This window comes from Catharus ustulatus, chromosome 15, assembly GCF_009819885.2.
Source record: "Catharus ustulatus isolate bCatUst1 chromosome 15, bCatUst1.pri.v2, whole genome shotgun sequence".
Lineage (NCBI taxonomy): Eukaryota > Metazoa > Chordata > Aves > Passeriformes > Turdidae > Catharus > Catharus ustulatus.
The window spans coordinates 16,690,603-16,832,754 of record NC_046235.1 but is presented as its reverse complement, the minus strand read 5'-3'; the positions used below and the strand labels follow the sequence as shown (position 1 = coordinate 16,832,754).

General features: G+C 45.5%; 3 protein-coding genes across 4 annotated transcripts; all 3 read left to right on the top strand.

Moving 5' to 3' along the window:
• Positions 1–42,730: 42,730 nt before the first annotated feature.
• On the top strand, positions 42,731–81,402 carry CPEB4 (cytoplasmic polyadenylation element binding protein 4). 2 transcript variants are annotated; one of them, XM_033072814.2, is made up of 9 exons: positions 42,731–45,461; positions 54,104–54,185; positions 68,071–68,094; positions 69,941–70,114; positions 72,336–72,425; positions 72,872–72,990; positions 73,805–73,919; positions 74,095–74,276; positions 77,014–81,402. In XM_033072814.2, exons 1-9 carry the CDS (start codon positions 44,340–44,342, stop codon positions 77,239–77,241), a joined length of 2,136 nt encoding a protein of 711 aa, XP_032928705.1. In that variant the 5' UTR covers positions 42,731–44,339; the 3' UTR covers positions 77,242–81,402. The 2 variants fall into 2 exon arrangements, with proteins under 2 accessions (XP_032928705.1, XP_032928706.1); XM_033072815.2 differs by lacking the exon at positions 68,071–68,094.
• An 8,237-nt stretch (positions 81,403–89,639) lies between these two features.
• On the top strand, positions 89,640–95,329 carry C15H5orf47 (chromosome 15 C5orf47 homolog). The gene is made up of 5 exons (XM_033073414.1): positions 89,640–89,943; positions 90,494–90,582; positions 91,993–92,095; positions 94,127–94,173; positions 94,553–95,329. The coding sequence occupies exons 1-5, from the start codon at positions 89,640–89,642 to the stop codon at positions 94,577–94,579; spliced, it is 570 nt and encodes a 189-aa protein (XP_032929305.1). The 3' UTR covers positions 94,580–95,329.
• Positions 95,330–106,472: 11,143 nt separating this feature from the next.
• Positions 106,473–138,166, top strand: NSG2 (neuronal vesicle trafficking associated 2). The gene is made up of 5 exons (XM_033072962.2): positions 106,473–106,597; positions 107,709–107,859; positions 119,435–119,554; positions 133,794–133,904; positions 136,389–138,166. The coding sequence occupies exons 2-5, from the start codon at positions 107,731–107,733 to the stop codon at positions 136,578–136,580; spliced, it is 552 nt and encodes a 183-aa protein (XP_032928853.1). The 5' UTR covers positions 106,473–106,597; positions 107,709–107,730; the 3' UTR covers positions 136,581–138,166.
• Positions 138,167–142,152: the final 3,986 nt, after the last annotated feature.

Below are 142,152 nucleotides of genomic sequence, written 5' to 3'. Positions count from 1 at the left end.
CCACAGTTCCCAACGGGTAAGAGGACTCTCCTGCTGCAGTCCAAGGCAGCAGAATCCTCAAATAGTGAAAATACCACTGGATAATCCCTTTGGAAGCACAGCCTGAGGAGAGCAGCTCTGACTTGTGGTCACACCAGACCCAAGCTCGTGTTCTCTGTTAGACCCAAATCCATTTGTAATGTGATTTTTGTCATGGAAGTCTCAGAAATCTGCAAACCATCATCTTTGCCCCAGCTCCAGAGGAAACCTGTGAGGGCTGAGGTTTCACCTGTGCTGCTGTAACCCAGAGGAGCAGAGAGAGGAGAACAGGGCAGGACTGAGCAAACCACTGAGTGCAGCCCCAGAGAGAGAAAAAGAAAACTTCAGCTCTGCTGAGGGATTTACATAATGTCAGGAAAAGCGATTTAAATGCAAATAGCCTGGTAAGATTGTTGGAAATTTTGCAGTGGCTCTGGCAGCCAGGTGTAGCATAATGAGAATAAGAGCTAAACAAATATTTCCTTCCTCTGCGAGTTCATTTATTTAACAACCCAGGTTCATTTCTTTGGCAGGTGTATTTTCCCCTTCATCTTGGAGAAAACAAACCAGACAAAAACTTAGAAAAAGGCTGGCTGACCCCTCTAAACACACACAGCAAAACTCACACCCACCTGCAGCCAGAGCTCAGCTCTCCAGCTGCAGGGTAAAACAAGGATTTATTCCCTTTGCCACCAAGGTCCGTGAGGTGAGACAGCATCAGTGATTTAAAACAAATTCCCTTCTCCCTCTGTTCTGTCAAGGAATGATCATCCAGTTCCTGCCTTTCCACTATTCCAGGGTGCTCCAAGCTTTGTCCAGCCTGGCCTTGGACAATTCCAGGGAACAATTCCTTCCATAAATCAGAAATTTCTCTGGATGGTCTGAGGTGACTCTGCTGATGTTGTAGCTGCAGCTTTTTCATGGCCACAGGTTCTCTCTGTTTGGGAAGATTTTTAAAACTCCTAAGGGTAAACCTTGGCTGTGACATCCAAAGATTTTTCTGCCACTGATCAGAGCCAGTTAAAGTCTTGCTGCCTCAGTTTCCCCCTCTCTAAAGTGAAGACACAAACACTCCCTGGAACTCTTTGTTTGCTGCTGGTACAAGGGTCACCCAAGGATCTGTTCTTAAAAAAAAGAACCAGGAAAGAAATAATTGCACAATTTGTATTAATTAGTTACCATTCAGTGTCAATTCCGTGCTCATTGTTGTGCTGCAGTTACTGTGGAGGACACTTGCACTGGAATTGCACAATAATTGCACTGAAATTGCGCTGGAATTGCATTGGAATTGCACAATAATTGCAGTGAAATTGAACCGGAATTGCTCTGGAATTTGTGGTGTCAATCCCTCCACAGCAAATATTTCACTGCAGGGCCACTCTCTCCTTGTTCTTTTAGAGATGCTGCATTCAGGAATTTGCTGGGCCCCCTGTACACCCAACAGCTTCTCCTCCAGAATTAACCACAAACAATTTCCAAGAGAAAAGAACAAGCTGCAGAAAGGCTCCACCTCACTCTGCTCGTCTCCCAGTACCTGGGCACATTTAAAGCACTGCATCCATCAGGCAGAGAGGAAATAAAAACATCCTGAGAGCTGAAACCACGGAGCATCTGCTCCAAGTGCTGCCAGCAGAAACACGCTGTGCTTCCCAGAAAGGAGAGCTGCTTCTCCAGAATGGCCTTTACAGGATCACAGGCAGCCCAGATTGGCAGGGGGGAATATTTTGGGATTGAGGAAGGACTCACAGTCGGTGTGTCTGTCTCGTGTCACCAGTGCAAGGGCTGGTGGGGAGGAGTGGGAGTGAGGATGCTTGGAACACCTCCCTGTGCCCATAAGGATTCACACTGAGGGGTGGCAGACTTTGTGCAATTTCAAAAAAAACAAAAACACCATTTCCTTGAGCAGGGACTCACATCTCAACTTTCTGGATAGGCTGAATTTAGATTTGGAGGGAGGTTTGTGCTGCCAGCACTTTGTGTCCTCCCAGACCTGCCCAGGGAGCCTCACCTGCTGTGGCAGCAGCCCAAAGTGGCCACAAATTTCTAAAATTTGGCTTTTAAGAAGTCTCCAGGCTATAATTTTTTTTCCAAATACCCTGTCAGAGAAGCCCTGTGCCCAGGCTCCCCCAGGGCTGCTTTGCCCCTTTCTGCTCCTGCCTGGCTTTGAAACACCTCCAGTGCTGTCATTTCCCATGCACAGCCCTGCTCTGGCCAGGGAGGTTTTTTGGGGGCTGTTTTTAGACCTTTCACAGAATTGTCTCCCCACTGTGAACTTTTTCTTTCTCCACACTCTGCATTTTGCTTGTTGACCTTTCAGTCACCTGGCTCCAGTTGGGTCCTTGGCTCAGCCAAGCCTGTGAAGGTGTTTTGAGATAAGGAGGTGAATCTGCACCTTCCTGATGACATTATTTACCCTTTAACAGCCTTTGGAGCCATCCATCCCTTTCCTCTCCTTCCTCAGCTTTTCCCAATCCATCCTCCTGCAGCCACAAGACTGGAAAATAAAAAAAAAACAACCCAAAACCAAAAAAATCTCTCCTTGAGCTTTGCAATCTAACATGGGAGCATTAATGTAATCTAGCAATTCTCTTCCCTGGTGAGGGCAGATGGGATGGCTCAGCACAGGAAAGGTCATCCCAGCCCAGCTCAGGCTGTTTGCACACCCTGATTGCTGCTTCCTTGCAGGTTTTGGGGCTGATGTGCTCATTGGGATCTGTCCATTGTGCCTGGATTTCTCCTGCTCACACAGGAATGTTTGCCAAGGAATCCACGCTTGGTACTGCATTTTTGCATGTTCCATGTGCTTGGGGGTTTGCTTTGATCTCCAATGAAACTGTGATATGGAGAGGGGTGGTTTGTCCTTTGTTGGTTCTCTCAGGGTTATAAAAGGTTAATTAATGATCTAATATCAAACCTTGCAGAAAGAAGATCTTATTTTTTCCATTTTTAAGCACTGTCATGGTTTTTCTCCCTGAGTGCTCCGTTGGATTTTGCAGTACTTTTTTTTTTTTGAGTTTTTTTGTGTGTGGCTGGATCTGTTCCCTCAGTGACAGAGAAGGGGGGTGGGGATCCTTCCTCTTCTTGGTAATCTTTATGACTTTCATACACTTAAATCTACACAAATAGCCAAAAGTCTCCAGACCACAGACTGGAGAACCATCCTGTGTTTAAGAAAATTAAGAAGGACACAAGTGAAAAATTAGTCAGGAGCAAATCATTGAAGAGATAAATTATCTCTAGAAGAAAAGTCTTCCTCCCATTTCTATGGGTACAGTGTTGCTGGCTGAGAATAATTAAAAATATCTTTACAAAGCAACAGCCACTCTTTGGTAATAAAGTACATTCTGCTACTCCTAACCCAGATTTTGCTGTCAAACACACTCTGAGGCTTTGCTTGGTTTCATTTTTCCTCTCTAATTCATTGCTGCTTCCTTCAGACAGGTTAATCAATACTCTGAAGGGCTATTTTTAGATTCAATGACAGGCTGGCTACATCCTCAAGGCAGAAGGAAAAGTTTCCAGGTCCCTCTCAGCCCTTGGTGGGTTTTCAGAACATTTTTGTAGCAGAGGGAAAATGACATTTTCCAACAGCACAATATTTTTAAGCATAGCTTGCTCCTAACAGGCCCAGGCTTTCAGATGTCTCACTAATAATAAACATGATTGAAGCTGCCATTAAAGTGCAGGGAGCAGTTTTAAACCTTTTTTCTGCTAATTTTCAGTGCTCCCTGGGCTGGAGCTGCAGTTCTGAGCATCTCTGAGAGCCCTGACCCCATCCCAGGCTCCAAACACTGCAGGGTCTGGGTGCAGCTGGGCTGGGGGTCCCTGTGCTCAGCAGCTCTTGGATGCCCACCCAGCCCTGCCTGCAGCCCCAGCTGCTCATCCTGCTCCCTCTGGGGGTCTCCCATGGATCCAGCTCTGCCCTGTGCATCTCCAAACCCTCCCACCTGTGTTTTATCCACAGGACACAGGTCCAAAGGCACTGCCTGTGCTCTGCCTCCTCAGCCTCTGCAGTTCCTTGTGTCTTTAACCTCTACCTGTTTGCTTAGCTGGGCTTTGAACAGATCACTGCATGCTTGTGCTAATTACAGTTTAATAATTAGTGCCTATCAAAACACTGCCTTTCAACTGCCATTCATTCTGCTCTTTGCCTGCCAAGTAACCTCACCTTCCCCTCGCTGCAGACACTGTTCAAGGGTGACAGCATTTCTTAATTTCACATCCAGTTCCTTCTCTATCCTGCACTTTACCCCCTCAGCATTCTCAGTTTTACTTCCCAAGCTAGAAGAGACGAATCCCTGGCAGAAAACAGGCTGGGAACAAAGGGAGCCCCCAGATTTCTTGCACAGCTCCAGAGCTGATCCTCCAGCAGAACAAAAGCAAAAGGGGTGGCAGTCAGCCTTGTCAGTGCCATTTCAGGCTGGGGAGGTTCATCCAGGTTTAAAGTGTTTTTGTAGGAATTACACAGAGCCAAACATGCAAGGGGTTAAAGGGAGCTAGCTCTCCATTCCCAGGATTTTGGATGCACTGAGATGGAAGAAAGTGGCTGAGGAATTCTACAGTCAGGGGAAAATCACTTCCTGACCTTTTAGCCCAGTGATCACAACTGGCTGGCAAAACCAAGGGGAGTTTGGGAGCTGTGCTGGTGCCCTGGTGACTTTGCAGCCTGGGTATCTGTCCATTCCCATCTTTCAGGGTGTCAATATTGAGGGTTGGATGTCCCTGCCTCTGCAGCAGAATGCAGCTGCTGTCTGTGAGTGTGCTCTGGAGTGACTGGCTGTGCACCACCAGCAGCTGGAGACAAAATGGATTTTGCTTGCAGTGGAAATCGTGGATCAGAAAGAAGCTGAAAGTTGATTTGAACAGTTTTCAGGGATTTCAGTGCTACAGCTCATTAGTGTTAATTGCAAGCTTACACCAGTGATTAATCAAACTTAGAAATGCTGCAGACCAGGATCTCCATTATGTGGGCTTGGAGCCCTTTCATCACTTCTTGCTGGGGGATATTTGATCAGTTCCTCTTCGTTTTGCTTTGTTTTAATCAGCACAGCCAGCCTAGCCCTGGCAGCAGTGCTGCAGAATCCCGTTTATACTTCCAGGGGTGGATCAATAAATGTTCTCTCCCTGCTGTCTGCCCATTCACACGTTTGCCCTCCAAAACTGGAGGTGTCAGGACCTCACCCCACAGCCCAGAGCTGTGTCAGTGATAAACACTCTGAAATAGTTACTGCACTCTCACTTTCTGTACAGTTCTGAGGTTAAAAAAAAAAAAAAGATCAGAAAGGTGTTCCAGCAGTCATTAAAAAGAGAAACCCAACCAAGCAAAAAAAAAAAAAAAAAAAAAAGAAAGAAAAACTCAACAAAGACTTGTTTAAAGGTGTTGTAGCAGTAATTTGGGTGTTGACATAAAGCCAAGGGCTGAGTGGGGACAGGTTGGCCACGCTGGGCTCTGCCCTCACTCCTCTGACCCTGTGGGGAATTGGGGTTTGATCCTGCAGCTCTGTCAGCAGCACCTGGAGCTGCAGAGCTCACCCAGGGTGGAGCCACTCCCAGCAGGCAGGGAGAGCCTGGGAACCAGCCCTGGATGGACCAGACTGGGCTGGCTCTGTGGGCAGCACTGGGAGAGCTGTGCAGGGGCTGGTGATGGAGCCACATCTTCCTACACTGCAAAAATGGGTGGTAGATCCACCCCTGGGGTGTTGTTCCCTCTTTCCTCCAATATTCAAAGAAGATTTCCCACTGAAATGGGCCCAGTTTGGGTTAAAAATGTAATGTCTCCTCAAAAGGGTCATACCTCAGAAACACACACACTTATCTGCCCCCTCTGCTCTTTTCAACCACCATTATGAACACAGGAAACTTCAAAATAAAACCCCAAAATGAAGATATGTTCAGATCTTGGTTGGAGACAGGACAAGAACTGTTCATTGCTGCTCTTATCACCAAGGGACTGCCCAGCTCCTGCTGTCCTGAGCAGAGCTGGATGCAGAGAGGGAAAACCTGACAAAATCTAGATGTGAATGATCCCAGCAGTAAATGCTGAGGTGCCAGAGTGGGAATCTCCTGCTTCCTGGAGATACTGGGCTGCATTAACAGGGCAGCACAGATAAGAGCTGCTCAGGGCAGCAGGATGTGGCTGCACCCCACAGCAGATCCTCCTCCTTCCCTGCAGCTCCAGAGGGGCTCCTGTCAGTCCCAGACACACAGGGAAGAGTCCCCAGCACACCCAGGCTGTCCTTCAGGAGGGAACAGTCTTGGGGGCAGCACACATGCACTTTCATAATCCTAATTTCTTCTGCAGTGCTTGTTCTCACATTAGCATCAACAAACAGGCTCTGACCTTGCCTGTTGATGCTTTAAATGCCCTGTTACACAGCAAGCATGGGAATGAGTTAGTCACATGGAAAGTACTTAGTCTCACATGGGCTGTTCATGTGCAGAGAGGGAAAAAAACCCAGTCTCACAAATACAATAATCTCTGCAGGAATCTCTCTGTCCCCCTCTTTCCACAATGATGAAATGCAGGCAGGATTTTTTGCTTTAAGGCAAAACCCTATCGCAGTCTCAAGTCATTTTCAAAACACAGACAAATCAATACTTTATTCTTCTTAACAGCCATGGCATTAAGTTTGTCACAAAGGCCACAAACTGCCCTAACAGACAGTTGGGAACCCACCTTTCAGCACACAGAGCTTCTGCACCTCAGCAGGGCAGGGCAAAAGTCTGAAAACCGAAATCCCAAAAGCCTCTGAAGGCAGAGGGGGCAGAAAACAGCCCAATGTTTTCTGGCTGCTCCCAGGCCAGAGGTGAGCTGCCAAAACATGTGGAATTTGTGGAAATGCAGGGAAAGAGGTGGCTCTTCTGGCTGGTTTTTTTCCAGAAACACACACTCAGCACACAGCTAAGCCAAAGGCACTGCAGTGTTTGTTCAGACTCTTTCCTCACTCATCTTCACCAAACATTTCAGTCATAATTTAACAATAAATCTACTTTAAGCACCCAAATCTGCAGGAAGCAGCAGGTTTGGGGTAGGTGGCACAGACACTGTTGTTGTGTGGATCAGTCTGTGAAGCTCAGTTGTTTCTAAAGGATTTCATTCCTTGGTGCCTCTGCCAGGTACAGAATTCACTGGTGACACCCAAAAAATTCTTTCCATGTCTCAGGGGAACGGCAGCAGGTGCAGGGACAACATAACCTTTCCTCAGCTGGAAAACCTTCCTGAACAACTGCAGGGGCTTTGCTTGGGTGGCAAGAGGATATTCTCTTTTGTTCCAGCTCCCAGAATAGCCTCTGGCCTGGCAGCTGAGGCTCAGTGTGGGACTGGCTCTGTGGGATTGGGGTTGGGATTGGGATGTTCCAGGTGGGCAGAGCCAACCCCACATCCCTGAGCCCACCTGGGGCCTGGCTGCTGCTCTGCTGCTCCCCTCTGTGTGACAGCAAAGCCACCAAGCTGAACTGGCCCTGCTCTGGCAATGACCTCCCTGTGCAGGGTCTGTCCTAGCTCATCCCAGTGCTCCATGGTTGGGAGATTCCCAATTTTGAGAGTTTTGTGATGCAGGGTCTGTTCCAGCTCATCCTGATGCTCCATGGCTGGGGGATTCCATCCTTTGGGAGTTCTGTGGTTCAGGGTCTGTCCCAGCCCATCCCATTTTGGGAGTTTTTTGGTGCAGGATCTGTCCCAGCTCATCCCATTTTGGGAGTTTTTGGTGCAGGGTCTGTCGCAGCTCATCCCAGTGCTCCATGGTTGGGAGATTCCCAATTTTGGGAGTTCTGTGGTGCAGGGTCTGTCCCATCCCAATGCTCCAAGGCTGAGAGATTCCATCCTTTGGGAGCTCTCTGGTTCAGGGTCTGTCCTATCCCATCCCAGTGCTCCATGGCTGAGAGATTCCATCCTGTGGGAGTTCTGTGGTTCAGGGTCTGTCCCAGCTCATCCCAGTGCTCCAAGGCTGGGAGATTCCCAATTTTGGGAGTTCTTTGGTGCAGGGTCTGTCCCAGCTCATCCCAGTGCTCCAGGGCTGGGAGATTCCCAATTTTGGGAGTTTTTTGGTTCAGAGTTTGTCCCAGCCCATCCCAATTTTGGGAGTTCTGTGGTTCAGGGTCTGTCCCAGCCCATCCCAGTGCTCCATGGCTGGGAGATTCCCAATTTTGGGAGTTTTTTGGTGCAGGGTCTATCCCAGCTCATCACCTTTTGGGAGTTCTGTGGTTCAGGGTCTGTCCCATCCCATCCCATCCCATCCCATCCCATCCCATCCCAGCCCAGCCCATCCCAATGCTCCATGGCTGGGGGATTCCATCCTTTGGGAGTTCTGTGGTTCAGGGTCTGTCCCAGCCCATCCCAAGTGCTCCATGGCTGGGATATTCCCAATTTTGGGAGTTCTGTGGTTCAGGGTCTGTCCCAGCCCATCCCAGTGCTCCATGGCTGGGATATTCCCAATTTTGGGAGTTCTGTGGTGCTGTTCCCCCAGCTGTGGGGCTGCAGCCCTTCTGCTGCTCTCAGATCACTTGGCTGATGCTCCCTGCCTGTGCTGGAGCTCACAGCTCACAGCTCACAGCTCCAGCAGCTCTGGGATCTGGGGATGCTCCCTCTCTCCCAGCCAAGAACCAGCCCCAGTGATCCCTGTGGGATTTCATGGAAACCTTTGGCTCTTTCTCCACTGCTGCTGTTCAGACTCCTGCACACACCTGGGTGCCTCTTCCCCTGCCCTTCCCCATCCTGCACCACCCTGGCAGCTGGGGCAGGATGGGAGCACTAAATCCACATCCTCCACCTCCCTTCCACTTGAGCTTTTCCCTGTGGGTGTCCTTGCAATGCCTTTATGTTTTAAATCCCTCAGAGGGTAATTTCCTTGGGAAATAGTGGTTAGAAACTGTCTTTACCTGCACTGCTTGGTGCTGCTTGTTCTTTCTGGAGCAGAAAGCCAGGCTGTGCAGTGGCTGCCACGATTCAGTGCTGCAGTGCATCACAGAACTGGCAGCTTCCCCTGCTTTCCCATCCTGCCTAATGCCAGCTGGCCTCTAATATTGATTTTTCTTTTTTTTTTCCCTCCTCTTCTGGTATCAGAACATGATTTGATGTGGGTTCAGGGCTTGTTCCTGCTCCATGGTGCAGATCCTGGTGGTTGGGATGTGTTCAAGGCTGGGCTCACATGGGAGGCAGCAGAGCTGGGACACCACTGCCAGAGGAGCCTGCAATGTACAGAGGTTGTAATTTATTTATTTTTTTTTTTGGAGCTGCTGGGCTAAAATGTCAGCCTTGCCCCCTCAACTGTTTATTCAGATTGTCTCTTTCCACGCCAGCCCTTGGACTGATTACATCAAGCAGCAGAATTGAGGCCTGATCACTTCTGACAGTCCTCTAAAAGTGCTTCTGACTGTAATTTCCCTCAGCAAAGGGTTATCCCCTCCACAGGCTCCTTCAGAGAGGCAGATGGGTTTGAAAAATGAAAAGGGAAAAATGAAAAGGGAAATCTAATCCATTTTTAGTAATGAGCCTCAAAAGTGATGTGCACCTCCCCTTCCTCAATGGGTATTTATATAACATAATAGAGCAAAGCTGCAAATACACCTGGGAGCCCAGGAGGGAAGCATGACAATACTTGCTCATGGCATTCACTTATTCCCAGAATATTTGCCACTCAAGCAGACAGAATCCAAAGGGTATTGTCTGCCATTAAAAAATAAATAAAATCTGTCGTTTTAGTACAATTGCTGCACAATCAGACAATGTATTTTGTGTACTGAACTTGGAGGGTACCACAAAATAAGTTCCTGAACGAGCTCATATAAATGCAAAGCCTTTCCCAGGCACTCAGAGAAGGGAATGCCAATGGAACACAAACAATATTCTATCAAATGGAAAGAAGCAAAAGGCTTTTCTTACTCTGGGAATGCCAATATACAATGAAAAAATTCTGAGTTTTCATAGAAGCTGAACTGTTTTCTGATTACACTTTGCAGCTGAGCCCCACTGCTGACCCTCTGCCAGCTGCAGGGACAGCACCACGTCCCTGCTGGCTGTTTATTGCTGAGGGCAGGGGGTGTTTGTGCAGTTCCTGAGCAGCAGGTGAAGCTTTCCCTGCTGCCAGGCTGCAGAGGTGGCACAGCCCTGCCTGCTCACGTGTGCACTGCTGCAGAGCCTCGCTTGCTCTCAGCCAGGCTTGACATTTAGCGTCGCCTTGGAGATTTTCTGCCTTCTGCAAAGTTAGCCTGAGCTTGTAAAACATTGTCTTGGAAATAGAAAAATGAATTTAGTGACTAAAACTATGAGCCAAACCAACCTTTAGTCCTGCTCCTTGCTCTCTCCCCAGCCAAGGATGCTTTCCAGATTCAGCTGATAGGCTGAGGAGTTTGCTGAGCAGCAGCAAATACATTTCAGCCTCTGAATTGTTTGCAAATTGGGTGCTTTGATGATCACTGGAGGCTGATGGGCTGCCACAATCACAATGCTGCTCACAGGAAAAGCAGCTACAAAAAAAAACCAAAAAACAAACAACTTTAAACTGGAGAATGTTGTTGGACTTTAGCAGGTGACTGGTGCAGAGGGCAGCTCTGTCTCATACTCCAGGAGTATTGGGTGCTGATGGTTATTGGAGTTTTGTTTTGTGCTACACTGGGTCTCAACAAGCACAGAGGTTGGACTTTGGCACTGAATGAAGAAGTGGCCAAAGTTAAGCCCTGTGCTGCAGAGGGTGAAGTGGAGGGTGTGGAGAATTAAGTGCCCCAGGTGGTGCCTCCAACTCCCCCAAAAAACAGACAGTGAAGTGTTTGACAATAAATGCTAGAAGCTGTTTTGGAGGGGCAAAACTTTCCTAAAGCATTTTTAATTAAAGCTTCACCCAGGCCCAAAGCAGCTTTGTCTGGCCACTGCCCATCACAGGAACCATAAGGAGGGAAAGAAGTTTTTTTGGGACCTAATCCTTTTCTCCTCAGCTCTTCCAGTCAGCCTTGCCTGGCTCCAAAGACCCCTCCTGGTGTGGATCCTGCCCTGGGCAGACCCCATGAGCAGCAGGGTCAGGTCGTGGCCAAGTTGTGCACGCTGTGGTCACCCCTCAGCCCTGCAGAGCAACGTCTGGTGACTTGTCACGTGGAAATTAAAATATAGAATATCTCTTTGTCTTTTAAATAATGTGAATTAAGGAGCTTTTGCTAATGCAGCCAGCTCTCTGTGCTTGCACCCACCAGGCAGAGCTCCCCAACTTGGAGCCTACTGTAATTTCCCAGGGAACTTTTTGTACACATCCTAACCATGTGCTTTAGTGGGAAAATAAAAACTGCTGTTAGCCTCTCTCAGGGGCTGCTGGTGTCCACAGCAAACTCCCCAGTGCTGCAGAATAAACAGAGCAGGGTAACACTGCTGTGATCTCTGGCTGCTCAGGGGGATCCCTCCTGCACAGGACCCTTCATGTGCTGCCTCCTGGCCCTGTCTGCACTCAGGGACTGTCCCTCCAGCCCCCTCAGAGAATCTTCTTCACTCATCAGGCTTTTCACTCAGAACCATTCAACCTTGCTGCTCTGATTTTGTAACAGGACAAACTCCAAGTCCTAGCAGGATAAACAAGATTGCATGGCTAATGATTTGTGAGCTCAGGCTGAATGCAATTTACTGCAGAAATTCCAGCCTATGAGACTTTGTGACCTGCTAATAAAGCACTTTTGGCAGAGGCTGTACAAATACAAAGGATTTCACAGCCTCTGATTCCGGGTTCATATCACTCTCCCAACTTGCTGAAATGCTGGTTTAACAGAGTTTAAAAACCAAGTGACAACTTGGTTGGAATGAGGCAGGGTTTCACCCCAATTTGATTTCACTTAGGAGGTGTAAGGGATGCTCATTTTTAAAGATTTTTTTTTTTTTTTAATTTTACAAATTGTCTGCTTGTAGCAGAGTCCAAAAATGCCTCACAAGTGCAATGGGATCCTGACCTTATCAGGCAGCAGGCAATAATAACCATCATTACATGGTAATGCCGGGCTAATCGATGTCAGGAACTGTGGCTGGGCTTTATCTCTGGCTCCCTGGGCAGGGGACACAGGGCACTGGTGCAGTGTGTCACATGAAGCTGATCTGCTGAGCAGCAGGCATTTCCTCACCACTGTGGCTCTGAAACTGGCTCTGTCCCTTAGGATGCGACCTTGGGCACGTCAGTGTGCTTGGAGAGAGGAGACATCCATCCCTCTTTGTGAGGAGAAGAGCCTTGAGAGTGTCTCAGTCATTATTTTAAGGGGTGGTTCCTGTCCTGACCTCCTCGTCTGGTGCCGCTCCCACAGGCGCCAGGAGTGAAAAGCAGAGCCAGAGCCAAGCGCTGAAAATCATCAGCCTGTCTTCTCTCCTTCACACTGCTGAAAACCTGAGCAGTGCCCTGGGATCCCAGCTTTGTTTATTTGCTGGGATTCAGAGGCCAGCTCCATTTTATTGATGCACAGAGCCTCTCCCCTCATTCACGGCCGCCGCTCTCTCCCAGATTTTCAGATGGCACGATGAGGAAATGTCTGGTTATCCATTTCTTTGTCAGAGTCAGAAACCTCTTCCAAACACAGCATTAGCTGACACAGGCAGACTGGGAGCTAGACAAACACTGGGCTGCTGTTGGGTTCGAGTAAATACCTGCATTTGATTCCAAAGGGCTCCATTGATTACGGGCTCCCCCCGCGGAACAATCGGCACAATGGCACGCTGAGCCACCCAACACTGCCCCACAAAAATGCTGCTGCACCCTTTCATGTTTGCTGCCGTCCTTATTATTGTTGAGATCTGGAAAATTACCCATCAATCACTCCTTAAGCTGCTCGTGGAAGTTTTGCTGAACGTGGGGTCTGGGTTTGCTGCTGAATTCGTTAATCCTTACTCCCAAAAAAGAAATAAAAGCCATGGGAAGCACATTGCACTTCCATTAGGTTGCCTCAATAGCTGTTATTTCCAGCCTGGTTTGCAAATGCACTGATACTGTCATGTGAGATAAGGCACATGATTTGGGATTATTTATTATAACTTTTCCTGCAGATGTCTTTTTTTCCCAGCACTTTGGGTAGATTTCCATGATATCCACATTGATTGGTTTTCCAGCTTTTTGTTGCAATACCTGGGAACAAAATCCTGAGAACAGAGGGCAGTTTGGATCAGGCCAGGTGTTCATCCAGCCCAGTTTCTTCTCCTCAGCAGTGCTTCAAAAGTGGATGTAACATGCAGAGAAAAGCACATGAGTAGGCTCAACAGGCAGTGAGACCTCCTTGGTGTCTTCTTTGAGCCTCAAGCAAATTGTGGCCTAAGCATAAATCTCCTGCAGTTGGTTTTGGTCTATAAAACTGAAAAAACAGAGTAAAGTGGCAAGACATCTATCCTGGGAGTAATAGGCTATTAAATCTTTTATTTATCCTGCAGCATGCGTAGTTTATAACACATGGAACTCAGCAGGAAAGAAGTCAGGAACCCTCTCTAGCAAACAAAATGCCTTTGGGACAAGGTGGGTAACTCAGGGGCCAGATCTGAAGCACTGGAATGGTGACTTTTTGACAGGCAATACCAGAGGAGGCTTCACCTGCTAATGGCAAGGGACTGCAGTGCAGAACCCAGGGAGGGTTATCTGTTCATTATCTATTTATTATCTATCTGTCTGTCTGTCTCTCCATCCATCCATCCATCCATCCATCCATCCATCCATCCATCCATCTATCCATCCATCCATCCATCCATCCATCATCCATCATCCATCCATCCATCATCCATCCATCCATCATCCATCCATCCATCCATCCATCCATCCATCCATCCATCCATCCATCCATCCATCCATCATCCATCCATCCATCCATCCATCATCCATCCATCATCCATCCATCATCCATCCATCCATCCATCCATCCATCATCCATCCATCATCCATCCATCCATCATCCATCCATCCATCATCCATCCATCATCCATCCATCCATCCATCATCCATCCATCCATCATCCATCCATCATCCATCCATCATCCATCATCCATCCATCATCCATCCATCCATCCATCATCCATCCATCCATCATCCATCATCCATCCATCCATCCATCGTCCATCCATCATCCATCCATCCATCCATCCATCCATCCATCCATCCATCCATCATCCATCCATCCATCCATCCATCCATCATCCATCCATCATCCATCCATCCATCATCCATCCATCCATCATCCATCCATCATCCATCCATCCATCATCCATCCATCATCCATCCATCCATCCATCCATCATCCATCCATCATCCATCCATCCATCCATCATCCATCCATCCATCCATCATCCATCATCCATCCATCCATCCATCATCCATCCATCCATCCATCCATCCATCCATCCATCCATCATCCATCCATCCATCCATCACCCATCCATCCATCATCCATCCTCTCCATCCATCCATCCATCATCCATCCATCCATCCATCATCCATCCATCCATCATCCATCCATCCATCCATCATCCATCCATCCATCCATCCATCATCCATCCATCCATCCATCCATCCATCCATCCATCCATCCATCCATCATCCATCCATCCATCATCCATCATCCATCCATCCATCATCCATCCATCCATCATCCATCCATCCATCCATCCATCCATCATCCATCCATCATCCATCCATCCATCCATCCATCCATCCATCCATCCATCATCCATCTCCTGTCTCAGAGCCAGGGAAGGGTTGTTTGGCCACTCAAGGACAGTCTTGCTCAGGAGTGGATCAAGGAAAGCCCTCAGAGATGTTGGAATCTGGCCTGAAGAAGCTGAAAGCGATAAGGGAAGGAGGAGAAGGGGCAGGAGAGGCTGCAGACATTCTCCCAGGAAGTTTTGTGCACAGGGCTCTTCCACCTCTTCCACAACCTCCACTCTTCCACAACTCAGTGAGTGGAGAAGGGTTGAACTGGAGATGGAGCAAACCCTGCAGCTGTTGGAGTTGGGGTCAAAGGGAGACATTTTCTGCAGAGTCCTGGGATGTGATTTTCTCACTCCAATCCCAAAGAAGCTGCTTATTTCCTTGTCTGGATGTGGCCAAACCTCATGGCAACCACCCCTGTGAGATTTGACACATGATGTGGGGGTTACAGGAGTAACTGGTGAGATTTCCATCATTTTTTTGGAAGGATCTCTCAGATCAACTCTTATGGTAATAACAGCAATGAAGATGAACTTGAATTTGAGGCTAGATTTGGTTCCAGATCTTTCAGTCACTCTAAAATTAACTCCCCCTTTCAGCTCACACATACGTACAGGGAGGAAAGCGGGGGAACAGAAAGCCCTCAAGAAATGTTTGTTAATCAGGGAACGAAGCACCTGTGATCTCCCATGTATTATTTCTATTTTCAAAGGCGAATGCAAAGTCCACTGGGTGGAATTTAAACCGCTGTCACTGAGCTAACTGCAGGAACACGGCGTTACTATGGAAAATTCCTGATTAAAGTCTGCAAAGAATTTCCTATGCAGAGGCTGTTTATTAATAGGTACCTCAGCCTCGCATCTGACATTGACAATTCTGCCCTTTAAACGCATCATTTTGCAAGCAGCGTGATAAAATGCTGCACTATTTTTTGTTATTTCTTCTTTTTTTTTTTTTTAATAGGAAGAGGGAGCCTGTCCCAGCCCTCCCCCTCAGGCCTCTGACTGCTACAGTTTGCTTTGCTAAGCACAGGAACAAAAAACTGCAACCATGAAATTATTTTAACAAGACCATGAAAAAGAGGGAAAAAAAAAAAAAAAAAGAAAAAAGGATGGCGACAACAACAACAATTTGCCCAAGTGATGCTTGGAAAAAAAATAAATTCCTCTCTCTAAACTAATTAAACTGTACTATGTGTCCTTGTGCAGTTCCTGGCGTTTTTCTGGTTCACTCAGTTTCAATAGATGCACAAGGACCGGAGCCAGAGCTCCTGAGTGACTAGTTCAGAACAAAAGCAGCTCTCCTGAGTATTCCTGAGCAGCCAGCAAATTGAGGGAAAGTTATTTTGGGTTAATCAATGTACTTCAGTTGCAATCACATTTAGCTTCTAAGAGAGGAGCCTGCAAACAAGGAATTACTGTTCTGGGCTCAGCTTTGGATGGCACTGGAAAGTGTTACTGGCTAGACTCTGCTCTTCTCAATGCCCCCTTCTTTTTTTTTCTTTTTTTTTTTTCTTTTTTTTTTTCTTTTTCCTTCCTCCTTTTTTTCTTTTGCGTCCTGAATTTGGTTTGGCAGTTTTACGTGTCCTCTCCATTTGCATTTCCACCCCCTGTTTGTTTGTTAATTTATTTATTTATTTATTTATTTATTTATCTATCTATCTATTTATTCATTCATTTATTTATTTAATTAATTCTATTTATTTATTTATTTATTGTTATTTATTTATTTTATTTATTTATTTATTTATTGCTGGCACCATGAGCCTGGGAAATCACTGGCAGTTGCTTAAAAAGTCCCTGCAGGGGAGAATTCTTGCCATGTTCTAGCCAGGCCTGCTGTGTGGAGCTGGAGCAGTTGTGCTGAGCTTCCCAGCAGTGAATCCCTGATTCCTGCAGGTGGAAGGAGCTGGGAATCCCTCAGGGCTGGGGAGGCAGTGGGAAGGAGCCTCCAGCATCCCCAGGGACAGGCAGGGTTGGATGAGGCTCCCAGGTGAGTCTGACAGCCCCTGCTGAGGTGTGGAATTATGGAATGGCTTCAGACTGACACAGAGCAGGTTTGGATGGGGTGTCAGGAAGGAATTCTTCCCTCTGAGGGTGGCAGGTCCTGGCACAGGTGCCCAGAGAAGTGTCCAAGGCCAGGCTGGATGGGATTGGATCACCCTGGGACAGTGGAAGTGTCCCTGCCCATGGCAGGGGTGGGATGGGATGATCTCAAAGGTCCCTTCCAACCCAAACCATGAAAATTATTTCTTTGAACAATCACTTCTCCTCTGGATTATGCTGAATATTGGAAAATGAATTTTCCTTCCCCCACAGCCTTTTGCTGATGTGACCACTGGGTGTGAGGTGCAAAGAGCTCGCAGGGCTGGCCTGGGTCAGGGTCCCTGGTGTGACTCTGGGGTGTCCTCATGAGCCTCCTGCAGCTTTTTGGGGCAGCAGAGCTGCTGCAGAGCCTGGCCCAGCCCAGCTGAGGCTTTGTGGCCCCATGAGCAGAAGCTCTGTAGGTATTTACAGCCCTGAAAGCCATCCTCTGTTAAATGGACTCCTCGATTATTGCTCCTGCTGCATTGTTTCCTTCACCCAGCCACTCCTTGTCACTCAGGGATGTGCTGCTGCACACAAAAATGCCAGCTGTCCGGGCACTCAGGCTGTGCTGGAAGAACCAGTTCAATAGATCTGTATCTGCCAGCTCCTGCTCTCTGTGCAATCCCCAAATCCAGCTCCTCCATCCTTTAGGAATCCAGATTTCCTACCCCCGTGAGGGTCCTGCCTGTTCACACCCCAGCACTGATGTTTCATTCACCTGTTCAGAACTTGGCTGGTTACAAGGTTGAGATGCCCAGAGCTGGCTGAATTCATGCAGGATTTTGGGGTTTCTAAACCACAGGGCTGCATGTTACCTAATCTCCTGCAATTAAATGATATGGAAAGATAAAAATCCAGGCAGCTTCCCAGAGAAGTCTGGATGTTTCACATCTCATCTGTCCTCCCAGTGAGATCCATAACATCAGTTTACATCACCTCTGAGTTTTCACTTCACAAGGTTGCTCTCCAGGTCAACAGAGTCCTTTTTGAATGGAAAAACATGTTTTGTTTGCTTTGCACAAGAGCCCCAGAGCACCATTATTGTGCAACAGGGCTCAGAAGGTGGCTGTGCCTCCCCAAACTGGGCTGCACAGCAATGGTCCAGCTCTCTCTGAATGGAAGGGCTGGTGTAAAGTGTGATTTCAGCCCCAGACACCAAGGAATATCGGAGCTAAATTCCAGCTTTATGCGCCAGGATGACTGAAGTTGGCAGAGTCCCCCTGGGCAGGGCAGGGTCCCCCTTGTCCTGGTCCTACAGAACTGGACCTGTCCCCCAGGCAGGTGAAGGGACACTCAGTGCACAGGGAGCACCAGTTAAAGCTCCTCACTGGGGTGCTGGGGCTCTCACAGAGGGAAGAGAACACGAGCACATCCAGAGCCACAAACGCTGCTTTTGTTGTCGCTCGTACTCCAAGGAAGGGGAGAAACTTCTGTGGGTGAGACCTTCTGTTTCAGAGACTTACAGTCCATCTGCTCTGGAATTACATGTGAACATTTTCTAGTTCAGCTCCTTCTGTTAATTTTTGTTTAGAGGGGCTGTTTGAAAATGTCTTTATCTGGGTTTTTTTGTGCCATGCTTGTAGGATTGTTGGGTGGAAGCCACGTCTTGGAATCCCATAACTTTCTCAGGCGTGTTTTGCACTGCTCACCGTGCTCTGCTGCCATTATTTTCTTGGCTTTGAAATAAGTATTTTTATCCTTCTCCCCATCCTTTTTCTTTAGCATCAAAAAGCAGCTTTCCTCCAGCCCCCTTGATTAAATGTGCAGTTGGACATCCTGATTTCTGGGGCTTCATCTGAACCTGAGTGCTGAGCAGCAGGCTGAGACAAAACTCTGCTTTGTCTTTGGCACTCACATTTTCTGAGACTGTTTTGTTGAGACCACATCAAAATGCAAAACAGAGATCTGGACCTGTAAGCGTGAAAACTTGCTTACTTAATTGCAGGTGGTTTTGAAGGGCTGTTTATAAACACTTGAAAGCTGAGTGTTACAAGAGTCACCGTGCCAAGGAACAGTTAAAACTCTGAAAAGTCTCAGTGATTGAGAGAAACTAAAGGGTTTGGCATGGAGACCAAGCTTTAGTACCTCTAGGCAATTGTGTGACCAAATCAGCTTGGCCTGGAGTTCAGCCTCTTGGTTTTGGGGTTTTATACTGAAATTCTTGGTCTGCCAGGGCAGTGTCAAGGCTTAAACACTCCAAACCTTTCACAGGGTGTTAACCACACCTTCAAGGCAGCAGGAAATGTGCACAACCAGCCCAAATACTCTACACACAGAGCTGAAAGCAGGAAAAGTTGAGTTGGGAGAGGAGAGGATTTGACTTCTGAGCTCTTGTGCTCCTGCACTGCCCCTAAAAGACAGCACAGAGCTGAGCAAAGAGGAGCCAGGTCAGGAGGGTTCTGCTCCAAGGGCTCCCTGAGTGCCCAAATCACCTCTTGGAGCTGCAGCCTTTCCATCCAAGCTCTGCTGGCCTGAGCCTCGATGCAAACAGCAAGCAGAGCTTCTGTGCTGCCTCTGACCCTACAACTTCTCACTTGTGGGTCAGATCCCTCTCTCCCTTCCCCTCACTGCCTGGGAGGCTCACTCCAACAGCATCCATTCGACTCCAGTGAGCAGCTCTAATTAAATTAAGCTGCCTCTATGACCAGCAGGTCAAATTTCTCAGCTACAATTGACATTTCCATTCTTATTGTGTCTTCCTTATTGGATTAAGGCTTGATCAAGGAAGATCATTTACTGGGGCAGCATCCAGAGGGACACAAGCAGGTCCTGGAGCCTGGTCCCTGCTCGTGTGGTGTGAGGCATCTCAGGCTGGGGGGTCAGACAGGGCTGTTTTCCACAGCCCTTTGCTGGCCAGTGGTCAACTACAATTTTTCTTGACTGAAAGCTGTTAGAATTCAGGTAGATATATTTATAGGCTTGTTTGTGCTGGCTATGTCATGGATGTTTGTGATTTTAGCTCCTCTGCTCTCTCCAAGAATGTCCCATTCTGCTGGCAGTGCTCACAAAGGCCAAGGGGAGACCATGTCTTGACAATAAATTCTCTGTCAGAAACCCTTGCAAGGTCAGACCTGAAATGTCTGTTATGCACGTTGCATTATGTTTATTTTTGTGTGTGACACATATATATTCTGAATGTTGAAACACCAACACTTAGCTCTGTGGCCTCCAGCTTCTCCTGCAAAAATGAAAACCTTCTGGTTAAAAAATGAAAAAATATCATGAGCTTTAGCTTCCCTCTTTCTCTTTTTTTTTTCTCTTTAATAGGGATGTTTGGGCTGAGTTTAAAAAAGAAGTTATTTAACCTTCTGATTTATGAGGCTTAAGGGTCATATTTTTAAACTTTTCTTTGCAGTCATGGTTTTTAGGAAAAAAAAATGAAAGCTAAGACTTTTAGTTAATGACAAGAGTCCAGCAGTTTAGACTTCATGAAAAATACCAAATTCCACGAGGCTTGCAGGAAAATTGCTGGGGGTGTGAACCCCAGCCATCCCCTGGGGAGGGCTCTGAGGAAACAAGGGCTGGGCTTCTATGAAGTGAGGATCTTTTAGGGGAAAAGAGAAAGGGTTTGGTGATGCAGTGGTGCACCCCAAACCTTGAGGCTGAATTATTGATGCAGCCCATCCTAGGGACAGCACAGGCTCCCAGCTGCATCTCAGGCTGGCAAATCCCCTGGCAAACCTTCAAGGCCAGGTTGGATGGGGTTTGGAACAATCTGGGACAGTGGGAGGTGTCCCTGCCCATGGCAGGGGTGGCACTGGATGAGCTTTAAGGTCCAACCCAAACTTGTGATCCTAATTCATTGCACCACCTCCCCTCCTCCTCCTGCAGCTGTGACACCAAGGGAGGAATTGAAATCTCTCAGCCCCACTCTGCTCAGGTGTTCAGCTCTTGGTTTCCATCCCCACTCTGCTCAGGTGTTCAGCTCTTGGTTTCCATCCCCACTCTGCTCAGGTGTTCATCTCTTGGTTTCCAGCCTCCCCCATCCCCATCCCCACTCTGCTCAGGTGTTCAGTTCTTGATTTCCAGTCCCACTCTGCTCAGGTGTTCAGCTCTTGGTTTCCACCATCCCCATCCCCATCCCCACTCTGCTCAGGTGTTCAGTTCTTGGTTTCCAGCCTCCCCCATCCCCACTCTGCTCAGGTGTTCAGCTCTTGGTTTCCAGCCTCTCCCATCCCCAGCCTCTCCATCCCCATCCCCACTCTGCTCAGGTGTTCATCTCTTGGTTTCCAGCCTCTCCATCCCCATCCCCACTCTGCTCAGGTGTTCATCTCTTGGTTTCCATCCCCACTCTGCTCAGGTGTTCATCTCTTGGTTTCCATCCCCACTCTGCTCAGGTGTTCATCTCTAGGGTTTCCAGCCTCTCCATCCCCATCCCCACTCTGCTCAGGTGTTCAGCTCTTGGTTTTCAGCCTCCTCCAGTCCCACTCTGCTCAGGTGCTCAGCTCTTGGTTTCCATCCGCACTCTGCTCAGGTGTTCATCTCTTGGTTTCCATCCCCACTCTGCTCAGGTGTTCATCTCTTGGTTTCCAGCCTGCTCCATCCTCAGCTCCAATCCTGGATGGCACCCCAGCCAACGCTTCTGCTCCCTCCCCAAAGCTCCCAGGCCATTCTCAGAGCTCAGGATCAGCTCTCCCAGGTGCCCCAGGAAGCTGCAGGGAGCAGCTGAAGCCCTGCACACCCAAAGGCTGCCCAGGCTGGCCAGAGCTCCAGGCTGAGGATGCTGCTGTGACAAAGGAGCTCTGTGCAGGCAGCTCCTCATTTCTATGGAAACGCTGCTCCTCCTCCTCCTCCTGTTCCTCCCTGTGCTGGGCTCTTCATCCCCATCCACTCTGATTGCACCATCCCAGTCCTGCACCAGCTGGGCCAGGATTTAGATGTGCCCCCTTCTCCTAAATTCCCACAACAAAGAGGAAATAGGAGCACCCAGGGTATGGGATTTCTCTGGATTATTCATTAATAAAGGTTTTCTGGCCAGGAGTAAGGGAAGCAGAGCATGGCTTCTCCATGGGACTTTGCAGGAGGAAAGAAGGTGATGGCTCTGCTACAAATGGACTGGTTTAGCCAGCTTTTGATTGTTTTGGATACACTCAGGGATGCTGCAATGACTCAGACAAAATTGCTGCTTTGTCTGAGAGACACGTTTACTTCTCAGGGTAATGAGTTGATCTCCTCTCTGATTAGATTTCTCTGCAGTGCTCCTTACCAGTGGGTGTTGGCAGCCATGGGAGTGGTGGAAGTTTTAACTCAAAGTAGAGAGCAGAGAGGAACCTGCTCTGCAAAGGGAGATTATAAAAAATAAATTAAAAAAAAAAAGCATTAATTGCAGCATAAGCTGATCATACATAACAGCCACCTCTCCCCACCTTGGCTCAGCTTCCCCAGCTCGAAGCAGCCTGATCTCTGTGAGCCCTGGAGATCAGCAGGAAGCAGAGGTGATTTGATTTACAGCCCTACCAACACTTCCTTCAGCTGGCAGAGTATGGCCTGGCTTCCAGACTTCCCTGTGAAGGTGGGCTGGGGGCTGAGCAGGGAAGGGGCTCAGGAATGGCTCAGACTGAAGCACATCCAACCCTGTGGAGCTCATCCCCAGCTCCAGCTGCTGGGGAATGTCACTGCTGCATGCTCATCTTCAATATTATGATTCATTACAGAGCACGGGAGAACTTTGTTTCAGGCAAACATGACATAAGAGTGCAGCTGGCTGAATAATAGCAGTGACATTTTCTACAGCAATTAATTAGAACTGAAATTCCAGTCGGATCTGCCCCTCTTCAAAGGCCTTCTCCAGGCATTCCCACACAGCCACGGGTGGAAACACTGAGCTCACGTAGGCAAGGGCTTGCAGAGGAACAAACTTTGTGTGGGGAGCTTTGCACAGAGGGAAAACTCCCCAGCAGTTTGATTTCTCACATTACAGAGCAGGAATGAATTCCAGCCCATACCTGGATGGCAAATAATGACAATTAGAGGGTGAAAAGTAAATAGCTTGTGAAATGATTTTGAATAATAGACAAAAGCAGAGGTTGTTTAAAAAGGAGGGAGGAAAGGGATTCTCCTGCCCAGGTCTGTCCCAGCCATGTGTGACAGGCCACGGGGTGCTTGGTGCTTCCAAGGCTTCCCTCTCCCTCTCCACATTCTTCCTCAAAGTCCTCCCAGCCCAGCAGTGCACTGAGCACCTCAGCAGTGGTTTGGCAGCTGCCATGTAGATAGCAAGGCTTCTTTCCATGTGATCTTTGCAGGGAGTGGATAAGATGCTTTGTCTCCAGCCCAGTTGTTCCCTCTTGCAAGAAAATGAAATTTGGAAGGACAAGATTTTCCAAAACACCATTTTGGCTTAATTTTGAAATGTCCAGACCATTTCATTTGACATTTCAAACACATTTTTTTCTCTATTTTTTTTTGTTTTGTTTTTTAATCCTTGTTTTGATTCAGGCTGACTCTTCATTTAAAAATGTTCTGGAGTTTGGTTATTACAAAGTCCAGCAGGAAACATTTTTTTGCCCAGTGCCAAGCTGCCTCTTTATAACTTCTAAAATATCAAATAAAATTACTCATTGGTGTTTACAGAATTGTCAGCCATCTGAAAACTCCCAAGCTCCTCTCCCTGATTTGTTTGGTTGGGAAGTGCTGATGCCCCACAGTTCAATGGAACCTCCTTCATTCCCAAGGCACATTGGGCTCTGTTTATTACAATAATAATATTCAGTGATTTGATCCAGGACATGTCCAGCATTGTGGCTCTTCACTTTTCAAGCCACACCATTAAAGGTTGGAGGAATTCTCACTTTCCTGCAGCTTTTCCTCAGCTGCTGTCCCAGAGCTGAGTCCTGGCTGGGAGAGGCTGAGTGCCAGCCTGTCAGATGGAAAAGGTTTCCAATAATTCTCCAGAGGGGTTTTCTGGGAGCTGGCACTATTGGTACTCTCATTTCAGTCTCTATCTGGTACATGACAATCCCAAATCCTATTGCTGGCTTCTCTGCACCAGCAGAAATTGCCTCTTCAGCATTTCAGAATACACCTAGTGAGTTCTAGCTTTGGAAAAGAAAACAAGTTTTATCAGGGTTTGTTTTTTTTTATTTTTAATTTTTATTTATCAGAGATGATCCCTCCCTCTCACAAAATGCATCCAAGTCAGGATGTTCCCCAAGCTCACCCTGCTGGGGCTGCCTGTGTGAGCCCAGCATGGAGAGCTGTGCCTTCAGCTGGGGGAATGTTCCTCATGGTAGGAAAAATGTTTTCCTGCCTCTCCCCCTCTCTCTGCACGTTCTCCCTGAGCACTGACAAACCCAACACCAGCGAGCTGTGGGTGAGCACAGGGGATGTGTTTGTTCTCCTGCAGGGGAACAAATCACAGATTAATCAGGCTTCTGCTCCTTTCATTGCCCAAGGAAACCTGCAAACCTTAAATAGCATTTGTGGTCTTGTTCTTTACATTCTGGAGGGGATTTTTACAAATTGCTGAGCGCTTTGCTTTGGTGGGCAGGTTGGTTCATGTTGCAGCATTACTGGCTAGTGCTGTTGGGGCACAGGATCAATAGCATTTTCCACTGGGAATGTGCTCCCCTCCTTCTTCTCCAGTCCCCTCCAGCCTTTTTGACTTTGTGCATTCTGGCTTCAAGGCAAGCAGTTCTCTTTGCTTTGGGAAGCAGCATCTTCTCCCACATAAAAAATCAGTTGAGCTTGGGATTTTCAGTGCAGCCTAAAACGTGTAGGTGCCCAAACCCCCAAATTAGGTTAATCTAAATCCCAAAGCAGCTCTGAAACATCTCTGTTGATGTTCCTTTTATCACTATCAAAAGCAGAATAAGTTGAGGATGACTTTGGTGCCTGATTTAATGCCCAGAATATGTCAGTTCTTTGTTTTTTATGAATTTCAGTGGATAGATGGATGCCTCAGCAGCAAGTGGGCTCACCACTGAGCAGGGCTCAGACCTACTCTGGTGTTTGGGCAGCAGTGTGAGAATTTGGGGGCACTGAAGTTGATGTGAAAAAGAAACAAAGCTGGTGGAGAGCAGAGCCAGTGACCTGCATCTCTTTGGCAGATGGCACAAAAGGGGCACAGACCCGAGTGGGTCAGACCTTGCCAGGCTGGGGCACAGCAGGGCACGATGCAGAGGTGCAAAGCAGCAGCAGAGCTTTCAGGCAAGGACTAAAGCATGAAAGCCACGTGGGCAGGGCCAGAGGCAGGTGGGGATGAGCTCTGCTTTCCCTGGCAGGAGTGTTTTGACAGCTGTGGAGCTGGGAGCTGGCAGAGCAGGTGGAGCTCAGGGCTGGGCAGGAGCTCGGGGCAGGGGTACTGAGCCAGCCCCTGCCACCAGCAGATCTGTGTTTCACTGCCCAAATCCTCCTCTGCAACCCCCTCTCCTCAGCCTGCATCCCCCAGCTGCTTTTCCATCAGCATTGCATGCAAAATGCAGGGAGGGGAGGGCGTCAGCAGTGGGAGGCTGTGGAGCAACAGCAGGAGCGCTCGGGGTGGCTTTGAATTTTGAACAGGTAATTCCAGTGGCACAAAGGAGGGGTTTGCTACAGGCAAGCCACGAGGCACTTTGTGTTTGGGTTACTCCTGGCAGTGTGGGAATAGAGGAAAGGCTGAATTTGAACATATGGCAGGAGAAATGACGCAGAATCAACGTCATGGTGAGTCAAAGACTGAGCCAAGGAGGTTGAGAAGGGACATCAGTGCCTTCTGCAAGATAAAAACACCAGGAGAGAAGGTTTAGGGGAAGGATTGAGCACATCCTTGGATTCTTGGCCTCTGAGGACAGTTGTCCTGTGCTGTGACTGTTACCTGAAGTGAGCCCTGGCCTGTCTTAGGGTAGGAGTTACCTGTATTGAGGTGGGTGAAACAAATAAAAGACAGAGACAAACCCAGAACCTCCCCACTGAGCATCTCCTAATGCAGTCACTCACAAAACACTGAGTGAAGAGCTCAGAAAGTTATTCCCAGAGGCAGAACTCCTCAGGGGACTGTCACAACACACTCACAAATTCACTACAGGTAATAACAGGTGAGGAATGCACAGAATAAAGCTTCTTCTAAAGGCAGCTGAGAAAAGCTGAGTTGTTTCAATGTGGATCTGCAGCTTTTTCACTCAAATCAGCAAAGCCAACAACAGGGGCTGAATCAGGACCATCCTGTTTGGAAAGCTGGGCCCTGGGAATGGGAACAGGAACAGGTACTAAGCAAAGTGGAAATCATTACACTCCAGGCTTGCATGTGCATGGTTTAAAAGAAGGCATTCAGGTCAGTCTCCACCCAGGAGGGATCCAAGCACACTCTGTACTGGGAAGGGAAAAGTCTGAGCCAGCTATGTAATCATTCTCCACCTTATCATTGCCCCAACATGACTAATGAGCCAGGGACAGACTGCAGGGAATGAGGAACATGGAAGCAGCAGCAAAAACAAAGTAGGTGTTTGCAACACCTCTTGTTCTGAACAAGTGCACTGAAATCATTGCCATGCAGCAATCCTTCCTGCAAAGCAGGAGAAATGACCCTAAATCAGCTGTTTGGGGGATTTTTTAACTTGTCCCCCAAAATTAGCAGTTTTTCTTTTCCCATTGTGGGGGTGTGAGGTGAGAATGGATGAGTTGTTACTCTACACCTCAACTTTTATCTGATCCTCTTTTCTCCAGCCTTCACTTCAAACCCTTGCAGCAGACCCCAGAAGTGGAAATGAGCTCAGTCTGACAACAGGAGCTGCTGGCTCTGTGCATCAGGTGCTGAGCACTGCTGTGGCCCTGCTGCTCAGGGCTTTGAAGGCAGCTCTGAGCAGGCAGGGCTGGCAGCCCCTGCAGGGCAGGGCTGTGCTGTGCCTGCCACTGCTGCTCATCTTTCTTTTCAAGTGCTGGATCCCACAGGTCAGGGGGGGAGATCCTCATCTCCAGTTATTTATAAAGTGTCTTTTGACAGAGCTGTGAGTGAGGGAGGACTTGGCTGTACTGTCAGTGACCAGAGGTGTACAAAAAGCCCTGGCTTTCAGGAGCACTAAATTAACTGCGAAATAAATAAATAAAATGAAGAGCTCGCTCTCGTTATTGTGCTGCAGGCATCATTTATTAGATGCTGCTGTGCTGTGGAGTCCTTATCTCTCCCTCCAGATAGTGTAAATCAGAACTCCTGTTGCTGCCACCCCGAGAGCGTTCTCATCTGTCAGAGATTTAGCTGCCCTTTTCTCCTGTGTTTTCCTGGAGAGTGATTTTTTATTTTCACTTTAACCCTCGGCGCTCTCATCATTCATGGCTCACACTCTCAGCAAATAAAGGGCTGGGGAGGGATGCTCCAAGGTCTTTTGTTGCTGTTGATGAACGTTTCTCTCTGTCCTCAGTGAGAGCATCTCTGTCACAGGCAGATGCTTCAGCCTCACTAAAAATGTGCTGCTTTATGCAGGGTAACCCACAGGTTTCTCCCTCTCTTCCCAACCCAGCTGCAGCCATCGAGTTCCCCCCTCCCTGCACTGTGCCTTTCAATATCATTCCTTTAATGGGCTTAATGATTTTTCCACTCCTGAAACATGAATCAAATATACAAATGACTCTCGAAGGCACTGGGAAAAAGCTGTGGTTTCATTGAACTCTCAGTGAGAATCAGCAGCACCTCAGCCAGAGGCAGGAGGAGCAGATCCCGTGTCAGGGCTGATCCATCTCACCCAGGCAGCACATTTGGTGATTCATCACTGTTTACCACGTTTAAACACATTTTCCATTCATCCTGATGATTTACTGTGGCAATGGAGCTAAAAAATCTGCTTTAAATGAGTGGCTCTCAGACTAGCTGGACTCTAGGAGAGGTGTCAACTCTTCACAGGGCTGAGGGATTTTGTGCAAAATTATAGAGCAGGGAGGGGCTTTATGTGATAACTCTGCTTTTGGTGATATTATTGAAATACTTGTGGGTGTGCTCACTTTTATGGCCTTTCTCATGTCACTCTTGCCAGTGTGTGTCTTGAATTTATTAAAACTTGTCTTTCTCCAATCTTGCCTCCTTTTGCCATCATGCTCATAACATTCATAACTTAGCTGTAAATAAGAAAACAATTGGGTTTAAGGAAAAAAGGCAGTGCCTTCTCTCTCATGAGACTGTATAGAAAATATTTGGGTAAAAACCCTCAGATTTGGACTGCAGCAAAGAAGTTTGTGCCTTCCTTTCAGCAAAGGTCCTGAGGAAAAACCAATTTGCTGGAGGTATTTTCACCCATTTTAATGTCTGTGAAACAGAGATGTCCTCAGGTTCTACTGGCCAACCAGAAGGATAAGAAGGCACTTTCTGAGGAACTCAAATTAGATATTAGGGTAATGTGTTGACAAACTGAGTGGTGATTGATACATTCAAAAGTGTAAATTGCTGATGTGTTTTTGGTGAGCAGGGACTATGGAAGATTAGGTTGTGCCTGGCTCTCTTGGGAGTGTTCTGAGAGCTAAACCAGGTTTGTTTGTATACTCTGTAAATTTATTTACATACACCTGTGGCTTTAATGATGACAGAAATATATATTGTGTGTGTGTGCTCCATACATTCTGGACTGAGATACTCAGCTCCAATGTTAATGCAAATAAATAGTGCCAAACCCCCTGTTTTTCATGCTTGAATCTTTCAGAGACAGATTCAAGTAGTTGATTTGTGCCCAGAAAAATACTGCTCTCAGGAAATGGAGGGTCACCAAATCCAATTCCTTTCCATGGTGATTTCGATCCAGCTGTATTTAACTCCCAAAATTGCTTAAAAATCCAAAACAAAGCAACCCATGATGGGAGCAGAACTTTAGAAAGCAGCTCTGAAGCCTCCCAGCAAGAACTGCTGCATGCTCTGCAGGTTTGTGCTCCAGTTTCCAGCACAGGTAACACAATCCAGCACCAATCCCAACACCCAGTGCTGCAATTCCCAGCCCGGTTGCTGGGGCTCGGCAGGGTTTGACTGTTGCAACACATTTTGCACAAAGAGCAAGAGTTTGGCTCCAAGATCTACAGAGCCTTGGATGAATTTCAGCCCACAGCCTACAGGAGTAGGGCAAGCCTCAGGAAAGCTGCCAGGATGAAGTCAAGGTTGCACAAGAAGTGGGTTTTTGCTGGCCCAGCAGGTCAAAGGTAACACCTCTACTGTCCTGAAGAACCATTTCCCAGGATCCCAAACCCTCAGTTTGGTATTTGGGGTGCCAGCACATGACCTGGGGACACTTGAATTACTTTGCTGCAGATTTATTGGGTGAACTGTGTCCAAGTCAATTGGGTCAAGGTAGTAAAAGATGTTTAGAGGCTTGAGTGCAGTTGATACCAAGACAGATTAAATTCCCAGTTCCTGTTTAGGTGCTCACCTAATCTCCCTCCACTGCAGCTTGTCAGATGTGTCCTGCTGCATTTCCTTGCTCGTTTTTCATAGGGTGCCAGGGATAAAAGCCTGAGAGGCACCTGCTGCAGGGGTAAACAGCCATTTAGAAGATGTGTGTACAAAAATAGGTCTGACAGGTCGAAATTGATACAGCAGGAGATGATAAAACCACAGGTCAAATTGGGCTGGCCTGGAACAGATGGGGATGTGGCTGCTTTTCCTTCCTAGTGTTGTACTGTAGAATATGTCTGGGTGGTTTTTCTTGCTGTTTTTTTTTTCTTTCTTTCTTTTAAGCTGATGCTTTAAATGCTGTGATTAAAAGATAATTGTCAGAATGAAGATTAATTACATGCAGTACACTTGGCCCAGGAATGGTGAGAACTTGGAAAACATCTCAGAGACTTGCCTTTGGAATAGAGAGTGTTCAAAAAGCACCAGGACACCAACCCCAAGGATGATGCAAGTGCCCTTCAAGAAAGGACCTGCCTCCAAAATATAAAATTGTGTTGACACTGAAGCTTAGCAAAGGGGGTTGCAAACCTATCAGCATGGTCTGGGATTAACTGGCAGTCAGGGTGTCCTGCTGCCACCTCGTTAAATTTACTGATAATTGTTGATTTCCCTGTGTTTTGGAATTAGCTGTATTCTGAAAAGGTGGATAAAAGTGAGGAATGAATCAGATGCAAGAAGTCAGCAGAGTCAGCTGTTGGTAACATAACCTGGAAACACAATCCAGCTCAGAAATGGCCCCAAGGATATAGATAGCAGCTTTCATCTCCCTCAGATATAGGCCAGAGCAGCAAAGTTCAGATCTAGTTTTGGATCGCTGAACTAGTTCAGTAACATCCAGCAGGAACCTGACCCCAGCAGATTCCACGGCTGTCCTGGGAGGTTTTTGGATCTGCCTCCCTTGCACCTCCATCAGACCATGTTTCACCCATAGCAAGAGTAAAACTGAGCCCAGATCTCCCATCCACAGAACAGGAAAACCACAGAGAACATCTCCTGCCTTTTCAGGAGGTGGAGTTTAGTCTGCAGCAATGGGAAACTCAGTTCTGCTGCTGAGACATTTCATTATTGCATTTCTGTTTATTGCTAGAGGCTTTGGGGACATCAGTATGTTGTGGGTTATGTACAAACACAGGGAAGGAGTGGTCTGGAGAAAGCAGAGGGGAGAGAAGGGTTACAATGAGCTAAAAGGTCCTCCAAGGTAGAGAAGCCACCATGGGATGTAGGATGATTTGTGAAATTCCAAACTAGGACTTCCTCATGGTTGTTTTGTTGTTGTTGTTTGTTTTGGGGTTTTTTTGTCCTCTCCCTTTGTGGCACATTTGTTTTTTCAGAATTTCAATTGTAAGCTTCTCATTTCCCCCCTCACCCTGCCTTTCTCTTATTTACATCCCAGAGATTCTGTGCTTCTCTGAGGGCTGACGTGCCCTGGCTTAAACTGGAGCTGCCCTGAGGATGATTTTATATTTAGTAGCTCCTTATGAGCTGCTCTCATTTGAAGCATCCCAGACTGCCTGGTACAATATTTACTGCAGAAATCTCTCTTGCCTCTCCTGATTGCAGTCTAATGATAAGGCTGAGCTTGAGAAGGGGCCAGGGCCTTACCCAAAGTGTGCCAGGGTAGCAGAGCCTTGCAGGGCACAGCTCCTTCCCCTTTATGCCTTCAGAGTAACCCACAGGATCCATGGTAAGGGATGAAATTCTGTCCCACAAAAACTGCTGCCAGGAGAGCACAGCTCTCAGCTTCTATCACTCAGATTGTACATGCAGGAGAGGCCTGACCAGGTGTAACCTCTGATATTTTCCTCTCATATGCTGATATTTTTCTGCATTTATTACAGGTTGGCCTTTTTTAGAGTGGTGTGTTGATTTAAAGGGCTTAAGAGAAAGATGTGCTCTGCAGCAGTGGTACAAACACAAAATCACCTGGCTTCTCCCATCCTTGGGGTGCCAGTTTTTAACAGGGAGCTTTCAGGAATCTGTGTCTCAGTTTTACACAAAGCTCCTGGCTGAAGTATCCAGGTGCTCTGATCTGACTCTTGCCAAATCCTGGTGATAGTGATGGCATGAAGCTCCTACCCTGCAGCTTTCCTCTTTCCAGTGGAAAAATCAGCTCTGCAGTCTCACAGGACTGTGCAAGACCCTCAGCTCTCCCTCCAGAGATGCCCCTGGGCTCCAGGCTGCTCAGACTGGCCAGTCCTTTCTAAAACAGTCCCAGTTTTGAGCCTGTGGTGTTTTTAAGCCTGCGAGCGTGTTGGGGGAGGCGATGCATCACATGCAGCACTGCCTGGGCTCTGACATCTGGAGAGAAGGAGCAGCACAGCATTGCCTCTGTGGAGAGCTGCCCTTCCTGGAGCACTGAGGTGCTAACACAGCCTGGCCTCTCCTGCTTGTGCTCCTGGAAAAGCTGCTCCATTATCAATAAAGTTTGCACCGACAGCACCAAAAGCCAACGAGGCTCTTGCTGGCCTTTAGCAATTTCTTACTCAGCAGATCTTTCCCTTCCAGCTCAGCAGAGCACTGCAGGCACATCAGCTGAAATACAATCTCCATGCTGGAAAGACAGGCTGGCAGCCTAGGGAAGGACACAGGGCTGGCACCCCGGGCACTGAGCTGTGCACAGAGCGAGCTGCCATCGTGCTCTTGGCACTGCCAGCTCCTCTTTCCTGCTGAGAACGTTTGGTCCTTGTTCATTGTTCACAGCTGCTCTTGGCTTCCTCCTCCCCCACTCACCACATCTGCTGGAAAGGAGGATTTCCCAATAAAGGTGAAGAGAAGGGACTGGTACTCATGTTCCAGATCGAAATCAATTTAACCAGCACTGCTCCAGCCAGGAAATGTGCTGCTGTTTTCTGCTGACAGACAGTGCAGGGAGGAGCATTAACCCCCACTGCCCATTGCAGGAGGTTTAATATTCCAAAAGACCTTTTCTCATTAAAGAGAAAGCTTTAAGCCTAAAAGTCTCTTTCACATCTCAGACTGTCTTGGGTTTGTCCCTGTGAATGTGCACCAAGTGAGAAGCAGAGTGAAGTTTTGGAGGACCCTCGAGTCTGAGCCAGAGTTGAATTGTCACCTGAAATAAATGTATATGAGGAGTTTCTTTTTTAGCTTGTATTGTTCATAGGCATTTCTGAGTGTCCTGGTGGCTGCCATTCACCCAATTAATGGGATCACTGGCTGCCTGTGACATAATGATTGAGGCTCGTTAGAAAATGGGAGAGACTCTTGTATCAGCACATCTGAATGTCAGGCAGGGCTTCCCAGCCCTTTCAGAAAGGTGAGACATGAAACTTCCCAGAAATTCCAGGTGGTGCTGCAAAATCCAAACAGCACACCAGGGTCACACCTAGGGAAAGATCTCCCTGGCTGTGGGTTTTCTCTTCAGCATTCCCATTTTGTCTGAGGTCTCTGCAGCCTCAGGAGCTGCAGGCACTCAAAGCACCTGCATGGTTCTCAAACCCCCTGAGGTGACAGCCAGGGGTCCCTGGGTGTTTTAGGAAGCTGTTTGGGGTGCACAGGTGAGGTTCCAGTTCCGCAGTTGCTGCTCTGTTGGAGGTGGATGCAAACACTGGGTTGCCAGCGCTGCTGCGTCACTGATACAAACAATTTTCATCAGGGCACGAGCCCGGATGAAACCACCATGGCAACCAATTTTAAATAGAAACAATAGCCCAGCTCCTTCACTGAAATAAAGGCACAGGACACAGGGATCTGCTTCCATGTTCCTACAGCAGACAACGCCATTTTTTGAGCATTGATATTTTCTGGGTTTTTATTGCATCTTTCAGAGCATCTCAACGAGCTGTTTGTAAATTCTGTGCAATAAAAACGGATGGAATGAAGCCATCTCTGTGGGGCCAGCAGCAGCCACAGAGCAGCATGGTGGCTAAAGCAAGTTCTTGCCAACTCCTTTATCTTCCCAGTTCCAGGATCTCCAAGTCCCATGCAGAGAAGTCAGTCCAGTTTTTCCCTTGAAGATCTGCAAAAAATAAACAACAAATCATTAATACTGAGAAGATGAAATGCTGAATCATGCCCTTCACTCTTTAGAACCTGTGTTCCACTGAGTCTAATTATTTCACACTTGCTTCCTAAATCTTTGAGCAGTCTCTCCCAAGAATATTCACGATGAAGGCTGGAAAAGGAAAAGTTCTGATGAGCAGTCTAACTTGGGGACAATGGTTCTGGTCAAACTCCTTGGAAATTAATGTTGGCTTATCTCATAAGAATGGGGTTTGATTTGGCCCAAACAACCTCAAGCAAACTTGGAAATCACAGTGAGGGCAGTAGAGTCAACGTGCAGCTGAATGAGTGAAGAGAAACTGCCAGGAAATGTCGAACATATTTTTAAGCATTTAAACCAGTGTCTTTTGAGTATCTGAAATGAGGTGAAAATACATGAAAATCCAACCAGATCCCTCTCTTTCCCTTATTGCAGCCAAAACACCCGAACAGAGTCAGTGGGTGTAGAAATAGGAAACTACATTTTGCGTTTTAAAAAATCAAAATAAAAAGGCCTGACCTACAGAACATTCTGGAAGGGCACATATCGAGTGCTCTTAATCTAAGAAGGAACTTCAGCGCTCTGGCATTGTTCTCCCCTGTGCCATTCTTATCTGACACCTGGTATCAGTTGCCAGAAACGCTGTGGGTTTATTCTGTACTTTGTATTCTAATACAAATGGAGCTGAATAGTTGTCATAGTCCTCTGGGCAGGGCTCCTTGTTGCTGCAGAGTTTAATATTGAGGTTGGCAGCACGAGGGTGGCTGATGTAATCCATTCCATTACCGATATTTACGGCACACCACGTTACAATACAAAGGTTTGGAGACTGGGAAGATGTGACAAGCCAAAAAAGCCAAGCCATTCAAACCTGAGGCTGGCTCTGCAGGGGTCCATTCCCCTCACTGAAATGTCTTTTAATGCCTCCAGGAGCGTTTGTGATGCAAAATTCAGGCATAAAGAACCGATGGCAAAGTCCCTGTTGCACACCCCACATCTGACCTTAGCATGAGGCAGTGACTCAGGATCACCAGCAAGTGCTGTCCAAAGTCACTCCTGGGTTTCACCATTCTTTGGCCAAACATCACAAGCCTTGGTGTATTGTAACACAGGGGGAAGGGGCAGCACAGAGGAGGGTTTGTTCCTCTTTCCAGCAAATTCCTTCTATTCCTGCAGCAGCCCAGGAGCTGATACAGTGATCTGTGAGTTATTATGAGTCAGAAATTCAAGTGCTGCTTATTTGTGCTGTCAAAGTCCAGGATATTTCCTTCTATTTCTTATTTACCTTCTCATCAAACCTGCAGCTTCTCCCCGAGGGGCAGAGCAGGGGCAGCTCCGATTTCTGCTCCCTGTGACAGGGACAGGACACAGGGAAGGGCTGGAGCTGGGTCAGGGTGGATTTTGGGAAAGGTTCTTCCCCCAGAGGGTGCTGGGCACTGCCCAGGCTCCCCAGGGAATGCCAGAGCTCCAGGAGCTCCCAGGGATGCCCAGGCTGGGATTTTGGGGCTGTGCAGGGCCAGGAGCTGCACTGGGTGATCCTTGTGAATCCCTTCCAGCTCAGGATATTCTGTGCTACCACAAAACCTCCTCAAGCAGCTCTCTCAGGTTTCAGGCTGGGAGCTGAGTGACTCTCCACGTGTTTAAGAGCCCATTTCTGTCCTAGAGCTCTCCTGGAGGATCTGCAGCACCTCTGTTGCACAATCAGCAATTTTGTTGGTCTTAATGGAGCTGCTTCTTGTGGAAGACACTGGGAAGGCTTCACGAGGAACTGAGTAATTTCTATTCCAGGCCACGGAGGAGAGAACACAGCCCACCCTGCCTGGTGCTTGTGATCTGCTGTGAAAATAACTCTGCTGCTGTGGTGGGAATGCAGTGTGGTGTTTCCCACACACATGGGCCCAACCCAAGGGCTTTTTTCCCCAAATTTCTTGAAGTCCAAAAGAGGTTGGAACCAAAGTGCTTCCCTGAACAGTCTAATTTTGTGTTTTAGTTGCCATGGAAGTGGTAAAATTGACTTTATCAAACAAATGCTCTTTGCCATAGCATTCAATCATTTTCTTGCCTTTTGTAATGGCTTCCTTGTGCTGTTGGTAAAAATAATGTTGCTTTTCCAGTATGTCATGTAAAGTGATTTCAGCTGTGTTTTTTCCACTCCTGACCTCTGCAATGCTTGCATTTCAGACAGTTTTATACATTTATTGATTACATGAGGTACTGTTCTAATTTCTACGAAGCAAGAACATAGCCCTTAAATCATCCAGACTCTGAAATGTTTTAATTTCCTCAAGTAAATAGAGCATATTTTGCCAGGAATCTAAAATGTATGATACATGGATTTGCTTCCACTCGCACACAGGTCTTGTATAACTCCCTTCACTTCAGTGAAATTACTCCTGATTAGCATTGAGAAACAGGTCCAGAATATGGGGAGGGGAGTGGGTTAATGCCATTTTTTCTGACACTGAGTGCTCTAAAAGCACTCTGAGACTGTAAACCATTACCATTTCTCAGTAAGTGCCCTCTGAGAGGACTGGAGAGGATTGAGGAGTTTTTAACCAGTAAGCCACCTCAGTTCCTTCACAAAAGAGCAGAGATTTGGCCTTTTCCACCTCGTGGCTGTCTGGTGGTTATGTGGAGTTGGAAAACTGGTGCTATCACTGAGACCTCAACTGCTGACATTGGGTTAATTCCCTTCCTGGCAACCTGAAAGCACAGGTCTGGTCATCTTCCCAGGCTTTCCAAGTTTTCCTGTCAACCAGGAAGGGAAGAGTTTTCCAGAAGTGCTCTACAGAGGTGGATTATTTGCCTCCTGTCGTGTCTCAGCGCCTCAACACCAAGGCTGTTCTTCACCAACAACGCCGTCAAACTCCCACACCTCGATGACTGCTCCAAGTTCTGAGCACTCCCAAAATAGGGCTGGATTTTCACAGTGATAATTGAGAGCCATAACTTTCCATCAGAGAGGCTCTGTAGGTGGGAGCAGCAGCACAGACAGCAGTATCAACACAGTGGAGGCTTTTTATCAGGATGTTATCTAATTTTATGGCAGTATTTATCCCCTAATCCTATCAAGGTACAGCCTTTCTTCAAGGGATGCCTCCTGTGCGTTTTTTGTCTCCTGACCCATCTTTGCCCTGTGTGAGAAAAATCCTATGGAGAGATTTAAAAAAAAAAAGATTTTATGATGGTCATAAGCCTTGGTTCAGGAAAATGTTCATATTCAGGAAGGGGTTTAAGCTTTATGAACATTGTTGAATAGTGCTGGCTTCAGTGAACTGATGACTAGAAAAAAATGTTCATGCAGGGTTTTGTTTTCCTTCAAAAGAACTTCCACTACTCAGGAAACCCACTCATTAGCTCACTTCTAATGCAAATATCAGAATATTTAAATGCAAGTTAATAGCAGAGCGATATTCTCAGCCACTGGAAAAAATAATTGTTCTTCTTTTGGGGCTACGTGGCCAGAAAAGCTGAATCAAAGAGCATTTATGGGTCACATCCTTATCTGGTGCTCTGCCACCTCCCTCAAACAGTGCCAGAGCAGCACTGTAGCAGTTGCTGTTGAGATCAGAATCTGCATATAGATATTGTGTCTCTCAAGTTCTAAAAGTACTGTTACATTTGAAGTCAAAGAGAAAAGAGAGAACAAATAACACAATTTACTGCTGCAGATTATTTTTATGCCTGTGTGCTCCACTTAAGAGAATACTCTGTAAATGACTTATTATCAAGAAAAGTTATTTGTTTGCACTAATCAAGCCTTAAACTTGGAGGCATAATACGGAACTAATTATTTTTAACTAACTAATCAACATGTTTCATTCATAAGTTGGGATTTATCAATATAGCACATGAAAGGAGAGAACATATTATTATTTCAATTTAGATAATATGCAAAAAGCAGTGTGTTTGTAATGACCTGCTTTCACTGAATATAATCAAGCTCCAAAGCTCTATTACAGGCTGGAAATAGCAGCAGCTTACTTTAATGAGATTTCTGGCTCTGGGCCCCAGCTGTTCTACGCAAGGCTCTCCCTTTGCTCTATGACCTACCAATATGTGCTGTCACCAGTAATGAGACAGGACCTATTTCCTAACATGGGGAAAAATTGGAAAGCATGAGTTCATTCTATTCTGAGGGAACACACCCTGTTCCCCCTGCAAGGAGGGGAACACTGAATGTGCAGCATCCCCCTCTTCCCTCAGAAATGTGACACAAAACCCATCAGGTACGGAACTCTGAGGGAAAACTGGAATTCTCACCTGAACTGGCTCCCTCAGCACACCAATATTCATTAAACTCATCCAGAATATCTGTCCCCTTCAAGGGCCCCAGCAAAGGACTTCCCATTACCTGCAAGGCACTGGAAGGGGAACAGAGGCAGTCATGGGCTCTGAATCTCCTGGATTTTGTGGAATTACGCTCATCTCAGGGCCGCGCTGGGAATGTGCCAGGAGCCAAAGTGCTGCACTTAATTTGCCTAAAATGGAGCAGATTACCACTGCTCTCCTGTTTAATAATGGAGATGCAGCCTGGAGACTACAGATTCCAGCAAGCAATGCTCCAAAAGGAGCCAGGAGATCCTGGGCTGGAGGTACTGGGGCTCCCAGGTGGAAAACAAGGCCAGCCTCAATTTGGTCTCTCAGAATTGGACTCCTGATATTGTTCTTTTTGGTTTTATTATTATTATTATATTCCAGACTAGGCAGAAATTCTGCTCTAGAAAATGTTTGATTAGCTACCAACCATTTGAGGGGGAAGGGAGGGTTGTGCTATTTTTATTCTTAAGCTGTCACTTGGGTTCATTAACACTTTGCACGTGAATCTGGGGTTTTTAGGACAAGAAGCCTGTGGTTTTTTCCCCTGAATAACATTGTTAAGTATTTCAGGAATCTAAAATCCACAAACTATTTCTGTGCCCTGAATATAAACCTCTTTGGAAAAAGCCAACGAACACTTTAGTCAGAAAATTGGAAGGCGTGCGCTTAATGCACTTTGAAATTAAATGATTTGATGCTTTTCAATTTGTCTTTTTGCCCTTCCCAAATACCCAAAGGCACTAGCCCACTTTGTAAATGAGCAGGCTATGAAATCTTACTTTGAGAAATGAAGGTGTCACCGAGTTGCAGTAAAAATTACACCCAGCACCAGCGTACTTTGCAGGCCCTGACTAATCGGCCCCTGACACAGCCTCACATTCCTCCTTTATTAAGAGGAATTAAATAAGCAGTTATTTATTTGAGAAGTAGGGAAAAAAACTTCCAAACCCCAAGAGATTGAGAGGCTTAGTCTCCATGGGATAAACAGCTTCTTTCCCATGGAGTTCAGCAGATGGCCATCGCTTTCCAGGTGCCTCTGGTGGTGTCCTGGACACGCTGGCCTGGCTCGTCCCCTGGCTGCTTCTTTGCTTCTATAATTTCACAAATAAGATTACAAAGAGAGTTTTCAAATTTCAAACTCTGTGCCTGTGTGGATTTTTTGTTTTGGCCAGCTCAAGGAAGCGTTACCTTTAAATGAAAGAAGAAAAACGCATTTGCAAAGGTCACATCGACAGATTTTGAAGTGCAGTGGTAAGAACACCACAGCCTGTGCAACACTACCTATTTCCTCTTCTCAATTATTTATGTATTTATTGTATTTTACATGAGCCATGGAAGCTAGAGGCATTTTTGCAGTGTCAGGTCATTCTAAAGTATATGCCATACAAAGAATAGGGCTAGAAAATAGTTGTATGTAATACTGTTCATTAATATTACATAATTACCGCACACAAAATAGTTCTCTGGGCAGTGATAAGGATTTTTTTCATAAAGACTAAAGACTCCAAGGCAGTGTGTTCCATTAAAGGGTTGCTTAACATAAGAGGGTATATCAATATATAGTACCTTCCCCCAGCTGCAGCAAAATGACGAAGCCAGCTTAGTCAAATGAAGCCATTAGCATGTATAATGTGCTTTACACAAGAGTTTAAAGGTTTATAAAATCATACTTTGATATTGCAATGGCCAAGCTGAGATAGGATCTAGCAAACAGCAGTTGCAGCTGCATCAGCACAAAAATGAACTGTTGGGTTTTCTCTGCAGTCTAGAGAACATTTTCTGCAGTCTTTGGAAATTGCTCTGGAATTAAAAAGTTTCTGTATGTGTAGGCTAATATTAGCTACTGACAGCTTGCCTGGGGTTTTTAGCTCAGCCTTCCTGGAGCAATTGTTTAGGATAAAATGTTGATGCAGCTTTTCAGGTCTGTTGGCTGCTTTTATTACCATTGAATGTGAGCAAGTCCTGTGTCTTCTATGATACACCAGACCTAAAGGAATGTGGATGAACATCTGAGTGACTAACAACCCCATAAATGATCCCTTTGAATTTTAATACATCCCACTGCACCCTTCCTAAAATCCCTGTGCTGTAAGTAGAGGGTTAATCTTGACTTTAAATTTGATTCACCAAACTGTGTTAATATGCTGTTGGGAGTACAAGACACAGCAGCAATGTTTGGTATAAAAGTGGAGATTTGAACATCCTAATAGATCTTTTGACATTCAAGAAAACATCAGTTACAGCTGATAATTTTGCCTTTAGAAAAGAGATTCTTCTCCTCTTTCTGCTCCTTTTCTTCTAACGCAGAAGATGACTGAAATGAGACTTGAATTCTCTGTTTCCCCACCAACAGTGGGAAATAGCTGCAGCAATCTGATGTTTCTGCAGCGTGAGCAGTGTCAGTGTTTGACGTTCGCGTGTTGAGTCACCGAGGGCTCACCTTTCCCTCCGGATGACACCGTGACAGCTGCAACCAGCAGATGCCTGAGAGCTGGCAGTGCTTTGATTTAAAAAGGAGAGGGTTGCTGGCAAGGCATTTTCACAAGGAGTTCCTTCTCAGCTCTGCAAGTCCTTTCACTTCTTCGCTCAATGGGACCTTGATTTGATAACACTGGGAGCGTATCACAAATGGCACATCTGCTCTGCCAGGATGAGCTGTGTACTGAGCTGCAGGGCTGCTTCCTGGGGATCCCACTTGCTTTCAGGTTCAGTTTATCTGTCAGCTCATCCTGCTAAATTATCGTTAGAAATTCTACCTCTTGTGAGGCAAGTTTTGAGCACACCTGACAAAAGGGAAGATGTTTCCCTTTGCTGTGTCTCACTGGGTGTGGGGTGCTGAAAGGACAAGCAAACCCCAGAGCTCAGGGTTGTTCTGACTGAGCAAAAACAAGCACAGGATTCCTCCACACCAGCTCAGCCACGCTCAGTTTTTCCTGTGACCTGAGTCACGGTCAAGCACTTATAATGTGACACTCACAGCGAGACTGGCAGAATAAAAGCAGACTAAGAAATCTAATCCTCAGAGGAGAGCAATATGTTCCCACTTGTGGTTTAGTCTGGCACTGAAGAGGTTGTTAAGGGGTTTGTGATCCTGGAGATTGATGCTGGGGGGAGCCTGGGTAGAGCACAGAGCCTTTGGCAGTTGTCAGCTAAAGCTGCCTAATGATGGCAGCTGGAGTGGCCAGAGGAATCCTCCCCTCCAAGGAACCCAGAAGAGTTAAAGTGCTTCCAGAAATGAATCCATTAGATGGTGATGGTGATTAGCAAAAGGTACTGTGATGACTTAAAGCACTTCAAGTGTCATTTAGACTGAAACCTCTTTCAGGTGAGAAGTGTTGGATACAGCAGGACTGAGCTGCAGGGACCAATTTGGTGGCAGCAAATCTGGGCATGGATCTCACCACTGTGTGTGAGCAAATGCTACTGAGAGAACTCTCTCCTTTCCTACCCTTTTCAAAAGTCCTGAATATTTACTGTTGGGCTGGAGGTTTTCTAATCATTTGAATCTTATTTTTCAAATTTTGTCCAAATTTTAGGTCGTGGCATAAGCTATACCACAATCAGTGTGATAAAGGAGTTAATTTGACTCTACAGGGATTTGAGCTTTTGGCTTGAGTGATGTAAAAAACTGGATCAACCTGCTCTAGTGGAAGGTGTCCCTGTCATGGTAGGGGTTGGAAGTGGATGATCTTTAAGGTCTCTTCCAACACAAACCATTCTGTGATTGTGTGACACTGTCGTCCTTTGTATTTTTTGGGACTCTTTACATCATCCAGCCACCAAAGTGAGAATTTCCTCACAGGTGGTTAAACCCACTTATTTATAGACAATCCTGACTTTCTTCAAGTAATTTATTCTTCTTGGTAACTAATGCCTGCAGTCCCTGCATGTTGGTCAGGCATTTTTTCTCAAAGAGGTTGAACAAATAGCCACAGATCCTGCTGGGCAGCTGAACCAGCCCAGCACCGGCCGTTGAGGAACCTCCCATGGTTTCAGCAAACAACATTTGTCAGGCAAAGTGATTAAAGTCAGATTTTAGAAATTCTGCTCGTATCACTCCAGTCCATCTGCATCTACCCCAATGCATTGCAAGGGTGTGCCTGAAATTAAATTAAGGCCATCTAGTCAGTCTTTCCCAAACTACTCATGGAACAGCAATCTGCTGCTGGAGTCTGGACAGAAGTGCCTGAACTGGATGATGATGATGATAATAACATTATGACTAGAAAAATACAGAGGAAAATAATGCTCAGTATTAGATGGGCTCACATAAGTTGCAAGCAGTAAACAAAAGGGGAAATTATAACCCAGTAATTACATCTTCACAATGATGTTTTCACCGTATGTAAATGAGGCCGTTTTCACACAGAGAAACAAGGTGTCTGTGATTGCGAAGAAAGGAGTTTATTTAATAAAATTGTTGGGAAATACTTGGTTTGGTAAAATATCATACAAATTACAATCATGTGTCTGGGAAGGAGCCTTGGAGCAAGTAGAAGACAGCCCTCTACTAGAGAAAACTTTTGAGGAATGTCTCAGCATTTTAAACTTGATTTTTCTAATGGTGTACCTACATACAGTTATTTTAATGCCATTATATTTTGATATTAATTTCTGAAAAATATTTCCATTTACATGTTGGAATCTGTCAGTGTACAAAAACAGTGTCCATCCCCAAAACGAAGCAGCGCATAAACCAGATGTGTAGCAGTCAGGCTTTTTGATGCTCCTTAGGTTGCATGTGTGGAAGAAATTCTCGGCTCTGAGGGTGGCGAGGGCCTGGCACGGGGTGCCCAGAGAAGCTGTGGCTGCCCCATCCCTGCAGGTGTCCAAGATCAGGCTGGATGGGGCTTGGCGTAACCTGGGACAGCGGAAAGCATCCCTGCCACGGCAAGGGGTGCGATGAGAAGCAGTTTAATGAGTGTGCGGAGCGCGGCCGCGGTGTGTGACACCGGCACCGCCACTGACAGGTGACGCCCTGCCCTGCACAAACATGGCGGGCGCCGCGCTCCTCACTCCAAGATGGCGGCGCCGCCGGCATCCGCCTGACCTCCCGCCCACACCTAAGATGGCGGCGGCGCCGCGGGCGGTGCGCACGGCCCCGGGGTGGCCGCCCCGGCCGGGGAGTCCCTGCCCGCACCAAAGATGGCGGCGCGGCGCCGGGCGGAGCCGGAGCCGGTGCCGGGGGCGGGCCGGGGGCGCGGCCGCCGCCGCCCCGGAAGCGCCGCGCGGCCCCCGCCAGCTGGTTGTCATTTGGTGCGGCCGCTCGGTCCGGGCGGCACGGGCTGGGCAGCGGCCGCGCGGGGACCAGCGAGGCACCGGCTGCGGCGGCCGCCGGGGGGGTGGGGGGCGGGGAAGGCGGCAGAAAAAACACACGGAAAAAGACGCAAAACGAGGCGGCGGCAGCGGGGGGCTGCTCGCCGGGGACACGTCGCCGGCTTACCGAAAGCTGTCGATCGCCTCGTCCTTCCTGCTCCCCGCAGCATCGAGCCCGCGGAGACCCCCCCGGTGCGGCCGGTACATGAGGGGCACGGCCCGGCCGCAGCCCAGCCGAGCCGCCGCAGGGCAGGGAGCGCCCCGAGCCGCCGCCGGACCCCCGAGCGCTGCGCCCCGACACAGAGCCTGCCCCGACCCCGCCGGGCGACCCGGGAGAGCCGCTTAAACACCTTCCATGGGGGAGAGAGGAGCCCGGCCGGCCGCGCCTTCCCCTCCCTGCCGGAGGCTGCTGCGCTGCTGAGGTAAAACCCCTCCTGCCTTGCCCGGCTCGAGTGAGGGCGGGGGACGCGCGGGGCACCCACAGCCCGGCCCCGCTGGATGCCGAGCGCCTGAGGAGGGAGCGCGTTCCGGGGGCTCGCTGGGCTGAGGGAGCCGCGATTCCCGGGGAAGGAGGCGAGCCCCGCACCACAAAACACCCTCCCGGCAGCAGAGAGCGAGGAAAAAAAAACCTCCTTCCCCTTCCTCCTGCACAACTCGCTGTCCCCTCCCTTCCCTTTCCCGAGCGGTGAACGCTGATTTCTGAGATGAAAACCTTCCTCCTCGGACAGCCAGGACTCATATGAAGGACACGCAAATATTGGATCATAAATAAGAAGCGAGTCTGGCGAGCTCAGAAACCCAGCCCAGAAGGAGCAGCATCAAGAATCCACCCTTCTCCTGCACAACTCACTCCCCACCCAAGACACAAGAGAATACTGATTTCCTGAGATAAGATCTTACCCCTTTAAACAACCACACACGCGCACACACGGTGTATATTATTGCTAAATATAATAGGTTAAACCCAGCAGCACGGGATAAAGCCTCTTCTGCAACTCACTCCCCCATTTCACCCTTCTGAATGCTGAGATCCTGAGGTAAATTTTTCCCTTGTCCACAGCAAAGACTCTTTTTGAACAGGACACAAATATATATTAGATTATAGAGATGTATTAAATTATTCCAGATTTAAATCTATTTTTTGCTGCCAAGGGGTTGAGGGACCAGACGTCATTGTATTTTTTTTTTCTTCCCTCTTAACTCATTTATGGGCGAGTCAAGGCTGCTGAGGAGGAAAAAAACAGGATAGTTAGAATCTTTTTATCCTTATTTCCCAGAAGCTTATTCTCTCATTGCTGTGCATTTCCTTTAGAAAAAAAGGAAACCTCTTATTTTGTGAACCAAAGATTTATTTTTCCCTTCCTCCTGGCCAAAGGAAGGAAACGGACACAAATTGACACATTGAAATAGTTGAAGAGATCTATCTTTTGCAAAAAAAAAAAACATAAAATAAAAGCAAACATCTTTATCCAAATTGAAATAAATAGTGTGGAGGGAGACACTGGAACATCTAGTGAAAACCAGGATACTTGCTAATCTTGCCTCACAAGAGGACAAGCTAAACACTAAACATCAACTTGTTCTTACAGGGAGGATTCAAACCCTAAATATAATAAATGGGGGATTACGGGTTTGGAGTGTTAGTGCAAAACAACACTGGAAATAAGTCAGCTTTTCCAGTCAGATTTCATCCACATCTGCAGCCTCCACACCATCATCAAAATGCAACCCCCAGCCCTGCTGCTTTTATAAATAATAACACAGCTGCCAATGGCAGTAGTGCTGGGTCAGCTTGGCTCTTTCCTGCTCCAGCTGCCCATAATATTCAGGATGAGATTCTGGGGTCAGAAAAATCTAAAACTCAGCAACAGGAAAAGCAAGAGTCCCTAGAAAAACAGCAGCTTTCCCCTGGTCAAAGTCAGGAAGCAGGCATGCTCTCTGAACCCGAGAAAGCTAAAACTGAAGAAAACCAGGGTGATAATTCTTCAGAGAACGGCAGTGGAAAGGAGAAAATAAGAATAGAATCGCCGGTTTTAACAGGATTTGATTACCAAGAGGCTTCGGGGCTCGGTACTTCGACACAGCCCTTGACATCCACCGCATCTTCTCTGACTGGTTTTAGTAACTGGTCTGCAGCTATTGCTCCTTCTTCTTCTACAATAATCAATGAAGATGCAAGTTTTTTCCACCAGGGAGGGGTCCCTACTGCCTCAGCTAATAATGGTGCTCTGCTGTTTCAGAATTTCCCCCATCACGTCAGCCCTGGCTTTGGTGGTAGCTTTTCCCCCCAGATCGGACCCCTCTCTCAGCACCACCCTCATCACCCTCATTTCCAGCATCATCACAATCAGCATCAGCAACAGAGGAGGTCTCCTGCAAGTCCTCACCCGCCTCCATTCACCCACAGAAATGCTGCTTTTAATCAGTTGCCTCATTTGGCCAATAATCTTAACAAGCCACCTTCTCCGTGGAGCAGCTACCAAAGCCCATCGCCCACCCCGTCCTCCTGGAGTCCCGGTGGCGGCGGCTACGGCGGCTGGGGAGGCTCCCAGGGCCGCGACCACCGCCGGGGACTGAACGGAGGCATCACCCCCTTGAACTCCATCTCGCCCTTAAAGAAGAATTTTGCAAGTAATCATATCCAGCTGCAGAAGTATGCACGACCCAGCTCGGCCTTCGCTCCCAAATCCTGGATGGACGACAGTTTGAACAGAGCTGACAACATTTTTCCTTTTCAGGTGAGCGCACTCTGTTGTATCTGTAAGGAAAGGAAAAAAAAAAGCCTCCCCAAAGACTGTTAAAATGTTCTGGTTGTGGGATTTCTGTGCTTGCAACTGAAAAAAAACATATGGCTAACTCAAAATGTCATAGTGGGAAAGATCCTCCAAGCTGTGATTCATGGGGTTTGGTTTTTTTTTTTAACAGCGATGGTCATAAATATCTATTGCCCACCAGCCATCTGTATTGGCCACTTTGCTTCAGCTTAATACTGACACACAGCCAGAAATAGCCAATGAAGAAATTCACTGACAAGTATTTCAACAAAGAGGAAAAAGGGGGGAAAAAAGTGCCTGGTGGAGTATGAGAGATCTGAGGCCTTTTAAAGTATTCAACAATGCACCACATCTGAGGAAAAGTATGGAGTGGTTGTGTTTGGTTTTACAGTATCACATGGGCTTGCAGTGCAACATAATTTTTGTAGCATTTTGTGGGGGGAACTTTGCTTTTTACAAATAATGGTAATCATTGCAGTTTGCTCTCCTCAGGAATGGCAGCAACTTTTGGTTACAGGCCATTAAATCAGCACTAAAAATAGATGTGGATGAGATCAGTTGGTGGTCTCCTGTATTTTGCTGTGGCCTTCTCCTGGCAGGAGGCAGGTTGTCTGGCAGCTCAGCCTCTCCTTCTGGCCTGACTTGTTATGAATTTGAAAAGCACTGTATAATGTTGAACCTAATTTGCAGTAGGAATTAAACCAGAAGTCCCCTTCTTTTCATCTGACCACCAGTGAAACCCAGCTTTTATGTGTGTGTGCGCCTTTTGTAAACTCCTTTAGGGTGAATTAAAAGGCCCAAGAGTTCTTTTACATTTCCAGGGTTGTTTTTCAAGCTCTTCAAATGAGGGCAAAAGTAAAATTCTCAACGTGATTGCAGTATTTCTTGCCATGCTGCAAGAACCGGGGTGACCTACTTAAACACAATTTCAAAGGTACAAACTGTGCAATGTGCAATGATGTAAAGAAACAGAAATCCGTTGAACAGTGACTTTGTGGATTTGGGGGTAGTTGGGTTCTTTGCAAACTGCAGGTTTTTGGTGGTGTGCAGGCCCTGCTGACAGCACAGCAGCTGCTGGCAATAACTTTTCCTTTAGAGCTCTTTTTTCCTACTGCAGTGCTACCGACTGGTTCAGTATCAGGTAAAGCCCTTCCAAATTTAGACTGCAGAGCAATAATTGATTTTAATGTCAGGATTTGTAATGAATATAATGAAGCCTTGTCCAGCATACCCAATTTATCCAGTGAAACCATTAGAAAAAGGGACCCAGCTGGAGCTGGTCTTTTTTCAGCCTCACTGCAGCGAGCCTTGGCTCACGGTTTGATTCACTCTGTACCCTGACACGTAGCTGATGTTGAGAGTGACAGAATGAGATCAAGTGTGTCCTTGCTGCTGTGTGTAAGCCCCAAATATATACACAGGCAGAGCAATGGGCTTGGATTGGCATCAAGGAAATTTCAGGAAACTGGCAAAGTCAACCTTGACTTCTGGATGGTGTTCCAGACACGGAGCAGCAGACGCAGGTAGTTTGATCATGGGAAAGAAATCATTTTGGTGTAGCATGTTGGTGTCTGTTTACATAAACACCCTGATGAAGCTGTACATGTCAAGACCAAGTCTGACACTCCTTCATGCCAAGAAGAGGGAAGTGTGGAGGGAAGTGCTTTCCAGTCTGTTCCTATCACTTGTGTGAGGAGAAGGGCAGGGCAGCAGAGCAGGACTTCAGCACTGCAGCCCTACAAAGATGCTGATTAATTTTGAAGCCATCTTGGACAACCGCTTATTACAACTTTTTTTTTTTTTTTCTTTTTGTATAAAAATCTTTAGCTCCTTTGGTCACTTTAGCTGAGTGTTGAAAGCACAGTGAATTTTTGAATCACTGGAACCAAGTGATGTAAAATTTGACCTTTGATGTCTTCTTGTTTTTTTCTTGACTGTTCTGATTCTATTCCTGACTCGAAGCAGGATTTTGCTTATTACATATTTGTGTTCATGCAGCTCTCTCTATCTCTTTCTGTCTCTCTCTCTGCCCCTGAAGTATCCTTGCTGATGCAATCATGTACTGGACAAGGCTATTTTGTTACTGGAATCTTCTTAGATTCCTGTTTAGGAAATAATTGAAAGCTGTCTTTGCTGCAGCAACATAATGGAGTAATTTGATACAACAATCCCTTTCATTTAATATTTATGTTTTGCTGCTTAAATCATTAACAAGTGGTGCTGCAATCTAGTGAAAATGAGTTTCTTTAGAAGGCAAAATGTAAACCAGCGATTGCAAATATTTGGGGATCACTTTCTTTTTTCTTTTCCTCAAAGGTCGTGTCTGTTCCAGGGCTGGGTGACACACAGGATTCTTGGTGACACACAGGATTCTGTGTTTTGATGGAAATCTTGGTGTGACCAGGAGTAAGAGCCCTTTTCCTCTTTGGAGAGGATGGTGTTGCATAATTTCCTTATGAGCCACTGATGTGAACTCCTGCTCCCTTCAAACATGGGATGCAATGGGTGCTCCAAATGGTGCAGATGAAAGGAAAATACTGTGGTGATCAGTTTGATAACCTTGCAATTTGATGATGCCATGCCCTGGCTCTGAGAGCTGCCTGCAAAGCCTGTGCTCTCTGCTCTAAGTGTTTTCCATTTGGAATCCTGTCTCCTGCAATTCCCAAACCACAATGTCTGTAGGAACCTCTTGCAGGCTGCAAGGTCAGAGAAGATTTAACCAGATCTGTTAATGAAATTAAGTTTTGATGTTGTGCTTTAGCCACTGGGCAGGCTCCCCCTTCAAAGATCTTTGGAAAAGAGAAAAGCCATTGTTCTTTGTGTGTTCGTTTGAAAAGGAAATGGTGTCCAAATGAAAAAAATGGTTCCTGAATTAAAATTTAAAAGCAAAATACGGAGTCTTTTGGCTCTCATGACCTTCCCTGAGAATTAATATATGAAAATGCTTTGACTGTGACTGTGGCACCTTACCAAGTTAGTGATTTTTAAGAAGAATTCCTTGTCCTTCTCTCCCAGCAGCACTGACAAACTTGGTGCTCAGTAATTGCATTTCACGGCAGCGCTGCCTTCAAGATTGTTTTGGCTTTCCTTTGGCTGTGTACTTGCACTTCCTCATGAGTGGAACATCCTGCCTGTTATGCAATGCATAAATCTTGCTTTGATAGGCATTTCCAGCTTTCCAGATCTCATCTTCAGTGCATGATGCTGGTTTTTTTTAATGGCTCTCCTAAGGCACCAGCCAGTGAAGCAATAGTGCTCAGCTTTCTGTAAAAATACTTTTAAAAAATTTGTGTTTCTTCCCGGAATCAGGCTCGAAAATAACTGCCCATTTCAAAGAATTTTGTACATGAGAGCAGCTCATTGTATCCACTTGTTCAGAATGTTTTTTCCTTTCTTCCCCAGTGGCTGGTTTCCAGGTATATAACCCCTTCCAAATCCAGCCAGGGCCTGTGCCAGGGAGACTTGCTCTTCCCCCAGGCAGATATGGAATGTTTGAGAAAACACATTCGTGATTACAAAACGTGTTTGAATTCCGACCTCGACGTCAGCATTTGTTTGCCCATAGAAATGGCCTGATTTAATAAGTGCATTAAACAAATTCACAGGCAGCTGGGATTTAAAAAAATAGCTTCTCCAGTGCCTTTGCCAAATTTGCCTCTTGAAGGGATCTTGCAGATAAATTTCTTTACCATTCCTCTTTGTTTTAATGTTTGGGTTTGAGAAACCTTGTCATAACTGGCTGCACAAAAAGAGCTTATTTGTTCTGCAGAATTTAAAGTTTTATTCTAGCAACAGCAATTATTCCTGATAATTTCAAGGTATCATTTGAAAACAGAGCAAATCCTTGAAGCTGGGTTTTTAAACCTGTTCCCCCATTTTGCTGTAAGTCCATCAGCTGTGCAGTAATTAGTGTTTTGTGTGCTGTTCCCCACAGCTACTGATGTGTGGGATTAGCAGCACTCTAATGTGGTATGACATGCACAAGTTAAGTGCTGGGGAAGTTAACACTGTTCTTGTTTTATAAACTTACTACTGACGTTAATTCTTGGGCTCTGGCCCTCCTGGGTGTTTTTGACCTCAGGGTTTCTGTTTAAAGAGAGCTTTTGTTAAGAAGCTATTTGAATTATGTTTGTCTTTTTCCTAAGATTAAAAGGAGTACTCTTATTAAACATTTTGCTTTGAAAGTTGCATGCTTAACAGCCCAGCAAAGAATGAGAACAGAAGATATTGTGGAAAATCATTTCTGGAAGATACATGATAAACTTAATGTGCAGCTAAAATAGAATCACACGTGTTACAAACATTTCCAGTAAAGGTTTATAATTTCTAACACTTAAAAAGTTCAAGTTGGACTAAACTTTGTGGTTTGTGCCACTTCACTTTTCCAGCTCTTTCATATTGTTCCCTGGTGAAGCTCTAAAAGATGATCTGAGCAGAATTCAGCAACATCCTTTCAGGAAAAACCTGTTTATTCAAAGCCTTTAATTCAGTGAACTGCACTGGGAACTGTAATACAGCATTTGCAGGGTGCTGGGAAGGAGAGAAGCTTCACCAGGAGCATAATCCAGTCCAAGTTTGTGTTGCAATAGAAAGAGAAGTGTGGAACTTGTATTTATGATGGTAAATACGGTGATCCTGGCTCTCCTGTGCCTGAGACACGTGGATTTGGAATTGTTGGAAAAGGGAACAGGGTTTCAGAAAGTTTCAGGTTTCTCCTGCTGTAATGAAGGTCCAAATGTAGCTGTGAGGTTTTTGATATGCACAAATATTCTGGTTTGATAAAGATTTAAATGTTTAAAATGAGCCCCAATTTACAACTACACCTGCTCCATAAATGTTGATCAATAAATTGCTTAATGCAGTGACATCTCTTGCATTATTATTGATGCCTTGCACTTCAGATCAGTTTTATTTTAAGAGATCAGGCCCAGCCTTAGCTACCAGCAGTGTTCATACCTTGATTTTTTGGTGCAGTTTGGGATTTACCACTGGGAGGCCCATCCAGGTTCTGGTAGCTTAATTATTCAGGTGATGGTAATGCTGTGGGTGCAGGTTAAATAGAATGAATCTATAGTGAATTAATAGTTAAATTAAATATGTATTTTTCTGATGTGCAGGAGAATTCATGTATGGGATTTTAAAATTCAAAGTGCAGGAAAAATTCACATGGAATTTCTTTTGCATGGGATGATGACTCTGTATATCAGACATGTGACTTTCTTTTTGGGATGGAAGTCTTTGGACTTTGGAAAATAAAGTTAGAATAGGGGTTAGAATTTAATTATTTTGTAGGCAGAGATGGCCAGGGTAGAGTCCAGAAGTGGTTTGTTGGTTATTGCAGGACATTTACAGACCCTAGAACTCATTTTTCACCAGATCTGCAGGCTGTCACCTCGTGCACATTGTGCAAACAACACTGCTAATTCCAAATTATGTTTAATGAATGTCTTCTGAAATGTTGGCTGACATTTTAAACATGGCCATGCATTAAGGCTGCAGGTTGATTTCTTTCTTTTGGGTTGTTTTGTGGCTTTAGTTTGTTCAATTTGGTTTGGGTTTTCTTTTTTTTGAATTTTTTATTGTGTTTACCTGATGTCTTTCTGCTTCAGTTGTTTCCCAAGGATAAAAGTGTGTAGCCTTTGAGCCCTCTGATAAAGCAACATTTTAGATGGCCTAAACAAACTTGTGTAAAGCCAAATTCTTTTGGAACCCAGGTAAATAATACCAGGCTGTGGTTGCCACATTTTGTTACTGAATTGAACACTCTGCTTTAGTCCAGGGCTGTCATTACCCCTGTATATTTGCTTTATAAATAAATAAGTGTACAACAGCAATCCAGCTCCAAAGCACTGTAACTTTGTGAATTACTTCATTAAAAGCATCACCATCATGTTATTAATTCTCTCCACATGAAATCTTTTAAAGAAAACATTTTTTGTCCTTAGTTCAGTGTGGTTTATGTGCATTATAAGTAATATGTATCTGAGAAAAGCTCACATTTAGTTACTGGTTTGTGATCAATATCTTGATTATTAGTGCTATTTTTGATGTTCTGGGATGAAATGCAGAGTTATGCATTTCTTCAGGGGTTTAGCCCCTTCCACTGACCTTCAGCAGCCTTTATTTTTTCTTTAGGTGCATAATAAATGGATATATTTCAGATGTGGTTCTGGTAAAATGTCTTGGAAGAGAAGACTGATGAAATCTCTGCTGCTTTCTCAAAGGAGTTTCATTCTAAAAAGGACTTTAATGTGTATAAAAAATCTCAAAAACTACCAATGGTGACTTTCTCTAGCAGTGTGCAACCTGTCAGGGCAAATGATCACTAAACTAATGGAATTTTTAAAAAATAATATTCAATATTCACTGTGCAAATCTGTGACCCAGCTGAGCTTGACATCTTGGCTGGTATTTATTTAGCACAGGATGATGCAGAGAATCTTCTTTATACATCCCAAATTTTAGCCATTCCTTCCTTTTTCTGGCATTGCTGCTAGCTGCAGGTGGGAATTTTAATTTTTTGCATTTTGTTCATTTTGTCTCACTGTGCAGGGTTGTATTTAAAGGGTTTGCAGTGTGATTTGTAGTTTATGGACCTCACCCTGAAAAAGGGACAGGAAAATAATTCCTCAGCTTCCACTGGAGAATGTGCTTCCCTCTGAGCCAACCAGTTCAATTCCAGTTTAAATTCTCTGTTGTAAATATTAAAAATTAGCAATGCTTTGTTACTGCAGCTCAAGCCAACATAACACAGATATTTCAGAGAGAATAAAGTTGCTTCAGGCTCAGGTGCTCAGCACAATAAATTGGGAATTACTTGGCCTGGGTCACTTCCTTTGTGTCTCTCAGGCAACTGAAATGTGAAGTGCCACAATTCCACAAAGATTTGGAATTACTGAGGTTCTGCACTCTGAAATTAGAGTTTTGTAGCTGTTCATGGGGTGGGCTTGAGGTTAACACAAGAATTCAGGAAGGAGAAGCTGCTGAGGGAGCTCAGGTTTTCAGGAAATGCTCCCACCTGTGTTTTAGGCTATTTTTGTCATTTTGAGAGGACTGCTGGAAATGCAGAGGTTACCTTTTCATATCCATTCCTGACTTACTCAACTGTTGGATCCAAAACCTGAGGGCTTGTACTCATTCCTGCTAAGGGCTGCTAATATAACTAAAGTTTGAAATAGGTAAAAAGTAGCAATCTTTAAACCAAACCAATAAATCAAATCTGCTAGGAAATGCAGAAAACTGTAGGAAATATGTGAAAAGAAAAGCACAAAATTTAAGAATTTAAATGCTCCTGATGTTTTCTCTAAGGTGCCTCAATTATCTCATCATAGAAATGACCAAGGAAACCAATCCTGTGGGGAGACAGGGCAGTGCTGTGCTTTTTATAGCAAATTTGATATTTGCTAGACTTAATAAAGGAGCTGGTTCCAAACTCTGGCCTTTTTAATGCTATTTGAGACACAGCACATCCGGGTTGGAATACGTGGCCTGTTCTGTCTCAGTAATAAACTGTTCTGAAGAGAGGAAAAATACCAGGAAATTCGATTGAAAAATGGTAGCTTGGAGTGATCAGAATGTAATTTCCAACTTGGAAATGGATCAGGAGCTGGTGAGTTCCTGCTCTTGGAATAGTTTGAGGTATTTGGAGTGCAGAATGAGGGATCAGTGAAATCAGGAGCAGCCCTTGCACACATCACTGCTGCTTCAGCACTGAAATAAAGCACTTCAGAGCTCACCACTGCCTTTCAAAATATTCCAGGCTGGATCTGTGTGCTTTGGAGAAATTTCAGCTTCACAGCCAGTGTTAGGGACAAAAAACACACTCAGTGCTGGAATAACAAGCACTCCACAATCTCCTTGTGGAGAAGGAGTCAAGAGCAAAAATGTCCTAAATTGCTCAGGTTTCTCTTTTCTTGTTTGAACTCAGTTCAGAGGGGATTCCTGAGAACAGGAATGAAATAAAATCTTTAGGGCTGATGGTGCAGAGCTTCTTGGACAGAAAAAAAAATGAAAATCAGGGTGGATTAATGTAATTGTGTAAAATTCTATCCAAGTCCAAATATATAAATACAAAGAAAACATGGAAATGTGAATAGTATTTGGAATTAAAATGATTTTCGCCTCACTTTGGAACTTTTTATGATACTGTAAAGATTTCAGAGATTACAAGAAATGTCAGTTATTCTGAATTTGCCAATAGAATTAAAACAGTGCCAGGGTATTTTACTTTGTGTTTTACTTTTATAACATCAGATTTGTAGGATGTGGAATTTATTGTTTGGTTGAAAAAGTCTGACCTGTGCATGTGTTAAATGATGGCTTTGGTTAATAGGAAGGAGAAATAGTTGGTATTAAACTTCATTTTTTAGGATTTGATTTAGTTGGTATTAAACTTCATTTGTTATAATTTGATTATTATAGGTCAGATTCATATTTAATAATATTATCATTTTTAATATTCCTCTATCAGAGGAAATTTTAAGTATTCCTCAGTCCTTTGGTATATGGCTTTTGCTTAATTCTGCTGTGGTTATGAAGAAGAAAATTGAGATTTTTGTGTTTGAGGTGCAGTGTTTAACTCTGGCTCTGTTTGTGTTTGCTTGCAGGATCGCACGAGGACTTTTGACATGCACTCACTGGAGAACTCCCTAATTGACATAATGAGGGCTGAAAATGATTCACTGAAAGGTAAATTTAGACAGAGACTATTCCCTGCAGTAAATAATTGGGGAGAGGGGAGAACTGAAAATGAGAGACTCCAGTTTTGGATGGGAAAAGTGATTTACCTTGTGCACCTGCTGGCTTTTGTCAGTTGTGTGGATGGAGCTGTTGCAGCACAGGAGCACTGGGATTATTTCATCTTTTTTTTACCTTTTTGGAACCATTGGGAAAAGGGAGGTTGGAGTGGCTTGCATTTGGGATTTATCTCTTTTTTTTCTTTCCCTTTGTTTTTTTGGCAAAGGTAGTTGTGCTTTGGAAATACCTCAGCTGACAAAGTATTCAAAGTATTGTCTGTGCATAATTTTGTCTGAATAGAAACTGCTTATGGTCAACAATTCAGAACTGTAGTTTCATCCTGCAGGATGAATAATCCATTTCAGTTCAGTGGTTACTTGTATGAGTGGAGTAGACAAAGTCTCACACATGCTTCTTATCTAACCACTCACTTTTGTTACCAGTCATGAGACCACTAAAAAAAAACAAACCTGCACTTGTGGTTTCTGCAAGTAAATTCCTTTTGATATCAAGGCTTGTGGTGGTAATGAAATCTGACTTGTTTTAATAGTGATTCTTGCTCAGAAGACCAACCCTTGATAAACTGGCAAGAACTTGTGTTTGTTGCCTTCTCTGTGGTCTGGAAATGCAGCTCAAGTTTCCCATCCCCAGTGCTGTGCAGAAATTCAGTGTGGTGAGGAACACCATGAAATGCTTCCCTGCTGAAGTGACAGTGAGAGCCTGATGTGGATGAAAGTGATGCCAAATGAATTAAAACTCAAAAATACCTTTCCTCCGTATGCAATGGGGACCAGGCTTTGATTAATGACAAGTATTAACAGCTTTTATTTGGTTTATATTCTATCTGGCAATATCCTATACCCCCAGAATTTTATATAGAACCAAGAATGAGGCTCTTCCATGACAGAGCACCTGGGATTTGCCCCAGTGCCAGGCACTCCCAAACCAGGTTACAGCTCTGAAATCTGTCCAAGGTGACATGGCCATGGCACAAATAAGATCTCCCTTTAAATCTGAATTTAACAGTCAGCTTCATGTGTATGTCAGCTGCTAAGCAAGGGTACTTCTGAAAGTAGCTTGATGTTTAGTTTACATGCTTTGAAAAGGTTCTTTGCAGTTGAAATATTTCTTTTTGAGTGCTTAGCATGTTTTAAGAGTGATGGAATAAGTATGTCAGCAAAGAATACAAATAGTTCTGACACTGTTAACTCCTGCTTTAGCCTGAGTGTTAAACCCCTCTGCAGTCATCTGGGGCTTCTCTAAAATTCTGTGTGCCTTGTGTCACACTGATTGAAACCCAGGGATATCAATCAGGTCCTGGGCTGGGAATTATTGCTTCAATTCCTTGTGAATTATTCTGTTTCACAGTTAGCAGTTATATAACTGTGCAGAAAAAAAGCCTCTAAGCCCAGATGAGACATTGAAATGACTCTTTGTTGTGAAGCCTCATTTTTCAAGGATCTCCTCAGCAAGAACATGAACTTTGCTTGCAGTGAAGTGTGCAGAGCCTGGGTTTGGCTGTGCTGCTCTGGCACAGCTCTCAGTGACTTAGTTCCTGTTGGGTATTTAAGGAATGGATCTTTATTCAAGCCAGCATCCGCCGGGCCGTGGTAACGCTGCAGAGATCATCCCTGGCTAGGGTGGGGTCTGCAAGGAGAGGAAATACCTTTAGTTAAACCAAGTGATACAGCTGGAACAAAACTGTAAACTGCTGGGACAAAACATTCCACATCAAGCCTGGAGTGGGGCTGGTGATCACGAGCCCTTTGTGTTTATTTTCCATCTGCTAGCACAGATCCTGTCTGATGTTTTCTCTTTTCTTGCCCCATCTTTATTTAAACCTCGGATATAGAAATCTTTAAATAGGACAAATTATGGCTGTCAGCTCAAATCTTGTTTGCTGTTTCAAACACCTGCATTTAAATCAGCAGCTCCATAAGAAGTTTTTTGGTTTGCATTTTAAATGGGTTAATCAGTGCATGCAGTGCTTTGAACTAAAGTTGGATACTCTCAGAAAGGAAAAGCTTCTGGGTTTGAGACTTTAAAAATAGCCTGGGCAAGACAGTAATAAAACATACTGTGGAGAGCAAGCTCAGAATGGCATGGAAATAATTCAGATGATCTAATAGGTCTCACTGCTATCTTGTGGGAGGTTTAATCCTGCCTCAGCATGGGTTTGGTGTGTAACACTCACAGCACCCCCTTCACATTGCCATGGGCTGCCAGAGAAAGAGGTGCTGTATAAAATAACCCCCAAAACACCTGAGAGTGTGGGCATGGTGACAGACAGCAGCACAGTTTGGAACCTGCTGTCTCTGGGACATCATTTCCATCTTGAAATGCCATGTACAGAATTCTCTAATGAAATCAGGAGTAGGAACTCTTCCAAATGTAACAAAATCCGTTCCTAGTGTGTTCTTTGTGGCTGAGGTGATTAAGCTGTGCTAGCCTTGGATTTGTTTAGGTCAGTAATAATTCCATTCTTAGGTTGTCCTGCTGTATGAAATAAATAATATTTTCTGTGTGAGGTTAAAAGGTGAATCTTAGATTGATTCAGTACACTCAGTATTACCTTTTAATGCTTTGAGTAGGCATTTTACCAGTTTCTCCCCTTCTTTTAAGGTATATTTTTATCCCTGCTCAAATCCTCTTCCTTTGCTGAGCAGCTGCCATTTCAATATGTTATTTTTATCCAGCCCAGTGAGTGTGCTGCGTGCTGCACAGCCAATGTCAGCCTGCAGAAGCCTTTCCCTGGAGACTTAATTGCATCTTTTTTACAATGTACTCAGCCTCCCTGAGCTGAGCCTGGGATCCAGAGCCTGATTTTTGAATCTGGGTCTTCCAGATGGCAATTTGAGCATTACTGTAATAGTAGTAGATTGACTAAATATTTCCTTGTTAAGTGACACTGAAATGTCTTTAAATGCTTTATGACTGGTTTGCTACTGGAATATGCAATATTTCAGTTCAGAATATCAGGTTATTGCCTGGAAATGATGCAAGGTGGGATGGATGAAAGCAGCAGGCCAGGACATCTGCTTCCAGCACTGCAAAACACTCCTGTAAAATCTGGGTGTGAACAGCTCAGTGTCTGCAGGAATGCTGGGGCTGTGACACAGGCTGAAAAACCAAACACACTTCAGCACAAAAGGGAAGGGTTTAGGAGTGGAGTGAGGTCAGGCACTGACAGGGCTGAACAGCAACCCTAAATTTTAATTTTGAAAAGCCAGAATTCTGAAAAGCTGCACCCTTCAGGATCTCTCTGAGCAAGCAGAGAGACCAGGCTGTGTTTTTAAAGCAATTAACCTGAAAAACCATGGCAAAATTGAAGAAACTCTGTAAACCTTATAAAATGTTTTTTGATGGAAGGGATCCAAATAGTTTTGAGAACTTTCTTGAATATTGGATAAGAATCTGAACTGGTTGTTTCTTTTTGAACATATTGATATTAATGGAGTAGAATGGGACATTTGGGGTTCTCTGTGATCCAGAATATTAATGAGAACCTGCTGAAAATCACTCCCAGTTCTCTTTAGGGAAGTTTAGGGTCCTTTACATATGCACAGGACAAAATCTGACTATTTAAAGTGTAAAATAAAAGATTTTGAGGTTTTTTACAGCTGCTGTGGTAGCTGCACCTCAGACTTTGGGGTTGATCAGCTTGGCCAGAACCTAAGGGTTTTAAAATTTTAAAATTTGCACTTTTTTAATGTATCCAGCTTCTAACAAAATGAACAAACCCTTCCTTTCAGGCTGCAGACAGTTCAGGTTTGCTTTCATTTTCTTTGGAAACTGTTGATGAATTAGTGTGTGAATGTTTCATTCTCAGGATCTTCCTGCATTTTACCTCCTATGCCAGGAAAGGCTAATGGGATTTGCAGACCTGAGTGCCTATTAATTAAGAGGAAAATCAATTGTTTTACTATGTCAAAATATTGCAGAATTGGGTCTAAAAGCACTGAACAGCTGAGCTGAGATGGGGAAATTCTGTGGGAATTTTATTTGAAATCAACTGTTCCCATTCCTGTTGCAATCCACTGATTCCAGGTGGGTTAAAGTAGAAATATTACAACTTTTGCTATTCTATATTTTAAAATATTAACAAGCAAGGGCTCACTTTCTTTCCAAATGCAGCCAATATTCAAAATTTGGGGGCAATACTCAATATTTTAATTTTTTTGTTGAAGTGTTTGTTGAATTATCACTGCCTTTCCAATATTTGGGATCGATCACAGCTTTTATTTAGAAACAGCCAACAATCTTGTAAGAGAATGAGCAACAGGAAGGGACTAAAATCTTCTATTAATAAACACTGAGATCAGATTCAGATTGGATTTTAACCTGCCACAAAAGGAATGGATATAAACCATACATAATGTATGATTTTACACTCATTACCTCATAAACTTCCAGTCATTTAAATGGACATTGTGGCTTTAACAAAATTGTTCAGAAGAGATGCTGGATTTGGTGAGGATTAGAAAGGTGTAAGTGGATTGGGAAGGGAAAAAATCGTGTCTGAAACTTGTGAAAAAGGGGGAAATGGTGAAAAAAGGGAGAAAATAAAGGGAAAAAAAGGCAAAAAGGGGAATTTGCCTTGTGTAGTACCCAGGGAAGAAATATCTCCAGTGAGGAGAGACTCCAGGAGCTGGTCCTGGTCAGTCTGGGAAGGGAAGGCTGAGAGGGGATCCCATTAATCCCCCCAAATATCCCCAGGAGGTGTCAGGCCATGGGGCAGACAGGAATTACTGAGCAGTTGAACCTTTCTGATAATACCTGTCTGTTCTAGAAATGCTGCTTTGGACAAGGCACAAATCCAACAATCATCAAACAGCTCTGCTTTTCCTTCACCCCTGCAGGATTTTGAGGTGGGGAACATTGATTTGTGCTCTGTCCAAACCAGAGCCATTTAGCACTGATGTAACACCCTTGGAGAGCAGGAAATTCCTTTTTCTGCCACCTCAGAGCAGCACAAAAATCCCAGGGTTTTCTGATTTTAAGCCAATTTGGGAATGAGTGTCAGGATTCCTGGGAAATTCACTGGAGCAGACCTGTGTTTTTCTGTCCAATCATTTCTCCCTTGCCATGCTGTCCCATCTCCAGAGCCTGCATGGAAAATTAAATACTTCTCATACTTCTCAGACAAGATATTTCCTCAGAATGTACGTGCTGTAAAGGATGTGGCAGCCAGAGCTCTTTAAAACACAGCAAAACATTGAAATAGTGCTGAATATTTTCATGTCTAACTGGGTGATTTGATCTTCAGAAGTGCTACAGCCAACAAAATCGTTCTGAATGCCGTGACAGAGCCTTGCTAATCTGATTAAAACCTTCCTGAGGTTTTCTTGCTTTCTTTTTTATATTTGTGGCCTCGTGAAATTAATCCCATCCCCTTTTTTTTTTTTTTTGGGAAGTGTGTTTAATCTTCTGCTTTGTTTAATGTCACTGTCCACCGAGTGGGTTTTGTTTTGGGTTTGGTTTTTTTTGTTGTTGTAGTTTGTTTTTTTTTTTCTTTTCTGAATTCTTGCTTTGATAATCTCTGACCATTCTGGATCATCTTCAAAGCTGCTTTTAATTTGGAGCTGTATTTCATGAGGAGTGTCTGTTCCTTGTTTCAGAACTGAACTCTCCTGCCTCCCTTCCCAAACTACTCCAACTGCCTTACCTGGCTTTTTGCTTTTTGCTTTTTGCTCACTTTGTTCACTTTTTGCCTTGATGTTGAATCGTTTGAGTCTTTTGTTAGCTGAGTTCTGCCATCATGTTTGTGAGCCTTGAAATGGCATGAAAGGAGCAGAATGAAAAGCCTGAAGTGCTTTTCTCAAAATTAAAGGAGAAATGGGTGTAAAGAGAAAGGGCTGAGTTTTGAGCAAAAATAAAGAGGTGAGTGCTGAGGTGTGAGTGTAAAAGGGAAAAATTTGGTCCTAACAAAGTCATAACTTCTTTATTTGTGGGCAGTCATTGCTTATACCCAAGAGTGACTAAAATGTGAATTTTGCATCAATTATTTAAGATACTTCAAGAAAGAATCACGATGCATACAGAATTTTTGTATCGAGTACCCACTTGTTTCAATCCAGCATTAACTAAGATAACAACTACTGCTGAGGTGAATTTAAAAACACTTTTAGAGCAGATTTCTCCATTCTTGTCTAAATGCTTTGTGTGTTGGAATGCAGATTGGTCAGCTGGGAGGGCAGGTTTTTTCCACTGCAGGGTTGATGGTTGGGCTGTCAGGTGAGTGCAGCCCTGACGTGCTCCCTCCAGATAGGCACATGTCAAATGAGGTGCAGGGAGTGGGATTTCAGCTTTACTCAGAAATCCCATTAGCAGGAATCCCAGCTCAGCACTCAGATGGGGTGTGAGAAAAGGATAAATGTTGTGCATGGAATGTGGGGATGCTTTTAGAAATATCTACTTCTATAAATACTGCTGGTGCCTGGTCCTGTGCAGCACTTCTTGAATCCAGGCAGGGGAAATGGGGATTCTTTTAAAATGATGTTTTCATTTTCTCTTCCCATTTGGTTTGGGTGTGGGGAAGTGTGTAGCACAGTTTTGTTCACATTACTGGGAAAATGAGTGTTTTACCTGTGCCCTTTCACTGGAAAAATGAAAAATGGGGAAATGTTCCACTGCAGACACTTGAGAACCCTGGAGAGGGTTGGGTTGGGAGGGACCTTAAATCCCACCCAGTGCCACCCCTGCCATGGGCAGGGACACTTTCCACTGTCCCAGCCTGGCCTTGGACACTTCCAGGGATCCAGGGGCAGCCCCAGCTGCTCTGGCACCCTGTACCAGGGAACAATTCCTTCCCAAAATCCCATCCATCCCCCTCACCCTGGCATTCCATCCCTTGGAAATTGTCCCTCTCCTGTTGGCTCCTTCAGGCACAGTTAGGTCACCCCAAATCCTTCTCTTCCCCACTTTTCTCAGCCTTTCCTCATGGGTTGCTGTTGTCTTGCTTGTGTTCCTGTTCCCTTCTTGTTTGGGAGTGAATTAAGAGGATGGTTAAAAAAGGAACCAAGGCCTCGTGTTGCATTCCAGGCTGTCTTGTGATCATTCCTTCCACAGACAAAAATAAGTTGCTTTGAACCTATTATTGTATTTAAGGAACTGCAGCTTTAGATCCAGCTCTTGCAAGTCCCAGGCAGGTGATCCAGGAAAAAGCCTGGACAGAATTCCTGGTGCAGGAATTGCTGATGGGCTGGACAGAACCAAAACTCTAGGGGTGAAATGCTGCCCATCAAGAGTCCAGGAGCTCAGTGATACAAAGCCTGACAGCAAAGATTTGGGAAGGTTTTCCACCTTCTCAGAAGCTGTTCAGTAAATGCTCTACTAGGTTCAATAAATTGTTCTTGTCACTTACAAAATAAATTTTATCTAGCAATTTTTAGCATATGACATCCCTTTCCTGCCTTTCCTCCTGTCAGAAAGTCTGTGATTAACTAAGTCACCACGTTTGAAGTAATTTTGTGGCTGAGAAGCTGATTCCTGTAATGCTTTTCCTTCTCCCAGCTGCAAACTCTGCCTTTCATTTCTTATTTTTCAAGTGAATGCAGTAATACTTGAAGTGTTCAAAAGATAAATGCTGCCAATTATTCCTTATCATAAACTGGAAGATGTATTGAGGCAAAAGATGGGATGTTTTTATAACTTGGTGTCTATTCTCCAGCAGCCATACATGAATATAAAATAAAGCTCAGTGCCATGAGCAGCAGGGTGCTTGCTTTCCTGAAATACAGTATAATTCCAACTAACATCCAGTCTCCATGATTTTCTCCTCTGCTTTTGGTTTCTTATCTCACACCCTGTGGGGGATCCTGGAGAAGAGTTGTAATCAAATCCATACAATATTTAAAGCTCCCACTTCAATTGATTTGCAGTATCCCACTGGAATATAATTGGAATTAAGGAACAAATATTGATCCCTGGTAGACAAAGCTGTAGCTGTGTCTGGGATTTGTAGCAGGTTGGGTTAGGGGATTTCTCTGTGTTGTGCTGTTTGATAGCAAAGAAACTTGAAAGTTGCCTTTGAAGCTTCTGTATTTTTGAGATGAAGGAGACTGAATTGAGTTTGTCACGTTTCAGGAGCAGTTAAGTGCTTGTGGAAATGCAGGAAATGAAGGAGGTTCCTTCAGTCCAGAGGTCTGACAGAGCAGCAGCAGCAGAGCAGTGCCACTGCTGCTGCCTTTTAAAGCCCTCACACAAACTCAACTTGGGCTTTCCAGAGTTCACCTTTTCTTTTATCCCATCTCCCCTTCACTGAGGCTTGAACTGTCCCCATCCCTGGAGTGTCCAGGGAAGGGCTGGACGTGGCTCAGTGCTCTGGGCTGGGTGACAGAACTGGGATCAGTCACAGCTTGGACTCCATGGCCTGGCAGGGCTTTTCCAACCTAAATGATTTTGGGATTCAGTAATGTCTGGAAGCATGTCCAGGGCTTTTTGGCTGTGCTGCCCAATCCAGGAGTTATCTGGAGCTCCTGACAGAGCTGGATCTGAACAGAGTTGGAAGCAGGATGTTCCCTCCTGTCCCTGCCTGCCATGGCACTTGGGGAATCCCAGAAGAGCTGGGCTTGGAAGGGACCTCTGGAGATCATCCAGGCCAAGCCCTGCCAGGGCAGGGTCACCTGGAGCAGGTGACACAGGGACACATCCAGGTGGGTTTGGAAAAAGAGGGAGAAGAGTGTGGGGAGCTTCTTCCCAAGGATAATTCTTCCCTGGCTGTGACTGCCCCATCTCTCCAGTGAGGCAGATTTTCTTTAGGCACATTCAAGCCCTAAAAACTTGCAGCCATGCAAACAATAATTTTCCCTTCCATGGTTCTCAGCCTCTCCTCCAGCCCTGTTTTTTTGATGTATAAAGTTGTCAACACTCCCTGTTTGCTGTTATTATGCTGAGAATCTGCTTTCTGCCACTCACTCAGGTTCTACTTTTCTACCACATGAACCCAATTAATTCAACATAATCACAGGTAGAACAGTGTTACTTAACCAAAGGGGTTTTTGCAGGATGATTCTCCACAGGGTTTTTTGAAGGAAAGAAACCTGTTTACTTTTTGTCTGTCAGTTGTGTTGTGACAATGACCTGGAATTGAAAATTAAAGATTCTAGTCAGACCTGTACTTGAGTGCTATGGAATAACAGAAACTTCATTTTGTTCCTGTTCTTGACAGAAGGAATGGTAAATACTTGTCTGCAGGCATCTGGCTTTACTTGAAATAAAGCATAATATTTGCATCTACAATAATACTCCTGTTTTTCAGCATTTGTTTGGACATTTTGGGCATAAGGTAGAGCTGTATTTCTTATCAACATGTTTTTTTAAAAATCTCTTTTTATGTTGTGTTTCTTTAAAAGTAAATTAGGAGGAAAAAAATGCAAGTTTTGGCAACTCTGCTGCTTAATTTTGCAGAATCAGTAATTCCAAATGTGCTAATCCTTGGTTTTACTATGCAGCAAAATTTTGGCTTTTGCTGGTTTCATGCTGACTTTGACACTGCTGAAAGTGTGTCAGATATACATTCTTCAGATGTGCATACAGAGCTGCTTCATTTTTGTAAGACTGTTTTACGATTAATAAAATATTATTGGAATGGTTTTCACTCTTTGAAGTTTGGCAGCATTTGAAATCCACAAAAAAAAGGGAATCTCTCATATTCCCTTTTAGTGGCTTGGTTTGGAAAACAGTTTTTAGGACAGGGATCTCATTTGACAGTGTCAGAGATGGCTGGGACTGTAAAATGCAGAGTTCTGACATGGAATACATTCCCTGTCAGCACACATTTGTTACCATTTTGTTCAGTTTTTTTCTGTACTGACAGAATTTCTCCTGGATCAGGTGTCCTGGGCTGATGCCACTCTGCCATGTATGGGCTGTTGTTGCACATGGAATAATTCCACATCATGTGCTTGGAATAATTTGCCTGGAGTGAGATGAAGTGCCCTGAAGTGGGCAAGGTTTCTGCACACATGCAAATGTCTCATGTTAACACTCATGGAACTGGTGATCCTTTTGTGTTCTAGAAGTGAAATCAAGGAGTGCATGAAAAGAACAATTTCTTTGCCAGCCTTACAACCACAGAGTGGTTTGGGTTGGGAGAGGCTTTAAAGATAATTTAGTTTCATCCTCCTTCCACTATCCCAGGGTGCTCCAAGCACCTTCCAGGGATGGGACAGCCCCACATTCTCTGTGCCAGGGCCTCCCCACCCTCACAGAGAAGAATTTATTTCCAAAATCTGATCTAAAGCTCCTCTCTGTCACTTGGAAGCCATTCCCCCTTGTCCCATCACTCCAGTTGAGGGCAAACACAACTTTTCATGCCATTATTTGCTTTCATGCTGAAAATGTCATCTAAGAATTAAGTTGTAAGGCTCTAATAAGTAGAAATATTTTGGTGTATAATACATGTAGGTTGATACAGTTTTGTGTTTTAATTTAACAATGTGTATAGCTCTCTGCAAAATCCCTGCTTGGGTCTCTAATATGAGATAATTTACCCAAATATGCATTAAATAGGGAAGTTCTTTAGAATTTTCACTTTTCTTCCCCTGGTTTGGTTAAGATGTTTAATTTGTTCCCTGGTGAAACAGAGCTTGAGGTGACCTTGCAGAACCTCTTGTGCAATGTCCCCTTACCTGTGGCAGAATCATGTGATCCATGCCTGACATGTGAAACTGCTTGTGAAATCCAGGGTGATGATAAAATCTCACTCTGCAGTTAGAGCCAGCCCTGCCTGCCCTCAGGGACTAGGGGGGGAAGGTATTAAAATATTAGAATTCATGTTTTTAATGGCCTTGTGCACAGTGTTGTCCATCTTGATGTAATTGCAAAGTACAGTTGAGTGTAAAAAAAAAAAAGTAGGAATAAAACTCTGCTGGTCTAATGGCTAAAGCAGATTGTGCTTCAGTTATTTTTGTATCATTTAAAAGTAAAATTTAAGCAAGTTGAAATATTTTCTCTGGTAGATTCAGGGATATCCAGCTCACTTTTAGAAATAATCTTGTGGAACTTTGATACTTCTGTTTCTGGGCAAGTTAAGTCCTAAGGGAGACAAAAGACAGCCTGGCCCCAAATCACCTTCCCTGAAACTCTCTGAAATTGGTAATATTTACTTTCCAACATAAATAACTTCTCACTAAGTTAGTAATAATAGAGAAAACTTTATATATCCCTTAAAAAAATCTGTCCTCTGACACTTTTCTCCATTTATATAATATTTAACAAACAATATGGTGTAAATACAAAATACACCTGGAATCAGCAAGGACTGGGTGCTCAACCTGAGCACACTTTGTGAACAGGTTTGGGGTTTCACTGATTTAGGATTTTTCAAGGTTTTTCAGCAGAATGTGTTTGTGGGGTTGTACCAAAGATGCTGCCAAGTTTTGTGGTGCTTCCACATTTAATTGGAGGTATAGACACAAAATATATGATTTTTTTTAAAAGAAAGGAGAAATGGAAGGGACCAGGAGCCCATTAAGTGTCTCAAATGAGAAGATACAAAAATCAGAGTGGTTTCCTTATTCCTGATATTCCTTAAAATGAAAGTAAAAGGCAGCAGATTTTTGAAAAACATCATTGACTTTCTCTATGACTTTATTTCAGACAAAGAAAAAAAGGGAGGACAAAATAATTGAAGCAGCTGCTAATAGCATTTAAATTTCAGGCTGATTTTATTGGAAAAACATCTCTGCATTGGTTATTAATGAGCAGTAGAAGCAGCTGCATGAACACTTTGTGTTTTTTAGGTTTTGTAGCAAAATTCTTGCTCAGATATCTCCTGAGATAAATAAATCTTAGGCCCTTTATGCAATTATCTAAACCACTGAAGAAATGGGGAAGGGAAAAACATTTTTGAGGAATCCAAACCAAAGCTGCATTTGTGTCATTTCTCAGCAAAGGATGGGCAAATTGTGATGCACAAATTCAACTTTTTCCTGTGGTTGGTGGCACTTTGAGGCTTCATTTGTGCAGCAGCTTAGCTGGGTACTCCTGTAGCAAAACCTTGTCTTAATGTGAAATTCTGAAAGCCAGAAGGGAGGAATCAGCTGCTTTCCTGGCCTGCCAAGAGAGCATTCCTTGCCTCAATGCTGTTTGTATTTCACAGAGTTGCACATTGTGTGAAATTAATGGCGTGTGATGAACTCTGCATTCAGGGAGCAGAGAAAGTTTGTATCTGTGCTGTGCTGGGCCAGTTTATAAACTGTGGCTCCTGAGAAATGTTTTGAAATGTCAGATGTTGGTATTTTGTGGCTTAGATGTGAAGCAAACGTTGAAAACAAGAGGCAAATTAAGAAGAGGAAGAGGGGGAAAAACATCATAGTATTTGGTTCTCCAAATGTAGTATTTGGCACTGGAATAAATCCCAGCTGGTGGCTGAGCCTTTTTGGGGTAAAGGAGAAAAGTCCTCTTGTCTGAGAGCCTCAGGTGGGGAAGCTGTGGTCACACATCCCTGCTGGAATGGTGGCTGTGCTGTTGCCAGCACTGAGTGCACAGAGAGGAGGAGGCTGGGTGGTTTTGTCAGTAATTCAGAAACCACAAGCAGGATTTTGATGGCTTTATAGGCAGAGCTGGCTTTGAGAGTGCTTGATGTGCTCCAAAACGTGCAAAGGCTGCTGGGCTCAGTCAGGGACACAGCAAGATTTATCTTTTGAGGACTGCATCAGCCTCCTGCATTTCTAAATTCAAAATTACCATGAAAAAACTATAATTATAAGAGCCCTCAGCCCTTAAGATTCTCCCATAAAACCTTTGCCTCAAGAATATGCTCCAGTCTGAAGACCAGGCTTTTGTAATTTTGTGTTCTTGGTGTTAATTGTGAGTCTCTACCAGAGGAGTGAAATGATCTTATGGATGTTAAATAATCATGAAGTAAATTGGATTGATACAGTTTTTATTTGGAAAGAGGAAATGACTCCTGTATTGTTGTGGTTTACAAATATTTAAATGCTTAAACTAATTGCCGGCCTCAATTTTGAATGGGGAAGCAAAATCAAACACATGATGTGCTCAGAGTTTCTCACAGCACTTGCCAGGAAGAATCCAAGTTTTGAAAACAGTTGGCTTGCTTTCAGAAAGATATTTTAATGAGATTAAAAGAGAAAGAATGTGCAAGTTTGATTAGAAAGTTTGGCCGTGCTCTGACAATGGGTTCTTGCAAGCCAGCACAGAAAATGCTGTTGTTTTTAGGGGTAGAATTGATTTGTTCTGAAACATGAAAAGTAGGAATAACCTGAATTATTCCAGCCCAGTGTCCTGGGTTAGCATGAGAGAATCCATCCTGCTGAGTCTAGAAGGAAATTTTAGTAGCCCAGTTTTCTCCTTGATTTTTTTAGTTTTTCAGCTGGTTATTTTCCAGCCAGAATTGAACCAAAGATTTTGTGGGTTGTGCTGATTTCAAACCAGAAAGCATCACACCAATCTTTCACTCTCCTTGTGCCAGGGCTGCTCCTCCAGCTCGGTGGAGAGAGGTGTTGGAATATTCTGGAGCTTGGCAAGGCAGAGAGAGCCTGGTGCATGAGGAAAGACCCATTAGCTTATAGGCAAACCCTCAGGAATAGCTCAAATAAAGAAATAAATGTGCAAATTCGGGGCTAGAATTGCTTCCCAAAGTCTCTTTGATTATCCATACCCACTTGGTCACCTCCTGTCACCGTGGTTTATCAGTAAGTAACAGAGCTGGGCTGAGCAGGCCATGGGGGGTGGGGAGGGAACACTTATTTTAAATATGGATCTGCAAAGGCTTGAGAATCACTGAGCCAGTTTAAAGGCAATAAAACGAGCTCTTTTGGTCCTTATAACAATGATTGAAAGGCTGTTTTCTTTCTCATTTAACATGCAGCAAGGACATATGGGAGAAGGCGAGGTAACAATATTCCTCTTTAATTTTCTAATGTTGACAATGTCTCATGGGAGAAATAACATTCAGTTTTTACTAGAGGGCAAAGTCCAAACTTGAAGTTTCTAAGGGAGCAGTTTCACATACATTTACATAGTCTGCATGCCATAAATCAGCATTTGAAGTGGATTAGGGAGTACCTGAGGCTGAAATGATCACAGTGGACATCACCTGGATGGTTTGTGACCCTGGGGGCTGTGTTGTTGTATTTTTGTGTGTGTGTGTGTTATGAGTGCCAGTGCTGGAGGAGTTTATTTTGGGAATTTTGGTGGAGCATAAGTACAGTGAGTGTCTGACCTGCTGGGTTCAGTGTGTGTGTGTGGAGTTCTCCAACAGCAGCTGAGGAGCCTGGGAAGGGGGGGAGGTTTGGGAATTGCTCCCTCCCAACAATATCTGCAGGATTGGGGTCTTAAGAGATGAAACAAATCCCATGTGCACCAGTTCCTTAGGGAAAAACAAGGTTGGAGTCATTATTCCAATGTTTTTGTCATAGTAGGAATGAGGTTTGCCCAGCTACAGAAAGAGGCCTGATTATACTTGATTGTTCTTTTTATTGAAGGCGTGTAAGAGATTCTTGAATTTTCAAATAAGGCAACCTGACCGAGCCTTCCATTTTTTATTCATATAAATTCTATGGACTGTGGATTTTATCTTTTTTTTTTCCCTTTCAGCTTCTTAGCGGTTCGATTTTTTTCACAGAAAATGTCTGTATCTTGGTCAGATTTTCTGCTTTCAAGATATTTTTATTTTTTAAAATCAATTTCTTTCAAGGGGAGCAAGCAAAACCAGGATAAATCAACCTCACCAGTACATTTCTGTGCTAGATTGGGATGAACCCTGAAAAAGCAGACACAGTTTGTCACCTCATAGACAAACCTAAAACTTGTAGCATGCCTCTTAGTTACTCTCCCTAAATATATTTATTCCTAAAATGCTCCTTAAATGAATAGAAGTCTCAGTTTGTATTGTAGCTGTTGGATATTGGAACAAAAATGGGAATTCATGGCAGAGAACAGCTCCTGTGCTCTGTTTATGATATTATGCAGTGGCATTTATAACAAAGAACCTTATTTAAAAAGAAATATTATTAAGGAACTCTATGATAAAGGATTATCATAGAAAGATGCTGGACTGTGAGGGGAGTATTTCTCATTTTGCAGCATTTTCTCTTAGAGTGAGGCCATTAACAAAACTCTGTTGTAACACTGAAGTCAGGTTGTAGGAGGACAAAATTTTCAGTCTCTGCAGTATATGACAGTGGGTTTTCCTGTTTTCCTCTGCTTATTTTTGTTATTTACTACTGGGTGGTTTGTGATATGTTTTGATATCAGGTAGTTTAAATGTGTAATATATTTAACTGGTAGAATTCTAGATTTCCCATTTTCACCTTGAAATTGTGTCTGTTCCCTGCAAGAAGCTGTTCACTGGAAACTGGAATTTATGGCTATTTGTGAAAGGCCCAGAAACCAAATTGGCTGTTCCCTTTCCTTTTTATACTTTTTAAAAGAAACCTCATTGGAAACACAAACCATTATGGAAAGCAGTCAGCTCGAGCACCCGCTAGAAATGCTGACTTGTTCTGAGGAGGAACCTTTCCTCTGCAGTGAAGCATTTGAGCTGCTGGATGATACTGGAAATGAAAAGGGTGCAATGAAATCGAGAACATAACTGCTCATTCAGAGGGCAAATCACTGCCAGTTCTGCTGATGCAGCAACTGCTGCATTTCCCCCAATTATTCCAACAGTGTGCGCTTTGTTCTGTTAGTATGGTTTTTTTCCCCTGTTTTTCTTTTTTTTCCAACCCCCTCTTCAGGTCAGTCCTCGCTGTTCCCCATGGAGGATGGCTTCCTGGATGATGGGCGTGGGGATCAGAGCCTGCACAGCGGCCTGGGGTCTCCTCACTGCTTCTCCCACCAGAACGGGGAGCGCGTGGAGCGCTATTCCCGCAAGGTCTTTGTGGGGGGGCTGCCCCCGGACATCGACGAAGGTAAAACCTCCCTGGGGCCCTGCTGGCCTGCAGGCTGCTGCAACCCTCAGGGCTTGAACTTTGTGTGCTTTCTGACACTCACCCTTATGGGGACACTGCTTTAGGCTTGAGGCTTTGGAGAAAGATTCCAGATTTGAGTGATGGAGTTAAAATAATGAGATGGAATGGAACGGAATAGAAATAAGAATAAGAATAAGAATAAGAATAAGAATAAGAATAAGAATAAGAATAAGAATAAGAATAAGAATAAGAATAAGAATAAGAATAAGAATAAGATAGAATAAAAAATAAGGATAGAATAGAAATAAGAATAGGAATAGAATGGAATAGAATAGAACAGAATAGAATAGAATAGAATTAAGAATAAGAATAGAATAGAATAGCATTAGGATAGGATAGGAATAGAATAGAATTAGAATAGAGTAGAATAGAATAGAATAGAAACAGAATTAGAATAGAGTAAGAATAGAATAGAATAGAATTAGAATAGAATAGAAATAAGAATATAGAATAGGAATGGAATAGAATGGAATAGAATAGAAATAAGAATAAAGAATAAGAATAAAGAATAAGAATAGAATAGAAATAAGAATATAGAATAGGAATAGAATAGAATGGAATACAATAGAAATAAGAATAAAGAATATGAATTAAGAATAAGAATAGAATAGAAATAAGAATAAGAATAGAATTAGAATAGAAATAGAATAGAATAGAATAGATTTAACATGGTGAAAGGTTTGGAATTTGGGGTTTTTAGAATATAGTAATAGGTATGGGACAAGATGGAAGTTCTTGGATGTTGCCCCATCTTCCTTTTCTTGTTCCTCTTTCTTCCTTCTTTATAATTTTCAGATAGTAATTTTTAATTCAATAGTTAGGGCTGCACTGTGGGTCACAGGAGTTTGGTTATTGGCTCAAAAGTATAAATAATACAGGTGTTAGTTCTTTATTGGACTGTTTAGCTTTAAAAGACCTTGTAGCTAACTAAATTCAGCTCCATTTTGCTCACTGTTAGCTGGGAGCTGGAAGTGCTGCAGAACTCTTTGTACTCTAGATAAGATTTAATAAACAACCAAGTCCGAACGAGAAATTAATCTCCTTCATGTTTTTAATCCTGGCTCTGAGTAAAGGCAGAAGAAAATGAAGACAAGCCACTAATTAGGTGGTACAATAAACCCACTAAAAGTGGTGCTTACAGGTGGTCTACAGGAAACCTTTTGTGTGCCAGCTCAGGGATTCAGGCACTTTTCCAAGCTTTAATATGGAAATGGATCTTTCACGTGTCAGATAATTCAAGTGACTGTAGGCTGTGGAGTTGTTCTGCCACCATCACATTGCCACACATTAAACTGACTTCAGCAGGATAAAAAGTACAAAAGTGTAAAATTGAGCAAGCCAGTGTCACCTGTGGAGCTCATAAATCCATTGCAGTCATTTTACAGGCCCCAGAAGTCAGTAGCAGGAAAAGCTGCTTGTAGTTTTTTAAGGTCTGTGTGGGGTACCAAGGCCTAACTCTGAGTTTGGTTGCTCCTGTGAGGCTGAAGTTGTTTCCAGCAATGATTTCTGTCCTGTGGTACTTCTGAGCTGTGCATGGTGAGAGCCCAGACAGGAATGAATCTGTGCAGGGCATCCTCAGGGGTTTGTGGTGGGTCCATCACAAGACACAGGTGGCAGAACACTGCAGTTGTTATTAAAGCCAAATTAAAAAGTCCAGGTGTTGTGAAACTTCATTTCATCAGAGCTCTGTGTTCTGTGTGTATGAGCCTGCTGGGATAGTGGTTAGAAGAAATGCAACAATAAAGCTGAAAAGGTTTTTTTTCCTGTCACAGAATTGTTTTAATCCCCAGTTTTTGTGTCAGAGTTTGAAATGCACTGCTGTGACATGGCAACCTGAACTTCATGTCACCCATGAGAGCAGTTGAAGCTGAATTATTATAACTGTATAGATACAGTGGCTCTGAATTAGTGCTTTATGAGCTTTTATTTACAATTATCAGTAGAAATAAAAGTTTGAGCTTTGGCCTGTCTTGTTTTATAAGAATTGTTCTGCCTTGTCACAAAGATTCCCCATCAGCACCTGAGCACTGCTGTGAGCTGCTGGACCTGGAGGGTCACAGAATTTGTTTATAGGATGAAGTTACCTGAAATCAGTGCCTTTCAAATGCCTTAAGTTCAGTTTGTTTTAAGCTCATGCCTTTTCCCTTCTCTCCTGTTCCAGATGAGATCACTGCAAGTTTTCGGCGCTTTGGACCTTTGATTGTAGACTGGCCACACAAGGCAGAGAGCAAATCTTATTTTCCTCCTAAAGGTAAATACCTGCAAACCAATAAATGAGCATTTTAGAATAATTTTTTGTGAGAAAACACAAGATTGGTCTGACAGTGACACAATGTTGAATGGGAAAAAAAGAGTTTAAACCTTGGGATTGCTCTAAACTGGTGAAGTTTCAGTTATTATTCAGTTATTATTCACTGAAAGAATTCTTCCTTAACTTCCTGTTTTTACTTTATTCCATTTTCCCTCTTTCCCCCCATTGTTGCCCATGTAATAACAGCTTTTTAAAGGCACTAAATGCCTTCCAGAGCAGCTGGGAAGGATTTGTCCCTTAGATGAACACCGAGAGCACTTGTGAGTTGGCAGTGTGTGCTGAGAGCACCTTCAATTTTCCCTTCCTGTGTGTGATGTCAAACCTAATTCTGAGTTAAAACCTGATCCTATAGACAAACAGTGATGGTTGTGTTTTCCCTTGGCCAGGATATGCATTTTTGCTGTTCCAAGATGAAAGCTCTGTGCAGGCACTGATTGATGCATGCATTGAAGAAGATGGAAAGCTCTATCTCTGTGTTTCCAGCCCCACTATCAAAGACAAGCCGGTAGGTGCAATTGTCAGGGCCTGCACAATTCCTGGGTGATAAAGACAAATTGGGTTCCTCACATGCACTTTTCTCTGTCTTCAGGATATTCATGTTAGAATTTCTTTAAGGTGTCAAATTAAGAAGAGAAAAGACCAACTTTCTACTTTTGAACCAGACATAAGAAAATTTTTTTAGTCTACTTACAATGCCTGTTTTTATTAGAAAAAGATGCATTTCCAGACAGATATTTTATACTTGCTTATGATGAGCATAGAATTCATATTGTCTGAGTGTTGTATGTAACAGATAAATCCTAAAAATCACACCATGGCATTGAACTGTAAATTATTAATATACAAATGGTTGGGGGACTGATGCAAGTCTGTCAATAGCTGGGGAGAATTCTGCTCTAGTCCTGTGCTTCAAATTTTGGCCAGCTGTAACCAGATACAAAGCAGCACAGTAACTAAGCAGGCAATTCTGGAGCCTGCTGCCCTGAGATAAGGCTGGGACAAGAGGAGCAGTGCAGATCTCTGTGAGCAGGGGGGTTGTACAGAACAGCTCAGTCACAATCAAGTAAATGTGTCAGCAGAGGGTGAGGCTTTTCCCCCCAGAAATTTGGGTAACAAGGAAGTGATGAAATTTAGCATCCTCAAATGGTCTGTCTTAAGAGAACTTGTTACCATTTCATTTTGGGAAATGATTGCTGAACAAGTAGAGTTTAGAACAGCTGGGTAAGAAGTTCTCTGCTCTGTAGGACGCTGTTGTAATTTCTATTACTGCGACACTTTGAATTGTGAACGGTTAAAAAACCCAGGCTTTTTGTCCGTAGGTTCAGATCCGGCCTTGGAACCTTAGTGATAGTGATTTTGTTATGGATGGTTCCCAGCCTCTTGACCCAAGAAAAACCATTTTTGTTGGTGGTGTTCCTCGGCCTTTGCGAGCAGGTACACACTGCGGCCCTGCGCGTGTCGGACGCGCAGCCTGCTTTGGGGAGCGCTGGGGGCAGCCAGCCTGGCAGCGAGGCAGAGCCTGGTGACACACTGGGGGACATGAAGTGGTGCTGGGAGAGCAAAGAGCCGAGCCTAGAGCTGTGTTGTTTGGTTTTGCTTTGTGCTGCAGTGGAGCTGGCGATGATCATGGACCGGCTCTACGGCGGGGTTTGCTACGCCGGCATCGACACCGACCCCGAGCTCAAGTACCCCAAAGGAGCTGGGCGGGTGGCATTCTCCAACCAACAGAGCTACATTGCTGCTATCAGCGCCCGCTTCGTCCAGCTGCAGCACGGAGAGATTGATAAACGGGTAAGGCTGAGCCCCCCTGCTCCTCTGCAAACGCCCTCCCTGCCCCAGGGCTGTGCTGGGGGGAGCTGCAGGAGGTTAATCCTGGTTTTAGAGCCTCTCACATGCAGCACGCAGTAAAAACGGAGTGCTAGGGAGCTGCTGGTGCTGCACGTGGGAGGTGACTGTGAAAAAGGCTTGCTCGAGTTGCTGAGTGTGGTGGGAAGTGTGGCAGCTGCCTTGGCCTTTTCCAAGAATACTGAGCTCCTCAGATGCTCCCTCTGCAAGGATTTCACAGAATCACTGGGTTGGAAGAGACTTCCAAGATCATCGAGTCCAACCCATGCCCTGACATCTCAGCCATGGCACTGAGTGCCACATCCAGGGGGCAGACCCTTCCAATACTTCATTATTCTCCCCATGAAAAGCTTTTTCCTAATATCCAATCTGTATTTCCCTCTCATTTTTGTAGTGTTTGTGAGATGCAGGCAGGGAGGTGCCTGCCAAGCATGGGGCAACTCTTCCTCCTGCTGTGCATCCTTTGGGAGAACAGGCAGAGCCACCCCAATGTGTGCTGGGTGTCCAAGAGCATCCTGGTAATGCCTTGTCAACTTTTTACTGTGCAAAGGCTGTGCTTGGTTATTTCATTCCTTTATTATTGTATTCCTTATTATTTGAAATTGGAGGAATGTGCCAAATGGATCAGCACTTTGCTTTCTGGCCTCTTCATCTCTCTAAAATGTAACTGCCAGTTACAGTGATCTTCAGACCACAGTTTTGGGAAACTCAGATGCTCACGTCTCCTCTTGTAATTCATCCTTTGTCTCTGGATTTTTCCTACATGACTGTCACTGCTAATCTTAATTTTATAGTTAATACAGTGGAAAACCTCCAAAGTTGGCTGATTAGCCCATTATCATTTCACTTCTGCGCTGGCTATAAAGCAGAAGAATTGTAACAACGATTTGACTGTGGGCCTGTGAATTGGAATGTCTTTGTTCTAATCTTGGCTCTGAAATAAGTTCTGTACAGCTTTGAACAAATAATTTGGGCTGCCCTTGTGCAACTTGTGCTTGCATAAGCAGACACTTGGGTGAATAGGTCCATTGAAGCTGGTGGAACTACAAATTTAAGTAAGTACTTGTGAATTCTGTAAAAAAAAATTTTGCAATCTATTTCCCCTTCCTTCTCTCCTCCCACTCCCTATTTCCTCATTTTTTATGCAGTTTTTGTGTGGGGAATCTTCAGAGAGGATTCATTATAGGAGAGATGGGATTCATGAGGGAGGTAAAAATACAGCAACACTAGTTTTTGTGAAGGTTCTATTTATTATTAATTTTCCAATACTGTTTTTCTGTAAAAAGAAAAACAAAACTAGTTTAAAAAAAACCAGTAGCAAGAAGGGATTTCCTGTAAAATTAGGCAAGGAGGTGCTGCTAAAGGGTGTGCCCTGAGATAATGCACAGGAAGGGTTCAGTGGCTGAGGCTCCCACCCTGAGTGGGGCTGATGGGGCTGCTCTAACTGAGCCTTTCTCTGGAGCTGGGAAATCCTCTATGCCCAGCTCAGAATTCACAGTTAGAGCCCTGTCACACTCAGAATAAATGTGACAAGGACACCTGAGCTGCAGTTTGGCCTCTGAAGGTGGCTGAGCAGGGGGAGCAGAGCAGAATCAGCACATGAAGGAGGCTTCTGTGGCATCTCTGTCCTTTTGGAGAAGGCAGCACTCCCCAAAAAATGTGCCCAGCAGATCAGGGGGTGGGGAATGTGCTGTTAGGAATATTTTCCTGCTTCTGCTCTTCTACAAATGGGCTGAGTTGGCAGGGTGGGGTTTTGGGCAATGCAACTGGAGCGCTGAAAGAGGAGAAAAACAGGTCATGAAAAAGGCTGCTGTGCTGTGTCTGAGCACTTTGTGTGTCCTGTAAGCAAAAATGACATCAAGCTACTGCAGTGCCATCTGGACTGTGATAAAATTGGGTGGGTTTCAAAACCCAGGAACTTGTGAGTGCCCTTATTTGCCTGAGGTGTGTCCGAGGCCTGCGAGGTGCAGAGAGGAGCAGCCCCAGAGCAGATGCAGAGATAACAGCAGAGATACCAGCCCCAGCCTGGGTGTTTGAAAATGTTGGTGAAAACATTGAATTAACTGAGTTCCAGAGAAGGTTCACAAACCCTTCTAGAGCAGGAATTTGTACCTATATTTATTTCTGCTGTTCTGAATTCCTGCCCATCACCTGGCCCTTAATGCCAGCAGCGTAGGAGGGCATCAGTCCTGTGTTAAGCCTCTCGTTTGATCCCAGCAAGATCAGCTGGATTTCCTTTTGCTGAGAGGACTAAGCCATGGAAAAAATACAGAAATGAAGTGCTTATTTAGAGGATAAATGACTTGTCTTAACGTTGGAAATTCAGACACTGAAATTGTGCATATTTGATATGTGTGAACAGTTTCCATTCCTGCCTGAAAGGGTCAGCTCTTAACTGGGCGTCAAAAATAACTCCCACAATTATCCAAGGTTTTGGTGTCAGTCTATGGATTACTTGAAAAAATAAATCTGACAGCAGGTGTGAGACTGATGGTCAGCACTGATTTCTGGGGTTTTTCCAAAGGATCAAGGAGGGGGTAGAAATGTTGAAGTGAATTTTGGGGGGGGAAATCTCCCATGCAGCATCCCCTGCTGCATAACTGCTGCAACCCAGGTGTGGAGTGAAGAATTGCAGTGCAGAACCAATGACACAATGGCCAACTGTGTTGTTTTGTGGCTGCAGGTGGAAGTTAAGCCATATGTCCTGGACGATCAGCTGTGCGACGAGTGTCAGGGCGCGCGCTGCGGCGGCAAGTTCGCGCCCTTCTTCTGCGCTAACGTGACGTGTCTGCAGTATTACTGTGAATATTGCTGGGCTGCTATCCACTCCCGTGCCGGCAGGGAATTCCACAAGCCCCTGGTGAAGGAGGGAGGGGACCGCCCGAGACATATTTCATTCCGCTGGAACTAAAGGATCGCTCATTTGCAGGCCTCCAATTAAGTGCACTCTTCTGTTCTCCCGACTGCCCTCCCCGCCCCGCCCCTCACTCACAGCATGTCCTTTTGTAGTCGTCTGTAATTTAACAATAGTCTAACAAAAGAATGACCTATAATGGGTATTTTATAGAATCTTGGCATTGAAAACTGTATTGGGAACTCCTTTTCGTATCGATAACATGTTGCAAGCGAGTTGCATTCTCTTGTCTTTACTACCGAGAGAACACTTAATTTCCTGCAACGTTTTCTTAGAGGAGAGAAAAATATTAAGAGAAGAGAATTGAAACAATAGAGTATTTTGGTTTTTTAATTAAATTATTGTTAATAAAGAACATAATAATACTTTTATTAAATAACCGTGTAACAATAACACTATCAATCTGTTCTGACACTTTTCCCCCAGGGAAGCCTTTTTTTGCCTTTTCTTTTTTTGTTTTTTTTTGTTTGTTTGGACTTTGGATTTTTCCAGCAACAGATGAAGTTAGCATTTACCTACCAACAGGAAAGAGCATGTTTAAAGCAACAGAAATGCATGAGCAAAGTTGAAGCAGCACTATAATAATGATTTTTTTTGTTTGTTTGTTTGTTTTAAAACTCTTTTAAGGGTTTTGAGGCTGAAATTTTAGCTCGGTGTATATCTGACCGTGCCTCTGGCTACCACCCACATCCAAATTACTAACAAGATAGGCAGAGCTTACTATATTTTCATCAAAATGATTACATTTTAAGAATTCCTGAATGTAAAAGTTGAGTAAAGTTACTACTGAGGGGGGAGTGCACTTTTTTTTTTCTTTAAGAGAACTCAATTGTCTGGTTACAGCCCTAGATATCCTACCAAAGCTAGAGTAATGACAACTAGTGAACTGGCATTTCCTCTCCTGAAGGATAAATATATAGATTTTATTTTTGATGGCTATAAATAACTCTATATCCTAATATACTAACATTCATCAGGGGCCAGCCTTTGCTCTCCATTTTGACGTGAAAAAGTAGAAAACCTAAAGATACCTCAAGGATATCACTGATTTTTACTGGAGTCTTGATATTCCATTGTGGCACACCAACTCCAATTGGCTGCTTATTGATTTCCCATCTTGGCTGTAAAGTCAGATTTCGATCCCCTTAAATTTAGCTGTAACAAAGGCATGAACCCGAGGAGTTTCCAAATCCTGCTTTGCACCCTTGGCCCGATTTTGTGTGTGGGATGGTGCAAGTGTGCAGATGCCTTTCTTACTCTTCCTGTAGAAAGAATCCCAGCTCACATCCCAGCTCTTCAGAACTAAATGTGGGGAGATAAAGGTGGAAGTGCCAACACCGCTAATTACCGCCGGCTTTATCGGAACTCAGTCCTGCCTTGAGGAGCAGCAGCCCGGGACACTGAACTGAGAACGCTCACAAGTGGGTGCAGAGGGTTTAGTTTGAATGAAGGAGTAGTTCTGAACATTTATTTTTAGTATACTTTTGAACTAAATGCCCTGGCCAACTTTCTCCACCAAGGATGTAGCAGTGTGCAAACAAAGCGATTCTGTGGCAATCTCTGCCCGGCCCCAGGGGCCTGGGACCACCTGAGAGTCTCCCAAACCAAAGATTTGCCCTGGCACTGCTTGGAAAAACATCTGCTCCCTTCAAAGCCCCCCTCATCCCTTTCCCCCAGCCCCCATTATCTTTATGAGAAGCAGTTTTTCTGTTCAATACAGGCTTTAATGAACTGATACCTTACCAAGTTCCAAAGGTCAAAATGGAGACATTTGCTGTCTATTAGTCAAGTATAGCAAGGGAGCTGCTTTTACTGAAATCCCTGAAAATATTGACAACAGTAATGCAAATGCAGAGTGCTCTTGTGTAGATTGTCAGGGACTTTTTTTTCTCTGAAGTACATAATTCTAGTTGGAATGTTCCTTTCATTTTTTTAATGCTTGTAGGTGGCTTGGGGTGTGCTATTCGTGCCGATCCTACCCAGCAAACAGGTGAGGTGGGTTTCCATTACAAGAAAAATAACACTGTTTGAGAAACTAGCTTTGAATAATAATTTTTTCCCTTTGTACATGACCTGCTGAATTTCGGTACAGTGTTTTTGTAGCTAACTTATTTTGTCATGCACATAATGTATATTTGTTATGCACTACTTTTGTATATCTTGTTTTTCCAACAGTGAGCATTTTTAGGCACACTTTTCACTGACGGGATATCTCTTTATGCAATACCTCAATTTTTCATATTGCAAAGAGTAGCTTTTTGTACTTTTATTACTGAGAGATCTTCATATACTTCATTTTTTAATATAAATAATTTTAATAAATTTTATTTTCTTATATTCTGCTTTTTATACATTTCAGTGCTCTGCATACATTTTGAATTATGGATGTTGTGCACTGGCAATGCTATTTTAGAATCTGCAGAGAAAAGAAAGCATGTTGCTTAAACATCTTAGCCCAGCACCAGGTATTTGGTGTACATATAATTTAAGAAATAGTATATGTAAAGTTGAGAATTAAAGAAGAAAAAAGCATGAAAGTGACAAATGACACTTGTCTTTAGACCCATGAAATTTAAATGCATAAATATAGTGTAGAAATTTAAAAATCAAGAACCATCAAAATTGTCTACCGCTTCTTACTGAGTTTTTAAAAAATGATTCACAAATGCAGACGTTTTTGGTGAATGTTTAGCCATTTTTATTATTACTAAAGAATCGATGTTAGGTGTTTGATGCAGAACCGTGTCTGCTCTTTTAAATTATATTTAAAGAATAAAAGAGAGCCTGCTAGGTGGCAGGCATGTAATGTTAGTATGCATGACTAATGTAAGAAATCGTTATTCTACTAATACTCACTTGTGATTGTGTGACAAGCGTGTTTACAGATCCTTTGGTTACACTTCGATTTCCAGGGCATAAACAATTCTCTCCATTACTCTGTGCTTCACCAGTGCTGGCCCAGCCTCCTGGGCACGGGGCTGGCTGGGGTTACCGTGTAGCCCCAGCTCATTAAGGTGTAATTAGTACTGGGGGTGGGGGTGTCATTAATGAGCAGCGGCGGCGTTCCCCGGGGAGCGGCAGAGTAATTCCATGGTTATTTTTGCAATGTAAAATAAAGTGTTTCTGATTATTTTATATGTAAAGGAACCCCACTGCCCCGTGCTTTTTTGGTATAGTCTCTACTTCTCCATACACAGACCTCTGCAGAATGCAAATTTCAACCTTGCAGTGACTGAATTTAGCGTTTTATAAGGATGCTGTTGGAAAGACTTGATAATTCACCCCTTGTGTTTTTGAAGAGTTCAAACCTTCTGTTCAAAGGTGATTTAAAACTTGAATGTGATGAATTGTGGCAAGTTAACTTCAAGTTATGTGCAATACCTATTTCAGACTTCTGGAAGATCTTTGCAGTGTAATTCTTTGTTTTTAATTGCAGACATTTAAAAATGTCATTTTCTACTGTTCTAGTAAATCCTCTTTCTTGCTGGTGTTTCTAAAGAAAAGAATCAGAAATCAATCTTTCTACTAATGTAAATTTGAGATTATTTTTAAAAAAAAATGGAATAAAACGTTTTGGTCATTTGCTTTATTTTATTATCTTATTTTAAAGCTACTGTGATAGCATTGTAAGAATTGGGACAATATTGTATTCAACTGTTTTATTTTTTATATTTTTAAATTTTAAAGTATAATTAGTTTTTATAATTTTCATCAGATTTTTTTGTTATATTTTTTGGAAGTGAAACTTTTAGCAAGTGGGTGTCTAGTTTTTACTAATCCCTAATATGTTTTTCCCCCAATGTATTGCTCATATTATCAGAAGGAAAAGTTATTTAAGTATGTCAGTTAATTGTACTACTTGGCTGAATTTCCATATAGTTTTTACTGTGTATGGGGAGGTTGTAGTATTTATTATAGCATTTTAAATAAGGGTAATTCATTTTTTATTAAAGTCATTTTCACGTTTAAGTTCATATTTTTGTATGTTCTACTCTAAGTTATATAACACAAGTTACTTTTTTTAAAGAGTTCATTTGTTGAAGTGCTAGTGAAAATTAATGTTATTAAATAGTTTGCAAATGACTATTTATACCAGTATGCATATAATTTTTAAATATTTGTAATGTGAGATGTTGAATGAATAAAACTTTTAACTCAGTGTTTCTCCTTAACCTTTTTATTTTGAGTTTCCCGTAGGAGCTCGTTCCCCCTGAAGCTCGTGGGGCTTGGGGAGGGGATTTTGTTGGGCTGTGTGTGGTGAAAAGGGGAAGTTCTGCTGCCCTGTTCTGGTCTGAGGAGAGAACCATTGAGGCACAGGTAACCCCACAATGGTTTGGGCTGGAAGGGACCTTAAAAATCACCCAGTGCCACCCCCTGCCATGGACAGGGACATCTCCCACTGTCCCAAGCTGCTCCCAGCCCCATCCAACCTGACCTTGGACACTGCCAGGGATCATGGGGCAGCCACAGCCCCTCACAGGGAGGAATTTCCTCCCAATATCCCATCTAAAGCTGCTCTCTGACAGAGTGAAGCCATTCCCTGTGTCACTCCAGCCCTTTAAAGGGTCTCTCCCCATCTTTCCTTCAGCTACTGGAAGGCCACGGTTGGGTCAACCAAATCCTTCTCTTTTCCAGGCTGAGCAATCCCAGCTCCTTCAGCAGAGAGAGACCAGTCAGAGACCAGCAGAGAGAGACCCAGGGCAGAGCCAGCAGGGCAGGGACAGCCAAGGAATCATTTTTAATTCTCAGGTTGTTGTCTGACAGTGACAGAGGGAAAGCATGTGACATCTCAGAGAACTTGCTCGTGTCAGCCTTTCAATTAAAAACACCCAAACTTGAACTATCTGCAAGTGTTGCTGCCTTACAGATCTGCTCTTCAAGGGTTGTGCAGCAGGTGCTTAAGGAATCCCAGAGTTGTGCTGCTAATCTCTGAAGGAATTGTGCTGCAAATGCTCAGTGCATGGTGAGTCTCATTCCTTTGGGTGGCTGCTCCAGAAACGCAGATCCTGCAGCTCTGATGGGATTAGTTCTGCCAGTGCTGATCTCTCCCCTTGCTTTTGCCTTCACCTGGTGCACGTGGAGCAGCTCCTGCCTTTGGAAATTGGTTTTTAACAGGAATGTGAAGCTTTGCTCCCAATTCCCTTCCTTTTCTGTCTGAACAGAAAGCTGGGATGCCAGGAGTGGCTGGAGCTGCACTGCCTGCCCAGTGGGGCAGGAATTCCTGGGTGCTCAGTGCCAGCCAGGCAGCACCAGACACCCCTGAGCAGCTGCAGTGTGTGACTTGGCTGGGAAACTTTATCCCTCTGTTCCCTGCACTGGGGTCCTTAGGAAATAGCCACAGGTTTTTAAATTATCAAGTGCAAATTGTCTTCTAGACAAGACATGCTTACTTGTGTGTTCATGGTTTTTCACAAGGGTGACAGACTTGAAATTTAGTCCTGGAGTATGGAAGGTTCAAGTTTTGGGTGGTGGAATCAACAATGTCCTTCACCAACTGGGCACTCCCTGCCTGACTTAGAGTCCTGCAAACTTAGAGAGTTTCTCAGGATCCAAATTCTAATTTACACTTGAGGATTTACAGTGTATATTCATTCTAAAATTCTTCTGTCCTGAAGATTGCAGAATATTTGGTGAATGGTTAAGTTTTCCTACTAGGCAGAGTCTAAAACAATGAAATCTGTAAGGGGAAGGGTCTGGATCATTCAAAACTCCAAATAATCACTGCTGGGAGTGATGGGCTGATTCTGAATTGCTGGGAAGTTTCTTGGGCAGGTGACACAACAAATCCATTTTGGGTTTCACTTTGCACTGGAGCTGTAAATGCTACAAGCAGACTCCAGAAGATGGAGGTAAGCCCTGCTGGGTGCAATTCCAGAATTCCCACCCTGTGTGAATCCCAGCTTTTCCCTTCCAGCAGGAGCTGCCCCCATCACATCCCGGGGGTTCTCTTGCACTGAACGAGCTGCCACATTCCAGGCTGGTGGATGGAACCGATCTCCCCCTGGTTTAAAGGCTGAGCTGATCTCCAGGACGGGCCCTGAGCTGTCAGGTTGTTGTGAGACGCTTTGTGCTCACTCCTGACTCTCCAGCTGCCGCTCCCAAAACGCTCAGTGCAGCTCCAGGGAATCTGGGACGAGTCACAGCCTCGGAAAGGGGAGATGAGGAGAAACGCTGCCATCCATCCCTTCCTTGTGTGAAATCAGCTGATTCAGTTTGTCAGAGTGAAAAACAGCCTGTGGGATAAGAATATCCTCCAGCTGTCTGTGCACTCAGAGGAACTGAAGGGGGTGAATCAGTGCTCTGAATACATCCCTGAAAGCCTTCCTGCATCTCAGGCTCGGATTGATGCCATCACACATCACCTGTTCTCATGGCACAGGAACCATCATTTCCTGACTTCTTGTAGGGCTTGTCAGAGAGACAATTTGATACTAAATGCTGATTCCCCTAAGGGAAGCTGCCTCAGTCATTTTGTTTATGGAGTGTGGGATCTGTGTTCTGTTAAGGTTCCTCCACGAAATCTGCTGGTCCAAAGTTCTCAGTCCTCCTGGTATACATGAAGTATAGAGATGTACTAAATCAGTGTTTGATTGCATTTTTCCTCCTGAAATTTAATTTTGTTGGGTCATGAAAGCTGAGAGTAAATCCTCTGAGCACAGCACAGGTTAAGGAAGACTGTGAGAACACATTTTTGGGTTTGTATTTTTCTTAATGTTTAAAATGCATGTAGTTTTATTGCTCTCAGCCATGGGGTAATTTTTTATCCCAAAACTATGAGCTGTTCTGCTTTTCATGGGAGTGAAGATTGGTTTTAAATGGCAGAGTGATGGGGTAGATGCAGTGGACACACACTGTGTGCCTCACTAACCCAGACCAGATTTGAAAGGAGAGTAATGCATTTAAAAAAGAATCTCTGCCAAACTTCTCCAACCCAAGGCTTGAAATAAATGTTTGCTTGGTGTAAATCACCACCTGACATCGCTGCTGACTCACAGACCAGATCAGTTTGCTCAGGGATTGCTCAGGCCTTGCTGTGCATTAAGTTGTCAGTTTGGCCAAGTGTCACTTTGCAAGGCTTGTGGCTTTTAAGGTGATGCCCAGTGCTGGGCTTGGTTGGGAGCACAACCCAAGTGTTGCTGAGTTTAAATGAGATTCTTTAAGTTTCTGAGGCATTCTCCTGGAGGCAGCAGTGGGCCAGCTGTGCATGGACAGATGTTCTGTACACGCTGGCAAAACCAGCCCAGCTCTTCAGTCAGTGGAAAGGGAATTTGCTCAAGCATTGCCTGTTCAGGGGGTGTCTGTGGAGGAGTGTGAGGACAGAACAAAGCAGTGACTGCTTCCCTTTTCTCTGCAGAGAGAGCAATGCATGGAGACAGAGCCCTGCTCTGCTCCTCCCTGGCAGCATCCTGATGTCTCTGGGGGAGGGAGGGAGGAGGAGGAAATGCTCAGTGCCATTACAAGACCATGGTAAGGACCTCAGAGTCCATCAAACCCAAGCTGTGCCCCATCCCCACCTTGTCCCCAGCCCAGAGCACCTTCAGCCCTTCCTTGGACACCTCCAGGGATGGGCACTCCTGCAGCCAGGTGTGTTGGTGGTCACACTCTGGCCTGGGATCCTGTTGGATCTCAGAGGAGAAGTAAGAAATCATGAGCTTTCTGTGCCTGGTCTTGGGTTATCTACATTCATGCTGAATCTGGGGGTGATTTAGTGATTTTTGCATTTTACATCCTGCATGAGCCAGGATTCTTTCAGCACCTGGAGGGTTGTGGCAGGTAGGACTGAACTTCCTCAGCTGTGTGTTCTCTCAGGATCTAACTGCACATTCCCCTGAACAGGAGACTTTTAATCTTTAATATCATTGTCTCTGCAGCCTAAAACTTGGTAAAATTTCCCTGTCTCTTTAGTTCATTTTTCATTTGTAAAATGAAATCAGAGCAAGTGAAGTCCTCACCTGCCTTCTGCTTCACCAGCCTTTCCTGGAAATCAGGCTGTGTCATTCTGGTGTCCTCTCAGGGCTCATTTTGTCTCCTTGAGTTTCCCCCATAGTTTTATTTGCAATGGGCAATCTGTTGAAATGCTGTAACACAAAAGTTCTGCTAAGCCAGGGGGTTTGATCTCCTTGACATGGGTTTTGTTGTAAAGCCTATGGAATCTTCTTGGTGTTTTGGAAATCTCTCCAGGGGAGGCTCAGGCTTTTATGTAACACAGTTTATATAGCCTGCTAAATATTTTTATGCACAGCATGAAAAGATGGAGAACTGGCTTCTCCTGAGTGGTGTGGAGGAAGGGATTCCCAATGTGTGGTTTGTAAAGCAGTGCAGGTTCACTGCTGTGAAATGCAGGTGCTGTTCCATTTTCTCTCTCTGCTGCCCCATTACTACTCACACAATTAGCTGAGAGCCAGGCTAAATGATGAAATTTTACAAGTAAGAAGAAGCTGAAGGCAAATTCATTGCTTTGACTTAGTAGAAGTCGTGACTTTTGTTTTTATGATGATTCCTGGTTACACTAATAAATGGTCCCCAGTGTCTTTTGTGCAGTAACCACATACTAATGAAATCCCTCATTCCAGTGACTTATTAAATATTCTTTGAAAATGAAGGTGATAGAATAATTGTTTGTGCCACTGCTGAGGGCATAATTAACAAGGTTTGAGTGTAGCTGTTGTCAGAATGAGCACACTTTTTCCTGTTCACAGTGTCAGAGTGCTGCTTCAGATGTACTCACCCTTTGCAGTTGATCAAGATAATGTTACAGTTAATGAGCAATGGCCTTGCCTGAGTTATGTTGAATTTTAAGATAAGTTTAGGTGAGATCTATAGAAGAAATTTCTCCCTGTGAGGGTGGCAGGCCCTGGCACAGGTGCCCAGAGCAGCTGTGGATCCCTGGAAGTGTCCAAGCCAGGTTGGATGGGGTTTGGAGCAGCTGGGACAGTGGAAGTGTCCCTGCCATAGCAGTGCCAGAATGAGATGACCTTTGATGTCCCTCAAACCCAATCTGTGATTCCATGAATTCTGTGGAATTATGTGAGCGCTTTCCACTGCAAAGAATGCTCAGAGAAACCCAAATCTCCACCAGCAGCAGGAGGGTTTTCTCAGGGAATCATTGCCTGTGCATGCAGCAATGTCCCAAAGGCTCCTTCCTTCATTCTCCAGCTGCAGGCACCAAAAACTGCCTCATTTTAAAAGGGATTTTTAATCAGGATGATGACACTCCTTGGCCAAAGCAAAACTGAAAGAATGGGATTCAGGAACGGACACAAGTTGTGAGATGGAGGAGCTGCCCTTGGAGCACACAGCAAACGCAGTGAGGTGCAGGCTGAAAGCTGGAATCTGGGTTATTTTTAACCAGACACTTGCGGCTGTGGTGAAAAGCTGAGATGTTTGCTCAGAGTGATTCACACAGAGATAGTGGCCAGCTGATAGTTCACACGTGGAAAGGTGGGTGAAGAGCAGCATGCAGCTAAAATAGCTGAACTTGACAGACCTGCAGAGAGATTTTAGGTGGCATTGACTTTTCTGAGTAGCAGCAGATCCTAAAAAGGATCTGAGCTGCATTTGCATTTGAGATCAAAGTGCTGGCAATGTGCTGTTGGGAAAAGTGGACAAAATGTGCCCCACGAGGTCTGTGTGTTTGCATTAGCGGGGTGGAAGCATTTCTGTGAGTACAGGTGCTGAGAAACCACTGCCTTGGCAGCCGTGGTGGCCCGAGGAGGATGGAGGAAGGAAGCAGCTGCCAGCTGGCACAGCAGCTCCTGCCCTGGCACACAGAGCAGCGAGTGTTCCTGCACAATGCAGAGACAGCCAAGGAATGAACGCGGGGCTCTCGGGTTTGTGTGGGGATTCACTGCGGGGTTGTGGTGTGGGCATTGCAGCTAAGGAAGGGATTTCTTTACCAGGGCTTTGGGATGGATGGACTTGGAGATGTCTGTAGGCCAGTTTTTAATGAAGCTTTTGGGTTTAATATCCCAAACTGGCTGCTACCTCACTGGTACAGTTTTGCCAGAGGAGGAGGGAGTTTGGGTTTGGGGAGGAGTGGAATTGAGAACTGTGCACTCACAGAATATCCTGAGTGGAAGGGACCCACAGGGGTCATTGGTTCAGCTCCTGGCCCTGCCAACAATCCCACCCTGAGCATCCCTGGAGCGGTGTCCAAGCTCTCCTGGAGCTCTGGCAGCCTCGGGACTGTGCCCATTCCCTGGGAACCTGGGCAGTGCCAGCACCCTCTGGGGGAAGAACCTTTTCTTGATAGGGGAGGTCACAGCTGATATTTGAGGTCACAGTTGCTCTCCAGGCTCCTGACTCAGTGGTTGTGTCACACCTACAACCTCCTTTTTAGTCCCTTTGGAGCCGGCAGGAGATGCCCTTCTATAACCGGGAAACAACCAATTACCGTGGCGAGTTGTTTTCGCTGCTTGGCAGCCGCATAGGCGCCGTGCCTTCAGCGGGCGGTGTGTACCACAGCGGCGGGCCGGGCATGCCGGGCAGGCCGCGCTCGCTGCGGCTCCGAGCGGCACCGGGGCAGCGCCGGTTCCGCGGGAGCGGCCGCCACCTGGCGGGGCCCGCCCGCACTGCGCGGAACCGCTGAGGGGACAGCTCCGGGACCGCCGGCTCCGGGAGGGCTCCATCCCCAGCCACAGCACCGAGTCCGGGAGGGCTCCATCCCCAGCCACAGCACCGAGTCCGGGAGGGCTTCATCTCCGGGCTGTCCCCACACCGAGTCCAACCTGGGCTTCACCGCCAGCCCACAGCGCCGAGTCCGGCCTGGGCTTCATCCCCAGCCCACAGCACCGAATCTGACCTGGGCCCCATCCCCAGCCCACAGCGCCCAGTGCCACCTCCAGGGATGGGTATCCAGCCCTCCAGGGATGGGGATCCAGCCCTCCCTGGGCAGTTCAATCCCTGATCCCCCTTTCCATGGAGAAATTCCTGCTGTGCCCACCCTGAGCCTGCCCTGCCCAGCCTGAGGCCGTTCCCTCTCATCCTGGATGTCCCCCTGGCTGTCCCCTCCTGTCAGGGAGTTGTGCAGAGCCAGAAATTCCCCATGAACATCCTTTTCTCCTTCTGAGCCTCTTTCCAGCTCCCTCAGCTGCTCCAGACCCTCCCCAGCTCTGTTCCCTTCTCTGGACACACACAGGGACCCTCGGCCTCTTCAAAGCCTGGGGAATGACCAGGGTTTGCTTCGTGCTCTCTTTGGAGCCATTCCTAAGGGCAACACCATTCATGTTGCCAGTGCTGCTGAAACAATTAGGAAAAATATCTATTTTAATAGAAATTATTATTTCTAATTTGCGATCCTGTGCAAATTGAACTCTGAGAAATAATCTGGAGCAGTATTTTAGTGAGAAAGAAAACATCACTGGGACTTGATGTAAATTCTTCCCTGTGAGGGTGGCAGTGCCCAAGACCAGGCTGGATGGGATTGGAGAAACCTGGGACAGTGGAAGTGTCCCTGCTCATGGCAGGGAATGGAACTGGATGGTGTTTAAGGTCTCTTCCAACCCAAACTATTCCATGATTCTGTGACTTGAGCTCTTCAGTGGTTTGAGGATGCCACTTGTCACTGTCCACGTCCAGCAAACCCATGGCTGCAATGGGACACCGAGCACCTGCACGGGCCGGACTGACCCCGCCTGGCATCCCATCAGTGTCACACATCTGTTAGTGCCTGAAGGACAAAGCAGGTATTTGATCTTTCATTATTGCTCAGCACGTGGCTGGAGCGGGTGCACTGTTTGGAGAGGAAATCTTTGTATCAGTGCGGGCACAGCAGCAAAGGGATGGCAGCGGTTCCCTGCTGAGAAACAAACATGACATTAAACAACCTTTAGCCTGGAGTCCCCTTATCGCTGGTACAAACAGATCAATAACTTGCATGAAATGTATCAATACGTGCCTTTGGGCAGCAGCAATGTGTGCTAAACTCTAACGCTGGCACAGGGACAGGGGGACATCCAGCCCCTCAGTGCCGGCTCCCCTCACTGGCCCCCGATCCCCTCAGTCCCGGCTCCACTCATCCACCCCCGGCTCCTCTCACCAACCCCTCGCTGCCCCCTCAGTCCCGGCTGGTCTCACAACCCTGGGTTTCTTACACTGAGTTCTCCCCCGGTTCCCGTCACAGACCTCCAGCCCGGCTCCTCTCAGCCCCGGCTCCTCTCAGCTCCGGCTCCCCTCACCTTCCCTCAGCCCCGGCTCCCCTCACTGACCCCGGCTCCCCTCACTGACCCCGGCTCCCCTCACCGCCCCTCAGCCCCGGCTCTCCTCGCCGCCCCCTCAGCCCCGGCTCCTCTCAGTCCCGGTTCCCCTCATCCCCCGTTCCCCTCACCGACCCTCGTTTCTCCTCACTAAGCCTCCATCCCCGGCTACCCTCACAATCCCCAGCCCCAGTTCCCCTCATGCCGGCAGCCCCGCCGCAGAAGGAGCGCGGCCGCCGCGCCCGCCCGCCGGTGCCGCCGGTTCCGCCGGTTCCGCTGGTGTACGTGAACAGCTTCGGCTCGCACCGCTGCGGCACCGTGCTCCGCCTGGGCCGGGGCTGCCGGCAGAGCCCCCCGGGCCGGGCTGGGACCCCGAGGGCTGCCCCGGAGCTGCGGGCCGGGCCCAGCCCCGGGCCGGGCGGCAGCGAGCGGAGAGCGGGGAGCGGCGGTGAGCGGAGAGCGGGGAGCGGCGGCGAGCGGAGAGCCGGCAGCCGCAGCAGCAGCGGTACGGGAGAGCTCCGGCCAGCCCCGAGTGTCTGAGGGCTGGAAGCTCAAGTGTGCCTTCATTGTCTGTACCAGGAATAGCGGTACAGCAAAACTCAGGGGTTATTCTTCCCGGCACTGGTGAGGTCACACCTCGATTGCTGTGTCCAGTTCTGGGACAGAGAGGGAATTAAAAGCCCCCAGAAGCCGGTGTCTGGTGTGTGGGTGCTGTTTTGAAATCTGCTTGGTGGCGTTTGAGAGACACTCACTTGCCCCATGGTTATAATGGAGTAAAGAAGGGGACAAGCTGTGGAGTGTAAGGATTGATACCCTGTAAGGGGAGCAGAATTAAGGATCCCTCTGGAATCATAGGGTGGTTTGGATTGGGAGGGACCTTCCACCCCTTCCTAGGGATGGCTTCCACTGAACCAGACCTCATCCAACCTGTCAGGACGCTTCCAGGGATGGAGCAGCCACAGCTTCTCTGGGCACGCCGTGCCAGCAAACAACATCTTCCTTAGGAATGGAACACACTGTAAATACTAAAAAAATGCTTTCTAAACTCTTCCCAGGTGACCCTCAGGAGGCTAAAGCTGACACCTTTGACTTTCCCATCCCTTCAAGAAACGCTGATAAAGTCATTAAACGAAAGAAGAAAAAGGTATAAAGTGTGGCAGCTCAATTAACTGCCTTGGCATTTGAGAAAGCTGCTTGTTCTCTGTGTGTGAGAGCATAAGGGAGATTAAAAGATGGAATTGGTAGCCTGTTACTGAAAACCTTACTTACAGAAAAGAAAAAATGGTATTATCTTCCCTCTCTGGAGGCTTTAAAATTCTGGCTCTTATTCAATAAAGCACTTAAGTGTGTGCTTACCTTGAAAAATGAGAGTATGCTGTTGACTTAAAGCCTGTACTGAAATGCTTTGCTGGATTGGGGCCAGGGTGCAGCACACCTTGGGGGTGAAACCCAGCAGGAAAAAGCTCTGCAGCTCCTCTTCCTCTCATGTTTTAAACAAAGGAATCCCACGGGTTACAAATAAGCAAAGGCAGGAACCCGAGCTATTAACACCATCCTTGGAGCAATGCAGAATTACTTTCTGCTTCACAAATGTGTTTCTGTTCCTGTTCAGTAGTTCAACAAATGCTTGAAATTTTAACAGGGACATTTGTTAAGCAGTAACTCATTATGAGATTCTGTAATGTGTGAAGTACAAGTAATCAGCTGGACTAGAACAGAATCCTGTCATAGACACTTGATTTAAAAACAGCAAAATGCTACCAAGTGCAGAGGAACAACTAATAGCATTCTGGAATATGGCTCTCCTGGTGCATTGAATTGTTTTCAAAAACAATGAGGAATATATAGAATGTTTTAGCAATAAATGTCCTCAAGAAAGGAATTATCTTGAGATTTAAACAAGTTCCTCAGATGAGGTCCAGCAAAAGTCAGTGTGTCAAGAGCCATTTCTGTTTGTTAGGCCACCTCTGCCTGAATGCAATTCCAATTTAATCTTTTCAATGCACAGTTTGAAACGTGCCCACTATGGACAGAGCTTTATGCCTCTAAAATAAAGGGTTTTAACATCTATAAAACAAATTAATATGGATTTGATATGAAATAGGCAGGAGTGTTGCTATTCTGGAATCTGAGTTTGGGGCCTCACTTATGCTGCTGCTGAGGGACCACATGGGAAACTTTTTGCTCCTGGAATACTACACTATCTTTTTTTTTTTCCCTCTCATTTTGGATGATTTTGAAGAGAGCTTAATGGGTCTAGACTCGTTTTCATGAGCTTTGCTTATCCTGAAGGGCAATTCTCAAGTCCTGGATAAACACAAGAGTTCTAGGCAAGAAAGGAGGTGGAGATCTCATGTGAAAAACCAAGGAGGAATTTATGTTTCTGACTTTCAAATCTTCCATATATCCCACATATATATCCTTTCTTCCCTTCTTTCTCAGTCCTTAAAAAAAAAACCTCAGCTGGACTTCATAGGCACTGTGGGGAATTCAAAGTTCTGCCCTATAGATGTTTTAATGCAAACCTTTTATATGCTTCACATTTTATCTTCAGTCCAAAGTCTGGCACAAGGTCTGGAAAGTGATTTCAAAAATGCTTGAGGAAAATGAAAGGTTCAGAAGTCGACTGCTGACCTGCAGCCAGTTGGATGGAGAAGGTAGGAAATGAACTGATAATGTTTTATTTTACTAGAGAAAACAAATGATTAATACAAATGAAGATCCCAAGGTTTAAGATCCATTCAGCTGTTTTGGTTCCACAAATGGAATTCATTCCATGCTTTAGGCACTCCCAGATTTTTTGGAAAAAACCTTTTTTGTTTCATGGAGGGTCTTGTGTGTGTTAATTTGGAGGAAGGATGGTGGAAGTGCTTGCTGCAGCCTGACATTAAAGACATGCACGTAAAACATCTGCAAGTTTTTCTGAACATGTGAAATACATAATTAAACTTATTCACAGATGGGTCCAAGGCAGCAGTTGTATGAATAATAATTTATTTTTTCACACAGGAAAATAGTGGTTGATTTCATACATACAATAAATAAATTAGATGCTCCCCAAAGGTTGCTGTAACACAATTTAACAAAACCATCGAACATGTTCTCACTCTGTGCCCTGAATGCAGCTCTTTCATTACTGGAAAATGACTTGGGAATTAAAACTGGTGCTCTGCATTCAGCCAATTTCAATTAGAGGCATTGTAGCTGCTGCACAATTTAAGATAATACAGTGTATGCTTACAAATGGAATTGGAATTTCTGACCTCACAGTTGGATGAATTATTAGGAAAGAGAATATAGTAATCCATGAAGAGCTACCAGGCAAGTTGGAAAATGCCACTTTTACCCTCAGAAGTTTTTCTTCCTTGCACTGGTGCTGATGTAAGTTTTCCACATGGGGGTCCCCAAAACATGGGACCATTCCTGCCTGTGTCTTATTTTGTAGAATGTTGGATTAGATTTCCACACACATGACTAGAAAATACTCCCTGAAAAATCTTCTTCATGAGAACAAAAGAAGTGCAATTGTGGTTCAGAACAGAAATCTCTACCCCAGTGGATGTTATTGAATAGAAGAAGAAATTCCACTGAAATATGCTTCAGCCACTTCTTCCCCAATTATTGTGCAAATATTCTGCATTGTGTGCAACAACCCTTCTTCTGCTGGCTTTAAACCCAGTTCCTGATTAATTCTGGAATTATGACATGCTATTAATTATTCATTATGTGCTATTCATATTCAAGGTTCCATTGGCCTCTGTCATATTTCTGTGCTAAGAAGTTCCAATCTAATAAATCTCTTCTCCCATGGAAACTGTTCCATGTGCTTTCTCCCACAGCTGAGGTCACTGCAGAAGTGTTTGTGCAAAGTTATTTATGTGTTGGACATATATCTATGTTTAAGACACACACATTCATGGATGTGTAGGATAGTGAATTAAAAAAAAATCTTCCTGGATTTATGTTTGTTTGATTTCAAGAAAAAATGAGGAGAAATCTTTAATAGATTATTAGATTTTAAGTTATTGTAAGAAAGAAAAAAACCCAAAATCCTGCTTATCCATGATTTCCTGGATGGATTTGCCATCTTACCATAATGGCTGCTTTTCTGTTTGTTATGGATCACCTTGTGCTGTTAACCTTGGATTTATGGACAGTCCCCTTTTCAGCCTCTCACTTCTTTTAAAGGAAGAGCATTGTCTTTATTTATAATTTCCAGTGACTTGGAAAACCTCACCAACCAACCAATCCCTCCTCCCCTCTTACTCCATCCTTAATTGTAATTTTACCTCCTTTCTCAGGAGCTTTAACTGAGAATCTCCTATTAAGCCCTGTTTCAGTGAAACCTTCTTTCTACTCAGCACAACATCAAATCTAGGGGATAAGTCTCCTATTGATCTCAATTTTTCATTAATCAGGAAGTAAATGGAATAATTATAGGAGATATTTTGATAGGGATCAACAAGTCTGAATAAACTGGGTTCATTTTTATCATTTTTTTCCCCTAGATTAATAAATGTAGAAAATTAATGCTGCATTTTATTGCCTCTACAAATAGTTTTGGTTTTTTTTGAGAGAACAAAAGTCTACCCTAATGCTACCTACTTACTCCTTGGAATGTTGCAATTAAGATTAGATTCCATGTAGCTGCAAATGATGATTTTTCTCCACCTGATTTTCTCCTGCAGGCTCTGGCAGGATCCAGAGGTCCCAGAATGGGGCATACCTGGACAGGGTATGTAGACAGTACATTAAAAGCAAAAAAAAACTAAAATAAGCAAATTAATGGTATTAAAAACATGCACTGATCCTGTTTAATGTCATTATAGTAAGTGCCATTTATATTCTAAAGTACTGATGACATTGAGCTCATTTTTTTCAAGATTTCAGTGATCTGGGGAGCAGAGCAGCTCCATCCCTCAGGGAGGGCTCTGTGCTTTGCCAAGGCAAGGGAAGTGGATTTTGCTTTCTTTTTGAGCTAAATCCTTCCATGATGGTCTAAAGTACAATCTGAAGAACCTGGACAGTTTTTATTTGTCCCATTATGATACAGAGACTTTTCTTTTATATTAATGGGAATGTACCAACTCACTTTTATCACTTTTTTTCTCTAGGATGAGTCAATCTTTGGCTGGGTGTAGCGAGAAAATAAAGAAGGATTCAGCCCCAAAGGAAATACAAACAAAGTGAAAGCTTTTATTTTGATCTAGTTCTTCCTGGAGTCAGTGCAAGACTGCAAAGTGACTTCAGGGAACACAGGTTCTCTGTTGTTTGCTTGGTGTTTGTGCTTCTGCTGTTTAAGAGGTTTGTTTTCACAGTGGTTTAAACAGCTCTGTTGCAAGATATTTATCTCAAGCCATTAAGTCTGGTGTTTCACTGAGCTATTAGTTTTAGAAAGCTTTTTAATGAGCATAATATTGTGACAGTTTGCTTGCAAAGGAAAAGATACACATTTACTGTTGTCTCTGTATTTATATCTTTTATTTTTGTAGCTTGTCAGAATAATAAACACAAATTCAGTAAGGCAGAACTCCACACAAGACATAAACCCCACTTTCCTTTTTTCCTGGTTTGCATAAATTTGACTTTATGATATTAAAATATTACACAATAACCCTCTCTGTTCTTTCATCCATTTATACATGAATCTCAGGGAGTATTTGGAATATGAACCCAGGTGAATGTTTGCTCTTCATCCTGAGACACATAATGGTACCATCACAATCAGGAGCTGATGTTTATCTACCTGACTTCAATAACACAATATCATTTTCTTCTGTTCTGCAGCTTAATTCTTGAACCCTTGATTGACTGTTAAAGCCTTTTAAGCCAGCAAATTGTATGAATGGAACATGAAAACTGCATAAAAATAGTTATGTATATGGGGTTCATCTCAGGAGTAAAACATTCCCCTGTCACAATGAGACATCCTGGCTTTCAATAAAAGGATTGTTTTCTCCTGCCATAATGTCTTGGTGTTTGCAGATCTAATGACTGCAGTGTCAGTGTTGAGCTTTAATAATGCTGGTGATGGTGTCATCAGGCAGCAAAGCACTTGGAAAGGTTTCATCTCTGTTTTCTTCATGGCAAAACTGCAAGTGTGGAACTGGAATGTGCCTTTTCAGGGACAGCTGCAGCATCAAGGTTCTCTTCTGGTTTGTGCTTGGGTAATATTCAGATTTTACTTAAAATAGTTGACATTTCAGCTTGGAAAAGGAAATGAGAAGGCAAAGTATTCAATCAAGATGTGATCATTTTTCTGGCAGAGCAAAAATGTCACAGTTCCTTTGGTATTTTCAAAACACATGTTTAGAGTCACACGTGGGATTTTGGGGAGGGTTGAGGTTTTTTTTTTTAACTAACTGAGATGATCTCCCTGTCCCCACAGTTCTATCAATGAAATGTTTGTGTTGGGAATATTTAGTTTATAATCCTGGTTTGTAAATTGTAGAGTTGTTACTCTAACTTTTCTTTTCTTGTAAACTGCAGCTGCACTTGGTACTTTGTTGGCACAGACTTCAGGGGCCCTGGAAACACTTTTCTCCCAGATGCATAATTGCTACTTTAACAGGATAGATGAGGTGCATTAACCTAAATCTCTGCATGAAGTTTAGCCAACACATTAAGATTCTTTGGATAAATACAGACCTCTGACTGTGGGGCTGTTTTAAAAGAAATTATAAAAGGTAAGTATGGCTCTAAATCATCCCAATGTACCTCCTTCAGTCTAAAGGTCTGTGTGGTGATGATGAGGTAATTAATTGGTTGGGATCTACTAATCAAGAATTTCATTTGGCAGTACTTTGAAAGGCTTTTAAATTTTTCAAATCACTTTGGGCCAGAACAGCTGGTTGCAGTGGGGAAAAAATGCTGATTCAGGTTCAATTTTTGACTTTTTGGGTAATGAAGTTCAGCTTTCTGCTGTAGTGACCAGCTGTCAAAGGTACAGTTGGGAACAAGGGGCATCAGGGCAGTTAAACTGCTGAAAAAAGGGCCTGGAGAGGAACCCAGCTCAAGCTCTGCAAACCAGACCACCAATCCCATCTGCTCACACCTCTGTGCATTCTTTTTTTAATTCATGTGATCATTTAAGTAAAATGTAAAAGAAATGTAATTGCAGTGTTGCATTACAATATCTCATGTGTTCAAGTAATAATGTGCTCAACAAGGAGAAAAAGGGTTGGATAAACATGAAAAACTTCATTGAAACCTTCTTTGTTAAAAGGAGTGAGAAGTAAATAAGGGATCCTCAGGGCACTGGATCACAGAGCAGAGATTCAGAAAAGAACTGATCCTTGTCTGAAGACCTCAACCTTCACTGCAGAGCCAAGGGCAGGTGTCACTCTGTCCTGCTGTGGCTCCTGGGCAGCACTGCTGTTCCTTCACATCCTTCAACGTGCACATCACTTACCTGAGGTTTTTAATAACCAATCTCCCTTGGAGTGTGAACTGAAGCAGATGTGCAGATGCAGAGGTCACACTTTGTCTTTGCTTTGCCTTGCTCTCAGTGCATAATTTACCTTTCTGTACAGAACTCCAACTCCACTTATTCTCAAAGTTTGACATTTCTTCATCTCAGCTCTGTGAACAGTTGCCAGGAGATCTGAGGAGGCTCCTTGTGGTACAGAGGGAAGGCAGCAGCCAAAGGCATTGCTGCTGCATTTCTGTTATCTGTAAATAATGGTGTCAGACACTTATCTCAGGAGCCAAAAGCTGGTCTGGATAAGCTCTTTTCCCTATGTGTCATAAATACAAATGACTTTGGATGAAGGTAAGCAGAGCCTTTGGGGTTTGTATCATTGTTCCATGCTAGCTGGAGATTAATTGGTCAAAGTTTAGCTGGAATTAGCACATCCTGACATGTTTTGGTTGAAGTTATCCCATTTGAGGAGTTCTTGCCTGGTTCCTGGAGCAGCTCAAGGCAACTCTGCCTTGGAGTTCTCTATCCAGGGCCTGGGGGCTCAAAACTCCAGCTGGGGGCCTTGGGCTCCCACTTTCAAGGGCTGTAAAGCTGAAAGCAGGGCAGTGCTGGGAGCCTGAGCTCCACAGTGATTTCCATGTTTGGAAGCACTGAGAGCTTGGCTGAGGCCTCGCTGGAGCTGCTGCACTCCCTGCAGTGGAGCTGTGGCTCTGGGCAGCCTTCCCAGGGTGTCCTCAGCATCCTCTGCACAGGGCCAGGGAGCTTTGGGAGCTCCCACAGCCGCTGTGGGGAGCTGCTGTGTGCAGATGCTGCTGCTGCTGCTGCCAGAGGCGATGTCAGCGATCAGCTGCAGCCCTGGGAACTTGGGAATGGTGTTTTGGAAGGGGTTTGATGTTTCTGAACCTTTCTGGGAATTTCCAGTTTGTGGGCATTTTCAGAGGGGTTTGTTTCCTGCTTGATTTGGCCCAAAGCCACCAGCTGAGATAAAACCTCATTTCCTGCAGGCTGGATGGAGCTTGGCTTGCCCAGTCCTCTGCTCCTGCCCCATCTGCTCTGGAGCTGGGATAAATCAGATTCCTGTGTCCCACCAACTGAGGCTCTGCAGTCCCATGGCCTCGAGGTTATCATAACTTGGCCATTACAACATAATCAATCACCAAGGTTAATAATAATTTCACTGCTGGTTCCTTCCATGAAAAGATTTCAGCTCTGAAGCAGAACTTGAGAGCAGGATATGGAATTTCCAACATGGTTTGATTTTGGGGAAGTAGAAGGTGACCTTTGTCTTCACTGAACATTTACATCCAGTAAATGTCTTTGTCTTTAGGGCCCTCCCTGCTAGTCAATGTTCATGTTTTAACTTCAAAGCTTCTAATACAATTTTGCATGGACTCTGACTAAGGAATAGCCTTCAGCAGGCAGCTGAATTGTAGTTTTCTTTTTCTTTGGGGAAGTGACTGAAAGCAAATTTTGGGCATGTATGACATTTTGCCTGGGCAGTAGGCCCTTAAATATAAAGCAAAACAGAACTTTGATTTGTAGCTCTTGTAAATAACTCTCAGTGACATGGGCAGGTTTGTGTATTATGTTTCTTTTCATTGCATAAGCACTTATATAACTCTGCTGGTTGGAATTTGCATAAAAACCAAAAGAGCCATGGATGGGTTTAACATCTTGGGTTTTGCAGCAAACTCAAGTAGCAGGAGAAGCTATGGTTTAAGAGGAATTTTACTTTAGGAGGAAAAGAGCAAGTTTTATTGAAGTATATTAAACCACAGTGGATTTTTAATAAATATTCACAGGAAGTTTCTCGCTCATTACTGACGGCATCAGGACCTTCTGATCTGAGGCAGGAAAATTCACATTTGAAAGCTTCAGCCTAGGGAAAATTAATGTGGGTGGCTGCAGTTTCATTTTGTTGGGAGAAAAGTTATGGAGGCCCTTAAGGAAAAAAGGAATATGCCTTGACCCAGGGAGGGTGATCACCTTCTGGAAGGTGCTGAGTGCTTTGACCTCAGTGGCTGTGGCACCTCTTTTATCCTGTCTCTTGTGCTGAATATGGGGAGCAGATGAAGAGAGGATCTCTTCTTCTTTCTCTGCATGTGAACTCCACATTTGTGTCTCACCTGATGGGCTCTTCTGAGCTGTGGTTGTTGCTGGGCTGGGCTGTGAACAAATCTGATTTGTGCCATCTCCCAGAGGTCAGCACAGGATCCCTCCATGCTGGCAATGTGTGAGATTTATTGCACTCCTGTTTGAGGAGGAACACAAGCAGATTGAAAGAGCTGTGCAGGAAGGCTCAGGATGGCACTGACAAATGTTCCCTCTCTTCCAGAATCTTTGTAATCTCCTGTGTTTTGAAATGGATAATAAGCTAACATGGCTTTTAGTGTTTTCCCCAGTTCTGCTGTATGATTGTTTTGTGGTTCCTACTGTGTGTGACAGGAAGCCAGTGGTGCTGATGGAACTCTGTGGAATGGATGAACTCCTCACAGCAGTGACTCCAAGTAGTTAAACCCAGCTTAGAACAGACATGGTCACTTTTTACACCTCCTTGTACTTAAACTCCTTCAGCTGCAGAAAGGGGAAACAATTTTGAGTATGGTGCTAAGTTGTCTGTGATCTCCCAAGGAAAAGAACACTGCACTGGTTTTCACTGCTGTATTGGACTAATTTTGTCATGAACTCAGGTGAATGTTTGAGAAACAAACACGATCTTTTGGTAGAGATCTGAGGTGGATGGTGTTACTGCTAGCATTGCCCTACCATGACTATTGTGAATTCCTGAAACTTTGTCCTCATTCAGTGCCTTTAAGTTTTGTAGTTTCTCTACTTAGTAACCCCTACTTCCCACTCACATATTTTCCAGTGCTTTCATTGAAAGCCTGGTCCCAGATTTTCAGTATATGAAAACAGATAAAATATTGTCCCTTATACCAATGAGCAGGAATGCTATAGAGAAAAATGCTTGGTGTGCAGGAAATGCATTTTATGAAGTGAGACAATAAGTGTTTCATAGATCAAGGAGCAAGTGAGTAGAATAATATTCATTAACATTGAGGAGAAGTTGATTTATGTGCTCAGGCTTGGAATGGGGAGAGGCTGAACTGTGCTGTGGCTGATATTTTGTTTACAAGCTGCAGAACTGACAATACAGTGAAATGTTTATAACCAAGCCCTGTTACCCTGGGCTCAGCTTCACTTGGGCTTCACTTTGGGCTTCAGAGGAATCTCAGCTCTGGCACCTGGAGCCTCTCCTTCCCCTCCTTCTCCCCCACCCTGGGTGTCTGCAGAGCTGTTCCTCTCACACATTCTCACTCCTCTCTCCTGCCTGCAGCTGTGCAGTTTTACCCCCCATTCCTAAATCTGTTTCCCAGAGGTGTTACCCCCTTGGAGCTGCTCTGTGGGACACGGGGGAAGCTTCCAGCAGCTTCTCACAGAAGCCACCCCTGCAGCCCCCCTGCCACACAAACCCAGTGCATTAATAATTGTGGGAGACTTATGAAAGGAATAAAGAGAGGCATATATTTTTGTTGACAGAAGAAATATATTGTTTATTCCTCTGGAGTCTCATGTTGCTCATATTGCTGCTGTGTCTTATTGCCTGTCACAGAGTTGTGCTGTGTGGGCGGAAATGTCAGGCTCTGAATTGGCTCTGTAAGAAAATCTGTGTGTTACTCTGATTTCTCATACTCACTTGGGCTTGCTTTAATGTTGTCCCTGCAGAATGTTCACTTTTGGGATCTTGCTGGCAACTTCAGACATCTATTTTTGCCATGAAGCATCTTGCTAAGTAAACTTACTCCTGGTATTCTCTTTGTTTGTTTGTTTGTGAGAGAGGGATTTTGCAAAGAAGTATTTTCAAACTGAAATGGGCCACACTCACCCTAAGTAGTCACAGGGCTGGTTCAGCCTCATGGAGGACATGGAAGTTCCTGGATGTAGTTCCAAGGGAGGCTTTGGATATCTTTCTACTCATCTCCCTCCACCACACTGCCAAAATTCTCAGATGGTGCCACTGAAGAACATTGCTTAAAATGTGCTTCCACCCTGAGAAGTCAAAAGGTAAAAGCAGCATCTGCTCATTTTTCACAGGTTCTTGCTGCTGGCACTCAGAACTAGAAGCTTTTGGGGGAAAAGTGGTTCCTGGTGCCAGTGCTGGAGTGCTGGCCATGCTGAGCTGGGCCCTCTGGGGCACATGGAACATCTCCAGCAGAGCTGAGCTCTGGTTAGTGCAGGAGCTGAGCTCTGGTTAGTGCAGGAGATGAGCTCTAGTTAGTGCAGGAGATGAGCTCTGGTTAGTGCAGGAGATGAGCTCTGGTTAGTTATCAGGAGCTGAGCTCTGGTTAGTGCAGGAGATGAGCTCTGGTTAGCAGGAGATGAGCTCTGGTTAGTGCAGGAGATGAGTTATGGTTAGTGCAGGAGATGAGCTCTGGTTAGTGCAGGAGCTGAGCTCTGGTTAGTGCAGGAGATGAGCTCTGGTTAGTGCAGGAGATGAGCTCTGGTTAGTGCAGGAGATGAGCTCTGGTTAGTGCAGGAGATGAGCTCTGGTTAGTTCAGGAGCTGAGCTCTGGTTAGTGCAGGAGTTGAGCTCTGGTTAGCAGGAGCTGAGCTCTGGTTAGTGCAGGAGATGAGCTCTGGTTAGTTCAGGAGCTGAGCTCTGGTTAGTGCAGGAGCTGAGCTCTGGTTAGTGCAGGAGCTGAACTCTGGTTAGTGCAGGAGATGAGCTCTGGTTAGTGCAGGAGATGAGCTCTGGTTAGTTCAGGAGCTGAGCTCTGGTTAGTGCAGGAGATGAGCTCTGGTTAGTGCAGGAGATGAGCTCTGGTTAGTGCAGGAGATGAGCTCTGGTTAGTGCAGGAGATGAGCTCTGGTTAGTTCAGGAGCTGAGCTCTGGTTAGTGCAGGAGATGAGCTCTGGTTAGTGCAGGAGATGAGCTCTGGTTAGTGCAGGAGTTGAGCTCTGGTTAGCAGGAGCTGAGCTCTGGTTAGTGCAGGAGATGAGCTCTGGTTAGTGCAGGAGATGAGCTCTGGTTAGTTAGCAGAGCTGAGTTCTGGTTAGTTAGCAGAGCTGAGCTCTGGTTAGTTAGCAGGAGATTTGCAGCTACAGGAAAGGTGTTTTACAGTGGGAGCAATGCACAAGAAGGAAGGGGATTCCCCTCATTGCCCCTTAGGTTTGTTACCATGAAGAGTATTCAGGCATAACCAAAAAAAGTTAATATGTTAAACTCTGTGAGTTCAGCTGAGTAGAGGTGTGGAACAAGCAGGTAACCTTATTTGCAACCTTATTTTTTCATGATGCAACCCCTGTTTCCACGGAGGACTCTGGAGATTTCACATCACTGTGTTTGTGAAGTGTTGCTTAAGACCTCTCTGAAGTCAGAGCATCAGCTTAGGTGTCATTAATGCAATATTGTGGCTAAGCAGGATATTAATTGCCAGTGTTGACGTGGATGAAATGATTTGGGTTTTAGATCACAGGATGCATTTGAAAACTATGAAAGACATCACTTTGCTTTTCAACAGAGCCCTCAAATTGGTAATTACCAGATAAAGGTAGAAAAGCCCAATGCCACCTCCATGGAGTTGCAATGCAGTGTTTCCTTTGCATTGTTTAATAATATTTCCTCCTGCCTCCATTAAAAATAGCCATTTTGCTGAAAGAGGAGCTAGAGTAGCTCCAATCCATATGTTCAGTGGGAGGTGAGCACAGATCTGTTCATCTGTGTGCATGGTCAAATCACTTCAGGTCCTAATATGTAATAGACTGGAATTTAGGAAAGAGCTGCTGTAATTGTCTTGGTTGGAGCATCTGCCCGTCTGGGAGAGGATGATGGAGTTGGGATTGCTCAGGCTGGAGAAGCCTCTTCTCAGCTGTGCCCAGGGACAAGAAAAGGGACAAATGGCCCAAACTGAAACACAGGAAATCTCATTTAAACAGGAGAATATCTATTTTTCTGTAAGGGTGACTGAACACTGGAATAGGTTTCCCAGAGCATTTGTGCCTCCACCCACAAGAGTTACTCAAAACCCAACTGGAAGCAGCCCTGAGCATCCTGCCCTTGCTGTCCCTGCCTCAGGCACTGCCTGGGCTCCAGGGCTCCTCCCAGCCTCAGTGATGAACTCCAGCAGCACCAAACGCTCTGACAGGAGCCTCTGGCAGCTTTGGATCAGGGAATGGGATGAGACCAGGCTTTGGCACCACTTCTTGGATTTTCTTACATTTTGAAGGTCCTAGTGATCATCCTGGGCTGAACCAGCACAGGGACATGAGGAAAGGACTTTGCAGGGTGTATAACTTACTGTCTTTCTGCACAGATCTTATCCCAGGAGGGCATGGATGGCTGATTTCTGGTATTACTGCAATATTTAAACATGAGGTTGTAGTAATTTAATCAATAATCTTTAGTGAATGGGTTTTTATGGGTTTTCTCAGACCTACAGAGCTTAAATCCTACACTTTCCTTTATCTGTGGGATGTAACCTGCCAACTTTCTTTGTAGGCATCTCTCCCTGGTCTGGTCTGCAGCAGCCTGGAGTTATAATTGCAGTGGAAATCTTGTTCAGTCTTGAGCTGAACACACCTCTGTGGATCACATCTAAGGGGATCCCTGCTCAAGAAATGTTTCCTGAATTTCCTGAATGCGAACTCCCCAAACCTTCTGATGTGATTGATTTTTTTCCCCCCCAGATATTCTGAGAACACCAAAAAACTGCCTGCCAAAAATTTGTAACACTCCAAGCAGAAGTTGTTCAAGGTTAAGTTGCATCTGCGGCAAAACTTTATTCTTAAACCCAGAAAAAAACCCCAAAAACCTCTTGGGTGAAATTTATTGTAGAAGTTTGGTTTGATCCAGAAATGTGATAGAGAAAATTCCAACCCAAACATGAAAAACTGGTGAAACTGTTGGAAACAGGATCTTTAATGGGCTGTGGAAGGTGATGTTAGGAGCAGGCAGTTTTAGGTGCCCTTCTCTACTCCCTCTCAGCTCTTCCCTCTGTACTGTGAACAAGCTCTACCACTGCAGTCAGCACTTCCCCTCACTCTGCCAAAATACAGCTTCAAATGAGTTTTCACAAGTCAGTTCTCAAAGGCTTTATTATGGAAACAGTTCACGCCTTCAAGGAGTATATTTAGGTCTCGTGAAAAATGCCAAGTTGCGAGCTCTGGAGGCAAATTCTAAATTTATAAACAAACCAGGCTGAAGTCATCCCAAAGTACCCTGTGTCTCCAAGAGACCTCAGCTGCAGGGGATGGTGGCTGTGCTCCTGTCCTGCATCCCAGCATTTGAGAATCACAGAATCCCTAAGGCTGGAAAAGACCTCCAAGATCACTGAGTCCAACCACGAACTCAGCACTGCCAGCTCCACTGCTAAACTGTGAATGCCACATCTGCATGGCTGGTGAGCACTTCCAGAGATGGTGATTCCTTTTGAACAACACTTCCAGGGATGGTGATTCCTTTTGAACAACACTTCCAGGGATGGTGATTCCTTTTGAACAACACTTCCAGGGATGGTGATTCCTTTTGAACACCTCCAGGGATGGTGATTCCTTTTGAACACTTCCAGGGATGGTGATTCCTTCTGAACACTTCCAGGGATGGTGATTCCTTTTGAACACCTCCAGGGATGGTGATTCCTTCTGAACAACACTTCCAGGGATGGTGATTCCTTTTGAACACTTCCAGGGATGGTGATTCCTTTTGAACATTTCCAGGGATGGTGATTCCACTGCTGCCCCTGCCTGACCACTCTTTCATGAAGAAATTTTTCCTAATATCCATTCTAAACCTGCCTTGGTGCAACCTGAGGCTGTTTGCTCTTGTCCTGTTCTTGTTACCTGCGAGAAGTGACAGAGCCCCAGCTGCTCCAACTCCTGTCAGATATTCCAGTGGGCACTGGGGAGAGTGACTGAGGGAGCTGAAAACGGGATTGGGAACCTTCCCTATGGGAACAGGGTGAGAAATGAGGGATGTTCAGCCTGGAGAAGTTGTGTGGAGATCCCACAGCCCCTTCCAGTGCTTGCAAGGAAGCAGGAGAGGGACTCTGCATCAGGAACTGGAGTGAGAGGACAAGGGGGACTGGCTTCACACTGGAAGAGAGGAAATTTAGGTTTGGGTTTTGGGAAGGAATTGTTCCCTGTGAGGGTGGGCAGGCCTGGCACAGGGTGCCCAGAGCAGCTGTGGCTGCCCCTGGATCCATGGAACATCCAAGGGCAGGCCTTGGAGCAGCCTGGGACAGTGGAGGATCTCCCTGACGATGGCAGAGGGGGAACCAGGCGATCTTTAATGTCCTTCCCAACCCAAACCATGTCACCATCCCATGCGACACCGCAGTGAGCGACACAGCGCTCACCACCACCCAGGGCCGCAGTGACAACAGAGCTCCTGTCCCCACAAAGCCACCCAGGATGGCCTCAGCCTCGGTGCCGTCAGTGTCACGGTGTCCCCGAGGAGTGTCGCGGTGCCCCCGAGTTTCGCGGGTGTCCTCAAGTGTCATGGGTGTCCCCGAGTGTTGCAGTGTCCCCGAGTGTCGCGTGTGTCCCCGAGTGTCACGGTGTCCCCGAGTGTCGCGACTGTCCCGGGTGTCACGGGTGTCCCCAAGTGTCGCGGTATCCCCGAGTGTCGCGAGTGTCCCTGGGTATCGCGGGTGTCCCGGGTGTCCCGAGTGTCGCGGGTGTCGCGGTGTCCCTGGATGTCGCGGGTGTCCCCAAGTGTCGCGGGTGTTCTGGGTGTCGCGGGTGTCCCCGGGTGTCGTGGGTGTCCCCGGGTGTCGTGGGTGTCCCCGAGTGTCGGGGCTGTGCCCGAGTGTCATGGGTGTCCTCGAGTGTCGCGGTGTCCCCGAGTGTCGCGATGTCCCCGAGTGTCGCGGGGTCCCTCGGTGTCGCGGTGTCCCCGAGTGTCGCGGGTGTCCCCGGGTGTCCCGAGTGTCGCGGGTGTCGCGGTGTCCCTGGATGTCGCGGATGTCCCGAGTGTCGCGGATGTCCCGAGTGTCGCGGTGTCCCCGAGTGTCGCGGATGTCCCGAGTGTCACGGTGTCCCCGAGTGTCGCGAGTGTCCCTGGATGTCGCGGGTGTCCCGAGTGTCGCGGATGTCCCGAGTGTCGCGGTGTCCCTGGATGTCGCGGATGTCCCGAGTGTCGCGGATGTCCCGAGTGTCGCGGTGTCCCCGAGTGTCGCGGATGTCCCGAGTGTCACGGTGTCCCCGAGTGTCGCGAGTGTCCCTGGATGTCGCGGGTGTCCCGAGTGTCGCGGATGTCCCGAGTGTCGCGGTGTCCCCGAGTGTCGCGAGTGTCCCTGGATGTCGCGGGTGTCCCAAATGTCGCGGGTGTCCCGAGTGTCGCGGGTGTCCACGAGGAGTGTCGCGACTGTCCCGGGTGTCGCGGTGTCCCGGGTGTCGCGGTGTCCCCGGGTGTCGCGGTGTCCCGAGTGTCGCGGCTGTCCCAAGTGTCGCGGTGTCCCCGGGTGTCGCGGTGTCCCGGGTGTCGCGGTGTCCCGTCCCCCAGGCGCGGCCTGCAGGGGGCGCTGTGCGCTGTGCGCTGTGCTCGCCGCCAGGGGGCGCGCGGGGCCGCGGCGCTGAGGGCGGGCGGGGATGGCGGGGGGGGCAGGAGCCGCCGCCCCGCCCGCCTCAGTCACCGGCGGAGCCGCAGCGAGCGCAGCGCTGTCCCTTCAGCACCGCTCCCCCCGCGGACACCGCGGGCTCCACACCGGCCCCGCCGCCGCTTCTCGCCGCCTGCTTGGCAGTAAGTAACGGAGCGCTGCCCGCCGGACTCCCGCTGCCGGGGCGCTGGGAAAGGGGGAACCCCCGGGTGATGTACAGGGGAGAGGGATCTGAAACCTCGAGGGGGTGCAAAAATGGGAGAGGGGTAAAAAAACCTTCCTCGGGTCAGTGAGAGACGCGCCGTGTCCCCGTGTCCCACTGCCTGTCCGCGGTGGTGGCGGTGACATTCCCGGTGGTGCCGGTGACATTCCCGGTGCTGCTGGTGGCTCTCCTGCCAGCACTGGTGATGTTCCCGTGGTGCTGGTGGCGTTCCCACCAGTGCTGGTGACATTCCCGGTGCTGCTGGTGACATTCCCGGTGCTGCTGGTGGCATTCCCGGTGCTGCTGGTGACATTCCCGGTGCTGCTGGTGGCATTCCCGGTGATGCTGGTGACATTCCCGATGCTGCTGGTGACATTCCCGGTGGTGCTGGTGACATTCCCGATGCTGCTGGTGGCATTCCCAGTGGTGCTGGTGACATTCCCGGTGGTGCTGGTGGCTCTCCTGCCAGCACTGGTGATGTTCCCGTGGTGCTGGTGGCGTTCCCACCAGTGCTGGTGACATTCCCAGTCGCGTTGGTGACATTCCCACCAGTGCTGGTGACATTCCCAGTCGCGTTGGTGGCATTCCCACCAGTGCTGGTGGCTCTCCCGGCGCTTTGGGATCCGCCGTGTTTGGGCTGACAGCGGGGGGTTTGTTGAAAGGCTGTCTGTGGGGTTAAAAGGCTGTTTGTGGCGTTAAAAAGCTGGGTTTGGGGTTTAGAGAGTGTTTTGGGGGTCAGATGCTGTTTTGGGGGGTTAGAGGGTTTTAGGGGTTTAGAGGATTTTTTTGGGGTTTAGAGGATTTTTTGGGGTTTAGAGGGTTTTAGGGGTTTAGAGGATTTTTTTGGGGTTTAGAGGATTTTTTGGGGTTTAGAGGATTTTTTGGGGGTTTAGAGGATTTTTTGGCTTTGCGGGGTGTCTGTGTTGAGGAAAACGCTTTGGTGAAGTGAGGTGACATTCCCTGAAGCCCAAGGACCCAAACCGAGCCGGGCAAGGCAGGAATTGTCCCCTTCCCACTGCCCCTGTGACATTGCTGATCTCCCCCGCTTCCAGGTCTGGAAAGCCGGGTGCAAGGATGGTGAAGCTGGGGAGTAATTTGAACGACAAGAACAACAAACCACCATCCAACGAAGATGGTTTTCAGACAGTTCCTTTGATCACGCCTTTGGAAGTAAACCACCTGCAGTTCCCGGCTCCGGAAAAGGTAAAACAAAATCCGAATGTGCTCCTGCATGGTTGTGCCTTGCTTGTCACCGGGCTCTGGTGATGGGAATTGTGGCACATTTATTCAATAAATAAAAAGGGCTCATCTTTCACTGTGTGTTTATCTGTTAAAACATGGCAAATAAGCATGCAGCAGTCCCCCAGTGCCCTCCCTCCTCAAAGAAGAACCCCAAATATTCCTAAATACAACTGGAAAAAAAAAGCTTGGTGTTTTTCTGTTGCATGTGCTGGAGAAACTGAGGAGCAGTGTGCAATATGTTATTATCTGTAAGATTAATGGCCTGCTTTGAGAGGAGGTAATGTGATAACTCTGCCGAAATAAGCAGCTGTTTTAATTATCTCAGTTAAGCTCCGCTTTCTTCTCTGGCTTTGCAAAGCTAATTTGGGCACTGAGGATGCTGATTTCTCTGGGGAGAGTGGCTGAATTCCTGGGGGACAGCCCAGGGACCCGTCTGGCCCCGGGCAGGGGACATTGTTCTCCCCTGCCCTCTCAACTCTCACACCTGAATGCAGCACTAAAACGCCCGGGAATGTTCGATTGGCTGCGGGTTGTGTTGGGATTTTTTGGCTGCAGCTGTGAACTAGGAAATCTTTTGTCTACATCCCTGTGGGGATGATGCATATCAGTATAACCTGGTGAGGACATGATGAGACTGTAAAAATCCGTATTCCCCAACAGCCCTCACCAAAACAAAGCCTGTCTGCAATGTAGTTCCCAGATACCACAGAGGTGGAGCCAGCCCACCCCAAAGTACAGACAGAATGATTAGATCACCCAGGATAATGGAATAACAGCAAAATTAACACTGATGCTTATTGAACATATAGCCTGCTTTTACCGTGGTACAAAATGAATTTTCCCTAAATGCATTAGGAGAACATGGTGATGGATGTGATAAACCTGGCTAGGTAGACAAACCGTGTTTATTTTAGGATAGAGCTGAGTCAACTGCCTTGACATCCTGGGAACCAGGGCTGTGCCAGACAAAGGAACTGGTTCCATTCTCCACGTGCCTCATGGCAATCAGGAGCAGCTCAGCTGCATTCAGGAGAGTTAGACTTTTATGAATTGTGAATCACAGGCTAAGCCAGCCCTTATCTGTGACTCTGGTATATAAGATGAAGCAAAATAATTCGGGCAAAGTGATATGATTTATCGTACATATCTGAAAAGCTCAGGGGAAACTGTGGGTGTGTAAAAGTCTCTCCTTTGATACCAGCACAGAGAGCTCGTTGAGATCACCCAGTGTCACATGAGAAAGTGGAATTTAAATGACTTGTGGAGCAGGTGAGACGTGGATTACCCAACAAAGATCTTTTCAAGCTGATCAAGTGCTGACGAGTGTTCTCAGGACCGCCACAGTTCCAGTTGCCTGTTGGTGAACAAACACTGGCGTGGATCAGTGTGGTGTGATTCCGTGCTGATTTTTCTGTTCAAACATGCCCACATCAATAATTCACGTGTAGTTAGGTTACATTACCTTCATTAGCATATATTGCTGCCAATGCAGCTACCGACATCCATATTTTTCTTTGCTGGAAGTGTGGGATGTATCTCCGGGCGTGCTGAGCGTGATTTAGAACTCATTAGAGTCAGAGCTATTGATTTCTGCAGGCTGTGGTTCATCTCCTCCGTGCAGCAGGCCCGGAGTTAACGGGCTGGAAATCCCTTCACCAGGAGGAGAGGTTATTTATGAGAAAAGCAAAATAATTCACGAGCTGTTTCCTTTGCTCTCTGCAGAAGGGGTTCTGGTAGGGTGAGTTCACCCCGGGGCAGAGGGGCTGTTTAAAGAGCTGCTAATAAGGAGCTGAGCCTCAGGTAAAGAGCTTGGGCAGAGGTTAAGTGAGAGGGGCAAATCACAGCTTTGTTCTTGAGAAAGCAGAGCTGCTGCTGAAGTCAGGCAGGTTGTCCTCTGAGGAGGAGTGGACATGGATTTCAAGTCTTTCAGGGTATTTTCTTGTTTGGACTTGCCTCGTTCTCAGGAGACTGGGTGGAGAAAACACTTAAAATTGACTTTCCCCTCCTCTCCCGTCTCTTCCTATACCTGCGAGCAGTTGATTTTCAGAATGAGATGATGAGGCGAGGTGCTTCCTGTGCCTGGAAGGGATGCTGCAGGAGCGAGCAGAGCCCCCGGAGCCGCGGTGTGGGGTGAGGACAGCTCCGGGGGCTCTGCAGCCTCGGGGGGCTCTGCAGCCTCGGGGCTCTCCTGCCATCCCCTGCCAGCTCCTGCCGACAGTGCATTGTCCTGGCACTGCCCTCTGAGTGAAACCTAAAAAACATCCAGCCCTGCTAAGTATTCCCCTTTCTGAGCTTCCTTCGCTGTCACAAAGGATCTTCATTGAGATCCTTTGACCTGGATCTAACCTTGGGGTCAGGGCAATCCAAGGTGCGTCAAATCAGGGCAGGGAGGTTTGGGTGCAGCTCAGGGCTCCTTCTGGAGGAGGAGGAGCAGCGATCCAAGAGTGTACAAGGCTTGTGCCTGCAATAATGCCTTCACCTGGTGTGTGTTTGCAAGTTCTGTTCCTTTACAGGCTTTTTGTTTCAGTTGAGTCTCAGATACCTGCATGCAAGTTGAAGAACACCAAACCAGTTGTTTGTTGGATCCGTAAAAGCACTCCACAAAGAATGTGGAATCTACAAATTGTGGTTTAAAGACCATAAATTCCTGATTTTTTTTTTCATTTTGAGGACATTTTTGTAGCTGAATCACTTTGAGAGTCACTCTCAGCATTAACTCATGTAGGTGTTTCACCACAGCTTCCATCATCTCTTGCCAAGTGTTTCTGTGTTTGGCTTCTTTGTCAGAGGAAGGATATGGAGATAGAATATAAAAATGAGGCTTTTGCTGATGTGATGTAAACCCTGAAGTCCAGCTCTTTTCAGGTAGCTCCTTGAAGATATCATATGGGGATTGAGAATGGAAAACTCTTAAAGGAGTGCTCAAATTTGCTGTCTGTCCTTTTGGGGGTGCTTTCCTAACAGGCTTGTTCTGCAAAGCACTGAGAGCTTTAGCAGCTCCCTCTGACTTCCACCTTGCTGCTGTTGGGAAAATGCAGGCAGGATTTCAGGATGCTTCAATTTGGCAACTTTTCTTTTTGAAAATTGGACTGGAATGTCTTTTTCTTTCTCCCACAAAGGAGGATGTTCCCTCCTCGTGCTGCTCCTCCTGCAGCATCGGCATTCTCATCCTTCTGTCAGCACTTGTGTGGCTGCAGGGAGGCAAATGGACCCAGGGCAGGAATTGTCCCCCTAAGGTGCTGAGTCTGATGTGCATTTAAATTTCTTGACAATCTTCAAGCATCCCCCTTGTCCCCTGTTCCCTTGCTGGAGCAGAAGGCAGAGCCAGGTGCTCCTAAATGATTTTTGCATGGCCTTTGTGGTGAAATGCATCCATGTAACAGCAATAATGGCCCCATCAACAATGACAAGCCATTGACCTGGCTTTTTATATCTCTGAATTTAATTTCTTCTGATTCAAAAAGCAAAAAACCCCAACAGAAGTCTTTTATCTTTTAGGACCAAAGGGAGAAAGAGGAGCTGCTGCCTTGTTTTCCAAGGCGTAGACAAACAGCTTCAGCTGTCATTGTGTCCCTGCAATGATAATCCTGAAAGATGTGCAGCTTTTCAGGGACCATTCTGTTCACTGAAATGTTAAATGAGACCAACAACTGGGGACCCTTGGTCTCTTGGCTCTCTTCAGTGTAATCCAGCAGGAAATACCTCTGTTCTGGCAGTAAAATCCCAATTTTACATAACACAAAAGTGCATGAAAGCTCTTGTCAGGCTGTAAAAAACATCCGGCATCTCTTTTGTGGTGAAGGCTGCAGAAGGCTTATCATGTGGTCCATTGTTCTTTATTTTGAATGCATCAGGAGGCTCGAGAATTAATTTCTCTAGTGGCAAATTCCTGCCACCAGCCCAGGAAAAAAAAAAAATAGCTGTAACAGCTCTGTTGAAATGCTTTTCCCCCCTGTGCTCCTGCCCCTGGCCACATCCCTGTTGGAGTGGTGAGGCCGTGCATTTACACAGAGTTCCAGGAGATCAGGGGGTCCCTGGTGTCCACAGCCTGTCCCTGTTGGTTTAACAGAAAATAACGTTTGGTCCTGGCCAGCTGAGCAGGAATAATTAAGAGGAGCTGGATGAGTGCTCCTGTACCTCGGGGACTGCTTGCTCAGTGTCAGCCTGCCACGAGCTGTCAGGGCACTGTGGGGCTGCCTTTGGGGAGCTGTGCTCGTGCTGGGGCTGGAGGCAGCTCAGCTTTCCCGGCTGAGCATTCCTGGGAAGCTGCAGGAGCTCTGGGTGAGCTGGGAACAGGCAGCTCCTGCCCCTCTGCTGGTCAGGCTGGAGGGATGGAGCAAATGGTGAAAGCAGTGATGAGGCAGGGGAGGAAGGAGGAGGGAGGAGGAGGAGGAGGATGCAAAGGGAAAGAAAACACGGATAAAATAAAGGAAGGGAATAACAAATGAAAAGGAACAGGCTGTGTTGCCTTTCCCCATCCTTTCTTTTCTCTACTTGGGATACTCTGCCTCATGCCCACAAATAGCAGAGTCAAGGGAAAGAAAACATGGATAAAACAAAGGAGGGGAATAACAAATAAAAATGAACAGGCTGTGTTGTCTTTCCCCATCCTTTCCTTTCTCCACTTGGCATACTCTGCCCACAAATAGCAAAGTCTGAGCCTTCTTCTCCCCTCCCTGCACCTCCCCCCTTCTACACCGTGCAAATTCCTTTGTCCTCTGGATGTGTATTGGAACTGAGCACCACCCCTGCTCATTAGGCTCATTGAGCTGTAATAAATCCTTGCAGCATTGCACTCGGGCTGAGCAGCACAGCAGCGTTTGGGGAACCTCCTTGATGTTGTTTGCACGTTTTGGACAGCCCTGCTCGTGTCCTTGGCAGTTCCTGCTCCTGTTTGGATGTCCCTCTGTGCTGGCCTTCCTCTCAAACACCATCCCCTCCACCAGAGCTGTTCACAGGGTGCTCCCAGGGACCTGGAGCAGTTTCCAGCAGCCTCCCATCGTGCAGAGAATGTGCTGCTACAGCAGAGCTTCACTCTGAATACCCCGGGATTTGTGGAGCCTGGGCAGAAATCTCCCTCCTCAACTGCTCTGCCATCAATGCCTGAATGAGGGGCTTAAAGCTGCCTGGCTTTGTGAGCTCCATTACCTGTCTTAAGCCCAGCTTTGTCTGCACTGCCATTCCTGGAGTGCACCCTGCAGAAACAGCACGAGTGGACACAGGGATCGTGTTGGGCTGTGGAGGCTTGGCTGAGCCTGTTCTTTTTTGTGCCATGAAAGCCCACTGCTGAGGGTGGAGGTGATTTCAGCAAGGCTCTGAACCCCACCTAGCAGCTCCTTTCTGCTCTGGAAAGGAGAACTGGGCAGGAATCTTGGCTGCTGTAAACCGGGGCAGCTGAAGGGAAATCAGTGGAGCTCTGCTAATTCACCCTGCCCAATTTGTGCCTGATTCTTTTGTCTGCTGTGCTAAACCCTCTCCTGGATGAACCTACTGAAATCAATTTTTCTCACCCCATCTCCTGTAGGTTCCTGGTGGTTTTGGGCACCCAGGGGTTTGGAGGGCTGAATAAATTCCAAGTCACTTTTGTTCTTGGGGCTGTGCCTTGCCCTTCTCAGCTGCTTTCAGCTCCCAGTGCAGCCTTTGCATTCTGTGCTGCCTCTTACTGGTGATGCCAGGGCTGATTACATTTGCTGTCTTTGTCCTTTTGCAATGTTCCTTATGCCTGGAATATCCTCCTGGCACTCAGTCAAGAGACCATTTTTTTCCTACCACCCTCTGTGAAACTCATTTCCAGCACAACACCCATTAGATGAGCTGATAGAGGGTAAAAAAATAGCAGAGTACTGACCCTGCCTTTCTCCAGGGACTATGGATTTGATCCAAGGCATCTTTTTCTTAAATATTTCATATTTTTACTTTGCTTGCTGCTAGATATTCAGGTATTTTATGTATTCAAATAATGGCTAGGATGCCATTGCCTCCGTCCCAAATGCCAGTTTTAATATCAGCCTTTGGGAATTCTGCCTGCTGAGATGTGTCCATCCTGTAGATTTGAAAGCACAGCTGCCATTCCTGTAGGATGGGACATAGCCATAACCATTTGGGGAAGCTTTAAAGACCCAATTCTCTAAAAATCTGGGAATTTGCAGCATGGGGATTGCCAGGTAATCTGAGATTTGTCCACTTTATCCAGTTTCTGGCAGTAGCCAGGGCAACAGTGAGGAGGACATGCTGCATGGAGCTGCTCATGCCTATCAATGTTTCATCCCAAGCCTGCAAGGCCAGAGATTGTTTTAAGCCCTGAAACACGATTTTCCCATCTCTTCTCCTCCATTCTTTTAGTGCTCAGCATTTTAACTTCAGCTGCCCTTGGCAATGTGCACATCTCATTTGCTCTTTGGAGCTGGCTCTGTGTGAGGATTAGACTGGAGAATTGTGTGTGCAGCTGGTGCATCCTGGCTTGGAGCACACGAGGGGAGAACCTGCCCCAGTCCCAGCAGCTTTAGTCCCAGCAGCTTTAGTCCCAGCAGCTTTAGTCCCAGCAGCTTTAGTCCCAGCAGCTTTAGTCCCAGCAGCTTTAGTCCCAGCAGCTTTAGTCCCAGCTTTAGGCTGGGGGCACTTCTTGCTGGCCCCTGGCCCCTGCTGCACCCTGAGGTGCTGCTCACCTGCTTTTGGGTAACAAAGGCAAAGGAAACCACAGCATTGGTGCCAGTGAGAAGTTGATATTTTCCCTTCTGTTTCTGCAGGGAATGGAGGAAGCTGAGTCTCATTTTCAGTTAAAACTGAGCCTGACTAATCTGCCTGGAAACGGGTGGGGGTGTTACAACCATTCTGTGGGACTACAAAGTCCAGCTTTGAACTTGGAGGGAACCTTTCTCCTTGGTAGCAGCAACACATTTTGTTTATCACTTCTGTCAATCTGACAGCCACTCCGACTGAGAGACTCTTCATTATTAATAATGCCAGGAAGTAGTATTTTAAATTTTTATGGTTTGTGCTGTGCAGCACCTGAACCACAATATATTACATGCACCGTGGCACTGGAGTGGGAATTACAGCAGGGCTGCATGTCCTTTTCCAAATGAATAATTTAAAGTTTTCACAATGCCAGTTATGTTAAATATTATTACTCATTTCTTCGGGGAAAACCATAGAGCTCGAACGCAAATATAAAGTGGCAATAAATGATGTTACATTTAGCCAGTTGGAGACAAGGCTCAGAATTCATATCAGTTCATTTTCTGAAACACTTACTTCATCCCTTTGCTGGAAAATCCTTTTCAAGGTTCCATGCTTAATGGGATATTTTTCAATTTGTCACATTTCACATCGGCTCTGCTCCTTCCTCCTCACAGCAAATGCTTTTAATATAGCCCACTTGGTTGGAAGCTTGCTTGCCTTTCCCTTTCAGCAGCCCAAATCCCTGGATTTCCCAGCACTCTCCCACTGTTTACCTTCTCAAGGTTGTCGATGATGGATTTCCTGCTGATGTAGGCAGACTCTCATCTGTTGTTTCTCACCTCAGCACACATATAATTTTCCAAAGCATCACTGCAGAGAGGGTGCATGGTCCTGCATCCATTAAAGCTGAGGAAAGATTTCCTATTGATCCCAGTCGTGGCACTGGCATTAAGCCTGGAATAATAAGAGCATTTAGGTTTGGGACTCAGTAAATGTATTAGCAAACAGCATCATTAGAAACATCTTGTGTGCAGCAGGGTGATGGATGTGGCTTGTGGTCCTGTTGTGGTGGGGTTTCACAATTTCCTCAGGCCATTCCCTGCAGGCTGCTCTGAGCTCTTCAGAAGTGTTGGAGGGACTGGAATGAGGAACCAGAAGATCCAAGGAAGAGAACAGAATGTCAAAACCTTTCCAGACACGGAATGTTACCGCATCTGCTGACCTGGGATGGCTGAGGAGGACAGTTCTGCAGAGCTGCCATTCCCATTTTGTGTGACTGCCTCCCCAGCCCACCATCCTTTGCTAGCCCCTAAGCCCAGAAATGGAAGATTTGTATGGAGAATCTGCTGGAGCTGCCACTGTCTCTCATCAATGAAAATCTGAGAAAACAGTGCCTTGTAAGCAATGAACCAACCCTGGTGTGAACTCCTGGCTCAGCCACTAAGTGGGACTCCCATTACTGAGGTTCTTTTTTGCCTTTTTTCCCTACTGCTCCATGAGTAATATGGGATGCTGGGGTCATGCTGTGTGCAGAGCCCCTGAGCAACTGGTGAAGAATTCCCAGGATCTCCAAGCATCCAGCTGGAGCTGCTGTGGGAAGGAGCCTGAAGCCAGCTCCATAGGCCAAAGCCTTTAAATGCACACTTAACTTGAGCTATCCAGCTCATCCTGCTGATGTTAATAGGACTGCTTGCATGCTTAAGTGCTTTGCTGAATTGCTGCTTAATTAACTCAAATTCTAAACGAACCTGCTTAAGGAGGGAGCTGCAAGGACTGCAGTGTGGGCTCCCATACTTGGCTGTGACTTTTGCTGGTCCATGGAAGCCCCTTTTCCCTCCTCTCATATTCTCACCTTCACTCTGCAAACTCCATCCAGGAAGCAACTTTCAAAGGACAGCTTTATTTTGGATGTGAAATGAAGAAAGTCCCAGGTGATTGACTGCTGTCCCCTTTACTGCATGTGCAATGAACAGCTCTGTTCCTGCAGCTTTAGGGTGATGTATCTCTGGGAAATGGTGTGAAAACTTTAGGAGCAGATCACAGGAGCAAGATCATCTGCAGGGAGATTCCCTGAGCTGAATCCATCTGGAAGTTCCCCCTTGGAGCAGCTCTTTTCCAACGTGCCATGAGGAGGGAAGGAGGAGATGGCATTTCTTTCCCTTCAGCTTCCCTGGAATTGCAACCTCCCCACTTTTCCCCTCCCTTTCCATTTCAATCCAGACCAATTCCCAGGCCAGCAGAGCAGCCAAGGAGAGGGGATGTGGAACATTCTGTGGGTTGTAATAAACGGCAGCAGCTCTCCCAGGAAAGCTGTGGTGCTGGGAGATGGATGTTCCTTGTTTGAATGGGAGCTCTGGGATCTGCAGTTGCTCGGGGGCAGGCGCTGATAAACGAGCGCTGCTCATTGCCCCACTGCCGAGTCAGGAGGCTTTCATTACTGCACGTTCCACAACAATTTGGGTAGAATTTCTGCAAGACTTCACTGCCAGGAATTTTTTTTTTCCTCGCTGACAAGCTGGAAAAAGAAGGTGAAAAAGGAGTGATGGCAGGGAATGGGGGAAGGCAAATCTTTCCCACTCAAATCAAAAAGCTGGAAAGTGAAAGCAGAAAAAGCAAAAAAAGAAGAATTTAGAAAAGCTAAAAATGCAGAAAGGTTGCTTTATAAGATTATTATTCCTTCTCTAAATTTGCACTTTTAGCTCTGCAAGAGTGGGATCCATGCTCAGGCTGATTTATTTAGCCTGTGGGGGACTGAGAAGCTCTGTTCTCATGCACACCCCATGCCCTCAGCAAAATTGCATTTTTACCATTGCTGCCAAGATACTGAATTGTCACCCCAATGCAGGTTTTCAGTTTGCTGTTTGACCTTTGTCATTTCTGTGCTCTCCTCTAAAAAGGAGACTTCACTGCCTGCCCTTTCTTCTGCTGAGTAATTCCAGTGGGTGTCTGACTAAGACACTTCTGGAGAGCAGGTTTTTAACTTTTGCCATGCTAAAAGCCCTTTGCAAAGGTGTTCCTTCCCCCTTCTACTTCTGTAAAACACTGCCCAGGGTGACTCTGGCTCTGTGCACACTCATTTCACTGCTGGCACAGTCAGCAAATTGTGTTTCAAGTACCTTCTGATCTGGCTGGGGCCTGAGCTTGCTTATTTATTCCCAGATGTGATAGAATTGCTGCTGGACCTGAATCTGATGCCTGGTGAAGGAAGAGCTGTGTGTGTTCATTTTCAGACTCTGTATCCCTGCAGACAGCATGATTCAAACTTTCCTGCTTGTTGGTGCAATGGAACAGTTAAAAAATAACCATAACAAAATTGGTGTTGATGAAGAAAATCAAATTATAGCTAGAAACAAGGAAAGTTTTTAATTTGATTTTTTTCTTATATTCTTCCTTCATGGTCTTTCATCAAGACTCAGCGTTACAGTTTGTGGAAAAGCTCTCATATGAATTCTTAAAAATTGTCTGCAGCTAAGATTGATCTCAAGCAGGAAGCATGAATTTGGGAGAATTGGATATTGTCTGAAAACAGAAAGAGAGCAATTTCTAAACACTGCCTGGCAGGTGCTGCTGGCTGATGCTCTATAATTTACTGTGCTGGGTTTACAGAAGGCCAGGGAGAAGACTGCAGGCTGGCCAGCTGCACGAGGCTGGGTGCATTTGCCTCCTTTTGAGGGAGAAAATGAAGTTATTGCTTGTTTGGAGCTCAGAGCTGACCTGAGCCACTTTGTCTTGGCTGCAGAGAGAGCTTTGCTTTATTTTGCCCTCAGTGTGCTGGACAGGGTGAGCAAAATGGGGCAAAATTCAGAGGGATCAGAGCAGGGTCTGGATTCAGCCCAGACCTGCCCAAGCTTGTCCCCAGTGGTCATTTCCCCTCTTTGTGTTGTCACCACAAATCCTGAGCTCACAGAAATGTATTGGAGTGGCTTTTTGTCCCTTCTTCTCACCAAGTATTAATATTGCAAATGCTCCTGTAATAAATACCACTGAGAGGGATTCACTGGAGGATGTAAATATTCATCAGTCTTTAATGATTTGCATTTGAATCCAGAAAATTGGCTTATGACTCCTCACTGCTTTTCTCTTGCTCTGATTTCCACATGCATTAAATGCAGGAGGATTAAATACCTGGGGCTCTCTTTGCTGCAAAGCAGACTTTGCTGTCTTCATTTGGAAATAAGTCCTTGATTAGCTGGGAACTCAGCCTTGTGCATCACTTAATCTGCTCCAATCCTTCACCACGGTTTTGTTTCTAACTGAGAGCTTTAGGATCTCTCTTGTCACCCTCATCTGGAGCAGCCTCCACTCCTGGAGTTTTCCAGGCTGCAGCTCAGAATGGGGAGCCAGAAAGTGGAAGGGTCTTCTGGTGTAAACCACCTCATTTTCTATGATTAGTAGGACCTGGATTAATCAGACCCAGATCTTAGGGGAAAAGCCAAGGTGAAAATAAAAGATAAATATTGATAGTCTGGAGCTGAATGAATGAGTCACCAAATGGCCTAAATGTAAATTGGCTTCAGCAGAACTTGTTTGGACAGAGCTTTTAATTAGTGAGGCTCTTCTTTAGGATGGGCTATTCTGCCTGTTGAGCATGATATAAAAATTAAATACTCCTCAACAACAGTGGGTGTCAAACATTTTGCTGTCAGCTATTTTAAGGCTCAGTGTGATAAGCTCACTGTCCTAGTTCTGTGTATCTGCTGATTTATCTGCCTCTCTTATTCCTGAGGGGGTGATGGTTGGTGTTCATTTATGGTGCTTGTGTAGGTCCAGGGGATGGTTTCTGCAGAAGAGCTTTGATAACACCCTAAAAATCTCTGCTGTGGGCAGAAGCCTTAAAGGTGTTGTTACTTTCCAGGTAATTGTGAAAACAAGAACAGAATATCAGCCTGACCAGAAGAACAAAGGAAAACTCAGAGTGCCCAAAATTGCTGAATTCACAGTCAGTTTCACTGATGGGGTAACAGAAAGACTAAAGGTAAGAAACTCTTTTTCTGCTGCCTTTTGATGCAAATGCCATTCATTTTAAAATAACTGAATCATAGTGACAGGAAAGACATAACAAATTTAACACTCCACTCATCACCAGGGTCAGAGAGAGGTTTATCTGTATGAGTGTAAAGTTTTTTTTAGGACAGGCATGAAAATACCTCCTTAGCTACATCTCAAGGAGAAAATGCTTTTCTCTCCCAAGAAAATGATGAAAATATATTCCAGCTCAAATTGAAAATAAACCAAGTTTGAATCCTTTTTATTCTCAAACACTGGTGTTTAAAAAGAATTTTTTAAAATCCCAGTGAAGATGGATTGATACATTTTGTTTAGCTTTTTAAAATGCCTTTTGTTTCATAGCCCTTTTCATATTTGAAATACTTTGTTATAATTATTATATTACTACAGATTAAAAACTACTTCAAAATGCACAGGAAAAAAAGGTATTAGAGAAGTATCCAAGCATATCCTGTCCTGTAAGCAGCTTTGCTTCACTGGAATTGGAATTTTCTGCTGGAAAATGTTTCCTTGGGAAATTTTCAACAGGCTCTACTCAAACGTGGAAAGAAACTCATGAATTATTGAGTGCTGTTGGTTCCTGTTGACTGCAGCACATTAGAATGGCTCAGTTCCTCCTAAAATTAGACTCCAAATGTGTAGCTGCCAGTTTTTCCTCCCTTTTCTCTGGGAAGACCTGGTGCTTTTTCTAAACCACAGAGCATGGCAGTGATAGAAATGTGAGATCTGATTGCTCACTTTCAAAGTCAGAGGAAACAGCAATAATTTTGAGCAGAAAACAAGAAAGTGGCAGTGCCTGGTGGCATTCCTGCTCCTTCCAAAGCATAATTTATTCTTAAGAGTTGTGGGAATAAATGTTTATGATTCTTGGTTTTTGTTTTTTTTTTCAGTGGACATCACAGTTTGATCTAAAATTTCTTACCTGCTCTTGATATTTACTGAATTCTTCCCTGAGCTTATTGTGTGTAGTAACTATTTACCACCAGTAGTAACTCTCTATTGCACCAGAGAAAAGTGAGTTAACCACGGTTAAATCCCAGTCCTGGAAACCAGAGCAGACATTTCCAGTGCCACACACAGATCAGAACTGGACACCTGTGCCTGAGAACCAGCAGTAAATTCAGATTGTCCTGCAGGATGTGTTGTAAATGCTGTAAATGTGTGCAGTAAATGCTGCTGCCTCGATGAGTATTTCACACTGAGTCCTGCAGCCCTGAAGGGTGTGAGAGGCAGAGCAAAACCACTGAAAGATCTGGTTTTGTTATTTAAAAAAAGCACTCCAGAACATCTCCTTACACAGGAGTCAATAGATAGCTCATGGATAAATCCCATTTCATCTTCTCCTTCCACTGAGTATCTTGTTTTTCCTACTCAAATTCCCAACTTGCTGTTGCCTTTAAACCTCTCCTTTCATGCATTATTTCCTCTTCCCATCCTGTTTTTTCCAGTTTTCCCATCTCTCAGAGCTCCAGCTGGGAGCCCTGGCAGAGGTGGGAGCTGGGCCTCTTCTTATAAAGCCTGGCAGCATCACAGTTTCATTTCTGAGCAATTTCCTTTCCCTAAAATCCAGATGATTTTCATTCTCTGCTCTGCAATGTCAACTTACTCATCAGGCAGCCTCTGCTCTAATGCTGGATAAGACTCTAAGCCTCTCCCTGCCTGATTTTCATAAAGCTTCCATGTATCCCATTAAATTTGTACTGTTATTTCCTGACAAAATGAGCTGACATAATAGCTAATATTTATTACCTTTTGTACTTTTTATTGCAGCACATTTTTGTCCCAGTGCATATTTTTAGTGAAGTTATTAAAAACCCTGCCCTCTGGTTATAAGCTGCCCTATTATCTGTACTGATGAAATCATCTTACATTTCTTTATTGTAAGAGAAAATCACAGTAAATACTTAACTTTTATGATCTCAGTTTGGCTACATTTTTAAAAGCTTTAAAAAAGATGATACAACTGTGATCATCATATTCTCTTTTACTCTTTTGAGAGTGAAAAAACCCTCCAAGACCATTGAATCCAAGCTGTGACTGAGTCCCACCTTGTCCCCAGCCCAGAGCACCCAGTGCCACCTCCAGGGATGGGGATCCAGCCCTCCCTGGGCAGTTCCAATCCCTGAGCACCTTTCCATGGAGAAATTCCTGCTGTGTCCACCCTGAGCCTGCCCTGAGGCATTTCCTCCTGTCCTAGGACTGGCTGCCTGGAAAAGAGGCTGTGATTCTGTGATTTTGTGATTTTGTGATTCTGTGATTCTGTGATTCTGTGATTCTGTGTGTCTGGAAAAAAATCTGAGGCCACATGAACCTGCCAGCCAAGTCCACAGATGCCCTTTTCTCTGCCTTTTGGGTATTTTTTATTGAAGAAACTAATGAATTATTAGACAACTTTCTCACATGAACAAGCCCAAGCCAGAATTTAAGCTTATGCTTGCATATTTTTCATCCATCCAGAATAGCCCAGATCTGAGCTCTTTAATTATCATAAAGAAGAGACTGTCCCTAGGCAACGGTTCTTATTTCACACCAGCTCTTCCAGGAATCTGAGCTAGCTCCTGCCTCTTGTCACATCCCCTAATAGATGAGATGATGATTCTCTCCAGCTCAGCACACCGTGTCCTGCAAGTTTGACCAATTAGGCTGATTCTTCAGCTGCATGAGTCAGCCCATACATCCTTTCTAAAGCTGTTTAAATACTTGTGTGGAGATGGGTTACAAGAAAATGATGTTAAAATAACCTTATGGTTGAGCCATCCATACAGAAAAGAAATTTCTCATTTTACTCCTCCACAGAGAAGCAAAGAGAACATTTTTCTAAACTGACAGGCAGTGATTTATAGACCTTGCCTTCTCCAGACTGCTTCTACCTTTGGAGTGTGTTTCTCTAGGAAGTTTTTGAGCTGCAGGGATCTCATTTTTGCAGTAGCTCTGTGAGCTGAGGTTTCCCAGGCTGAGGGGGAAGGGTGGCTGCTGTTTGCTGTTCATTTGCAGTGCTTTAAAGGCAGCTCCTGGTCCTGGGCTTGGCCATGCTGTGACAGCACTGAGGTGCCTTAGGGAGGGTTTGTAAATGTGTCTGATTCCTCTGTGGGGTGACAGCTCCAGCCCTGCTCCTCCTCACCACTGAGACCCCATCTTACAGCTTGAGAACAATCTCTCATATGTGAGTAACCATTCTGCACTTATTTCTGTCAGCACTGCAAAGAGATTGGATCCCTTTTGCTTTTTAAGCAGATTCCCCATCAAATGAAGTCTTGAGCTGGGTTTCCAGTGACTCCTTTTCTCTTCCAAGCAGCCCAGATAGCACAGAAATCATCCAGCAGCATTGATTTATTTGGATAGCACCAGAAGAGGTGCTGGAGTGGCCTTGCAGGGCTGGACACTGGAGACTGCTGGCCCCTTACTGGTTTTACACAAACTGGTCTCTGCTACACCAGTCTGAGCCTTTCTCACCACTGCCACAGAGCTACTAATTATCTTCATGATTTATTGGCTATTAGCTGGGTGATAATTACCTCCCATAGTTACCTGACTTCTCAAGTCTTCTCCAGTTCTTTTCCTTTTCATGGATCAGCTTCTTTAAAAAGTTTATGTTTTCAGAGTTGGAATAATTAAACTCAGTGCTTGTCTTTAACAGAGCAAGTTGGGAGTGGGTGTATGGGGGAGAAGTTGAGATATTTAAGATGTTTTTTGCCAGCAATTGATCTACCTAGAGAAATCATCTGCAAGTATTGATGAACTTCATTCTTCTTGCTGCAATTTGGCACAATGCATTTTCAGAGTCACTGTTTGTGTCATCTGTCCCTGCTGAGTGTGCAGTGACAATTATTTCTTATCATTAGATCACCCCTCTCCTCCCTCCAGCCTGGAACTGCTCTGCCCCACACACATCCAGGCACCAGGGGATGTAATTATTGCCCACACTTTTCATTGGGCCCTTAAGATGTAGTGAAACCCATTCAAGTGCTTCTGAAGTTGAAATGCTCATACTGGAACAGTTCTTTTCTTCTGACTTAGTATAAAATATTTAGAACAAAATCACTTTGTCTTCAGCCACACCCTACAAAACAAACTGTGATGCAAGAATTGTTCATGATCAAACCCAAGCCAATATCTGAAATGCCTGGCTCCTAATTAAGAAAGATTTTTTCTGTGCCAGGGAATAATTTCCTGTAGGTAACAGCTTTGCTAAATGGAAGATGGTTGCCCCACTGGAAGGTGAGCCATCAAATCCCCAGGGAATTCACACACAGAGCCCCAAATGTGCCGTTCCTGCTCCCTCTTCCCAAACTCCCCATCCATGCCATGAATCCTGCAAACTCCTCCTGGGCTGTTCTGCTTTCAGCTCTGGGCTGTTGCTTTATGCTGCCAGCTCTTCCTCTAACCTGCAAAGAAATCCCAGCAAAACGCTGGGGCTTTTCACTGTACCCATTCCCAGGTAAATCCATGTTAAAGTCTCCTGTAATTGTTGAGTTCCCTTGGGGCAGGAGTAACTCCTGGAGTTTCTCTGCTTTGTGATCCTGTCAGTGCAGCAGGAACTGCCACATCCCATCGGGGATCGGAGCTGGGAGTGCCCGCTGCAGGATCCCATTTCCCTGGCTGACGGGGGCTCTACACCGGGATTTCTCCCTCTGCTGGGAACTGCAGAGGAGGAGCAGAACTGTGGCAGGCACAGGGCAGCAGGCACTGGCACAACAGGGCTGGAACCGTGGTTTGCTCTTGAACCTGCACTCAGAGAGGGCTTGGAGAGGTGTCAGAGGAAGGGCTTGATTTCGGTCCCAGGAGAATATTCCCTTCCTTTGGCACTTCCCAGCTGTCTCCTTTCCCTGTGGGTGCAGGGACAAATTCCTGCAGGGGTGTCAGGCAGCTCTCACAGTTCTCCAGACTGCCCTGGCTGATTGAGTGTGGAGCCAGAGCTGCTCTTTGGAGGCTGAATATTTTCCAGTGCAATGCAGAATCTCACAGGTTCTCTTTCCCCAAGAAACCACTGCCCAGCCCTGCCTGGCCTCCATGCAAACTCCCACCTGTGTGGCTTCAGGCTCTCACTCTGCTGCTCCTCACCTCTGCCTGAGCTCAGAAATGCTGCTGAGGATCTCTGGGAAGAGGACAGGTCCCATCTGTGCCAGGCTGCACGAGGCAGATTGATGGAGCCCTTTGTGATCATCAGTGACAATCAGGAGCTGGGAGGATGAGCTGAGTGGGGATTTGTGGCTCAGATCTGTCTGATCACAGCCCCAGGTGTTGCTATAAACCCTGCCTGGGTAGGAGTCTGGGGGTTTTGTAAGAACTCTCAGCTAATTCCCTGATTTTTTTGTACGGGCAAGGGCCCAAAAATGTCATGTTCATGTCTAAAACACACAAGAAAAATCTATTTTGATTTAACTAGAATGCTCTCTACTGGCTTAGGGACCACTTAACAAAGCAAAGAAGAAAAACCCAAATGTGATTTTTTTTTAATAGGAAATGGACCATTCCTTACAGTGCATTCTTGTTTTATGTTAGTTTTACACACATAGATACTCATACAAAGTCAGGAAAAACCTCTCAACTGTTTTATTTTTGCCATCTGTGAGCACTAACAGAGTAATCAGCTGAAGAGATTTGTTCAGTTTTGGTTTGGTTTTTTTCCCATTTAATTGATTTTTGGAGAGAAGAAGAAGGTGAATTGGTATACAGAACATCTCTAAAACTGGAAGTCACAGAGAATATTCCCATGCCTAAATTTTTATGGGGTACACCTGCTGAAAGTTCATTCTTCAAACCAGGATATATTGAAGGAAAAAAGACTCACAGAGCAGAAACCTCAACTGACCCTTGGCTTTGGAGCAAAATGCTTGAAAATATTTCCATAAATGACCACATGGAGATACCCCTGGTGCTAATTACAGGAGGTAATTGCAGTTCCCATTGGGCCTGGAGGATTTCTTACCCTGCAGCTCTGTCTCTAACACCACTCTGCACTCACCTCTGCCACCCACAGGAAATCTGCTGTGTTGGGCCATTTTCCTGTCAGCATTTGAGCTGAAATGAAAGGTATTTAATGCTGCTGTGGCCAGTGTAGCAAAAGAGACCAAGCAGGATGGAGGAGCAGGAAAGAATTTTCAGCTGAGTGAAACCAAAGCAAAGTTTATTGCATTTGGAATCTTGTAGCCAGACTGAATGCTAAAAAAAAACAAAAAAACAAAAACATAATCAAGGAAGTGCAAAGCTTCAGTCACACAGATTTCTCCATGCAATGTTTCACTCTCTCTGGAGCAGCCCAGGCTGTGATTGAATGTTAACAGGGCTGAGCTGCCTCCTGTTGGTGCTTGCAGATGTATCAAAGCCTGTTGGGTCGGATCCACAGCTAATGGAACTGGCCTGGTGCCTTTGGAGGCAGCATAATCACCTCGATTATTCATTTCTCTTGTTTGCTTTTAAAAGAGTAGCTCTTGTAAGTCATTTGCAGCAATAAAACTTCATCTTTCTAATTCAAAATGGAAAGGCTTTTAATTCTTAAGTTACCCAGGGGACACTTTGCTCACCAAGTCCTCACTTTGTTCCCCTATAAAGCACCCACATAATAAGTTTTTAAGGAGAAATGGGTGTACTGAACCATGAATGCAGAAATATCATTTCCTACTCATGGTGGGAGACATAAATGCTGAAATACAGGTGAATTTGTTGCTCTTCTTGAAGGAACAAACCTTCAAATGATTTTTTTTCTTCAGGCACAAGAGTGCACTGACCAGAGGTGTTTTAATTCATGCAAGCCTGACCTTTATAATTTCACACCTCAGCTTTTCCCTGGAGCCAGCCTGATCCTTGGCTGTGGCATGGTGGTGGTCTTTGGGTGGTTTTTACCTCAGAAAAAGCCAAGATTTGGGGATTTCAGATGTTTGCAGCATGGGGAGTTCAGATGTTTGCAGCTTTGGGGAGTTCAGATGTTTGCAGCATGGGGAGTTCAGATGTTTGCAGCTTTGGGGAGTTCAGATGTTTGCAGCATGGGGAGTTCAGATGTTTGCAGTTTTGGGGAGTTCAGATGTTTGCAGCTTTGGGGAGTTCAGATGTTTGCAGCTTGGGGAGTTCAGATGTTTGCAGCTTTGGGTGGCTCTCACTGAGTGGGCAGTGAGCTCTGGAGCTGGCTTTGGAGGGCTGTAGCAGAGCAGGGAACACAACCTGCAGTTCCAGGTGTGCTGCCATGAGCTAATCCCTGAACCATTCCTGCTCAGAGCTCCCAAAGCTTTCCCTGCACCAAATCCAGCATCAGGGAGGAGGGAGTGGGGACCATTTTGCATTCATGAGACTCTGCAGAGGTTGAGTCTTAGCAGGCAAAGGGCAGGCAAGGAGACAGTTTATTGATGACTTGATTTATCTTGTGTTCCTGTTAATGCATTTAAAAAGGGCCTGTGATGAACTGAGGCATCCATTGCCATGTCCCACAGCAGTGAGCAGAGGAAATGTCACAGCCAAGGCTCTGCCAGGGCAGCAGGGAAGGGCTGCAGGTCAGGAAGGCTTGGAGAGGATGTTCCTGTCTGCTGCACTCCCACTAATTGGAAAAACACCTCAAATGAGGGATCTGGAAGGAAGCCTCTTCCAGCATGGCTCAGCTCCTGAAATGGGCTGCCAGGTGTTGTCAGGATGTGGCTTTGGGAAGAAAAGCTCCTTTCTGACAGTTCTTGAGTCACCCCACTTGTTTAATTTGGGGGATCTGCTCCATTTCTTTGGAGGTGACAGACACAGAATCATTGAATGGCCTGGGCTGAAAGGGCCCTGAAAGATCACCCAGTTCTAGTGGGAAGGCTTCTGACAGTTGAAAAGAAAGAAAATATACTTATAGGAGGAGAGTGAAAACACCTTTAGAAACCTGTCTGGACTGCCAGAATGGCCATGTATTTATTTGGTGTTCCTAGAAACATCACCCCATCTCTCTGTACCTGCCTGCTCAGTGAAGGAATTTTTATGGCATTAAATGGCAGAAAAGAGAAAGCAAACCCAACAGAGCTTTTTATTTACCTAAATGGAAATTCACTGATATTCATTGGTGAAGCAGCCTTATTTAAAATGGCATTTAGGACTTCCATAAGGAACAGGGGTTTGGAAACTGAGCAATGAATTTTCCATGCAAGGGGTTTGACTTGGCACAGGGAGATGTCATGCAGCCCACAGCTGGCACCAGACACTGTTAAAAAGATCTGAGGCTATTAGTGCCTAAACAGCCACTAGAAATTATATTACATGATGGAGACTGGCTAATATAATTGAGCCAGCTAGTTATTGTGTGCATAATTTAATTATTTGACAAATTGCTTAGAAACACGGTGTGCTCCTTCCACACTCGTGCTGCTCTCACAGCTTTAGGAGAGCAGAGCAGAGGAATTGCTGGTGGCTATCCTGGAAAAGAGATGTTTCTTTTTAAGATTTGCAAACTTGGAGAGGTTCTCTGGTGTTGTCACGGTGGGCTGGGGTGTGCAGAGATGGGTAAAGCCCAGGGGGACATGGCTGGGAGGGGAAGTTGGCTCAGAGACAGCCAGAGCTGTTTCAAGTGGATTCTTCTGAGGCTGAGGCTCAGATAAATGAGCCTCTCTGTACTCTGAGTGTTTGGGCTTTGATTGCTGGGCTGTGTGGGCTGACAGGAACCTATGGAATAGTGGAGTAGAGAATCCCAGAATGGTTTGGGTTGGAAAGGACCTTAAAGCCCAAACAGTGCCACCCTGCATGGGCAGGGACACCTTCCCCTGTCCCAGACTGCTCCTGGCCTTGGACACTGCCAGGGATCCAGGGGCAGCCACAGCCTCTCTGTGCCAGGGTCTTACCACCCTCACAGGAATTTATTTTTTTTTACCTTGTCCTGTCACTCCATCCCTTGTAAATTCTCTCTCCATCTTTCCTGCAGCTCCTTCAGGCACTGAGGCCACAGCTGTGTCACCCCAAAGCTTCTCCTCTGCAGGTGAACAATCCCAGCTCTGCCAGCAGAGCTGCTCCATCCTCTGCTCATCCTGGAGCCTCCTCTGGGCTCTCTGGGCTGGGGCAGCTCTGCAGGTGAGGTCTCACCTGAGGGGACACAGGGACAATCCCAGGATGGCAGAAGTTTCTGGCCCCCAGGATGATCCCATCCTCATCTGTTCTTGTGAGATCTGGGGGCTGATTGGTTTATGGTTATGAATTGTAAGTTAAAGGACCAAAAAATCTCTGCATGAAGAAACCTCCCAGCACTGGAGTATTTCCCCATAGCCCTGGAAATGTAGAGACATGACTAAGGACATTTTCCCTTTACAAAGCATCTCCTAAACAATGCTTCTCAGGACACCATCTCGAATAAAGCTGTGCTGAAATAATAAAGAACAAATCCTGCATCTTCTTGAGCACTAAACAAATCTGAAGACCCAATTGTGTCACTTTTTTTTGCAGCTAGCCTTTCAAAATTTCAGAGGTGAAGCCTTTGCCAGAAGATCAGCAAAATCAGCAACTTATTACAAAAATATTTTTACCAGTGGGGAGTGAAATGACATTTTTGAAGAAGTGCAGTCAGATCATTTTCACTGCCAGGGTGGTCAGGTTGTCTGGGTGCTGGGCATGGCACACAGCAGTTCTCTGCCAGGCTTGAGCAGTTCCTGGGGTGTGTTTGGGGGTTATCTCATCCCCTGCTGGATCCGTCTCAGTGTCCTGTCAGCCTGTGCCTCCCTCCCTGCCAACACACCAGAATTCCCTTGCAATAGCAACCTGGATTTGGGTGGTTTGCACTTGGATTCCATCCTGGAATCCACAGAGGCTGCCAGCATAGCTGGATCCAGGAGCTCCTGATCCTTTCACTGTATCTCCCATGGTGGCAATCTTCCCTCTCATTATCAGCTGGAAGAAGTTATGGGATGAATAGGGAAAAAAAATTGTCCTCCTGAATTTTTCATTGTCAAGCAGAAATCCTTGTAATGGATTCAGGAGTGCATGGATGTATTTGGATGCCCTTAGATGATTTTGTATTTTTTTTCCCTGCAAGTTTAACTGGGTTGTCAGGGATTGATGGGTTTTCAGGTGTAATGGAATTGCCATAAACTGAAGGAAAAGCTTTGCTGCCTCTCCAAGCACAGCTCTTAAGCTCCTCTCTGAAATAACCTTGACAGAATTTCTGCCAGTTTTGTTCATAACAAATTTTGTCTTGTTCTTTGCCTTTCTTCTTCTCCTAAGAGAAAAATTAAAACCAAGACAACTTCTTCAGCTGAATTTCCTATTAAAGGTTACAAAATTTCCCAATACCCAGCAACACTGAAGGTATCTTGTAGAACCAGACATGGCAGCAGCAGTGCAATCCTTTCCTGACAAATTGGAATTTTGTGATGAGGCTGAGAAGAGTGCAGGAACAAAAACAGGCAGCAGAGGCTTCTGAGGTCCCAATTCACATTACAGCTGCACAGGGTAGGAAAATGGTGCAGAATTTTGTAGGGATTTTTTGTGATGAATGATTTTCATCTCTTCTCTGGGCATGGCTGCTTTTCCTGTGGGCAGCAAGGCTTTTCTTGGTTGGAATCTCCTTGGCTCTGCTCCTGGTTTAAGTGTACATAGGCAGGGAGAAAAGTGCCCAGAGTCAAACACTGATTTACCAGGCCCAGAAATTAAATCATGCCTGATATCTGAGAAGTGCCATCCATGCTGAAAGGGGAGATTTAGGTTGGATGTTGGCACGAAATTCTTCCCTGTGAGGGTGGCAGGCCCTGGCACAGGTTCCCAGAGCAGCTCTGGCTGCCCCTGGATCCCTGGAAGATCCAAGGCCAGGCTGGATGGGCTTGGAGCAACCTGGGAATGGAATGAGAAGATTTTTGAGGTCCCTTCCAAGCCAAGCCATTCCATGATTAAATATTATACCAATAAGGAATAAAACTGTAAAAACCTTGCAATGGAAAAAGCTGTTAAATAAATGCCCTGCTGTTTGGATGTGCCATTGTTCTCTGGTTGACTTTTAAATAAAGCTTTGTACTGGAGTGACAGAGGGAAAAGGATTTTTTGATGAAAAAGGAGATCCTGGGCAGCTGATGAAATCAAAGAGAGCAGGGAGGATGCTTCCATGGGCTGCATGAAAGCCAGGTTAGCTGGGACACCACTGCAATTAGACATCCTCTGCCTGGCACAAAACCTGCTGGCACTGATCTCCTGCTGCCTGATGGGGATGGATCCTTTATGCATCTGTGCTGTGTGGGAAAAATGCAAAAATGTTCTTTATCAGTGAGGAGAGGGGGGAACCCCCAAGTGTGCTGCTGCTGATGGGATGTTAAGGGCCTCTTCCCACATTTTTTGGGGATGGGGGAAGTGTTTTGGTGTGACAATGATGTTCTCTCTTCTCTGCTCCCTCTTAAGGGAACTTTTGGGAATGATGTGAGATTTTGAGGAGAGGGCAGGCAATTCCCCCCTTCTTTCACCCACTCAGTCACATGTGACAGATTCATGCCTGCAGCACTTCTAGGTTTTATCTACTCACTAAATTTTATTTCCCCTCTGTGAGTGTTTATATTGCTTAGAGACTGCCAAGGTTCGTGTTAATCATAAAAAAAAAAGTGGAGGTTTATTAGGTATTGCAGCTCTGTGATTCTTTGGTGTTTGAATGTTAATGAAGCTTTGTATGCTCTGCAATAGTTGGAGAGGTGGATCTTAGTTCTGGCATGGCACAATATCTGGGGGTGGATTTTTCTTCCCTTTCCTTTGGGTTTTAACATCTTCCATGACATTTCATCCAGAGCAATTTTCCACCATTTATCAGCAGGTGTAATATTGTCACAGCAATTCTGTGAGTGCAGGGTAGGCAGGAGGGTGAAAATGGGCTCAGTTACACCCTGGAGGGAGGGGAGAGCCCAGCACAGGGACCTGCTCCTGGGCCATCATCAGCTGGGTGTCACTTGGCCAGAGCAGAATTTGTTATTTTTAGGGACTCAGTGGGCAGGCAAGAGGAAAGAAACCCTCAAATTACAGTTCCAGTGGTTATTTCCATAGGCTGTGCCTGCATGTGGGGCTAACAGAGCCATGAGGAGACATTTATTCTCACTGCAGACAGCTCAGTTCTTTCTTCTTCTCAAGGCTGAGTTTCAAGCAATGTTCTTTTTCTCATTGTACATTTAATTTGGGGTAGAGGAGCCAAACTGCAGAGCTGAGTGTTTCTTATTTCTGAATTTCTAGCCAGGGCTGCCCCTCAGCAGAGGCTTTGGTAGAACAAGATGTACGTGGTGCTCTAGTGCCTCCAAATGAGCCTCAAAGGACACTTGTGTCATTGTCACCGTGGGTTTAGTAGCTCCACTGGAATTGGAGGAAGTGCCAGGCCTAGCAGCTCCCCTTTAAATGTGTTCTACAGGGGAAAATGCTCCTCCTGTCATCAGGATCCTGGTGGCTCTTTAGGGGAAGGATCCGTTCTTCCCAAGCCTCCTGTTGGAAAAAGAGCATATTTAATCCAGCAAGTCTCTCTTTTTTACTATTTAAAAGAGATTTAATTTTTTTTTTCATGTGTAATACAACTTCTTTGGGGACACAAATCGTGTCAAATTCCATTTGCATCTGCTTTAAATCCAGCTGAGCCTTTAACACCATGAAAAGGGACAGAGTCCCCCAGGCTGGGAACCCAAGGGCTGCCATAAAGCTGCTCTGAAATATTTCTGTTCATCCCTCTGGGCACTGAGAGGAGGTGGATCCCAAATGTTCTTGGTCAGACTGGTGCAGTTCATACAAGTGCAGACCCCTCTCAGCTCTCAGGACTCCCCAGCAGTGTTCTCCTACATCCAGCAGTGAGTTCTGCTCCCTCTCTTGCTGCCTTTGCCTTCATGGACTCATTTTGCAGCAGATGAGGCCCCAAGGAGAGATTAACCCAAGCAGGAACATTAAAAGGCAGGTGAGGCTTCAGTGAACTCTTTGTCCTTGGCACAGCCTCTTAGCCCCACTCTCACCTGTTTACCCTTCATTCTAAAATATTCTGTTTTAACAATGAATTTAGGAGTCTCCTGCTAGAGAGTCTCCAGCTCTCTGTTCCCTGAGTTTTGGATGTGATGGGTAAGATTTGACACCAAGGATATAAATTCACTTTCACTCTTTTGTTTTAACCAAAGGGAGAATCAGAGCAGATTTCAATGTTAAGCAATTAATAATATTTACTGATATTGCATATTATTACTGTTGTAAAAATAAGATTATATCAATTAATTCTGAGCTATAACCAGCTTGCTGTTTATTAGCTGCTGTTCCTGACAAGCCTGTCCCTTCTGCTCTAGGAATTTTCAGTGTTTTCCCACTTTGTACCATCACCTCTCCTGCAAGTTAAATCTTCTATAGATAGATAGGATGCATAGATCCTGCAAAATCCTGCTGCAACCAGCTCTAATTTAAGCACTTGGAGTCCAGAGCCATTTATGCTGCAGTTGTGGAATTATAGGACCAAGAAAGCTTTGGGAAAGGGAAGGATGGGAGCATTTACAGCTCCTTGCTCAGTCCTTGAGGAATGAAGGACCTTGAGCTCAGCAAAAATCAGTGATCAGGGCCTCAATCCACACATGGAGTAGGGACAGAAAACTGGTGTTGGGTGAACTATTGAACTGTTTGGGAGGGACCTGGAAAAGCTGGAGAGAAGGGAGCTCCAGCAGAGGAACAGACTCGTGCAGCAGGGTGAGCTGTGGCAGTGAGGAGAGGAGGAATATTTGAGTCCCAAGGAAGGAATTGTGTGTGGTACCTCCAGCAGCAGCATCTGCTCCTGGACATGCTGTGGGAATTTGTCAGTAGTCAGAATATTGTGCTTTTACAGCTTGGGGAAATAGAGAAGGATCCCCTTTCTCCTGCAGGGCACGTTTTATCCTGGTGGAATTGCCCAGGAGGCACAAGGGATGTGAGCTACAGAGATCTCATTGCTCCTCCCTGCTCACCTGCCTCTGCTCCCAGGAAAGTGGGATCACCTTATCCACACCCACCAGACTGGAATGTGGATTCTGGCTGCTGCCGGGAGCACAAAGAACACCAAACACTACAGCAAAATCTGCATTTGCAAGGGGTTAAACACAGGAATGTTGAAAGTCTGGGGGGGATGGGAATGATGTGGGAATCCAGGATATTGGATCCAGCATTCAATTACCATGCTTAGTTAAGTAGTGCACGGTGGAGTGAAGGCTGCAGTCTGTTAGAATGTCTGTTCCTATAAGTCATTTCATTAGGAGGCTGCTCATGTGCCATTTGAACATATGTACAGTAACATTATCCCTCTTTTCTAGGTCACCATCCTCATAAGCCTGGCTCTTGCATTCCTTGCCTGCATAGTGTTCCTTGTGGTGTACAAAGCCTTCACTTATGACCACAGTTGCCCAGATGGATTTGTTTATAAGGTAAGGAACTTCAGAAGGATGAATTGCCTGAGCTAATGACAGCCTCTAATTGCCTGCATGCTTGCAGCCCAGGCTGCTTTTTTTTTTTTTTCATTTTTTTTTTCCTGACCAGGCCAAACAGAACATTTGGCAGGAATGTGTTGAAATGGAAAAAGTGTTCTGGGAAATGTGGATGTGCATCTGACTCCATAAGCTACTGTTACAGTGTAATTGTTGGGATTAGCATTTGGTGAACACTACAGACAGATGTTCAGCAACAATCCCTCATATTTGTGAATGGATTTATTGCAGCTGGGATCCTGCATTTGCTTCCCACACTCCCAAGTAACTGATATTTACTGGCACACAATGTAATGCAAAGCAAACTGCTGCAGTGCTGACACTGTTCTTTGTGAAGGAAATCCAAATTTGCCCAAGTAGTTCACTTCTAGGTGAGCCTCTCTTGAGCCTCTGTCAACAACAAAACCTTGTAACAATTGCTAAAACCCAGTGATTTTATATTGAATATTAACAGAACTGTTTGCCTGGTCTGCTGAGATAAAAAAAAATATATTTTGCAAAATAATCACTGTGAAGGAACTCATAAACTCACAGGAGTCTTGACCACACTGGGGATAATATGAGAGCTGGAAAACAGAATAAGATGTTGGTGTATTAATCATTGTGAATTATTCTCTTAGGTTATATAAAAAGGGAGGATTGGGATTGTTCAGACTGGAAAAGTAAAGGCTTTGGGGTGACCTAATTGTCACCTCCAGTACCTGAAGGAGCTACCAGAAAAATGGAGAGAGACTTTTTACATGGGCCTGGAGTGCCAGGACAAGGGGAATGGCTTCAGAGTGACAGAGAGAACGTTTAGTTGGGTGTTGGGAAGGAATCCTTCCCTGGGAGGGTGGCATCTGTGGCTGCCCTGGATCCCTGGCAGTGCCCAAGGCCGGGCTGGATGGGGTTTGGAGCACCCTGGGACAGTGGAAATGTTCCTGCCATGGCAGGGGCTTGGAATGGGATGAGCTTTGAGGTCACTTCACAGAGTCATGAATTTCAGAATCAAATCCAAACCTGAAGTTGTGCAAGCCCTGCCCCATTGGGCTGTGCCTGCTGCCATCCCCAGCCAGGTGCTCACCCCACTCTCTGATAGAGAAATATACAGTATATGTGTAATGTTAAAATAGCTTTTCTGTATTAATATAAGTTCTTTTCTCCTAATAGCAAAAGTTAAACATAAGTTTTTTAAAAATAGTGTGCTTAAACTACCCACCTAGTTGAGATAACAGCCCATAAACATGTAATGGAGATCCTGCAGCTGACACCACAATTATCAACACTCACCAACTGCAAAAAGCCAAAACCACCACCCAAATTAAAAAATAATAAAAAGAAAATTAAAACCACAAGCCAAAAAACACCCATGCTCTAAAAAAGCAGACCCAAAAAGTAGCCATGCTAAATTAGTTCCCAAAAATTTTTACTATGCAAAAAAGACGATAAATATGCAAGAAGCTAATGTATTGTAAAGTGTACAGTAATTTCACCATTATAAGCCGTACCATTTGGACTAAAATTTTGGTCTGACCCCAAAGTGCGGCTTATAATCAGGTGCAGCTTATATACGGACAAAGAATGAAAAGTTGCTGTTTTAGTCTGCTAAGAAAGGCAGGAGCTTCTCTTTGAAATGGAGAATGTAAACCCCCTCCCTCCAAATTATTATCATTTTGAAATCAAGGGGCTCTCAGGCAAAGATATGGGAATAGGAATAACAGTTCTTTACCAGGGAAATTAAAATAGAAATACAGAACTACAAAGAACAAACCCCAAACCCTGACACAGTCAGAGTACAGCCTGGCACCCGTCAGGCAGGGTGTTGGCAGCAGTCCCATTCCATGGTGGCTGCATCCTCCTGCAGTGACAGATGTGGCTCAGCTGGAGCAGTGCTCCTGTACAAGGTGCAGTTTCCCTCCGGAGCTCCAGTGGTGATGTGGAGAAATCCGGTTTTCCTCTGGAGTCCAGTGGAGAAAGGGGCTCCCTTAGTGTCCCAAAACCTCTGTTTTTATCTTGGTAAGAAATGTTGGGCTCTTCCCCCTGGCTGGAGCAACTCCCAATGGGATGCAGTAATTTTATCAGTGCCACAGTGGGACTCAATGGCCATGAGCAGAAAATGACTGGCTGGAGGAAGGATGGGTTGTGAAAAGATAAAGAACAATGCCCTGCCTGGTTTATAAACATGGCCATGAACAGGAGATATCCCATGAGATAAAGAACACTGCCCCAGCTGGTTTATAAAACATGGCCATGAACAGGAGATATCCCATGAGATAAAGAACACTGCCCTGCCTGGTTTCAATGGATGCCCATTAGCAGAATATCTCCCACAGAGATCAGGATCACTGCCCCACCCTCAGCAGATGGTGACAGAACAGACACCTTTTATCACACTCTGTATTGTAATGTGCGTGTTTTTCACGCTCTGCCTCTCGTTCCCCCCAGCACAAGCGCTGCATCCCCGCCTCGCTGGACGCTTACTACTCTGCACAGGATTCCAACTCCCGGGGCCGGTTCTACACCGTCATCAGCCACTACAGCATGGCCAAGCAGACCAGCTCCAGGGCCGTGTCCCCCTGGCTGCCCTCGGGCTCGGCCAGCCACGACAACAAGGCTGCCAAGACTGAAGGTCACTAAATGCGACCAGCGGTGCTGGGAGGAGGGCGGGGGGACAACACCGCGTATGTGAGCGTGCCCTGCGGGGCAGGAGGGGATCCAGCCCAGGGCAGGATCAGCTTCATGGATATTTCTTTTCGTGCGTTGTTCTCGTTGATTTGTAACCGAGTCGAGCTCTTGTACAAAGGCATGTTTGATGTTGACTGTACCTTAACGATGTAAAAATATTTTTAAATCATTGCTTAACTATTTGTTAGAAAAATAAATTAAAAAACAAAAAAAGCAAGTTAGGTAAACAGCCAGAGAAGATAAAAGCAGCGAAGAGAATCCCACCAAGTTTTGTCAGTGCTGGAAAGCTGTGACAGAGGCTCTACATGCACTGAAAGAAGAGCTGGAATCCTTTCAAGAGGGGTAAAGAGAACCTGGTACAGAAACATTGTGGTGCTGTTTGGTTTGCCAGAGGGGAGATATTTTGCTGTCAGATTGAATCCAGTGTCAGTGTTCATTCACTGACAGAGAAATACAGGCATCCCCTCCTTCCCCAGACATGTGCAAACACAAACCCTGCACAGTGCCCCAAGGAAATCCAGAAAGTCCCTGGCATTCCTGATGAGCCATCAGAGTGCTGCTGGTCCTGGCCAGGCTGTGAGGCTGAAATCCAGGAGAAGGAGCAGGATGGGAGCTGGCAGAGGCTGCTGGAGTGAAATCTTTAATAAACTTTTGAGCACAGGACTCAGAGTCAGGAGTTCAGGACTCTCCTTCTGCTTCTGGCATAGAATCCCTGCATGAGCTTTGGCAATTTCCATGAGGCTTCATCCTTTGGGACTCTCCTGAGGGTCACCAAAACTCAAAGAAATGCCATTATGATCAGAACATCTCAAAAATGCTGATAGTATTGAGCCTCTAACTTTTCAGCCCCTGATTTTCCCATGAAATTGATGCTCCTGCTTCCCTCCTTCAGCTTCAGCTCCTTCAGCATTTCCTGTCATTCCAGGTCACTGGAGAGAGGCACAAATCAAATCTCTGTTTGCAAACCCAGCTTAATCCAGTCCTGCCCAGGGTGCCACATCCTCTCCCACAAATGGCATTTGAGATTAGTGCAGGCTGGTGGCATTGAAAACCCCCAAAGATTCTCTTTTTTTCAGAGCAACAGGAGCAGAGAGCACAGGCAGGGCAAGGCTCACCTTGGACTGAGCTGCTTTTTCAGATTCTTGGCTAGACTGGGATGGAAATTAGGAACTGGCCCCTTCTCCCCTCGCATTGGGCAGTTTTGTCCTCCATGTCAGAGACACTGGGCAGTGTGTGAGGGCAGAACTGCTCAGTCCTGCAGGCATCATGAGAAATACCTGTATAGTGTAGCTAAAACTGTAGTGCCAAACACCATTGTCTGACTCCCTTCCTCCCTTCCCTTTCCACCTGTAAATTCATTTCTCACTCAAAATGTACAAACCACCCCCTCCACCACCAACCCCAACTCCAGCAAAACCACTGAACAGTTTATAATTTTGTGGTGTATTTTTTGTCAGTAGGTAGCAGAGACTGAAGTATTTTTTGGTGTAATTCTTGAACTTTTCTGACGGGATTAAAATAAAGTTCGATGTGACTGAGCGTGGCTCCCGTGGCTTTTCTTGGGATGTGCTGGGTGGGATTTGTGTGGTGCTGCCAGGCAGAGGCTGCACCTTGCACCAGCCCCAAGGTGACTCTGCATTTCAGGAGGCATTTCCAGAGCTTCCCATTTTAATGTCTGGATTTTATTCCCCATGTTCTCACCCATTTCCAATAGGAAAACAGGAATTAAACTGCAGCTCATCTCCTGCTGCTTTACAGTGGACCTGCATTCCCATTTTAATGGGAATTCCTTCCCATTTGAAAACCAGTGGATTACAGAAATATTTCCTTAGTGTCTCCCTTACCCTCTTTTCCTTGATTCCTTGGAAGGGGGGTTAAAGGAACTCCAGCTGACAAACCAAGGGCCACAGCTGAACTTTGGGAAAGTTGAGCTCTGTACCCAAACTCTCAGCTTGATTTGTAACAAACCCACAGCTGTATTCATCTCACATGCTTCTGAAAGCAGATTGTGTTGCCTCAAATCCTTCAGCTCTTTGAAATGGAATGATAGCCTGGCATTAAATTGACTCATTCCCAAAGGCTAAAGAACATTTTATAAAACCTTTGGATAGCTTTCCTTCCAAAAAGGGGGTAAAATAGTGTATTCACAGTTGTGAAATTGAGCTTCCACAGGAGAGAAACCACTCTGGTGTTAGAGGTCAGCACTACTTGTGAAATACATTAAAAGGATGCAGTGCTGTGCAGGCTTGAGTCACGGGATAATTTAACCATGGAATTCTACTGCCAGTTTCCCAGTAATGCTCTGTGTTTACTTGAATCAGAAAAACCCAGGAATCAAATCACTTGAATTAAAAGGGTTCTAGCTATTACTAGATAAGTGAGTCAGTGGGGATAACCATTCCTGTTTAATAAGGTAAAGATCAAAATCTGTATAGAGTAGAATAAAAAAAAAAAAAAATAAAGACTCAGGGGGAAAGCAAAAGAAACCAAACAACTCAACTGAACTCCTGCTGCAAGTTCCAGCACTGTGAATTTTGTTATTACAGCTTCTGCACAAGCTGCAGTTGGGTTTCCAAGATTCAGCCACGTATTTTAATCACAGGAACAGGGAGAAAATTGGAATTGTAGTGCATCTTATTATTTCAATCTTTAAAAGCCTCCTTCAGGGCTGATCAGGAGTTTTCAGCTCTGATTAAAGAGCGTGCTGGTGACAGCCAGGGCTCATCAGGGCTGTGGGCCCTCTGCAGCCTGAAGCTCTGGAGGGGCTCTGCAGAGCAAAGCTTTGCTGAGCTGTGCCTGGCTCAGGGCTCAGCCTCAGCCCTGGGGGAGCTGAGGAACAAGAACCTCTCCCAAAATTTCTGTGATCCCCAAGTCCAGCAGCTCCAGCTTCCCCCTCTGAGCCTGACCCTGCTGCAGCAGGAATCTCTCTGGGTGATCTTCTCCTTTATGGTAGAATTTGAACTCCCCCAAAATTTCCTTGTGTGCCCCTGGAGGGCAGGGCCTGGAGGAGTTGTCAGTCCTGCAGGGATGGGTGCCTGGGTGTTTGTCTGCCCCTCTGGAGGGGCAGGGAGGGTGGAAGGAGAGCTGGCAGCACAGGGATGGGCTCAGCTGGCAGGGACAGGGCACCAGCTCAGGCAGCAACCCTGGGGAACAACTGGCACAACGCTGGGAAAAAAAGAACTGCAGCAAAGGTGTGGTGAGGGCACGGTGGGAACTCAGCTGAGAAAAGCTCCAGAAGAGAAGGGAAGGAAGAAACTGGAGCTGTTGGAGCTTGAGAAAGATGGAGAGCAAAAGAAAAGGAGATTGGCACAGCCAAGGTGGACAGGAGCTGCTTTTGTGCTGCCACCCCATGACCCTGAACTGCTGCATCCTCCCTCCCTGCCTGTCTGCTCTGGGAAAGCCTCTCCAGACATCTGCAGTGCCCTGGGGGGAATCACTCCAGCACTGACTCCAATCCTCCAGGACTGCCTGCAGATCCAAACCAGGCTGAGAAAAGGTGCCCACAGGGCTGGCAGGGCACAAACAGGCACCAACAGCTGAGCTGTGCCCGCCTGGGGTCGGGGAGGTGACTTTGTGCTTTGATTGCAGAGACAGCTCAAGGCTCTGCCCTGAGATCAGGAAAAGAACAGTCCCTGTCCCTTTGCATGTGATTTTTTATTCCCTTTATCCTCCCCCGTGCTTGCCAGTTGTTCTGGTTTGTGATAATACCTCCAGTGCTAAGTGTAAGGGTCGTGCACTGAGCTGTCTACAATCACGTTTTATATGATTAGTCAGGGCTTTCCAAAGCACCCTAATTATTACAGTCAAACAGGATTAAGCCATTCCTCTAATAGATTTTCAGTTCCTGTAAAATAGACCAGGGAAAATGACTTATGGGAGGAGATGGGGGAAGGAAAGGCTCCTTCCTTCCATCCCTTTGGCCTTTGATTTTTTAACATGCCAGCAGTGGTGGGGGTAGTGCTGGGATCCCACTGGGAGCACTGGGGGAGGAGTGCTCAGCAGGGTCGGGGTCCCTGGCACTCAGTTCCCCTTCTCACCTGCACTGGTGCCCTCTGAGGAGCAGAAGAGATCAAATCTTTTCAATTAAAATGTTTATTTCACTGCAGAGGGTGGATGACAAGTCATTTGAGAGGCTGTGGGTTGCTTCCTGCTGGAAAATAATCCCCAGGAAGGTGGGAAGTGCAGCTCTGTGGTGGCTGTTGCTGGGGAAGGCTGGGCAGGATTAGTGCAGCAGGCAGATGGAGATGGGGAAAAGCAGGGAGAGAGGACATGGAAAAGCCTCTTAGCAGCAGGATACAACTTCATCCTGGCACAGCCCTGCCCTGCCCTCCCTATGGGATGGCCTGATCCAAATCCCAACCCCAATCCTGTCAGGAAAATGAATCCACAAACAGCAGAGGTTTCTGTCCAATAAGGAGCCAGAGGAGTCCCTTTTGCTTTATTCCAATAAAGGGAGAGGCCATGGGGCATCCCCTGGGCTCTCTCAGATTTTTGGAGGCTCAGCCTCCTTTCTATCCCAATTTCCCTCTCTCTGTCCCCATTGCTGAGGTGCTTGAGAGGCTCAGACTTCCCAAACACTGATACCTGAGATTCCCCTCTAATGTACAACCCTCCCTTTTCATTTTTAATTCTTATAGAATTCATAGTTTCATCTTCCAATACCCAATTTATTTATCAGCAAACCCACAGTTTGTTTGTAAAGGCAAATATCTTTTTCCCATTCACCAATCAGTGGAATCCATCCCATTGTTTCTTTTATGTCTGAGTGCTGGTTTTACCCACCAGCAGCCCCACATCTTTGTAAAGACAAACCCAACATTCCTCTCCATCCCAATCCCAGTCCCTCTGTGTGCTGGATGTGCTCCCTGCAGGGCAGAAATCCCTGCTCTGACAGAGTCTGAGCCCTGGGGTGAGCAGGAGTGGGGACCTGCCAAGAGCAGCCCCCAAGCAATGCTTGCATCAGGAAAGGAGGGTAAGGGAGACACTGCTGCCAGGAAAAGTTCCTGCAATCCATTGGTGTTCAAATGGGAAGGAATTCCCATTAAAATGGGAATGCAGGTCCACTGTAAAGCAGTAGGAGATGAGCTGCAGTTTAATTACTGTTTTCCTATTGGAAATGGGTGAGAACATGGGGAATAAAATCCAGACATTCAAATGGGAAGCTCTGGAAATGCCTCCTGAAATGCAGAGTTTCAGTTTTGGACAAATCACCTGTGGAGGTTTCCCATGGCACCAGGCAGGGTGGGGACATTGCCCTCACTGCTCCTTGTCCCTCCATCCTTCCCCAGCACAGAACAGCCCCTCACAGCCCCTGGGGCCACCAGGTTGGGTCTGGTAGGGCTGGAAAGGGAACCAAGCCCTAGGAATGAATGTTGAGCTTTGTCTTTATTAGATCATGTGAAACTGCATCTGTGTAATCATCATGTGATAAATAATGTGATTGTTAAATGTAATAATTGTTTGGTAAATTGAATATATTATTGTTTAATCATAATAAGAAGCATGAAGAGCGATGTAATGGTAA

Coding starts and splice junctions, on each gene's coding strand:
- CPEB4 (XM_033072814.2), top strand. CDS start 44,340: ATGGGGGATTACGGGTTTGGAGTGTTAGTGCAAAACAACACTGGAAAT. Junction 72,991..73,804: donor CCACTATCAAAGACAAGCCG/GTAGGTGCAATT, acceptor TTTTGTCCGTAG/GTTCAGATCCGGCCTTGGAA. Junction 73,920..74,094: donor TCCTCGGCCTTTGCGAGCAG/GTACACACTGCG, acceptor TTTGTGCTGCAG/TGGAGCTGGCGATGATCATG.
- C15H5orf47 (XM_033073414.1), top strand. CDS start 89,640: ATGCCGGCAGCCCCGCCGCAGAAGGAGCGCGGCCGCCGCGCCCGCCCG. Junction 89,944..90,493: donor CGGCAGCCGCAGCAGCAGCG/GTACGGGAGAGC, acceptor AACTCTTCCCAG/GTGACCCTCAGGAGGCTAAA. Junction 94,174..94,552: donor ATGGGGCATACCTGGACAGG/GTATGTAGACAG, acceptor TTTTTTCTCTAG/GATGAGTCAATCTTTGGCTG.
- NSG2 (XM_033072962.2), top strand. CDS start 107,731: ATGGTGAAGCTGGGGAGTAATTTGAACGACAAGAACAACAAACCACCA. Junction 107,860..119,434: donor AGTTCCCGGCTCCGGAAAAG/GTAAAACAAAAT, acceptor GTTACTTTCCAG/GTAATTGTGAAAACAAGAAC. Junction 133,905..136,388: donor CAGATGGATTTGTTTATAAG/GTAAGGAACTTC, acceptor CGTTCCCCCCAG/CACAAGCGCTGCATCCCCGC.